The sequence below is a fragment of the Sorex araneus genome, chromosome 2, assembly GCF_027595985.1.
Source record: "Sorex araneus isolate mSorAra2 chromosome 2, mSorAra2.pri, whole genome shotgun sequence".
NCBI classification, from domain to species: Eukaryota; Metazoa; Chordata; class Mammalia; order Eulipotyphla; family Soricidae; genus Sorex; species Sorex araneus.
The window spans coordinates 235,199,865-235,341,194 of record NC_073303.1 but is presented as its reverse complement, the minus strand read 5'-3'; the positions used below and the strand labels follow the sequence as shown (position 1 = coordinate 235,341,194).

General features: G+C 54.2%; 2 protein-coding genes and 1 pseudogene across 2 annotated transcripts; all 3 read left to right on the top strand.

Annotated features, from left to right (window-relative positions):
* Positions 1–34,187: 34,187 nt before the first annotated feature.
* LOC101550112 (mucin-16) lies at positions 34,188–113,110 on the top strand. Its single transcript, XM_055124636.1, is given in 78 exon segments — positions 34,188–34,856; positions 35,730–36,680; positions 36,987–37,086; positions 37,432–37,684; positions 38,300–38,544; positions 40,348–40,515; positions 41,524–41,774; positions 42,516–42,708; positions 42,955–43,293; positions 45,067–45,234; positions 45,511–45,621; positions 48,487–48,596; positions 51,141–51,302; positions 52,602–53,100; positions 54,512–54,625; positions 60,021–60,710; positions 62,864–62,988; positions 63,075–63,142; positions 63,215–63,306; positions 64,356–64,595; positions 66,930–66,976; positions 67,154–67,172; positions 67,951–68,081; positions 68,192–68,259; positions 68,543–68,715; positions 70,437–70,472; positions 71,277–71,401; positions 71,482–71,553; positions 72,062–72,224; positions 73,300–73,335; positions 74,099–74,277; positions 74,596–74,663; positions 75,738–75,910; positions 78,783–78,907; positions 79,104–79,210; positions 79,909–80,084; positions 80,193–80,242; positions 82,228–82,404; positions 82,601–82,668; positions 83,449–83,624; positions 83,735–83,770; positions 85,934–85,987; positions 86,507–86,631; positions 86,963–87,030; positions 87,303–87,475; positions 87,594–87,635; positions 88,070–88,194; positions 88,703–88,770; positions 89,325–89,497; positions 89,619–89,657; positions 91,724–91,848; positions 91,974–92,041; positions 93,095–93,267; positions 93,376–93,411; positions 93,759–93,889; positions 94,033–94,094; positions 94,947–95,119; positions 95,631–95,666; positions 96,601–96,728; positions 96,836–96,903; positions 99,247–99,419; positions 99,601–99,636; positions 102,309–102,433; positions 102,718–102,785; positions 103,039–103,211; positions 104,320–104,355; positions 104,847–104,912; positions 106,094–106,215; positions 106,320–106,387; positions 106,995–107,167; positions 107,386–107,510; positions 108,111–108,178; positions 109,278–109,426; positions 110,088–110,221; positions 110,504–110,571; positions 110,956–111,122; positions 112,098–112,177; positions 113,015–113,110. Coding segments are annotated over 78 exon segments (11,547 nt in total).
* A 289-nt stretch (positions 113,111–113,399) lies between these two features.
* LOC129401781 (zinc finger protein 558-like) lies at positions 113,400–124,852 on the top strand. The gene is made up of 8 exons (XM_055124635.1): positions 113,400–113,410; positions 115,323–115,447; positions 117,422–117,541; positions 117,861–117,949; positions 118,809–118,935; positions 120,130–120,225; positions 121,147–121,229; positions 122,550–124,852. Exons 1-8 carry the CDS (start codon positions 113,400–113,402, stop codon positions 123,336–123,338), a joined length of 1,440 nt encoding a protein of 479 aa, XP_054980610.1. The 3' UTR covers positions 123,339–124,852.
* An 11,881-nt stretch (positions 124,853–136,733) lies between these two features.
* Positions 136,734–137,689, top strand: LOC101537940 (olfactory receptor 7A17-like; annotated as a pseudogene).
* The last annotated feature ends 3,641 nt before the right edge of the window (positions 137,690–141,330 follow it).

The following is a 141,330-nucleotide window of genomic DNA, read 5'->3' as shown; positions in this document are numbered from 1 at the left end:
TGGGATGGGGGGATCATACCGGGGTTGGCTGCATGCAAGGCCAATGCCCTCCCTGCTGTCCCTTCACTTTCGCCCCAAATCTGTCAGATTTTGATACAATTTGCGGGCATCACATGTCCTGTGTTGTGTTTCCTTTTCTTCTGTTTGGGCTTTGAGACAGCTCACACATGGCCATCCCATAGGGTCCCCCCGAGCACCATCAGGAGTAATTCCTGAGTGCAGAGTCAGGAGTAACCAAGTGTGGCCCCCCAAGACAAAACAAAACAATTGGGGCTGGAGCGATAGCACAGCGGGGAGGGAGTTTGCCTTGCACGCAGTCAACCCGGGTTCGATTCCCAGCATCCCATATGGTCCCCTGAGCACGGCCAGGAGTAATTCCTGAGTGCAGAGCCAGGAGTAACCCCTGTGCATCACCGGGTGTGACCCCAAAACAGAACAAAAAAAAAGAATAACAAAGGAAAGAAAAAAAGGAACGAATGACAGCAAACAGTCGCTGTTCCCGGTGCCCTTTTTCTAACTCCTGAACATCACCATCATCCCGACATGGCCCAGGAGAGCCGCCATAGGTCTGGGGCCACGGCTGCGTGGTAGAAGGGTCAAGGGACATCTGGGACTCAAAGACAAAGGTCTGTGACCTCCAAGAGCCCCACGCTTCCAGCGGGGCTGCAGGGAGGCGGCTCAGCTCCTGGGCAATAGCCCCCAAGTCTCCAGGCCCCCCGCACGTTATTTCATACCCGATTGTCACCAGCATCCGGCCACAGTCCAGGACGAGTCATTCGAGGGATTCCATAACCGTCCATGTCCTTTTCTTTCCGAAATCACACGTGTGCACTTGCTCTTAATCGTTTCCTCATGGGAACTGCTTCCAATGACCCTGGTGCAGGCCCGGAGCGGCAGGACGGCGGGTAAGGAACTGGCCTGGCATGCGGCGGACCCAAGTTCGGTCCCTGGCTCCCCATCGGGTTCCCCAAGCTCTGCCAGTAGGGATCCCTGTGCGCAGAGCCAGGAGTCAGCTCCTCCAGGGGTGGCCCCTGGGACCTAAATAAATAAAACAAATAAATAAATGATAAAGGTGCTGGACCCTGGGGTTGTGCAATTCCAGAGAAGGACACACGGGGGCAGCAGACCCTCTTAGGACAACGCCCCTCTAGCTCCCTCTTGGCAAACTCTGCTTCTGTCTCTGTATCTATCTCTCTCCATCTCTGTCTCTCTGTCTCTCTCTCAGTGTCTCTCTATCTCTGTGTGTGTCTCTCTCTGTCTCTCCCTCCCCCCTTTCTCTCCCTCTCTCGCTCCCTCCATGAGTATCATAGCATCTAAGCTAAATTGGGTGCCCTATCTCATTCAACTTTGGTTTTTTTTTTTTTGAAAGGGGGGTAGGGTTGGGGCCACAGCGAGAGAGCTGCTCAGGTCTTACTCTGGCTCTGTCCTCAGGGTTCACCCCTAGAGGTTCTGGAAAAGCCCATGGGGTGCTGGGGACTCAGCCGGGGACAGCCACAAGCAAGGCAGGCCCTTGACCCTCTGTCCCTCTGTATTTTCTCTCCCACCGTCCTTACGCGGGGGCTTGTGTGATAATAAGTATTTCCATGCCGCAAAGAGGACACTGGGGCGGCTCAGAGAGGTTGCAGAACCTGCCCCAGGTCACGGAGCAGAGCATGGCAGCGGCCCAGGCCCGGGGCGTTGGCAGCAGCTCCCGGGAGGGAAGTGTCAGCTCTGGCCTCGTGCCCAGGCCTTCTCCTTCCTTCTGTGCAAAATGAGCTGCCGGGGGCCCAGCGTTTTCACTGCTGTCCTGAGAACCACTGTCTTCCCAGGGCCCCAGGCCACACCAGGATGCATTTCTGGGAAATACTAAACCACGCCCCGAGAGTGAGGTCTGCACTGGGCCAGACTGTGCTTGCTCCTCTTTACACCCCAGGACTCCAAAAGGAGGCATCTTTGCCTCCTCTTGGGCAGGTTCAGAGAAGGCGAGCAACTTGCCGGATGTCACACAGCAAGCTAGGATCTAAGTTTGCCTTGCAACCCTAGCACTGACCTCCAGAACCTCTCCTGCTTGTGAAAGATGCCTGGGTTAGCTTGTGGGGTTCCAGGGTTTCGGGGGGGTTGGGGCAGTCCCAGTCTCAGGCCCAGCCCTCCTCCCCACCCTCCTGGCCCTTGGTCTCCCAGGCTCGAAGACAATGGGGTGCAGCTGGAGGACAATGGGGTGGCTCAGTTACTAATGCCACTTCTGGGTGGGGCTCCGGCCTCCCCGGAGAGGGCGGGACCGACTGCCTCTCGACTGAGGGGGATGTGGAAGCTCACATTCCCCACAACCTCTGGGCTCTGGGTAGCATTTGGCTTCAGAGAGAGAGGAAGAGAGAGGGAGAGAGAGACAGAGACAGAGACAGACAGAGACAGAGACAGAGAGAGGGAGAGAGAGACAGAGAAATAGAGAGGGAGAGAGAGACAGAGACAGAGACAGGGGTAGAGACAGAGAGAGAGAGGGAGAGAGGGAGGGAGACAGACAGAGAGAGAGACAGAGAGGAGAAAAGAAATGAAATGAAATAGAAAAGAAAAGAAAAAATGAGAAGAAAAGAAATGAAAAAAGAAAAGAAGGAGAAGAGAGGACAGGAGGGGAGAGGGAAGGAGAAGAGGGGAGGGGAGGGGAGGGTGGAGGAAAGACCTTTTTCATACTAAGGATTCCCCATACCCCAGGGCCCAAGGGATAGCACAGCAGGTAGGGTGTTTGCCTTGCACGCAGCCGACCTGCGTTCAATCCCCGGCATCCCATAAAGTCCCCCCGAGCACAGACCCAAAGAGTCAGCTAAAGCATTGCCAAGTTTAAACCCAAACAAAAACAATGAATGAAAGGCCCGTGGGGAGATGGGGAAAGTGGCCCAAGCATTTGCCTTGCAGGGCTAGATGTGGCCCAAACCCCCAAATAGAGAAAAGAAAGCAGAGCCTGGGAAAACAGAGCTGGGGTGCAGGGGCTGACCAAAGCAGGGAGAGGGGGCGAGGGGCTGGCAGAGCAGGGAGAGGGGGCGAGGGGCTGGCAGAGCAGGGAGAGGGGGCGAGGGGCCGGCAGAGCAGGGAGAGTGGCGAGGGGCCGGTAGAGCAGCTTCTCGGGTGAGGCCAGAGGCAGCCACAGGCCTGGGGGGTCGGCGACAACACCCCTGAGAGGGTGGAGGGCACAGCAGGGAATGAAAGTGTCTAGAGAGGGAGAGAATGTTGCACGTGCGCAGACAACACCCGTTAGCAAAGTTCCAGGCCCTGTTCCACCCGGCGGTGCTCAGGGCTGACTCCTGGCCCTGTGCTCACGGATCACTTCTGGTGGGGCTCAGGGGACCCTATGGGGTGCTGGGGATCGAACCCAGCTGAGCCGCATGCAAGGCCAGCGCTTTAACCCCTGTCCCATCTTTTAATGAGCCCCCCCTGGACTATTGAATAAATCTACTAAGCTCTTGTCCATTTTCTTAGCTGTTGTTTGTTTGGGGGTGCTCAGGGCTGACTCCTGGCTCTGTGCTCAGGGCTGACTCCTGGCGGGGCTCGAATTAGGATCATATGCCTAAAAGGGTCATATGCCTTACCCCCCCCCCCCGCCTTTCTCTCTCTCTCTCTCTCTCTCTCTCTCTCTCTCTCTCTCTCTCTCTCTCTCTCTCTCTCTCTCTCTCTCTCTCTCTCTCTCTCTCTCTCTCTCTCTCTCTCTCTCTCTCCCTATGCTTTTTAACGGGTGAGAATCTTGGAGAAAATCCAGTGACTGGAAATCTGAGTCTCAGAAAGGGATGTCCCGAGCACTGGGGTCTTCACCCAACACCCAGCTCAGCCTGGACCCCGGATCTGTTCACTGTGGACTTCCTGGGCCCCCTCCCCCAGACCCGCTGGAGGTAGGGGGCCTGGGAGCCAATCAGGGCCTGGGAACTAGTAAGGAGCTGGGTCCCAGCTCCGCCCCCCCCAGAGATTAGCCCCATGAGCTACATTCCAGGATTCCAGCCACCTGGCAGCCCGGCCCTGGGCGGGACCGGGTTGGGGGGGACCCATATGTGCCTCGGCTCTGCCCGAGGGGCCGGCGCGCCCCGGGCAGAGAGACGCCCCCACCTCTTCCTGATGCCTTGAATGGCCAGTCCATGGCAGGGCCCCCCTGGAGGCCGGCGGTGGCTCCTGTGGTGCTGGCTTTGAGCTGTCTTCTGTGTCTGGGTAAGCGTGTCCGGCCCCCTTGGTGCAGGGGGTCCCTCATTCCCCGGGGCGGGGGTCTCCCGTTTCAACGGTCACCTGTTCCGGGTCACGGGTCAGCAGGGCGAGGCCCTCCCCTGCCCAGGCTTTCATCACACACCTCGTCTTGGGCTGGCAGGACACTTCTGTTCCTTATTAACTTGTTTGCCTACCGGCAGTGTGCCCTGCGGCATCAAGCAAGAGGCCAGCCAGAAATATGTCTTTTTTTTTCTGTGTGTGGGGGTGGGGTGTCACACCCGGCAGTGCTCAGTGCTTACTCCTGGCTCAGTGCTCAGGACGCACACCCAGCAGTGCTCAGGGGATTCTCCGTCATGTTGGCTGGAGCGATAGCACAGCGGGTAGGGCATTTGCCTTGGGCCAACCCGGGTTCGATTCTTCCGTCCCTCTCGGAGAGCCCAGCAAGCTACTGAGAGTATCCTGCCCACACGGCAGAGCCTAGCAAGCTACCCAGGGCGTATTCGATATGCTAAAAACAGTAACAACGAGTCTCACAATGGAGATGTTACTGGTGGCCGCTCGAGCAAATCGATAAACAACTGGACGACCATGCACAGTGCTACAGTTGGCATCAAACCCAGCTTGGTCGTTGGTCCTTCTCCCACAAACTCTCTCTGCGGGGGCATAGTTTAATTTTTTATTTATTTATTTTGGTTCTTTGAGTCACCCAGCGATTCTCAGGGCTGGCTCTGCACTCAGGAATCACTCTTGGCGGGGCTTGGGGGACCCTATGGGATACGAGGAATCGAACCCGGGTCAGCCGCGTGCTAGGCAAATGTCCTCACCGCTGTGCTATCGTTCCTCCGGCCCTGCATCGCTGATCTTGACATTTTGCTCCCGAAAAGCTGGAGGGAAGGGGCGACGGCGGCGTTTGCAGGGGCGCTGGGGGGAATGTTTGACTGGGGGGGCTCTGCGCAGGCGGGGCTGCGGGGTCTCTAGGGGTTGCCGGGGGTGAACCTCGGTCTGGCCACCTGCAAACACAACGCCCTCCCCGCTGTCCGGCCTCTCGGGCCCAGGTGCTCTCGCGGGGTCTGAGCCCCATCCCGCAGCCCCTGCGCCGATGAGCTGATGACGCGCAGGTGCGCGCGGCCTGCGGTTAGGGTACCACGGGCGCGACCTCGGCGGCGGCGGTGTCATTCCAAAGGGCCCCCGTGCACGTGTGTGCGCCCCCCTGCGGCTGCTGGAGGGGGAAACTGCGCCGGGGACCGCGAGCGCCCCCCACCGCCGCCTCCCAGCCCTGGGGGCCGTCGGTGAGTCTGCAGGAGCTTTTCCGTGCGGTGCCGCCGTGCGGTGCGTCGTGCTGCGGTGCTGCGCGGTGCAGTGAGGTTTGTGCATTGCAGTGCAATGCGGTTGGTGCGGTTGGTGTGGTTTGCGCCTTGTGGTTTGGGAGGTTTGTCCGCCGCGGTGCGTGCAGGTCTGCGCGGTGTAGTCTGTGCAGTTTGTGCGGTGCAAGCTGTCTGTGCCGTGTGGTTTGTGCGGTTTGTCCACTGCGGTGCGAGCTCTCTGCGCCGTGTGGTTCCTGAGGCCTGACAGCATAGCGGTGCCTCGCGGTGTCGCTGCGTGTGGTGGTTTCCTCCTGAACCCGCTGGTGAGGGACTAAAGGCGTCCCTGAGGTCCGGACCCAGCCTGGGCGAGGCCCACCCGGAAAGCTGTTCCGAGATACTCCGCTCAGGTGTGAGCGGCAGGGAAGAAGGTGCTGGAAGAAACCCCCAAAGGAGAGACAGACAGACAGACAGACAGACAGACAGAGACAGAGACAGACAGACGAGCCCAGGCCGGTCACTGGGCCGGAGACGCGGGTCTGTTGTTATACATTTTATAGCAATAGCGCAAACGACATAGGGCATAATCAGAACCGCCTCCCATCACCGTCTCTTCCGGGATACCCCCAGCCATAACGCCAGGACCCGTTTTATTTTTTGTTTGGTTTTACGAGGCCATGCTTGGCAATGCTCAGGGGAGATGCCCAGCCCGGAACTGAGAGTGACTCCTGAACACTGCAGGGTGCTCCCCTCCCCCAAAAGAAAGGTAGGTGCCCACCAGGGGCCTGCGCTGGGTCTCTGGGCAACATTTCTGTACGCCTAAGCCCTATGTCTCCGAGGAAGCAGGACGCGGAAGGAGACTAGGACAGAAGTTTATTTCATCCTGATGGACCCAGGGATCAATATGTGGCCGGAGCTGTGGCTGGGAGGCTTCGCTCCCCAGCGTCCCATAGGGTCCCCCAGGCAGCACCAGGAGTGATTCCTGAGTGCAGAGCCCTGAGCATCACTGGTGTGCCCCCAACAACCACAGAAACTCACGTGAGATTAGTTACAGGTTTTAGTATGTTTTATTTTTGTTGTTGTTGTTTGTTTTGGGGGTCACATCCGGCGATGCTCAGGGGTTACTCCTGGATCTGCACTCAGGAATCGCTCCTGGCGGTGCGTGGGGGACCCTATGGGATGCTGGGAATCGAATCGGGTCAGCTGCATGCAAGGCAAATGCCCTCCCCGCTGTGCTATCTCTCCAGCCCCAGTTTTAGAATATTCTAAACCAGACACGTTTGGCAGTCAGGCATCAGCACGGTTCAACTCCAACTCCAGCCAAGCCACCTGTCTCTGCACAGCTCAGGGTCACGCTGGGTTATAAACCCCAGGCTCTGTTAAGGGGTGCACCCTCGGGTCTCTGGAACTGACCTACCCAGCCCAGATGATCGCCCTCCAAGTCTGGGGGTCTCTGACAAACTCGGAACCTGTAGCACGTGGCTAAAGCTCCCGCTGCATGATCCTGGAGCAGACTGTAGCCCGTGACCTACAGATGCACCTTGCATGCAGCAGGTCTGGGTGCAACCCTGGCCGTGCACACATGCAATGACGGGGCCCATTCCTGGGTGGGAAGCAAACTTGGAGACACTGTGTGACTCGTCACTGATGATAAAGGTCATCAGAAGTGACACCAGGAGAGAGCAAGCTGGTGTCTAGTTTTGATGCCCAGGTCCAGTCCACTGAGCCATGAATTCTCGAATTCTCATTCTCTCTCGCTCTCTGTCTCTCTCTCTTTCTCCCCCTTTTCTTTATTTTTCCCTCTCTCCCTCCCTCTCTCTTCCTGTCTGCCCTCTCTCCTTCTCTCCTCTCCTCTCTCTTTCTCTCAATCTCTCTCCCCTCTCTCAATTTCTCTGTCTCTCTCCCTCTCTCTCAGTCTCTCTCCCTCTCTCTCCCTTCATCCCTCCCTCCCTCCTTCTCTATTCCTCTACCTCCCTCTCCCTCTCTCTTTCTTTCTTAATCTCTCTCCTCTCTCCCTCTCCCTTTCTCTTAATCTCTCTCTCCCTCTACTTCTCTTCCTCTACTTCTCTCCCTCTCCCCTCTCTCCCCCTCTTTCCCCCCTTTCCCTTTCTTCCTCCTTTTCTCTCTCTCTTTCTCTCTCTCTCGTTTGGTTTTGGGGCTGCAGGAACTGTTCCTTAGAGGAAAAATTGTCCCTTGGCCTATGTCTGACCCCAATAGACTCTCTTGAAGTGGACACGGAAGCAAAGTCCTCGTGTGTTTGCCCTGTGGCGTGACTGGAATGCCCGTGGGGTGGGGGTTGGAAACCAGGCGGAGAGAGAAATCAAGCTGGAAGGCTGTGGGGTGGACGAGTAGGGGCAGGGGGTGGAGGGCAGCCGGACAGGAAGCCCCGAGAATTTGGAGCTTCCTTTGGAAAACAAAACTATGCTCTGAAGAAAAAAAAAGCCATGGTCTTTGCACGCAGAGTCCTGGGTTCGAAGCCCAGCACCGCCCGGTCCCCTGGACACTGCCAGGTGTGGCTCTGCAGTGCTGAGCTGAGAGCAGGGCCCCATCACCATCGGATGCAACTCCAAGCCAAAACCTTCATTGAATCCACGGCTTACTCCTGGCTCCGTGTTCAGGGATGACTCCTGGTGGTGCTTGGCGCGGGGACCCTCTGGGGTGCCAGGGCGAGCACCCTCCCTGAGGGCTTATCTCTCCAGCTCCTTCTTGCAAGAGTCTGCTAAGGGAAGCTTATGTTCATCCTCATTGGACAGAGGAGGAAACTGAGGCTCAGAGCATCTGAGTGTGTTGGCAGGTGTGTGATGCTCCCCAGGTCAGACCAGGGTCCAAAATACCAAAGTAGATTCTTCTCTCTCTCTCTCTCTCTCTCTCTCTCTCTCTCTCTCTCTCTCTCTCTCTCTCTCCCCACCCCCCCCCGTGTGTGTGTTTGTGTGTGTGTGTGTATGTTTCAGTTGGGCGGATAGCAGCAGTGTTGGGGCTGTGATACTTAGGGTACAGTGCTCAGGGCATTCCTAGTGGTGCCCATGTGGTGGTGGATCAGTCTAGAGTTCCTGCATGCAAAGTCTTTCTCCACACCCAATGCCTGCATTTCCTGGGGGGTGGGGGGTGGGCAGGGGAGGGCATCCACTAAAATCGTTTCTCTTGCATTAATTTGTTCGCGCTGTACACAGCTCCTGATCGCTCTTGACCTGGAGAGACTAAGATGATAGCCAAAGAGGCCAGTGGAGGGGGTGCTGAGGGGGGGATAGGTCACATCCAGCAGTCCTCAGGGTTTCTTCCTGGTGCTGTGCTCAGGGATCACTCCTGGCAGTGCTCAGGGGACCCCACGCAGGACCAGAAATCAAAGCAGCTATGTGCAAGGCAAGTGCATTACTTCTTGCTTGTCTTCTGGTATGTCTCCAATCCAGAAGAGATACCTTGAATAATAATAATAATAATAATAATAATAATAATAATAATATTATTGGACTGAGTGATAGAACAGCAGGTAGGGCATTTGCCTTACACACAGCCAACCCGGGTTTGATTCCTCTGCCCCTCTTGGAGAGCCCGGCAAGCTACTGAGAGTATCCTGCCCATATGGCAGAGCCTGGCAAGCTACCTGTGGCATATTGGATATGCAAACAACAGTAACAAGTCTCACAATGGAGATGTTACTGGTGCCCACTCAAGCAAATCGATAGGCAACGGAATGACAGTGACAGTGACAGTGATTATTATTATAATAATTATTATTATTGGACTGGAGCGATAGCACAACAGGTAGGGCATTTGCCTTGCATGTGGCTGACCTGGGTTCGATTCCGCCGTCCCTCTCAGAGAACCTGGCAAGCTACTGAGAGTATCCTGCCCACACAGCACAGCCTGGCAAGCTATCCATGGCATAATCCATATGCCAAAAACAGTTACAAGTCTCACAATGGAGACGTTACTGGTGCCCACACGAGCAAATCAATGAACAATGGGATGACAGTGCTACAGTACTTCTTATGATGATGATGATGATGATGATGATGATGATGATGAGGCCACACCCAGCAATGCTCCTGGCTGACTCCTGCTCTGTGCTCAGGGATCACTTCTGGCAGGATTCTCCAGGAATCCTCTGGGATGCCGGGGATTGGACTCGGGTCAGCTGCATGCAAAAGCAAACACTCTCCCTGCTGTCCTGTCCCTCAGGCCCCCTCCTTACCTCAGACAGTTATGAACAATCCCATAAGTCCCAGCAACTCTTAGTCAAGTTGACTGTCACAGCCTTGATTGTCACAGCTGCTCTTTCTGCCGTTTGCAGGGTGTTTACACGGTGACTCATGGTCTGCCCTGAGTCAGTCCGGCTTAATCCTTTCCTGCAGCCAGAGATAGGTGGGGTGGGATGGGGTGGTTTGGGTTTGTGTATGTTATGTAGCTGGGGAGACAGTTTGTCCAGGGAAATGTGACCCAGGGGACATGGAAATACCTCCGCATCCTTCCGTCACACATTGACTGATTTTTGTGCAGCAAAGGAGGGAGGGATGAGCACCTTTGGGAGGTCCTAAAAGCAGGGGAGAGAGGGATGGAAGAGAAAAACGTAAACCAACACTCTTGCTCCATCCCTTCCACGGACCCTTATTAGCCCCTCGCGGTATTACCTTATTTAACTGCTTAACTGCCTCCAATATTATGCCTTGGGGAGGAGGGGGCAAACGTGGGATGTGTTGGGCCAGAGTGATAGGACAGCAGAGAGAGAGCTTGCTTTGCACACGGCTGATTTGGGTTCTCTCCCCTGCACCCCATAAGGTCCCCCGAGCCCAGCAGGAGTGTTTCCTGAGTGCAGAGCCGGGAGTCAGCCCTGAGCACTGCTGAGTGTGGCCCAAAAGAATATATATATCAATGTATCACTGTATCACTGTCATCCTGTTGCTCATCGAAGTGTTCCAGTGGGCACCAGTAACATCTCCATTGTGGGACTTGTTGTTACTGTGTTTGGTATATCGAATATGCCATCGGCAACTTGCCAGGCTGTGCCGTGCGGGCAAGATACTCTCGGTAGCTCGCCGGGCTCTCCGAGAGGGACAGAGGAATCGAACCCGGGTCGGCCGCGTGCAAGGCAAACACCTTACCCGCTGTGCTATCACTCCAGTGCATCTATACATATATATAGTCTATATTGTGCCTATCTGTCTCTATCATTCATTCTGTTACCTGTATGTATCTATTTATATCATCTCTGTCTTGGAGCATCTGGTCTGTATTTGTGTCTTTATAGTATCCGTATCATCTCTCTGTGTGTTTCCATCGCTGTCAGCATAGCTAGATTATCTAAAACTCTCCAGGGCCGGAGCAATAGTGCAGTGGGTTGGGCATCTGCCTTGCACGTGGCCAACCTGGATTCAATCCCTGGCATCCCATATGGTCCCCCTACCGCACCCCGAGCACTTCCAGGAGTGATTCCTGTGCAGAGCCAGGAGTAAGCCCTGAGTACCACTAGATATGGCCCCAAAAGCCAAAAAAATAAAAAATCCCTGTCCCTATCTGCAGCCATGTTAATATTCTATCATCTCTGGCTCCATCTGTATCTTCATCTGTTTTGTCTTGTTGCGGGGTCAGTGGTGCTCAGGGCTTACTCCTGGCTGTGGGTTCAGGGATACTTCTGGTAGGTCTCGGGGGACCCTACAGAGCTTTGGGGGTGGAACTCGGTGGAACTGAAGTAGGTGGAATAAGATGAAGTCATGAAATTTGCTTATTAGTGGACAGACATGGAGACTATCATGCTGAGTGAAATGTGTCCGAAAGAGAGGGACAGACATAGACGGACACTCATTTGTGGAATATAAAATAGCATAATATGAGACTAACATCCAAGGACAGTATAGACAAGGGCCAGGAGGATCGCTCCGCAGTTTGAGAGCCTGCCTCATGCGCTGGGGGAGAAGGCAGCTGGGATGGAGAAGGGACCAATGATGATCAATGATGGCTGGAGGGATCGCTCGGGTTGGGAGATGTGTGCTGAAAGTAGACTAAGGACCAAACACAACGGCCTCGCAGTATCTACTGCAAACCATGATGCCCCGAAATAGAGAGAAAGTAAGAAGGAAGGGGCTTGACACAGAGGCAGGGGGTGGGATGGGGTAGGGGTGGCGGGAGGGATACTGGGAACATTGTTGGTGGAAAATGTGCACTGGTGGAGGGATGGGTGTTCAATCCTTGTATGACTGAAACTCAATCATGAAAGCTTTGTAACTGTATCTCACGGTGGTTCCGTTAAAAAAAATTTTTTTAAGTGGCTGGAATAAGACAAGTGCTATCTCTCAAAGCTGTTTCACTCCAGTCCCTTCCTCTGTGAAACTCTAACGCACACGTGCTGTCTCTAAACTTACATGGGTTCCTGTACCTCTATTCACTATATCCACCCCATGCAGGTTTCCACTAACTGTACACTGCATCTCCGTCTGACTCTGCTACTGGTCTCTGTGTATCTGCATCTGACTCTGAATCATCCATAGATGTATCTATGTATCTTTTTATCATCTCTCTCCAAATCTGTCATCTAGAGAAAGAGAACATCCCATTGACTCCTCTCATGAGGTGCTATATAAAATAAATATATTTCTTGGCTCCCCCTTGTGTTTCTGGCACAGTATAAAAAACAAAAAACAACCAACCTCTCCCCAGCCCCGAGTGGAGGCATCTTGTCATATATTGATGAAGTGACATTAAAAATACCCAGACTGGGGGCTGGAGAGACAGGACAGCGGTGAGGTTGGGGTTGGGGGCGGGGGGGGGTGTTGCCTTGCATGTGGACTACCCGGGCTCGATCCCCGGCATCCCTTAGGTTCCTTCAAGCACCGCCAGAAATGATGCCTGAGCACAGAGCCAGGAGTCAGCCCTGAGCATCACCGGGTGTGGGAACTTGCCTCAATAAATAAGTGAGGGCTGGAGTGATAGCACAGTGGGTAGGGCGTTTGCCTTGCTCAGGGCCGACCCAGATTCAATTCCCAGCATTCCATACGGTCCCCCACCCCCCAAGCACTGCCAGGAGTAATTCCCGAGTGCAAAGCCAGGAGTAACCTCTGAGCATTGCCGGGTGTGACCCAAAAAGCAAAATAAATAAATAAATAAATAAATGAAAAGAAGCTGTTGCAGAGGCAAGTGGCGCGTCCTCTGTGCTGTGTGCCAGGGAAGTGTGCTGGGGTGAAGAGCAAGTTGGGTCACGGCTCTGGGTCTGAGGGCAGAGCAGGGTGTGGACGTCCGTCAGTGGGTCATCGGGGCCCTTGGTAACAGGTGAGGGGGCCAGGAACCAGCTGACCTTCCTCTAGAACATTCTCTGAGGCAGCCCCTGCAGTCTGGGCAAAGGACAGGTCTCGGGCTGCCGGGGACGGTGACCTTCGGGGACAGTCCTGTGGGGACAGGAGACACAGAGCCTGGTAGTGGCCGATGGCTTGGGCATGACCCTTAGGTCCAGCTACGCTGGGAAATAAAACTCCGTCACCAAGAAGATCATGCTTTGGTTCACACCTTCCTTTTTATTTAAAAAAGATTCCTTTTTTTTTTTTTTTTTTGCTTTGTCACACCGAGCAAACCTTGTTTAGATCCCTGCACACCATAGGGTGCCCTGATTCCCACCAGGATCCTTGATCCCTACCATGAGCACAGAGCCAGGGGTCAGCCCTGAGCACTGTCAGGAATGTCCCCCTAAAAGACAAAAATAAACAATACAAACTTAAATAAACTAAAATGATAAAAATAAACTTAAAAATAAAACAATAGTACAAAACAAAATAAAAACTGAGTGAATATAAAAACAAGATAAATAAATAAAATAAAGAATAAAATAAAGGAGAGAGAGTACAGTGGCAGGGTGTCTGCCTTGCTTATGGCTGATCTGGGTACCCCTGGCTCCATCCCTGGTACCCCCTAGGGTTCCCCCAAACCCTGGCTGAGTAGAGGGTCAGGAATGACCTCTAAGTACTGCTGGGTATGACCTCAAGACAGCAACAAGCAAATAAAAACAATAATAAAACAAAATAAAAATCGAAAAGTCGAATAAAAATGAAATAAAACACATAGCCGAGATTAAAATGAACTAAAATAATACAGTAACACCAAAAATATCATTAAAAAGCAAAACTGAATTAAATTACAAATGAAATAAAAAAGTAAAACAATGTGCAAATAGTAAAATAAAATAATGCAGGCTTTCCCCTGCTGACCCCCGGGGGGGCCTGGGCCTCTCAGGAATGTGTACCTGAGCCTGGGCGGGGGTGGGACAGCGTCTGGACGCCGAGTGCCCCAGGCCCCTTGCCTGCTGCACACCTGCACCTCCTCCTCCGCCCTCCGGCAGCTGAGACCCGCCTTTTCCCACGTCTCCCCTCACCTCCCCCCTGCACACCCCCCGCCCTGTTTCCCCGGAAACGGGGGACGCCACCTGGACGCCCTGTACTGCTAACTCATCCTGCGGCTTCCCCTAGGGGCCATGGGGGGCCTCGGCTTCCATGAGGGCCACACCTGGAGGTGCTCAGGGCTGACTCCTGACTCTGTGCTCAAAGATCACAACTACTGGGGCTCAGGGGACCCTATGGGGTGCGGGGGATGGACCCTGGGTGGGCCCTCCCCTTGGTCCTAAGGCTCCTGCCCCCAGGGGTGACAATTCTTACCTAGAAATGATTTGGCTTGCCCTCGGCTGGTCGCTGCAGCAGGCATCATGCCCCAGTGCTTTGCCAAACCACACTGGCATTTAATAACTGGCGTTTAGGGATGTTTACATTAGTTTTTTTTTTCAGAAGGCTGAAATGATTTTGTTTTAGAGCCACATCCAGAGGCACTCAGAGCTGACTCCTGACTCTGCACTGAGGGGTCATTCCTGGTGGGCTAGGGGCACCCTAAGAGGTGGCAGGGCTCGAACCCAGGCCGGCCACATGCCAGGCAAACACCTTCCCTGCTTCCTGTCAGAGACCTTGTGGAGGAAGAGAGTCGAGGGGCCGGAAAGATGGTGCAAGGGGTAGCGCCTTTGCCTTACCCGTTCCCCGTACCACATGTGTTCTCCTGAGCCCTCCAGAACAAAGAGGCAGGAACAGCCCCTGAACACGGCTGGCTGTGGCTCCATTCTCTCCTCCAAAATGAGAAAGAGCAGAGAGGGAGAGAGCTCTGAGCCCAGGAGATACCCCAGCATCTTGGGGCGCTGGCCTGGCTCTGCATGGCCCTCGTTGTTCAAGCACTGAAAGCGCAGAACTCTTCACCCCCAGCCCGAAACTCCAAAACTCCGAAACTCCGGCCCCTCAATGAAATCCATCAACCGGGATGGAAAGATTGGCGGGTCTGATTGTTCCTTGGGACAATGGGGCGTGTAAGCGGATTACATTTCTCTCTTTACAGAGGCCCCCAGAGCCAAACGACACCCAAGCTTGACAACCTAAACTATCACAGTGAAAACTCCCTTCCCAGCTTTGACAGACCCGCTGCTTCATGCCCCCCCTTCCTGGGCCCCCTCCCCGCCCCCAGGACTGCATTCAGTGTGAGCCAATTTAGTGGGGAGCCAGCTGCACTTTCTGAATGACACTGACACGTCATTACTATGTTAGTGGGGGAGGAGGAGGTGGGCTGTGAGAAATAGAGAGCCCGCCCCCCATTTTTTGAGCTGAGAGGTTTCTGGAGGCCAGCGGTGTGAAATTTTGGGACCTCACTCGGCAGTACTCAGAGATCACTCCTGTTTGGGCTCGGGGGACCAGATGTGGTTCAGTGCCGGGGTTCACTGGTTTTGCCCACCTCCCCTTAAAAAGATGAAACAGAAGCCCCCAGAAGTCAGTAGTGTGAGGTTCAGAAATTCAGTTCTGGATCAGAGTAATAGGACAGCAGGGAGGGCGTTTGCTTTGCACACAGCTGACATAGGTACAATCCTCGGCATGCCATAGGGCCCCCCAAACACCGAGTGCAGAGACAAGAGTAACCCCCGTGGGGCTGGAGTGATAGCACAGCTGACCCAGGTTCGATTCCCGGCATCCCATAGGGTCCCCTGAGCACCGTCAGGGTTAATTCCTGAGTGCAGAGCCAGGAGTGACCCCTGTGCATCGCCGGGTGTGACCCCCCCCCCAAAAAAAAGAGTAACCCCTGAGCATCTCCGGCGGTGGCACAAACCACTCCTCAAGCAACAGAGATTCAGCTCTGATTAATGGTCTGCGGAGCACACCCAGCAGGGCTCCGGGCTGACTCCCGGCTCTGTGCTCAGGATCACTCCTGGCGGGGCTCAGGGGACCATACAGCGTGCTGAGAATCAAACCCAGCTTTGCCGCGTGCAAGGCCAGCGCCCACCACTGTCACATCTCTCACCCTAGTAACGCTGCATTTTGGGGGGGCACAGGTGCAGAAGGACCCACACTCAGCAGTGCTCAGGGCTGACTCCTGACTCTGTGCTCAGGGATCATTCCTAGTGGGTCGGGGGAGTGGGGGGGGGGCCTGTATGATGCTGGGAATCAAACCCGGGTCTTCCGCGTGCAAGGCAAGTGCAAGTGAGACCTGCCTTCTCGGGGGTCCCACCCAGCGAGCTGACGCTGACTCTGACTCCCGGCCCTGTGTTCAGGAATTACTCCTGGTGGTGCTCAGGGGATCCGAGGGGGATGCCAGGGATCGAACCCCGGGCAGGCTGCGTGCAAGGCCAGCACCCTCTTGGCTGTGCTCTCGCTCTGCTCCCCGCCCCCCCCCCCCCCGCCCTGGAATTTCTGAAATAACTAGTGAAGAGCTCACAGCCTGCAGGGCCAGGATGATGGAAAATGTGCGGGGGAGGCGAGTGGGAGGTAGAAACAGAAAACATCCGGAGGGCGCCGGCCTTGCATGCAGCTAACACGGGTTCGCTCTCCCGAAACCCACAGGGTCCCCTGGGCCTCACCCGGAGTAACCCCAGAGGGCAGAGCAGCACCAGGGGTGGCCCCCAAACCAATGAGCGCTGCTAAATGGTCTATAAAGCCAAGGTTGGCAGTGCCCGGGGCTGACCCCTGGCTCTGTGCTCAGGGCTGGCTCCTGGCGGGGCTCCGGGGACCCCCCATGGTGGCGGGGAGCGAACCCAGGTTGCAGCCTTGGAGGCCAGCGCCCTGCCTACTGTCCCATCTCTCCGTGCCCCCTCCATGTCCCTCTGGCCTGGGCACTCCTCGTCTCTCAGCACCTCCCCCCAGCCTCACCCAACCCCCCGCCGCCCTGCCCGGGCTTCTGTGGACATTTGAGATTAACGCTGCTGCTTTGGAGGTTGTTCTGAAGAGGCTGGCACCCACAGGTGCGGCCCAGAGCAGGAAGAACAGCGGGGCGTCAGGGTGTCACGAGTGTCACCGCGGGGAGGGGTGTCCTGGCACCCGGCAGGCTGGGTTTCCCGGTTGCAAACCTCCTCTCTGTTCATTTTGTCGCCGGACAAATATTGACCGAGGATCCGCTCGGAGCTCGGCCCTGGCGCTCGGCGCGGGCGAGGCCCCTGGGACCTGAGCGAAGCAGAAAGTCATAAGCATGTGCGAGAGGAACGGAAGGGTCCCCAGAGGTCACTCAGCCCCTGCTGGTGATGCCTGGCTGGGCGGGTGCGGGGCAAGAGGGGGGCTTCAGGAGGGGGGACAGCCTTGCTGGGAGGGGGCCCGGCGTCCGGCGTCTCTGGGGAAGTTTTCTTCTATTTCTTGGTTTGGGGGCCACACCCGGCAACGCCAGGGGTCACTCCTGGCTCTGTGCTCAGGGGTCCCTCCTGGAGGGGCCCAGGGTGAGTGCTGGGGAGGGGATCCGTGTTGGCCGCGTGCAAGGCCAGTGTCCTCCCTGCTGGGCTGTGGCTCGGCCCCAGCCTCAGTTGATTTCTTTCTCTCGGTGTTTGGGTCCCGACCCCAGAGCGCTTGACGCTCCGGGCAGTGACGAGGGGGATACTTGGGGTCCCAGTTCTCGGGGCCAGGGGTGACTTGGCGGATCCTCACAAAGGCTGGAAAGGTGCATCCAAGGACAAGGTCATCGGGATGACCACTGGGTTGGAGGGTCTGGTCCTGTGCCCAGCGCAACCTCCAGCAGCTAGAGAACCACTGGAGTGGTCGCGAGGGCAGGAGGAGCCTGCAGGGACAGGGAGCACAGGCAGAGCCCCCTGCACACCCACCCCTGCTGCTCTCCCACCCTCACCCCTGCGCCCCCCACCTCCCACCTCTGCTGCGCTCCCACCCTCACTCCTGCGCCCCTCACCTCCTGCCCCTGACCCCCTGCCTCCCACCCCTGCTGCTTCCCCACCCTCATACATGCTCCACTCACCCCTACCCCTGCACCCTCACCTCCCACTCCTGTACCCCTATCTCTCACCCCTGCTGTTCCCCACCCCAACCCCTGCTCCCCCACCCCCACCCCTGCTCTCGCACCTCCCACCCCTGTACCCCTCTCACCCCTGCTGCTCCCCCACCCTCAACCCTGCTCCCCACTCTCACCCCTGCTCCCCCTCCCCCACCCCTGCACCCACCTTCGGCCCCTGACCCCCTGCCTTCCACCCCTGCTGCTTCTCTACCCTCACCCCTGCTCCACCCAACCCTATCCCTGCACCCCCCACCTCCCATCCCTGCTGCTCCACCACCCTCACCCCTGCTCCATGTTCTCCTACTTCTTATCTCAACCCCGCTTCTACCTCCCACACTCCCAACTTCTACCCTCACCTCTGACCCCCCCACCTCTTACCTTCTTCCCCACCTCCTACTCCCCAATTCCTCCCTCTCCCACCCCTCCCCCTCCTCCCCAGCAGCTCTGCCCCGCCCCCAGCTCACCCACCGCCCATCTGTGCCCATGGATGGGACAGATTCACTTCCTGTGGCGTCACTGGGAGATTCCGACCTTCTGAATCAGGTTGAACTGACGTCGGTGAAAACGCATCAATCTCAGGTGTCCTTTGGGAAACATACCTATGAAGGGGTCACAGACCCCTGCTGGGAACTAAAACAGCCCGTCCCCCCCTGCCCGCCCACAGAGTCCCACCCCATTTTCTGGAAGCGTCATTCAGGCCCATCCATCTGAGGGAGCGGGCACAATGGGATCCGCACAGCCCACGCCTTTCAACAATGAGTTTATTTTCAACAATGAGTTTATTTTTGACGTGTTTTGTGGGGAGAGTGTGGGGGCCACTCCCGCAGGGCTCAGCGAGCACTCTTGAGCACTCCTGGCGGAGCTCGAATGACCATCGCCGTGCCGGGATGGAGCCCTGGGCTGCTGCGTGCGAGGCCAGCGCCCTCCCCCCCACCCACCCCAGGGCCACTCAGAGGGGTCCTGTGGCCCCCAGAGCCTGGCTCCAGCCCTTTGCACCCCCCAGGGCGGGGTGGGGGCCCCCAGGTTGTAGGGTTCAGACTGATCCTGAAGGAGATGAGGAAACCTTGAGGAATTCCAGGCCGGGGCGGGATCCGGCCAGGGCTGCATTTCTGAGCGGTCACTCAGTGGGCTGGGCAGAGGGCCGAGGCTGGAGGGTGAGGGCAGGGGGCTAGAGGCTGAGAGCCAGAAAGACTTGGCAGTGCTGGTGGCTCCTGGCGGGGCTCAGGGGACCCTCTGCGGTGCTGTGTGGGGATCAGGCCAGGCCAGCGCCCTCCCCTTCATGCTCTCTCCCCCGCCCACCCCGGTGCTGATTTCCTAAGCAAGGGTCAGGGGTGTGAGCGCGGGACATGGTGCGTGGACGGAGACCAAGGTCCCCTCCTGCCCCCTCCTGCTGCCTTTCCAACCACTGTCATCTTTTTTTTTTTTTTTTGCTTTTTGGGTCGCACCCGGTGATGCACAGGGGCTACTCCTGGCTCTGCACTCAGGAATTACTCCTGGTGGTGCTCGGGGGACCCTATGGGATGCTGGGAATCGAACCCAGGTCGGCGCATAAGGCAAACGCCCTATTCGCTGTGCTATCGCTCCAGACACTGTCATCTTTTTAATTTTTTTATATTTTGGTGAGAGGGTCACCCCCCCCCCAATGGTGCTGTGGGGGACTCCACAGGGCCAGGGATGGAGCCCGGGGCCACGTTCCTGCCCCGCAGGGACTTGCTCACACCAATGGCTGCTGTGCTCCCCCAGGGCCCCACAGGTCTCACACGCACATTCACCGGGGCCGCCCTCCTGTCCACAGTGCTCACGCATCTGTAGTTGCGGGTTCACACACCCTTGGCTGGGGTGCCCCAGAGGTACAGACACCTCTGTGGCAGCACCAGGAATCCCCGCCCTCTGCCCCCCCAAAATAAAAAGCTGAGCTGGCTGGACCAGGCTAAGAGCATGTGGGAGGCAACAGGGATCAAACCCAAGGCCTCGCCACTTGCAAGATAAGTGCCTCCGCCTCTGATGCGTCTGTTCCCCCGAGCCCTCCTTTCTCCTTTCTTCACCTCCCTTGAACCCAGTAGACACCTTTCTCTCTCAGGTCTTTGTGGGGGAGGAGGAGAAACCTCCTCCTGGAAGCCCTCCCTGATTCCACTGCTTTTCTGTCTGGATCTGGCCTCTTCCCTTTGACCTCTCACCAGCAGCCACTTTAGCTCTGTCACCTGTCCTTGCTCGTGTGTCCCTCTGGGCCAGGCAGTCTGCCCTGACAGTGAATGACAAGAAACCAGGGAAAGCAGAGTGGGTGGGGGGAAGGGGAGGGCTTTCACTCAAGGAGTTGCATCGAGGGACAAGGGTTAGGGCGCTTGGTTTGCACGTGGCTGATCCAGGGTCAGTCTGGCACCCTGGAGGGTCCCCCAAGACCCCCCTCCCCTCCTGGAGTGATCCCCGAGTGCAGAGCCAGGACCCAGCCCTGGGTGTCACCCAAACCACCCCCCACTCCAGTCCGGAGTGTAGGCAGAGGGAAGTGGGCGGTGTGGTGGAGTTTCTAGGGCCTCGGGGTGGGGGTCAGCCTGGCCCCCTGAGCAGTGCTCAGTCCTGGGGCTGCCGGCTGTTGCATGAGGGTGCAGCGTCACCGCCGGACCTTCTGTGGGCCTGTGAGGGGCTCGGGCGTGGCCCTGACCAGCGTGGATGGAGCAGAGGTGGGGGGGCTCTCGGGGGGGGCTGGAGGGAGGTAGGACAGAGGCGCGTCCGCCCCAGCCCCAGCCAGGGAGTTCTGTGTGGAGGCGCCTCCCGTTCTCCCCCACATTCCAGCACCCTCAGAGCCGCGGGGCCCCGCCCGGCTCCCCCTGGCCGTGCCAGTCCCCGGGAGCGGGAACAAGGGGGTTCCCGTCCTTGAAGCCAGGTGGTCCCCTGGGCAGTGGGGTTGGCCCCCCTTGGGGCGGGGGGGTGTCTGGGGTGGCCAGTGCCCAGCCCCCTCCTGCCCGTGTTCATGGAGGGGATCAGATGCGGGTGTCGGTCCCACCTCACCCGGCCCGGGCTGGACACCCAGTGACGAATGAGGTTGACCTGACCCCGAGGTGGCACCGTGGTTACCCCCACCCGGGGCGGGCCCGGCCCCCTTGGAGCGAGGCGTGTCCCTCCCTCTCGGCTGGCGCGGGGGACTCCGACACACACACACACACACACACACACACACACACACCTGCTCGCACACACGCTCACACGCACGCCGCGGGCAGGAGATGGGCGGGGGCGGCCCCGCAGGCCGAGGCAGCCCCGGCCACAGCCCCCTGCTGGCTCTGGCACTGGCCCTTGTCCTCACCTGCCGGCCAGGTAAGCAGGCGGCCTTGGGGATGGCGGCGGGGGGCAGGGGGTGGGCGGCGGGTCCCAGCGTCTGAGTCTGATGGGGTTGTTCGAGGGGGGTTGTCCTCCCTGCCAGGATGTAAAGCAAGACGGTCCCCCCATAATCCCCCAGGAAGGGCCTAGGCAGCACCCCCTCCACCCCCTCCCGCCCCAGGCTTCTAGCTGGGCACCCGAGGAGGTGAGGGTCCTGCCCCCCACCATCCTGAGACCCAGGATTGCGGGAGCACCTGACTGTAGCAGGGAGGGGGACACGGTTGCCCCAAGCCCAGCCCTGACCGGCCCTGAGTCACCCCAGCTGGCTGAGGCCCCGGGAGGAGCTTGTGGCCGCCCGTCTTTGTGAGGTGCCTGGACGGTGGCTGAATGGTGGGCGGGCTTGGGGTGGATTGTGGGGAGGGGGCCCCCCGCGTTGTTCAGGGGGCTTCTGGCTTATAGACCAGGTGTCACCTAAAGCTGGGACACGCCTGTCAGCCCTGGCGTCATCCCACACCCAGTCCAGGGGGGATAGGGGACCCCCCTGCAGCCCCTCAGGGAAGGTTTCCCTGGAATTGGGGCGGGGGGAGACGGACAACAGGCTGATTATCAGGAGAGAAGATCAGGCCTGAGCGGTGGTGGGCGGGGCTGACCGGACACCCCACCTCCCTCCAGGCTGTGTGTCCAGGGGCCCCCACACTGCCCCACAGAGCCCACGTTTCTCCAAACACTGCGGGGGCGGGGGGGGTGTTCGTGGAGATGGTTGAAGGGGCTGGTTTTGCATGCGTGGCACTTGGGCTTGATCTCCAGTGCCTTGGGGTCCCCTGAGCACTGTCAGGAACCAGCCCTGTGCACTGAGCTGGGAGTAGCCCCCGGGAACTGCCAAGTGTGACCCCTCCAAAAGAAAAAGAAAAATAGAAGCGGGGGATTGGAGAGATAGGACAGTGGGGAGGGCGTTTGCCTTGCCCACGGTGACCTGGGTTTGATCCCTGGTACCCCACGGGGTCCCTCAGCACTGCCAGGAGTGATTCCTGAGGGCAGAGCCAGGAGTGACCCCTGAGTACCCCCAGGTTAGTCCCCCAAAGCAAAAAAATAGGCCAGGGAGAGAGCTTAAAGGGATGGAGCGCAGGCCTGGATGGGGAACCCCGGGTGCAGCCCCGAGCCCCCATGCTCCCCTAAGCACCATAAGGTACAGATCAAAGAAGAAACGTAGTGATATGACTTTAAAAATTACACCAGGGGACTGGAGCAACGTCCAGCTGGCGGGCTCTTGCCTTGCGTGCCTCAAGGTCCCCGGCGCCCCACCAGGAGTGACCCTGAGTGGAGAGGCAGGAGTAAGCCCCGAGCACCACCAGGTGTGGCCCTCGAACCAGTCAACCAAGCAAGCAGACTGCCCTTGCCCTGTCCCCATGGCCGAGAACAGGGCCTGGCCAGAGATGCATAGTCGGAAGCATGGTTTGAGAGCACAGAGAGTGGACAGGAGGGTTTCTCATGGGGCGGGGGGCTCGCTAGAGGAGGGGGTGGTGAGCGGGCGTGTGTTCTTTAGGGGGGTGGGGCATGTGGGGTGTGGGGAATGGCGGGATTTCACCACCTGGGCACCAATAACCTTCCAGACCTGGTCATTCTTTGCAGTGGGGACCTCATTGCCTGCTGGGTCACAGCTCTGAACTCTGGCCACTACATGGCAGCAGAGAGTCAGAAGCAGCCCGCAGCGGGGAGGGGGGGTTGGAGGGGGAGAGAGGGGAGGAGGAGAGGAAGGAGAGAAGGAGGGAGGGAAGGAGAGAAAGGGAAAGAGAGAGAGGGAGGGAAAGAGGGGGAAAGAGAGGGAAGGAGGGAGAGAAAGGGAGAAAGGGAGCGAAGGAGAGGGGGAAGAAGAAAAAAGAGGAAGTGAAGGAGAGAAAGGGAGGGAGAGAGGGGGAAGAGGAAGAGATTATAGGGAAGGTTAAACTTGGGCATTGACCCTCGACCATCAAGTTTAGGAAGGAAAACAAAACAGGAAAAAGAAACTGAACCAAAATTGCATGGGGCCCGAGTTGGTATCACAGAATCGTGTGTGTAGAGCTCTGTCTTTGGCTGGCTGGAGCGATAGGACAGCGGGGAGGTGCTGGCCTTGCACGCAGACACCCTGCCTTCAGTCCCCGGCACTCCATAAGGCCCCCCAAGCCCCGCCAGGAGTGATCCCTGAGCACAGAACCGGGAGTAAGCCCTGAGCATCACCTGGTGTGGCCCCATAACAACAATAACAAAAAGTCCCTATTTCGCCCGCTGTTGAGGGCATTTCTGGGACAATCTGTGCTTTCACTCATCCCTAGAGTATCTGAGTCTGTGCCCAGGAGAAAGGGACTCCCTGGGGGCTGGATCAATAGCACAGCGGGGAGGGCATTTGCCTTGCACTTGGCTGACCCGGGTTCGGGTTCGATTCCCAGCATCCCATATGGTCCCCCGAGCACTGCCAGGAGTAATTTCTGAGTGCATGAGCCAGGAATAACCCCTGTGCATCGCCGGGTGTGACCCAAAAGCCAAAAAAAAGGGGTACTCCCTGTTTCTGCAGCCCTGGGGACCCCATCTCTCATCTCAAAGCCTTTGACCTGTCCAGGCCCCTCATCTCAGTTTTCTGCGTTGGGACTTGGGACTCGGGTTGCCTCTAACATTCCCCTAGGACGTGCCCTCACACACGTCAGAATCTCACCCGGGGCTGACACCCCCCTTGTTGGTTCTGCCCTCATAACTCATAACTCTTTCAGTCACCCCACCTTTTGTCTTCTGTGAAGGGTTCTTGGATAAATATTAGTCTGCGGACACCCCTTTGAGTCTCTATTTTCAACTTCCGGGAGTATATTCTGATTTTTTTTGTTTGTTTGTTTTGGTATATGAGCAACACCTGGCACTTCTCAGGACTTACTCCCAACTCTGTGCTCAGTGGCCCCCGGGCAATGCTGGGATTGCATCAGGATTTAGCCATAATTAAGGCAAAGGCCTTAACCCCTGTACCATCTCTCCAACCCAAGACTAAGAAATTTAATTTAATTTTTTTTGGGGGGAGCTACACCCAGTGATGCTCAGAGGTTGCTCCTGGCTCTGCACTCAGGAATTACTCCTGGTGGTGCTTGGATGACCATCTGGGATGCCAGGAATCGAACCCAGGTTAGCCATGTGCAAAGTAAATGCCCTCCCACTGTACGATCTCTCCAGCTCCAATTTAATATAACCTGCAGACTTTATGTGCAAATGTTGATGTTTAGACTGAAAAAATAAATAAAAGAATGTCACTTGGGGGGCTGGAGCGATAACACAGTGGGTAGGGCATTTGCCTTGCACGCGGCCGACCTGGGTTTGATTCCCAGCATCCTATATGGTCCCTGAGCACTGCCAGGAGTAATTCCTGAGTGCATGAGCAAGGAATGACCCCTGTGCATCACCAGGTGTGATCCCCCCCAAGAAAAAGAAAGAAAAAGATTTCCAGACTTTTGGGGCTGGAGCAATAGCACAGTGGATAAGGAGTTTGCCTTACATGCGGCCGACCCGGGTTCGATTCCCAGCATCCTATATGGTCCCCTGAGCACCACCAAGGGTAATTCCTGAGTAGAGCCAGGAGTAACCCCTGTGCATCACCGGGTGTGACCCAAAAAGCAAAAAAAAAAAAATGTCCGTTGGGCCAGAATGATAGTAAGTAGGGAGGACGTCTGCCTTGCACTGGCTGACCTGGGCTCAATTCCCAGCACCCTATATGGTTCCCCAAACACCTCCAAGAGTGATCCCTGAGCACAGAGCCCTGAGCACCGCCAAGTGCAGCCCAAAATCCAAAAACCAAACAAGAGCCTTTATTCAGTCTTGCTCATTCATAATACAAGTGTTGAGCAAAGTGTGAGTTCAGAGTACCCAAAATAAGTGTTTCTGAATATAATTTTTGAGTGACCCTTTTTTGGGGAGGCGAGTGGGGATAACTTGGGTTGGCTTAGGAGCTACTCCTGGTTCTGTGCTCAGGGATCATTCCTGGTGGGGCTCAGGTTAACAGGGATCAAACCCAGGTCAGCCATGTGCCAGAAAAACACCTCCCCCCCCCCCGTGCTACCACTCCAACCCCTTAACTACGTATTAAGTCTTTGCTTTCAATGCCATGGGGCTGTCTCCTTCTTAACTGATCAGCCGGTCCTTCTGTCTCTCCGACAGGCACCCAGGTGACCGTGGAGTCCAGCCCTGACTTTCTCACCACTGAAAGTTCCTCCTGGCTGAAAAGCAACAGTTCCACATCGATTCCAACTCCCGCAGGTACGTCAGCACCTGTGTCTCTCTCTGCCCGACTGGGTCTTTCCAGGAATTTCTCATCTTCCTGCCTTGGATGAAGGGGCTGAGAAACAGTCCAGCAGGGAGGATGCCTTGCCCCCAGATAACGGGGTGCTATTCCCAGCACCACCAGAGGGCGCTGCTGAGCACGAAACCAGGAACCACCCCTGAGCACCAGCAGGGGGCTCTCCTGAGCCTCACCATGAGGGATCCCTGAGCACAGAGCCAGTAGAAAGCCCCGAGCATCCACAGGTGTGGCCCCAAAAAAGCAACACATAAAAATAAATCTGAGTTCTGGAGGGTTTCCCAGGGGAAAATTGCTCCTTCCTGGCAGAAAGAAGTGAAGGACACCTCGGAGGCTTTCTAGAGGGGGGTGTAGGGTTCAGGCCACCCCAGGTGGTGCTCAGGGTTCTCCTCCTGACTGTGTTCAGCGCCCCCTAATGGCTCTCAGGGAGTCTTCCTGGGTCTGAGCTCAGCAGTGCCCTCTGGTGGTGCTCAGAGACTCTTCCTGGCTCTGTGCTTAGGGAGAGCACCCCCTGGTGACAGGAGCGCTTCCTGGCTCTGTGCTCACTAGTGCCCCCTGTTGGAGCCCAGTGGCTCTTCCTGGCTCTGTGCTAAGCAGCACCCCCAGTGTTGCTCAGAGACTCTTTCTGGCTCTATGCTCACCAGCGCCCCCTGGTGGCACTCAGGGGCTCTTCCTGGCTCTGCTAAGCGCCCTCAGGTGGCTCTCAGGGGTCCTCTTGGCTCTGTGCTCAGCAGCACCCCCTGATGGCACTCAGGGGCTATTTCTGACTCTGTGCTCAGTAGGACCCCCTCGTAGTACTCAGGGACTCTTCGTGACTGTGTTCAGGAGCATCCCCTATTGGCACTCAGTGGCTCTTCCTGGCTCAGTGCTCGGCAGCGCCCCATGGTGGCGCTCAGGGGCTCTTCCTGGCTCTGTGCTCAGCAGCGCCCCTCAGTGCTAGGGAACCAGGAGGTGCTGGGGAACACACACGGGTCTCCCACATGCAACAGCAGCACTCCAGCCCTGGGGGACCCCCCAAATTAAAGCCAAGAGCAGCTGGGTCCCAGAGCCTAGAATCTGGAGGGGACATTCGCCCACCCATGAGTCCAGGGCATGGCTTGGTGACCTGACACTCCCTCCCCTCGTCACCCCCTGTAATAATCTCTCCCGCTGCTCCCCATGGAAAGCACCCCCAGAGGCCCAGCTTTGCCCTTCTGGATAGTGTGACAGCACTGAGGGGACCCTATGCTCAGGGACCATGGGGGGCATGAGGGACCCCAGAACTGGGGAGGAGGAGTCAGCCCCAGAACAGCAGCCCAGTGCTGTCACAGACACTGTGGCCAGTGACAGGCCCCAGGAGCCAGCCAAGATCTCCACAGGTAGGACACTGTCCCCTCCCCACTGCCATCCCCCTCTATCCACGGCCAGCCCACTGCATCCGGTCTGGCCAATTGCTTCTCTTCCTGTCCCCTAGAGCATGAGGGGGCTAGGACAATCGGACAGTTCGGGGGGGGGGGTAGCATTTGCCTTTCATGCAGCCAACTTGGGTTCGATCCCTGGTACCTTATAGGGTCCCCTGAGCACTGTCAGGAGTGATCCCTAAGTGCAAAGCCAGGAGTAACCCCCGAGCATCACCAGGTGTGGCCCCAAAAAAACAAAATAAATTTAAAAATCAAAAGAGCATGGGCTCCTCCGTATGGAAAAAAGTTTTTTCTCTTCTCAGATCTTTATTTCTCTTCACTTTCCTTTCTTCAACTTTTCCCTTCCCTTTCTCCTCCCTCCTGTCTTCCTCCTTCCCCCTCCCCTCCCTCCCCTCCCTTCCCTCCCTTCCCTCCCTTCCCCTTCCCTCCCTCGCCCTTCTCTCCCTCCCTTCCCTTTTCCCCACTCACCTCTCCTTCTTTTCCTGCCTTTCAATTCCCCCTTCACTTCTTCACTTCTTCCCTCCCCTCCCCACCCCTTCCTATTCCTCACCTTCCCTCTCTTCCCTCATCTTCCCCCTCCCCTCCCCTCCCATCCCCTTCTTCCCTTCCCTTCCCTCCCCTCCCCCTCCCAAAGTCATGACTGACATTTTCATTGCCCCCATACCACACCCCCCTCAGAGCATCCACTTTCCTCCACCCGGCCCCCAACATGGGCCCTGCATCCAGGGACCCCTCATGCCATTGTTCTATGGCCCATTTTCAGGTCTGGGCAGGACCGATTGCTCCTTAGAAGCCTCCACAGAGTCCCATGGGGGCATCACTGGGCTGGGTCCTCCCTCCTGGGACCCTCCTTGTGCAGCCCCACTCCTGTCCTCCTTGAGTGACCCCTGTCCTCCCATGTCGCAGGGCCAGCATCATCTTTGGACACCACCACAGGGCAGTCGCGTCCAGGAGAAGAGGCAGTGGCCAGCAGGTCAGCCCGTGAGCCCAAACCCTTGGTGACTGTCACCCCTCCGGGTAAGTGTCCTGGCTGCTGTGTCCTCTCCAGTGCGGGGCCTTGGTCTGGTGCTGGGCTCCAGAGTCCGATGGCAGTGGCGAATGGAGGCAGGAAGTGGGCAGGTGATGTCTGAGCTCGAATTTTCACCTCCCGGCAACTCGGCTTAGGGTGCTGTGGTGGGGGGAGGGAAGACATTTCCTGGATGTTTTATTCATGGAACGGTTTTCTGTTTTAAGCTTGTGATAGAGGGCAGAGAGCGAACACAGGGAGTAAAGCGTTTGCCTCGCACGCGGCCAACCTGGATTCGCGCCCCAGCACACATGGGGTCTGAACCCCGGCAGGAGTGATCCTTGAGCGCGGAGCCTGGAGTCAGCCCGGGTGTGGCCCAAACCTCCCCTGATTTATATTTTCTATTTTTAAAACGGTTTTGGCCGGGTTCCCTCGGAAACGCTGCCCAATTCTCACCACTCGTCAGGATGGGAAGAGAGAAAGACGAGCCTCTGTGACAGGGTCCCACACGGAGGGGCCTGAGCGATAGCACAGCAGGGAGGGCGTTTGCCTTGCATGTGGCCGACCCAGGTTCCATCTCCGGCATCCCATAGGGTCACCTGAGCACCACCAGGAGTGATTCCTGAGTGCAGAACCAGGAGTAACCCTTGAGCATCACTGGGTGTGGCCCCCAAAAGCAAAAAAAAAATAAAAGAAAAGGCCCCACAGGCAGAGGAAGGATAATAGCCTCCTTCTCCTCCTTGCCCTCTTTTCTCTCAAATACAGTTCCTGCACTGGCATGAAATAAGATGAGGAGGCCTCTTGGGGGCAATTGGAAGTTGCTAAATAGCACTGGACCCCCCCCCCAGCGCAGGCTCTAAAGGGAAGCAGGATGAGGCCAGCAACGCCTCCTCTGCAGGAAGGACCCGGGTGCACCCCCATCCCTGTGACCCTAAGATCCAACAATTCCAGCTCCAGAAACTGCCAATGTCTCCTGAACACATGAGTCAAAACTTGTTTTGTTTGGTGGCCACACCTGGTGATGCTCAGGGATCACTCCCAGTGGGGTTTAGGGGACCCCATGTTGCACCAGGGATTGAACCCAGGTCAAGGCAAGCACCTTCCCGGCTGTCCTATCTATATACCCCCAGTTTTGGGGAGCCACACCCGGCAATGCCCAGGACTTGCTCCCAGTTCTGCACTCAGGGGTAACTCCTGGCAGGGTTTGGGGGACCCAAAGCAGTACAGGCGTCAAACCCAGGTCAGCTGCGTGCAAGGCCAACGCCTGACTGCCCCGCCCCCCACTCCATATCATCTCTCAGGCCCCCAAGTCAAATGCCCCGACTCCTTAGGGACCGGCAGTACATCCCTGATGTCCAGCTGCTGAGAGTGTACATGGAAGGTCCCCATGGCCTTCCCGGGGGAGGAAGGACAAAGCATGAAGCAAAACTAGAAACAGAACCCCAGAAGCGAGCCAGCAACCCTGCCAAACCAGGGTTCCCCCTGGTGTCCCGTTTGCCCGTATCCAACCACGTCGCGTTCTGACCACAGGCGCATCCACAAGAATCTCTGCCGCGGACACAGCCGGGACAGGCAGGAGCTCCTTGGAGGCCGGCAGCAGCCCCAGGTTCTCGGGGGGGAACCCCACGGAGATGGCACCCAAATCTCCGCCCGTGATGGGGGACACCCTGTCACACGGGCCCCTGGGCACGGGCCTTCCAGAACCGACACTGGAAGCTCAGACCCCCGGCATCACCGCAGGGGACAGCCCTGTCACTTTGAGCCGGCCAAAGCTGGTTTCCGGTACCCCGACTCTCCGGGTCTCCCCCGTGGCCATGGATGCACGGCCTGGGGAGCCCACAGGTTGGTCCCCGCCGTTGTCTCCACCCTCGGGATGGCAGCCCACCACAGACACACCCCCTCCGCCCCGTGCACCTGTGTCAGTGGTGCCTGAGACGCCCGTGTCCACCCCCACGGCGGGGACCAGCGACCCCACGCCACCTCCAGGAACACCAGCTCAGCGTGCGCCACCCACAGGCTTCAACATCAAGGGTGTCACCTCTCCAGGGATCCTGACCTCCGCCCCTACCCTGAGAACCCTCGTCATCACCCCAACCGCCATGTCCCCACCAGCAGGGAGCTGGGACCACCCGACCGTCACAACCGAAACCAGCTCCTCCACCCCCAAACTCCTCCCGACAGGGTCGCCCGCGGCTGCCTCTGTCCCCAGATCAGGCCTCCGGGGTGGCCCGGATGTGGCTTCCATCTCCAAAGATGCAGACTCTCCTGCCACTCGGGCCACGCCTCCACCCACAGCCTCCAACACCGAGTCAGACGCCAGGGCCACACCGGAAAGTGGCCTCTCTGCCGTGTCCACCTACGTGAGTCCTTCATGGCCTTTAAGCTCCCCGGACACCCAGGGGCCCCCTGCGTCTTCTGGGGTGCCCAGCTCTGCTCCTGTCCCTCTGAGCCCACCTCCTGGGAGAGGCAGGTCAGAATCCGTGCCCGTTTGGGTGACATCTCCAGAGCGCCCCATGCCCAGCGGGGCGACCCACAGCTTCTTGTCCACCTCAGGGCAGAGTGCACCGCCCACGGGAGCCTGGGACTCGTCAGCCACTGTTGCTACCTCAGCGACTCGGGGGGACAGAGTTTCTCGAGAGAGCCCTTTGGGGGCCAACCCCAGCCCTCCGACCTCACGGCCACCTTTCTCTGGAGTGGACGGTGCAGGGCGGGACGCAGCAACGGCGGGGAATTCTAGACTCGCTCTGTCGGAGGGACCACGTCGTCCGCCCAACAGCGAAGCGGGGCTGGGTTCTGCTGAAGCTCCCGCCCCGACACCTGCGGACCCACAGAACCACAGCGGGAGTGAGAGCACAGGAGCTGCTGTAGGTGGGAGCCCGTCCACGGCCCCCCGCCCAGGTCCCACTCCCCCAGAGCTGGGGATGGTGAGCCCTGCAGCGTGGGCGACATCCCCATCAGCCGCCCCGAGTGAAGCAGGAGACACGCGCCCCAGCACTGCTCTGAGCACCGGGGGCTTCGACCACTCAGGAGCGGCCACCACAGACGGGTCCCCAGGGCCATCACGTCAGCAGTCTGCTGTTTCTACATCAGTCACCTCCTTGCCAGACCCCGCCGGGACTGGGGCAGGGCTGGACCATCCCTGGGCCACTGAATTCGGAGCGTCTCAGACAGACACGGCCACCAGCTCCACCACAGGCACCGGTTTAGTGGCTCTGAGTGTGGAGTCCAGGACCAAGGCTACGACCTCTGATGGACTCTCTAGCCAAGGCTTGGCTCGGTCGCCCTGGTCATCAGTTGTCACCCAGGCACCCTCTTTCCATGTCTCGAGAGCCACCGAACACGCGGGCTTTCCCGTGGACCAATCCACCAGGGCAGAGGCACCAAGGACCATGTCCACAGCTGTGGCGCACACAGAGGCTGCCACCGGAAGCCACGGTGAGGCCACAGATGCCTCTGGGATGGGTGAGTCTGTGGATGAAATCGAGGCTGCTCCCCCTTCACAAGCACCATCCCCGTCTGCCCTGTTTTCCATGCTACGAGGGTTCAGACCCACGTCCTGGGCTTCTGTGAGCCGTGTCACCACTTCAGGACAAGCGGGGGGCGCAACACATGGCAGCTCCCAGCCAGCTGTGATGAGCGTGACGGATGCAGAGACACCAGAGGCGTCAGCAGGCCCCAAAGAGAGGGAAGCGACAGCAGGAAGTGACGTGGGCGCAACCAGCTCTGGTCCTGACTCACGGTCCTCGGTACCAGTGGGCCAGGAGCCTTCCACAGTCACCTCTCCAGGGGCACCTCCTCCTATTCCTGGGTCCCCCTCTGTTCCCACACCCCTGCCTCACCCTTCGAAAACTTCAACAAACGACGTTGAGTCAACCCACTCCCCAGGACACGCTGAGGTTGGCACTACCCGGATGGCCCCTGAAGCCCCCCGAGGCCCTTCAGAAGCACCTGGGACAGAAGTTACCACCTCCAGCAGGACCTTTGTCCCTATTTTTCCTCAGGTTTCCCAGTCACCAGATATCCCCACAGGATCTGGCCTGGGGCTCACTGGAGCCACCGCCAAGGAGGAAACCCCAGATGTGACTGTCACCACCACAGGCTCCCCTGACTGGACACCCCAGAGGACGTTCACCTCAGACACATCCACCACAGCCCCCCGGGACAAGTCTGACCAGGATGGGACTCGGGAATCTCCACCCTCAGAGATGCCCATGGGCACGAGCGAGAGGCCTGAGGGGGTGTCTCAGACGAAGACTTCATCTGGGGAAGACACCAGCACTGCTCACTTCTCAGTGGCCTCAGCTGACAGGGCCTCACCTTCCCCAGTCTCCGCCACAATACCTGAGAGAAATTATTTCTCTCCTGCTACCGTGACCTCACCTCCGACCTCTGACCTACTAAAGACCTCGAACATAGTGGGCACAAGCTCAGCGCCTGGAACCAGCTCACCTCCAAGCTCAACCAGCTCCACGGTTAATACGCAAATCACTTCTGAAGTTACCACAGATCAGGGGGAAATTCACCTTTCCCAGACCACTGTGCCCAGTGATGGACAGGAAACACTGTCCTCAGTGTCACCTGACCAGGAGCCACCCAAAGTTACATCTGTGGTGGCAACTCGTTTCTCTGACAGGGACACCAATGTTTCCACACCAAGGCCTGTTTCTTTGGAAACTGCAGATGCTGAGGAGGCGTCAACTACCTCAGGGAAGGTGAGCACTGAGGAGACCAGCGTATCCCAACACACAAGCTTCAACTCAGAGACACCCACTGTCCTTCCTGCTCTTCCCCCGGGGTCTTCATCTGAAGCACTCAGGACAGATGTCACCTCCTCCAGCACAACCTCCATCCCTGGCCTGACTCAGTCATTGCTGTCACCAGACTTTGCCACAGGATCCAGCACCAGGTTCTCTAGCTCCACCATCACAGTTGAACCTACAGAAATGATTATCACCACAAGGTCCCCTCACTCCACCCCCGAGGAGACACTCAGCTCAGACACACTAAGCACAGAGCTCAAGGACAAGGCATACCTGACCGTGGCCCAGCAGGTCACCTCCAGGGAGGCCACCTCTGTCATCATGGATCCTAAGGATGCGTCAGGGATGGAGACTTCCTCTGTGGAAGATGTCAGCTCTGCCGTCTTCTTGGTGCCCTCAGCTGACGTGACCTCTTCCGAGTCACCTGAGGGTCATCCTTCCTCTGCTGTAGGCTTGATGTCACTCAACACCCCCAACCCCGTGGGGACCAGAGGCACCATAGACATAAGTGTGGGTTCCAGAACTGATTCTTATGCAACTTTCGGAAGTTCTGCCATCGAGATCGAGATGCCAGACAGGTCAGAAGCTACCACCCTCCAGAGTGAGGGGACAGAGGTTTCTGAGATCACAGCTGCCACCAACGTAAGCACCATCAGATTCGGACCCGACTGGAATTCCTCTGTCCCCACTGAACTACAGACACCCGTATTCACATCTCCAGTGTCATCATCTTCTCTCCAGGGGCCCAGCACTGTCTCCTCAGCCAGGCCTGGGTCTTCCCAGATGGCCACACTTGGAACCATGTCACATGCCTCCCTCGGGAAGAGCAAGGAGATTGTCACATCCCCACAAGTCAGCCCAGATGCAGAGACACTCACTGTCCTTCCTAGTGGTCACATGGGGACTCCATCAGAAGCACTCCGGACAGCGGTCACTCCCTCCTCCAGCAGGACATCTGTCCCTGGCCCAGTGCAGTCCACGCTCTCACCAGGGACTCACCCTGGACCCAGCACCAGCCTCGCTAGCTCCACCAATGTGGCAGAACCACCAGAAAAGCTCATCACCACCCACACGGGCTCCCCTGACTCTGCACCCCCAGAGACTCTCAGCTCAGCCATGCCCACAACCCGCTGGACAAAGACTGACCAGGCTGGAACTCAAGGGCATGTCCCCCCAGAGACAGTCACAACCATGAGTGAGGAATCCACGAGCAAACTGCAGCCTCATTTGAGGAGTCCCACTCTGGAGACATTGAGCACATCAGGAGTCGCCCGGGAGAGTGAGGTGCCTCATCGTTCTGAAATCACGGCTGCTCCCACAGGGGGTACCCCCGGATCTGAACCTGAGTCCCATGTCTCGGACCTGGATGAGCTGCAACACTCAACACCCACGTCTGGAGTCCAAAGTCCGTCTACACCCGGGCTCCCCACAATTCCCACGCCTGTGTCTACTGCTTCAGATGCACCAAAGTCCGAGGGCGGCACTGAGGGGTCTGCGCCCTCCCAGTGGAGCAACAGAGAGACCAACACCCCCACTGTGACCCCTGAACCATCTGCTCCAAAGGGGACTGAGATGTTCAGAATGGAAGTCACCGTACCCAGGAGGACATTGATTCCTGATCCAGCATTGTCCACGCCGTCAACAGGTCTCCCTCTGGGATCCAACACCATCATGGCAGAACCTACGAGGATAGCCGTCACCACCAACGGAGGCTCCCCTTACGTCCCCCCAGAGGGAACCCTCAGCTCGGACACATTGACCAGAGTGCCCAGGGAACAGACAGGTGCAGTTGTGGGGCGGAGTATCATGCCCACAGAGATGCCCCCCATGAGCAGGGGGCCTGAGGGGATATCACAGATGGAGCCTTTCTCTGAGACAGACACCAGCATTGCTCACTTCTCAGTGGCCTCAGCTGATGGGACCTCATCTTCAACAGTCTCTGCCACGTTACCTGAGAGAAGCGCTTCCTCTCTGGCTACCGTGACCTCACCTCCAACCTCTGACCTGCTGAAAACCCTGGACATGGTGGGCACAAGCTTGGCACCAGGAACCAACTCACCTCCAAGTTCAACCAGCCCCACAGTTGACATGCAAGTCACTTCTGAAGTCACCACAGATCAGGGGGAAATTCACCTTTCCCAGACCACAGCTGTGCCCCAGGATGGGACCAACAGTGCTGGACAGGAAACGCTGTCCTCAGTGTCACCTGACGAGGAGCCACCTAAAGTTACATCTGTGGTGGCGACTCGTTTCTCTGACAGGGACACCGATGTTTCCACACCAAGGCCTGTTTCTCTGGAAACTGCAGATGCTGAGGAGGTGTCAACTACATCAGAGAAGGTGAGCACTGAGGAGACCAGTGTCTCCCAACATACAAGCTTCAACTCAGAGACACCCACTGTCCTTTCTGGTCATCCCATGGGGACTTACTCTCCATCTGAGGCACTCAGGACAGATGTCACCTCCGCCAGCACAGCCTCCATCTCTGGCCCCACAGAGTCCACGCTGTCACCAGACATTGCCACAAGATCCAGCTCCAGGTTCTCTAGCTCCACCCTCAAGGTTGAACCTGATGAAACAACCACCCTCACCCGTGCAGAGTCACCTGACTCTACACCAAAGGGGACACTTTGGTCCGACACACCAAATACAGTCCCTTCAATAGGAACAGACTCAGCAGGGACTCGAGTTGTTGCACCTTCAGAGATGTCCACCGTCCTGAGCAGACAGTCTGAGGCAGTATCGGGGATGGAGCGTTCCTCTGTGGAGGGGACCCATTCTCCCTCCTTCTTCATCACATCACCTTCCCCACAGTCCTCCACAGCCTCTGGGAGTCACCCTTCCTCTGTTGCAAATTCTATGTCACCCAACAACCCCGTGTGGGTTAAGACCACTAATGTGGCAGACACAATTTGGGGATCCAGAACCACTTCACATCCAAGTTGGAGAAGCACGATTAAGACTCTAGAATCTTCTGAATCCACCACAGAGCGTGAGGTGACTCCTGCTTCCAAAATCATGGAGGGAACCAACGTGGGCACCACCAGTTCTGGATCTGAATCTCCTTCCTCATCTGACCCAGGTTCCTCCAAAGTCATCTCTCCTGTGGGAACTTCTTCCACCCAAAGTCCTGTCCCCACAACCTCAATGGAATCTTTCCAATCTACAATCTTTGAGGCTGAGTCAACTCCCTCCCTGAGGAGTACTGAGGAGACCACTCACGACCACAAAACCACCACAAACACTGACACCTCCACTGTTCCCTCTTACCTGCCCACTGACACAATCACAGAAGCACTCAGGACTGAAGTCACATCCTCCAGCCACACAACCACAGCTGTCGTGGGACCATCCACGGTGTCCACAGAGATGTTCACAGGAACAGACACCAGGCCGTCAGCTCATGAAATCAAGGATACTACAGAGGCCTCAGTCCTGACCCTCACGGTTCCCCAAGGCCCCACACCACAGGGTTATGTGAGCTCAGTTGTCCTGAACACCAGCCCTCAGGCAGAGAGTGACCCGGATGTCACCCAGAGTCCCACACTCTCAGAGAGGACATCCAGCAGGAACATAGAGTCTGAGGATGAGTCATGGACAGAGGCTTCCTCTGGGACCGACACCAGCAAGACCCCCTTCCTTGTGTCCTCAGCTGACAGGACCTCACCAATCCCAGTGTCCTCCATATTACCTCAGAGTACTGCTTCCTCTCCTGCTATTGTGATCTCACCTCTGACCTCTGACCTGCTGAAGACCTCAGACATGGGGCTCACAAGCCTGGGACTGGGAACCAGCTTACCACCATGCTCGAGCAGCTCCACAGTTGATACACAAGTCACCTCTGCAGCTACCTCCCCTCCAGGGACAATTCAGCTACCTCAAGTCACAACGGATTCCACAGAGCCCACCAGTGAGAAGGAGCTTCCTACCTCAGTCTCCCCTGAGCAGGAACCATCACAGTACACAGCCTTGCTCCTAACTGACACCAAGGCACATGCCACCATTTTCCCAGCCACATCTGAATCTTCTGGGACGGCAAAGTTGGAGTTTCCATCAACTCCATCCTTGAGGAGCACTGAGGAGATTGTCACCTCCCGGAAGACCAGCGGGAACACAGAGACAATCTCTGTCACTTCTGGGCTTCCTACAGGGACTTCGTCTGAGGCACTCAGGACAGATGTTAACTACTCCAGCCATACATCAATGTCTGGCCCAATCAAGTCAACAATGTCGCCAGATGTTGCCACAGGATCAAACACTGGGCGCTCACATTCAACCGCCATGGTTGAACCTGCAGAAATGACCATCAGCAACCATACAGCGTCCCCTTACTCTACACCGCAGGGGACAGATAGGTCCAACATACCAACCATAGTCCCCTCCACGGAGACAGACTCAACAGGGACTTGGGGTGTTGCATCTTCAGAGATGTCCACTGTCCTGAGCCGGGTATCTGAGGGGGTGTCCCAGATGGAGCCTTCCTCTGGGGCAGACACCAGCACTGCCGCCTCTTCCGTGCTGTCAGCTGATGGGACTTCACCAATCCCAGTCTCCTCCACATTACCTCAGAGTACTGCCTCCTCTCCTGCTTCTGTAACCGCAGCTCTGACCTCTGACCTGCTGAAGACCTCAGACATGGGGGGCACAAGCCTGGGACTGGGAACCAGCTCACCTCCAAGCTCAAGCGGCCCCATAGTTGACACACAAGTCACCTCTGAAATGACAACAGAACTATGGACGGTTCACATTTCCCAGAACACAGCCATCCCCAAGGAGGGGCCCAGCAGTGCAGGGAGGAGACCTCCTGCCTCAGTCACCCCTGACCAGGGACCATCCAGACCCTCATCCCCTCTCCTAACTGTATTCACGGAACAAGATGCCATATCTCCAGCTGTGACTGAATCTTTGGAAACAGCGAAGTTGGAAGTTCCGTCAACTCCTTCCCCGAGGAGCCCTGAGGAGAGCAACCCCTCCCAGCAGACCAGCAGGTCCACAGGGACTCCATATGAGGCACTTGGAACAGATGTCACCTCATCCAGCACAATATCCATCCATGACCTGGCTCAGTCCACACTGTCACCAGACTTTGCCACAGGATCTAGCACCAGGTTCTTTAGCTCTACCATCATGGTTAAACCTACAGAAATGACCATGACCACCCACCTAGGGTCCCCTCACTCTACACCACTGGGGACACTGAGCTCAGACGCACCAACCACAGTCCCCTCCACAGGGACAGACTCGGTGGGGACTCAGGGCGCCACACATTCAGAGATATCCACTCTCCTCAGCATGGGATCTGAAGGGGTGTCGTGGACAGAGCCTTCCTCTGTGGTGGGTACATTCATGCCCTCCTCTACTACCAGGGCCTCACCTTCCCCACAATCCCTCACAGTCCTTGGAACTCGCCCTTCTTTTGCTGCAAATTCAGCATCACCCAATACCGCTCTGTGGTTGGAGACCACTAATGTGGCAGACACAAGTTTGGGACCAGGAACCACTTCACATCTGAGTTGGAAAAGTACCACGGAGATGCTAGAATCTTCTGAATCCACCAGAGGGAGTGAGAAGACTCTTGTTTCCAAAATCACTGATGGAACCCATGTGGACAGCACCCATTCTGGATCTGGATCTCCTTCCTCAACTGACCCAGGTTACTCCAAAGCCACCTCTCCTGTGGGAACTCCTTCCACCCAAAGTCACAGTCCTGTCCCCACACCTACATCAAGATCTTCACAGTCTATGCAGACTGAAGCTGAGTCATTTCTCTCTCCTGGGAGCAGAGGACAGACCATCACCTCCCAGGAGACCAGCAGGAACACAGAGGCAATCCCTACCCTTTCTGGGCTTCCCAAGGGAGCTCCCTCTGAAGCACTCGGCACAGATGTCACCTCCTCCAGCATAAGCTCCGTCTCTGGCCAAGCTCTCTCCTCACTGTCACCAGACATTGCCACAGGATCCAGCATTGGGCTCTCTAGCTCCAGTCTCATGTTCGAATCTAAAGAAACAACCATCCTCGCCCACACAGGTTCCCCTCACTCTGCACCACAGGGGTCATTTAAGTCTGATACACCAAACACAGTCCCCTCCACAGAGATGGACTCAGTGGGGATTCAGGGTGTCACACCTTCAGAGATGTCCTTCCTTCTGAGCAGGGTGCCTGAGGGGGTATCGGGGACAGAGCCTTCCTCTGTGGCAGGCCCCAACATTCCCTCCTCATCCATCATGGCCTCACCTACTCCTCATTTCTCCACAGCCTCTGGTACTCGCCCTTCCTCTACTACAAATTCAATATCACTCAACACCCCTGTGCAGGTTGAGTCAACTAATGTGGTAGACATGAGTTTGGGAGTTGAAACTGCTTCACATGCAAATTGGAAAAGCACAATTAAGACTCTAGAATTTTCTGAATTCACCACAGAGAGTAAGATGACTCACTCCAAAATCAAGGATGGAACCAACATGGGCACCACCAGTTCTGGATCTGAATCTCCTTCCTGGGTCTCACCTGACCCAGGTTACTCCAAAACCACCTTCACTGTCGTAACTCCTTCCACCCAATGGCAAAAAAATGTCTCAGTTGAACCCGGCTCTCCGGAACCAAGGTTCGAGGCTGAGTCAACTATCGCCCATTGGAGTACCTGGGAGACCGTCACCTCCCAGCCGAACAATGGGAACACAAAGACAATCCCTGACTTTTCTGAGCTTCCCATGGTGACTGCATCTGAGACAATAGACACAGATGTCAACTCTCCCAGCATGACCTCGATCACTATACCAGCTCAGTCCTCACCAGACTTTGCCACAGGATCCAGCACCATATTCTCTACATCAGAGAGGACACTGAGCTCAGGCATACAAACCACAGTCTCCGCTGATACGAACTCAGCGGACACTCGGGGTGTCACATCTGCAGAGACGTCCTCTCTCCTCAACACGGTATCTGAGTGGGTATCACAGATGGAGCGTTTGTCTGTGGCAAACACCAGAACCGCCACCTTCTCTGTGTCCTCAGATGATGCGACCTCACCTGCTCCACAGTCCTCCACAGTCTCTGGGACTCGCCTTTCCTCTGCTGCAAGTTCAGTGTCGCCCCACACCTCTGTGTCATCTGAGAACACTAATGTGGCAGGCACGAGTTTGGGGACTGGTACCACTTTACAACCAAGTTGGAGAAGAACCACAGAGAAACTAGACTCTTCTGAAGCCACCACAGGGAGTGAGGTGACTCCTGCTTCCAAAATCACAGAGGGAACCAGTGTGGACACCACCAGTTCTGGTTATGAATCTCCTTCCTCGCCTGACCCTAATTACTCCAAAGCCACCTCTTCTGTGGTAACTCCTTCCACCCAAAGTCACAGCACTGTCCCCACACCTGGACCAACTTTATCTGAATCTATAGGACTTAAGGCTGAGTCTCCTCCTTCTCGTAGAACTCAGGAGACCACCTCTCAGCAGAACACCTTGAGCACAGGGACAGCCCCTGTCCCCACTGGGACTCCATCTGAAACACTTGGGACAGTTGTCACCTCCCCCACCATGACCTCTATCACTGTACTGGTTCAGTCTTCACCAGACTTTACAACAGGATCCAGCAGCAGATTCTCTAGCTCCACCTTCATAGTTCAACCTACAGAAACAACGGTCACCACCCACACAGGGTCCCCTCAGTCTATACCACCGAGAACTCCGAGTTCAGACACACCAACCACAGTCCCCTCCAAAGGGAGAGACTCAGCAGGGACTCAGGGTGTCACACCTACAGAGATGTCCACTCTCATCAGAACGATATCTGAGGGGGTATCATGGACGGAGCCTTCCTCTATGACAGAAACAAGCACTGCCACCTTCTCTGTGCCCTCAGCTGATGGGACCACACCTGCCCCACATTCATCGACAGTCTCTGGGACTCGACCTTCCTCTGCTGCAAGTTCAGTGTCACCCTACATCTCTGGGCAGTTTGAAAACACTAATGTGGCAGACACAAGTTTGGGGACTGGTACCACTTTACACCTAAGTCGGAGAAGTACCACAGAGACACTAGAATCTTCTGAAGCCAACACAGAGAGAGAGGTGACCCCTGATTCCAAAATCACTGAGGGAGTCAGTGTGGACACCACCAGTTCTGGATCTGAGTCTCCGTCCTCACCTGACCCTGGTTACTCCAAATCCACCTCTTCTGTGGGAACTCCTTCCACCCAAAGTCACAGCGCTGTCCCAACATCAGGACCTGCCTCGTCTGAATCAAAAGAACTTGAGACTGAGTCAACTCCGTCTCTTAGCACCCAAGAAACTGTCAACTCCCAGAAGACCACATTGAGCACAGGGACAACCCATTTCCTTTCAGTTCCCGCTGGTACTCCATCTGAGACACTGAGGACAGAGATCACCACCCCCAGCATGGCCTCTATCACTGACTCAGTTTGGTCCATGCCAGACATTGCCACAGGATCCAGCACCAGGTTCTCTAGCTCCACCCTCATTGTTCAACCTACAGAAGCAAAGGTCACACCCCACACCTCTCATTATATACCACAGAGGACTCTAAGCTCAGCTACACCCACCACATTCCCATTCACAAGGAAGAACTCAGTGGGGACGCAGGGTGTCACACCTTCAGAGTTGTCCTCTCTCCCCAACACGGTATCTGAGGAGGTATCATGGACAGAGCCTTCCTCTGTGGCAGAAACCAACACTGTCACCTTCTCTGTGTCCTCAGCTGATGAAACCTCACCTGCTCCACAGTCCTCCACAGTCTCTGGGACAGGCCCTTCCTCTGCTGCAAGTTCAGTGTCGCCCAAATACTCTGTGTCATCTGAGAGCACTAATGTGGCAGGCACAAGTTTTGGGACTGGTACTACTTCACATTCAAGTTGGAGAAGTACCACAGAGACAATAGAATCTTCTGAAGCCACCACAGGAAGTGAGGTGACTCCTACTTCCAAAATCACAGAGAGAGCCAGTATGGACACCACCAGTTCTGGATCTGAGTCTCCTTCCTCAGCAGACCCTGGTTACTCCAAAGCCACCTCTTCTGTGGGAACTCCTTCCACCCAAAGTCACAGTGCTGTCCCCACACCTGGGCCAACCTTATCTGAATCTACTGAAATTAAGACTGAGTCTACTCCTTCTCTTGGAACTCAGGAGACCATCACCTCCCAGCAGACCACCTGGAGTAGAGAAACAACTCCTGTCCTTTCATATCTTCACACTGGGACTCCATCTGAGACAATGGAGACAGATGTCACCTCCCCAAGCGTGACCTCATTCACTGGCCCGGCTCAAACCTCACCAGAATTTGCCACAGGATCCAGCACCAGGTTTTCCAGCTCCACTGGCATGGTTGAACCTACTGAAAGAATAGTCACCACCCACACAGGGTCCCCTCACTCTGCGCTACAAGGGACACTGAGCTCAGATATAACCACCACAGTCCCATTCACAGAGACAAACTCAGTGGGGACGCAGGGTATCACACCTTCAGAAATGTCCTCTCTCCTCAACACAGTATCTGAGGCGGTTTCATGGACAGAGCCTTCCTCTGTGGCAGACTCCAATACTGTCACCTTCTATGTGCCTTCAGCTGACGGGATCTCACCTGCCCCACAGTCCTCCACAGTCTCTGGGACTCGCCTTTCCTCTGCGGTAAGTTCAGTGTCACCCAAATACTCTGTGTCATCTGAGAACACTAATGTGGCAGGCACAAGTTTGGGGGCTGGTACCACAAGTTGGAGAAGTACCATGGAGACACTAGAATCTTCTGAAGCCACCACAGGGAGTGAGGGAATTCCTGCTTCCAAAATCACAGAGAGAGACAGTGTGAATATCACCAGTTCTGGATCTGAGTCTCCTCCTTCAGCAGACCCTGGTTACTCCAAAGCCACCTCTTCTGTGGGAACTTCTTCCTCCCAAAGTCATAGTGCTGTCCCCACTCCTGGACCAACCTCTTCTGAATCTACTGAAATTAACACAAAGTCTACTCCTTCTCTTGGAACTCAGGAGACCATCACCTCCCAGCAGACCACCTTGAGTAGAGAAACAACTCCTGTCCTTTCATATCTTCCCACTGGGACTACATCTGAGACAATGGAGACAGATGTCACCTCCCCAAGCGTGACCTCATTCACTGGCCCGGCTCAAACCACACCAGACTTTGCCACAGGACACAGCACCAGGTTTTCTAGCTCCACCGGCATGGTTGAACCTACTGAAAGAATAGTCACCACCCTCACAGGGTCCCCTCACTCTGTGCTACAAGGCACACTAAGCTCACACACATCCACCACAGTCCCATCCACAGAGACAAACTCAATGGGGACGCAGGATGTCACACTTTCAGAGTTGTCCTCTCTCCTCAACACAATACCTGAGGTGGTTTCACGGACAGAGCCTTCCTCTGTGGAAGACACCAGCACTGTCGCATTCTCTGAGACTTCAGCTGATGGAACTTCACCTGGCCCAAAGTCCTCCAGTGTCTCTGAGACTCGCCCTTCCTCTACTGCAAGTTTAGTGTTACCCCACACCTCTGTGTCATCTGAGAGCACTAATGTGGCAGGTACAAGTTTGGGGGCTGGTACTACTTCACATTCAAGTTGGAGAAGTACCATAAAGACACTAGACTCTTCTGAAGCCACCACAGGGAGTGAGGTGACTCCTGCTTCCAAAATTACAGAGGGAACCAGTGTGGACACCACCAGTTCTGGTTATGAATCTCATTCCTCACCTGACCCTGCTTACTCCAAAGTCACCTCTTCTGTGGGAACTCCTTCCACTCAAAGTCACAGCACTGTCCCCCTACCTGAAACAACCATATCTGAATCTACAGCACTTAAGGCTGAGTCTACTCCTTTTATTATAACTCAGGAGTCCGTCACGTCCCAGCTGCCCAACGGGGACACAAAGACAGTCTCTGCCATTTCTGAGATTCCCACACCTACTCTATCTGAGACAATGGAGACAGATGTCACCTCTCCCAGCATGACCTCTACCACTGGCCCAGCTCAATACTCACCAGACTTTGCTACAGGATCCAGCACCAAATTCTCTAACCCCACCATCTCTGTTGAACCTACAGAAACGACGATCACCACCAACACAAGGTCCCCTCACTCTATGACTCAGAAGACACTGAGCTCAGATACAATCACAAAAGTCCCCTCCACAGAGACGTACTCAGAAAGGACACAGGGTGGCACACTTTCAGAGATGTCCACTCTTTTCAGCATGGTATCTGAGGGGGTATCGTGGACGGAGCCTACCTATGTGGCAGACACTGGCACTACCACCTTCTCTGTGGCCTCAGATGATGCAACCTCACCCGCTCCGCAGTCCTCCACAGTCTCTGGGACAGGCCCTTCCTCTGCTCCAAGTTCAGTGTCGCCCAAATACTCTGTGTCATCTGAGAGCACTAATGTGGCAGGCACAAGTTTTGGGACTGGTACTACTTCACATTCAAGTTGGAGAAGTACCACAGAGACAATAGAATCTTCTGAAGCCACCACAGGAAGTGAGGTGACTCCTGCTTCCAAAATCACAGAGAGAGCCAGTATGGACACCACCAGTTCTGGATCTGAGTCTCCTTCCTCAGCAGACCCTGGTTACTCCAAAGCCACCTCTTCTGTGGGAACTCCTTCCACCCAAAGTCACAGTGCTGTCCCCACCCCTGGACCAGCCTTATCTGAATCTACTGAAATTAAGACTGAGTCTGCTCCTTCTCTTGGAACTCAGGAGACCATCACCTCCCAGCTGACCACCTTGAGTAGAGAAACAACTCCTGTCCTTTCATATCTTCCCACCGGGACTCCCTCTGAGACAGTGGAGACGGATGTCACCTCCCCAAGCATTACCTCATTCACTGGCCCGGCTCAAACCACACCAGACTTTGCCACAGGATCCAGCACCAGATTTTCTAGCTCCACCGGCATCGTTGAACCTACTGAAAGAATAGTCACCACCCACACAGGGTCCCCTCACTCTGTGATACAGGGGACACTGAGCTCAAATACACCCACCACAGTCCCGACCACAGAGGTGAACTCAGCAGGGATGCAGGGTGTCACACCTTCAGAAATGTCCTCTCTCCCCAACACGGCACCTGAGGTGGTTTCATGGACGGAGCCTTCCTCTGTGGCAGACACCAGCACTGCCGCCTTCTCTGTGCCCTCAGCTGCAGCGAGCTCACCCGCTCCACAGTCCTCCACAGTCTCTGGGACAGGCCCTTCCTCTGCTGCAAGTTCAATGTCGCCCAAATACTCTGTGTCATCTGAGAGCACTAATGTGGCAGGCACAAGTTTTGGGACTGGTACTATTTCACATTCAAGTTGGAGAAGTACCACAGAGACACTAGAATCTTCTGAAGCCACCACAGGAAGTGAGGTGACTCCTGCTTCCAAAATCACAGAGAGAGTCAGTATGGACACCACCAGTTCTGGATCTGAGTCTTCTGGATCTGAGTCTCCTTCCTCAGCAGACCCTGGTAACTCCAAAGCCACCTCTTCTGTGGGAACTCCTTCCACCCAAAGTCACAGTCCTGTCTCCACACCTGGACCAGCCTTATCTGAATCTACTGAAATTAAGACTGAGTCTGCTCCTTCTCTTGGAACTCAGGAGACCATCATCTCCCAGCTGACCACCTTCAGTAGAGAAACAACTCCTGTCCTTTCATATCTTCCCACCGGGACTCCATCTGAGACAATGGAGACAGATGTCACCTCCCCAAGCATGACCTCATTCACTGGCCTGGCTGAAACCTCACCAGACTTTGCCACAGGATCCAGCACCAGGTTTTCTAGCTCCACCAGCATGGTTGAACCTACTGAAAGAATAGTCACCACCCACACAGGATCCCCTCACTCTGTGATACAGGGGACACTGAGCTCAAATACACCCACCACAGTCCCGACCACAGAGGTGAACTCAGCAGGGATGCAGGGTGTCACACCTTCAGAAATGTCCTCTCTCCCCAACACGGCACCTGAGGTGGTTTCATGGACAGAGCCTTCCTCTGTGGCAGACACCAGCACTGCCACCTTCTCTGTGCCCTCAGCTGCTGTGACCTCACCCGCTCCACATTCCTCTACAGTCTCTTGGACTCACCCTTCCTCTGGTGCAAGTTCAGTGTCACCCAAATACTCTGTGTCATCTGAAAGCACTAATGTGGCAGGCACAAATTTGGGGGCTGGTACTAGTTCACATACAAGTTGGAGAAGTACCACAGAGACACGAGTAACTTCTGAAGCCACCGCAGGGAGTCAGGTGACTCCTGCTTCCAAAATTACCGGGGGAACCAGTGTGTACACCACTAGTTCTGGATCTGAGTCTCCTTCCTCACCTCATGCAGGTTACTCCACAGCCACCTCTTCTGTGGGAACTCCTTTCACCCAAAATCACAGGACTGTCCCCATGCCTGGACCAACCTTATCTGAATCTACAGGACTTAAAGCTGAATCTAATCCTTCTCTTACAACTCAGGAGACCATCACCTCCCAGCTGACCAATGGGAACACAAAGACAATTACTGTCCTTTCTGAGATTCCCATGCTGACTCAATCTGAGACAATGAAGACAGATGTCACCTCTCTCAGCATGACCTCTATCACTGGCCCAGCTCAATACTCATCAGACTTTGCTACAGGATCCAGCACCAGAGTCTCTAGCCCCACCCTCTCTGTTGAACCTACAGAAACGATGGTCACCACTCACAGAGAGTCCCCTCACTCTATGCCTCAGAGGACACTGAGCTCAGATACACCCACAAAAGTGCTCTCAACAGAGAGGTACTCAAATGGGACACAGATTGTCACACTGTCAGAGATGTCGACTCTCCTCAGCACAGTATCTGAGGGGGTAAGGTGGACAGAGCCTATCACTGTGGCAGACACCGGCACTGCAGCCTTCTCTGTGCCCTCAGCTGATGGCACTTCACCTGCCTCACAATCATCCACAGTCTCTGGGACTCGCTCTTCCCCTGCTGCAAGTTCAGTGTCACCCTACAGCTCTGTCAAGTTTGAGATGACTACTGTGACAGACACAAGTCTGGGGACAGGTACCATTTCACATCCAAGTTGGAGAAGTACCATGGAGACACTAGAATCTTCTGAAGCCCCCACAGGGAGTGAGGTAACCTCTGCTTCAAAAATTACAGAAGAAACCAGTGTGGACACCACCAGTTCTGGTTACAAATCTCCTTCCTCGCAAGACCCTGGTTACTCCAAAGCCACCTCTTCTGTGGGAACTCCTCCCACCCAAAGTCACATCGCTGTCCCCACACCAGGACCCACCTCGTCTGGTTCTACAGGACTTGAAGCTGAGTCAAGTCCTTCTCTTAGCACCCAAGAGACCATCACCTCCCAGCAGACCACTTTGAACACAGGGACAACCCTTGTCCTTTCAGTCCCCCATGGGACTTCATCTGAGATACTTGGGACAGATGTCACCACCCTCAGCATCACTGGCCCAGCTTGGTCCTTACCAGATTTTGCCATAGGATCCAGCACCTGGTTTTCAAGGTCCACTGACATGATTCAACCTACAGACACAGCGATCACCACCCACACAGGGTCCCCTCAATCTATACCACAGAGGACTCTGAGCTCAGATATACTCACCACAGTCCCCTCCACAGAGACGAACTCCGATGGGACTCAGGGCGTCACCTTTTCAGAGATGTCTACTATTCTCAACACAGTATCTGAGGGGATATCATGGACGGAGCTGTCCTCTGTAGCAGACATCAGGACTGCCACCTTCTCTGTGCCCTCTGATGCGACCTCACCTGCCCCACAGTCCTCCACAGTCTCTGGGACTCGCCCTTCCTCTGCTGCAAGTTCAGTGTCACCCAAAACTTCTGTGTCATCTATGAGCACTGATGTGGCAGGCACAAGTTTGGGGGCTGGTACCACTTTACAACCAAGTTGGAGAAGTACCACGGAGGCAATAGAATCTTCTGAAGCCACCACAGGGAGGGAGGTGACTCCTGCATCCAAAATCACAGAGGGAACCAGTGTGGACACCACCAGTTCTGTATCTGATTCTCCTTCCTCACCTGACAGTGGTTACTCTAAAGCCACCTCTTCGGTGGGAACTCCTTCCACCCAAATTCACAGCACTGTCCCCACACCTGGACCAACCTTATCTGAATCTACTGAAATTAAGGCTGAGAATACTCCTTCTCTTACAACTCAGGAGACTATCACCTCCCAGCCGACCATCTTGAGCAGAGAGACAACTGTCCTTTCCTATCTTCCCACTGATACTCCATCTGAGGCAATGGAGACAGATGTCACCACCCCCAGCATGACCTCATTCACTGCCCCGATTCAGTACTCACCAGATTTTGCCACAGGATCCAGTACCAGATTCTCTAGTTCCACCATCATGGTCAAGTCTACAGAAACAATGGTCACCACCCACACAGGGTCCCCTCACTCTATTCCACAGACGACTCAGAGCTCAGACACACCAACCACAGAGAGGGACTCAGCAGGAAATCAGGGTGTCACTCCTTCAGAGATGTCCACTCTCCTCAGCACAGTATCTGAGGGGGTATCATGGACGAAGCCTTCCTCTGTGGCAGACACCAACACTGCAGCCTTCTCTGTGCCCTCAGCTGATGGCACTTCACCTGCCCCACACTCATCCACAATCTCTGGGACTCGCTCTTCCCCTGCTGCAAGTTCAGTGTCACCCTCCAGCTCTGTGCAGTTTGAGATGACTACTGTGGCAGACAGAAGTCTGGGGACTGGTACCACTTCACATCCAAGTTGGAGAAGTACCATGGAGACACTAGAATCTTCTGAAGCCACCACAGGAAGTGAGGTAACCTCTTCTTCAAAAATTACAGAGGGAACCAATGTGGACACCACCAGTTCTGGTTACGAATCACCTTCCTCTCCTAACCCTAGTTTCTCCAAACCCACCTCTTCTGTGGGAACTCCTTTCACCCAAAGTCACAGCACTGTCCCCACACCAGGACCCACCTCGTCTGATTCAACAGAACTTGAGGCTGAGTCTATTCTTTCTCTTAGCACCCAAGAGACTGTCACCTCCCAGCAGACCAACTTGAGCACAAGGACAACCCCTGTCCTTTCAGTTCCCGCTGGGACTCCATCTGAGACACTTGGGACAGATGTCACCACCTCCAGCATGACTTCTATCACTGGCCCAGCTTGGTCCTTGCCAGATTTTGCCACAGAATCCAGCACCAGGTTCTCTAGCTCCACTGACATGGTTCAACCTACAGAAATAATGGTCACTACCCACACAGGGCCCCCTCACTCTATACCACAGAGGACTCTGAGCTCAGATATACTCACCACATTCCCCTCCACAGAAACAAACTCAGAAGGGACTCAGGGGGTCACATTTTCAGAGATGCCCACTATTCTCAGCGTGGTATCTGAGGGGGTGTCATGGATGGAGCCATCCTCCATAGCTGACACCAGCATCACCACCTTCTCTGTGCCCTCACCTTATGCGACCTCACCTGCTCCACAGTCCTCCACAGTCTCTGGGACTCGCCCTTCCTCTGCTGCAAGTTCAGTGTTGCCCAAATACTCTGTGTCATCTGAGAGCACTGATGTTGCAGGCACAAGTTTGGGGGCTGGTACCACTTTACACCCAAGTTGGAGAAGTACCACGGAGACACTAGAATCTTCTGAAGCCACCACAGGGAGTGAGGTGACTCCTGCTTCCAAAATCAGAGAGGGAACCAGTGTGGATACCACCAGTTCTGGTTATGAATCTCCTTCCTCTCCTTACCCTGGTTACTCCAAAGCCACCTCTTCTGTGGTAACTCCTTCCACCCAAAGTCACAACGCTGTCCCCACATCAGGACCCACCTTGTCTGAATCAAAAGAATTTGAAGCTGAGTTGACTCCTTCTCTTAGCACCCAAGAGACTGTCACCTCCCAGCCGACTACCTTGAGCACAGGGACAACCCCTGTCCTTTCAGTCCCCACTGAGACTTCATTTGAGACACTTGGGACAGATGTCACCACCCCCAGCATGACTATCACTGGCCCGGATCAGTCCTTGCCAGAATTTGTCACAGCATTCAGCACCACGTCCTCTAGCTCCACCAGCATGGTTAAACCTACAGAAACAACAGTCACCACCCACACAGGGACCCCTCACTCTACACTACAGGGAACATTTAGATCAGACACACCAACCACAATCCCCTCCACAGAGTCGGACTCAGCTGGGACTCAAGGTGCCACATCTTCAGGGATGTCCTCTCTCCTCAGCATGGTATCTGAGGGGGTATCACAAACGGAACCTTCCTCTCTGGTGGCTACATTCATGCCTTCCTCATCTACCATTGCCTCGCCTGCCCCACAGTCCTCCACAGTCCTTGGCACTCTCCCTCCTTCTGCCGGAAGTTCAGTGTCACCCATCACCCTTATGGTGGTTGAGAACACTAATGTGGCAGACAAGAGTCTAGGGGCTGGAACCACTTCACCTCCACTCCGTGGTTCAAGAAGTACCACGGAGTCGCTTGAATCTTCTGAAGTCACCACAGCGAGGGAGGTGACTCCTTTTTCCAGAATCACAGAGGGCACCAGTGTGGACACCACCAGTTCTGGATCTGAATCTCCTTCCTCACCTGATGCAGGTTACTCCCAAGCCACCTCTCCTGTGCTAACTCCTTCCACCCAAAGTCACAGTCCTGTCCCCACACCTGAGCCTGGCTCTCCCACATCTACAGGACTTGATGCTGCATCAACTTCCTCCCTAAGGAGCACCGAGGAGACCGTCACCTCCCAGCCGACTGGTGAGAACACAGACTCAGTTCCCGTCCTTTCTGGGCTTCCCACGGGGACTCCATCTGAGGCACTTGGTACAGATGTCACCCTCTCCAGCACGATCTCTATCTCTGCCGTGGCTCAGTCCACGCTGTCACCAGACATTGCCACAGGATCAAGCACTAGATTCTCTAGTTCCACTGTCCACGTTGAACCTACAGGAATGAACGACGTGACCCATGGAGGCATTAACTCGTCTCCTGCTGCCCCCTGGGTATCCACAGCCTCAGCTGTCACTTCAGACATGACCTCTGTCCTGAGCTCAGCCTCCAGAGGAGTGTCATGGACGGAGCCTCTCTCCCCCTGGACGGAAACCAGCACCGTCCCCTTCCTGTTGCCTGCCCTGACCTCACCTTCCAGAGTCTCCTCCCCTCTACCTGGAAGCAGCTCTTCCTCCTTACACACAAGTGTAGGCCCCCAAACCAGTGCTCATCCAATGTTGAGAACTACCGCGGTGGAGATGCCAGATGCTTCCAAAGCCACGACAGAGCATGGGCTGACTCACACCTCCCATGCCTCAGATGTCACCCAGGTGGACACTTCCAGCTCTCCATCAGATTCCTCAGTCCCATCTGGTCGAGTTCTCCCAAGAACTACGTCTCCAGGGGTCCCCTCTTCCACTGAAAGCCACATCACTCTTCCCACCCCCATTCCCGACTCTTCTAACATGACAAAGCTTGAGGCCACATCAACGGCCACCTTGAGTAGCACTGGGCTGACCAGCAATTCCCAGGAGACCACCGCCAACACTCACACCATCTCTGTCTCCCCTGATGTGCCCACTGGCACATTCGGGACACCTATCCGTGGCCTGACTCAGTCCACGATGTCCCCAATTATGCCCACGGAATTCAGCACCAGGCTTTCTCCTTCCTCTGATATGGCAAAACCTCCAGAAATGACCATCACTCCTGGCATGGGCTCCACTGGCTCTGCATCCCTGGGAACACTCAGTTCCGACATCTCAACCTCAAGCTCCTGGGTAGAGACATACTCGGCCGTGACTCAGGGTTTTCTGGTCTCAGAGCCAACCAGTGTCCCACCTGAGGTGACGCCATGGACGGACATTTCCTCTGTGGTGACTCGTACTTCGTCCTCTCCGTCGCCCTCATGGTCTTCCACTTTCCCGGGGGCTCATCCTTCCTCTGCTGCAGGCTTGATGTCGATCAGCCCCCTTGTCACAGCACAGAGCACAGATGCCTCAGACGCGAGTGTGGGACCCAGAACCAGTTCTCTTTCGACTTGGAGAATCCCCACTACAGAGACACTTGAGTCTTCCGAAGCCACCATGGATGTGTCCCAAACCACAGCCTCGGCCCATGTGGGGGCTATGAGTCCTGGGCCTCAGTCACATTCCTCATTCCCAGCCGGCCTGGAGTCCTCCATCACCACATCTTGGGGTGTCACTCCTTCTCCCCATGCTCATCCCACATCTGTGCCCAGCTTTTCTGAACCTACAAAACCTGAGTCCCTGAGCACTTCTGATGGAACGAGTTCATGGCAGCTGCCCAGCACAAACACGGACATCATCTCTGTCCCCACTGGACATCCCACTGTCACTCCCATGGAGACATTCGGGACGGAAGTCGCCTTCTCTAAGTGGCCATCCACCCCTGGCCCAACTGAACCCATGGGACCCAGCACCACGCTCTCGCCTGCCACTGTCTCTGTGGAACCTGCCGACATGACCACTCCTGCCCCCCCGGAGTCCACTGGCTCTACCACCTGGGGGACGCTGGGCTTGGCTCCTGAGACTCACTCACCACTAGCTTACACAGGCTCTCTCCTCGTCCATTCTTCTTCTCCATCCTCCGTGAGTCCAGAGACATCTGTGACTTTGGCAGAGACCCCTAGCTCTGGTCTTGCTTCACTCCAGACTCATGCTTCTGTCCCGACGTTGTTGGATTCCTCCAGTCCCACGCATGCTCCCTCAGTTTTGGACATGGGTATCACTTCGACCCCCCGCCCAGCCTCCTTTGGTACGACCCCAGCAGAGACAAAGCCCCTTCCCCATCGGACGACTCAGTCGAGCTCCCCACACATAATCGGGAGCTCCCAGACTGCCTCGCCCACATACCCACCATCATCTACTGCATCCCCCCATCATTTAAAGAGTCCTGGGTCGGATGTCCCCTCTTCTGAGATGATCCCCAGAACAGACCTACCTTCGTCCCCACCAGACACTGAAGCCATCACTGATGTCACCTCAGCCTTGGCTACTGGCTCTGCTTTGTCCACCTCCGACTCCAGCACTGTTTCAGAAAGTACTGCTCGACCTAAGGCAACTGTGTTGCCTTCCGTGATCCCTTCCATGGAAACACTGGCCACGGAGGCCAGGGAGACCATGGAGGCCACGGAGGCCACGGCTTCCCTCAACACCACCCCAATGCTGGGCATCAGCTCAGCAGCCTCCTCAGCTAATCCCCTTTCGTCCACGCAGTCAGGCCCTGGGGGTGCTCTGGAGTCCACCATTTCTGCGACCTGGCCTTCATCTGATTCCTCATCCTCGCCCACCTTCACTTCCGTGGACTCTTCTAGCAATTCAGCCCTCCAAAGCATTAGTTACTTTCCAACTACCCCACTTCCTGGAGGCACCAGCGTGGGGGCAGAGACCAGCTCCAAAGAAGGACCCTTGGACATGGCCAGCACTTTGCAGACGTGGCTCCCCACAGTACGGACCACTGGATCACCCAACCCAGTGACCAGAGAGACAGAGAGTGTTGACTCGGGAACCGGGACCAGAGCTACTCAAGTTCCTTCATATTCTACTCCACTGACAAGTAAGGAGCTAAACGCTTCTGCTCTTGGGGGCTCATAAGAAGCTTTTCTTTTTCTGTCCCCTGATCTCCCCCATGTCTGTGGACAATGCCTACAGGGAGGTAACTTGACCTCCTGTCAAATGTTTCCCCCTCCCCGCTCTCTTTTGTTGCTATGGCGCTGACTGGGGGTTCACACACGCACTTGGTCGTGAGGCTCGCCGGGGTCACAACTGCAGTGCTTACACACCTGCTGGGGGTGGGCTGGTGTTGCACTCTCTGCATGGTGGTGCTCCCACAGGGTCACTGTGGTGCTCACGCATAATGTTGTTGCATTGCTTGCTGGGGGCTGAGCACTTTCACTGGTGGAGCTTGGACACACACCTGGCTCTGTAGAGATCACGCTCTCAGAGCCACTAATGCTTGTACGTGGCACCAGGGAGCAAGTTCAGGCTCACGCTTGCCTGGTGGGGAGCTTTTAGCCACCGACTGAACTGGCACCCCCCATCGGTTTGGTTTGGTGGGTATGCACTAAAATTAGATGCATGGATGACCACACACTCGAATCCGTGGGCTTAGTGGTGGCATCACTCGAGGTTTGGTAAGCGAGTGGGGTGTGGGATTCCAAGGAGGGTTAAGTGTGATTGGAAGGATGCAAGAATAAAAGGGATGAAGGGATGCAAGAAAGAAGAAAGGAGGCATGTATAGGCAGAGGGGGCCTGGGGTGGGTGTGAGTGGATGGTAAGGAGATTCAAAGAAAGGATTGAAGAAAGTGTTTGAGGCACTGAAGTGATAGTACAGGAGGAACGGCACTTGCCTTGCACACAGCTGGCCTGGGTTCAATCCCCAACACCCCTGAGCCTGCTGGTAGTGATCCCTAAGCACAGAGCCAGGAGTAAGGCCTGAGCATAGTCAGGTGTGACTCCCCTCCCCCCAAAAAAAGCAAACACCAAACATTTGGGAAGGAAAGGAAAAAGGAAAAATGTCAATGTTGCAAAGATTTGTTTAAAGAGTGTTGAACGAGAAATGGTAGAGGGGTCAGAGCGATAGTACAGCAGGGAGTACTTGCCTTTCATGCGGCCAACCCAGATTTGATCTCCAGCATCCCGTATGGTCCTCTGAGCACTGCCAGGAGTAATTCCTGAGTGTAGAGCCAGAAGTAAGCCCTGAGCATCTCCAGGTGCGACCCCCCCAAAAAAAAATAAGGTAGAAGGTAGAGTGGGAGAGTTTGGGAGACGTGGGGATGAATGGAAGGAAAGCCAGAAGACTTAGTGGACAGACGAATCTGTGGAAAATGTGGTCATTTAGCACATGTCAGCTGTCTTCACTGCATAGAGGTGGACTTGAGAGGGTTGAGCTGTTCCATTGACTGGATCCATTTCAACAGTGTTTACCTGCTGGCAGCAGTAAATGACTTTCATTGTCTTCCCCACAGGGACCGATGGTGTTGTGGAACGCATCACACAGACACCTCATGCAACAGGACCTGGAGGCACGTCTGAGTCAGTCCCACCTTCCCTGGCATCCACACCATCAGCCACTCTCAGCGGTATGTTCACAGCAGCTCACTGTCTTATCTCCTTTCTGGAGAGAGGAACAATTCTGTTTCCTTTCAAGGAAGCCTGAGGTGGGTCTGTCCTGGGCTTCTCTGGGTTTGCTGGTTCTTTCTTACCCAGTGAGCATCCATACTTGATAACATGTTGAGTTCAAGGTTGGACACGCCCAATTCATAGATCCAACCCAGCCAGCCAGAATAGTCTAGTGATGCTTGTTAAGAGCTTGCTCAGGGGCTGGAGCAATAGCACAGCGGTTAGGGCATTTGCCTTGTACCTGGCTGACTCAGATTCCATTCCCAGCATCTCATATGGTCCCCTAAGCACCGCCAGGAGTAATTCCTGAGTGTAAAGCCAGGAGTAACCCCTGTGCATCGCCAGATATGACCCCCCCCCCAAAAAAAAAGAGCTTCCTCACTGTTAGAGGTGGCACTGAAAACTGGGAATAGGGTTAAAAAATACTTGGCTGTGATACTCTTTGAGTACCAAATTAGGAGAAGACAGTCATAGGGAAACAGTAATGAAGGAATGAAATAATTGATGCAAAAAAACCACCACATTTAAAACATAGACAATGAACCTACATTTGATTTCAACTGTAGAAGTATAGAGAGGAAGTTGTCTTATTTTTATTTGACCATTTGGGGTTTACAATAGCTTCCATATTACTGCTTTATACTTGCACTGCTACTACACTATTGTCCCCACTGGTGTCACAAATCCCACACCTATTGTCCCTTTCACTGCCTCCTTCCCACCTTGTCACCAGAGAAAACTATTCAGTTGTTTCTTCCTCAGGGTTTATTTCTATTGGGGACTATCCCATCCACAAACGAATGAAATCTTTTGGGGATTGGTTCCTAATTCCTTCTGGGTCACATCACTTAGCAGGATGCCCTCCAGTTTCATCCGGACGGTAGCAAATTACACGAGTCTTTTTTTTTTTTTTTGAAGTAAATAGATTTTACTCAGAGGTTTCTGAGGGAAGGAGGAAGGGATAAGTGGGAGAGAGAATAGTAAGAATAATGCGCTCAAGAGAGAACGCGGGGACACGAGTCTTTTCTTATCGCTGAATTGTAGGCTGGCATGTAGTGAGACCAACAGTTTCGTGAATCTACTCATCAGCTGATGGATGCTTGGGTGGCTTCTGACAGACTGTGGCTGTTGGGAAGAAGGCCGTGGTGAACAAAGGGGACCACGTGTCCTTTAGTGGATTAAGGCTCTAGAGTTCTTGGGGTCAATGCCCAGGAATCGTGGGATCAGATGGAAGTTCTATTTCTAATTTCCTGGGATGTCTCCACACAGAACCGGGATGTATATCTCACCAGGTTTATGAAAAAATGTTCATGGTCATTGATTACCATGATGAATGTGGAGCCACCTTTTTCCCACATTGCCACCAATGCCGGTAGTTTCATCCTTTATGATGAAGCCCATTCTCACTGGTGTGAGATATCTCGTTGTCATTTGGAGGGCTGCTGTGTCTTGGGGGTCACACTCAGCAGTTCCTAGGGAGTATTCCTGGCTCTGCACTCAGGAAATCACTCCTCGTGGACTACGGGGACTGTTATGGGATGCCCAGGATCAAACCTAAGTCAGCTTCAAGCAAGGCAAATACCCTACCCACTGGACAACCTCTCCAATTCCTATCTCATTGTCAGATTTCCTCTGACAATCCTCAATAATTAGTGATGGTGAACAATCTTTCATAAGTCTGGTGGCCATCTCTATTTCCTCATAGGAAGTAATGCCTGTTCTGTTCATCTCTTCTCTCTGGGGGTACTTTGCTTAGATATTTTTTCCCTCTTGCTTTTGTTTTTGTTACCCAGCTTTGTGAATGCCATGTTTATGTTGAAGATAAGCCCTTTGTTAGGAAATCACAATTGAACTGGATTTGGAAAGTTTGCCAGGAAGTAGTAATAATCTTCACATTGTAGAAATAGTAGCAACAGTAAGAATAATTGGGAGGAGGTGACTGAGGTAGTAACAGTAGTAATAGCAGTAAGAGTAGTAATAGTAATTGCAGTAATAGTGGGCATAGTCATAATCACAGTAATAGGTAGTGATCACAGCAATAGTAGTAATAGTAGTAATCACAATAATAGTAGTGATCACAGTAATAGTAGTAATTACAGTAATGATAGTAATTGCAGTAATAGTAGTGATCACAGTAGTAGTAATAGTAGTAATCACACTAATTGTAGTAATCAAAGTAACAGTAATAGTAATAAGCACAGTAATAGTGGTAGGTGATAAAGTAACCTTGTAAGGGATGGAAAATGTCATCATCATTTCTTTGTCTGACATAAAACAACTCAAGCACAAAAGAGATCTTTCTTCCTAGGGCTGTAACTTTTTTTAAAAATTTTTATTAGTGAATCGCCAAGAGGTACAGTTACAAACTTATGAACTTTCATGTTTGCATTTTGTTTACATCCCTCCACCAGTGCCCATTCTCCTCCACAAATGTTCCCAGTATCCCTCCCACTACCCCCACCCCAACCCCCACCACCCCACCCTGCCTCTGCAGCAGGGCATTCCCTTTTGTTCTCTCTCCTGTTGGATGTTGTAGTTTGCAATAGAGGTATTAAGTGGCCATCATGTTTGGTCTATAGTATACTTTTGGCACGCAGCTTTTAACCTGCGTGGGTCCTCCCAACATTCTCTACTAGGTGTTCCCTTCTCTATCTCTGCTGCCTTTTCCCCCAGCATGTGAGGCCAGTTTCCAAGCTGTGGGGCAGACCTCCTGGTTCTTATCTCTACTACTCTTGGGTGTTAGTCTCCCATTATGCTACTTTATATTCCACATATGAGTGCGATCTTTCTATGTCTGACTCTTTCTTTCTGACTAACTTCTTGCCAGTCCAATACACAGTAATGGTCCACATTGTATGTCCTTTGTATAATTACTAACAGGACAGCCGACAGGGGGCACAGAGAAGGATGAGAGCATGGGCCCAGCCCTGAAGACCACCCCGACCACCTCACTGCTTCCCACGGCCTCTCTTTCCCTTCTGGGGACACCGACTCCCTGGGCCACATCAGATGAGACAGACCACACGAGATCTCCAGGAATCAGCACCCCAAAACCAGATGTTCCTTCTCAGGCCACAGAGACGCTAGACTCGGTGTTTACCAGGCCTGGGACGGACTCGAGCACGGACACACCAGGGACCACCCCAGTTCTTTCCTACGAACAATCAGAGACTGCATCCTCCCCGACCCCAGGTGCTGGGACTGAGACCCACATCACCGAGATGAGTGTGGGCTCAGTCACCCATCCTGGGACACCCAGAAGTTCGTCCCCACAAATGCCACCTCCCTCCCGTGGGGTTCCAGAGCTTGTGACCGCATCGGAGAGCAGTTCTAGAGCAGACGGGGGCCCAACTGTTCACACAGTGACCCTGGAAACTGCACGGGTCACCACCGACATCACATCTGGGGCAGGGGATCTGGGTACCACGTCCCTCCTGGGGATGAATGCGTCCCGCAAGCCGGAGCTAGAAGCCTCACCAGTCACCCACCCTGGGGTGGCAGCCAGTTCTGTGGCCCCAATTTGGACTACCTCCCCCGAGGGGCCGGAGCCTACAATTCCGTGGACCCCCTCCTCTCACACAACGGATGCCCTCAGCACATCAGACACATCCCCACATGTCACACTCCCAGTGGTTACGAGTTCTGGGACTGAAGCCGAGTCGCCTTCTCCAACTTGGCGTGACCCAGCCGCAAACATCTCCTCGGCCACGTCTCCCACAGAGCTCAGCTCCCCACATCCCAGGACAACCACCACAGGGCCCCGTGATGAGTCGGGCGTGACACTTTCCGTGGCCTCCAGCCTTGAGACAGAAACGGGCTCATCCACTGTTCCGACCACCTACATCTCCCCCCATGCACCCGGAGCCTGGACCTCACCAGCCACTCGTCCTGGGGTGGACACCCACACGGTCACCCCCATCCCCACGCAGTCCCTCTCTCCTGCCACACCAGCCACCACAGCCTCGTGGTTCACCCATTCCAGAGCACCTGCCAGTTGGGCGCCGACCACATCCATGGCTTCTCCCAGCGGGGCCGGCGGGGAAGTGCCCCTGGTGACCAGTTCTGGGGTGAAGGTCAGCCCAACTCACCCAACTCTGCCACTGTCAAACTCCCCCCTCGCCACCGTGGCTGGAGCCACACATTCTGGGGGCACCCAGACTGGGACTATCCTTCTCACCATCTCCCCCAGTGCAGAGATGAGCACAGGGTCCCCGGAGGCCTCCCACAGTGCCCCCTCGACACCCCCCACCCCCAGCGTGGAAGCTGGTTCCTCTGCTCCGGCCACACCAGGGCTGTTCACCTCACGAGTGCCCATTTCTGAGACACAGACCAGCACCGCCTTCCCGGCCCTGGGTGGTTCCACCTCTGAGCTGCACCCCACAGTTTCCGGGGCTCCCCATCCCAGCGCTATGGTCTCAGCTCAGACAGACTCCAGTCTGGAGCCAGAGAGCACAGTCTCTTGGACCACAGATGCTGCAGAGACAGAGGCAAGAGCGCCGGGGGCAACCCCCACGCTGTCCCAGGATCAATCACCCACTGGATCAGTCACCAGCCTGGCTGCCCCAGCTTCCACTTGGCCACCCTATGTCCCAGAAACGGAGAGTTCAGGGGCCACGATTCCCAGCTCCGTGGCTGAGGTGGGCACCACCGCCCCACCTCTGACGCTCTCCACAGGCCCCAGCGAGAGCCCGGTCTCCGGGGAGCCCCATTCTGAGTCAGAAACCTGGGCTGCCCCGACACAGAGGCTAACCCCAGTGGAGCCACATGGCACAATCTCAGGGCCCACCCGAGTTGCCGAGGGCAGCCCCCCGGTCCTTACCCACAGCACCCTCCCAAATGAAGTGGACACCACCCCTGCCTTCCCCACCAGCCCAGGGACAGAGGCCAGCTCCACATTCCTGACACCAACGGCTACCCCGGGCGAACCACAGAGCGTGACCTCGCATGTGGCTAGTTCCAGGACCGAGACAGGGGCTGCTAGTCCAACTCAGACCGTGGTTCCCAGCCAACCAGCTTCGTCTACACCTCCTGAGGCTCAGATGACATCGACTGTCCCCGCTCCGACCAGTGGGCCAGTGGTCTTATCCACTCCCAGGGCGGGGGTCAGCATCCCCTTCTGGACTCCAACAGATGAGACCACCTCCTCCTGGGTGACCCATCCAGGCACCGGACACAGTTCAGCTGCCCCAACCCCAACGGTCTCCACTGGAGAGCCTGAACTCAGAAGCGTGTGGACCACGCAGGCTGTAGCGTCCTCTTCACTTCCCTCCCGCCCTGAAGCCGGGTCAACTGCCCCAACGGTGGCCTCCCAGGCCCCTGGTTCGCTGACACCGACTCCGGCTCCTGGGAAACCAGAGACCACGGGGCTTACTGAGACAAGCACCCATGTCCCGACTTCCACGGTTTTTCCTCCTGTCCCAGAGGCCACGTCCAGCTCGCTGATCCCCCGACCCGAGCTGGACACCAGCTCAGCTCCTGTGGCCCAGACCGAGACCCATGGCCTTCCAGAAACAGCATCATCTGCCACCGTCCCCGTCACCCCTGGGACCAGCAGTAGCCACGGAGGGTCAATGGCCTCACCAGGCCTCTTTCCACAAACGTCCTCACCCCCCACCAGCCCTGCCACGGCCCTGTCCACGGCTCCCTCAACTTCCTCCCTCTCGCCCAGCAGTACAAGTCCCTCCTCTCTGTCCACCTCCTCGGATGTCCTCAGCCCCACCAGTGTCCCCTCAGCCACAAGCCAGGAGCCACCTCCCATGGACACCTCCTGGAGTTCCCGCCCCCCAGCCCCTGTGACTTCAGTCGGACCCCCGGCAGTGTCCCAGACTGTCACAAGGGATATTATGACCTGGGGGCCATCACAGAGCCCCACCACCCCCAAAAAGAGTCAGGGGGAAGGATTGAGCCTGACCCCTGGACTGGGAACCACCACACCCGAGACCACGCATGTAGCTGCCACGGAATCGAGCTTCCTCGTCACCGTCAGCGCCCCGGACACTCCCGAGAGCTCTACCCTGGCGTCTGGGAGCTTGGCCCCAGAAACAAGTAAGGCTTTGCTTTTTCTCGGTTCTTTGCTGTAGTCAGAGCATGGGCGGGGGGAGCAGAGGCATCTGATGGCTATTTTTAGCATTTTCAAAGAATTGGTGCATGGGGCATTGATGATGTTCAGAGTGCCATGAATTAATTGCCACTGTCTCCTAAAATAATTGGGCGGGGAGGAGCTAAGCCACACCTGTCAGTGTTCAGGGGCTGTGGCTGACCCCTGGTGGTGCTTGGGAACCCCAGGGAGAGTCAGGCATTGAATTGGGATTGGCCACATGCAAGGCAAGTGCCTTCACCCTGGGCTCTCTCTCTCCTGTCACCCCCAAATTTAAGAGCTGTGAGACCATTACACTCTCACCCCACACACACACCTTCCTTACTCCCTGGTCACCTGACCTACCTCATGTGTCTGTGAATCTGCCCATTACAGTCATGGAGTGGATTCGCACTGCCTAACCTGTATGAGCACACACATGTGCCTTATTCCATTTACCATAATGTCTTTCTTTTTTCAGGTTTTTAAAATACTTATATATTTTTTGGAAGTTAGCATGTGAATAGGAAATGGAAAAAAGAAGCAGAGAACAGTCATACACAATTACACGCAGTTATGTCTGACATGTCCTTCTAGGTCCTATTTACCTACACACCTAAACATCCATTATGTTATTAAGATCATATGTTTATGTATCGTGCTTCTTTATATACCATGAATATTTATCATTTCAAAGTCTCAAAGCTATAGAGTACTTGATAAACAAAAATACCCAACACTAACTGGAAGGAAAAAATTTTATCCAGCATTTCTTGGCAATGAAAATTTCTTTTTTTTTTTAGTTTATTATTTTTTTTTATTAGTGAATCGCCATCAGGGTACAGTTACAGATTTACACATTTTCGTGCTTGTGTTTCTGTCATACAATGTTCAAGAACCCATCCCTCCACCATTGCCCATTCTCCACCACTGATGAACCCAGTATCCCTCCCACCCCCCAATCCCATCCCCCCCACCCCCGACAATGAAAATTTCTTAAAAGACAAAAATGGCAGCAAAGCCTCTAGATAAATATATTGGCATAGTTACAATTAAAATAGCACATTCCCTATAATAGGGAATAAAAATGTTCAAGTGAAAATGAGATAAATTAACCCAGTAACAAAGTATAAGCTTCTACTAACATTTTACTAGAATGAGTGGATAATTCACTACCGTAATGTCTTTAAGACTCGCCCATGTTGCAGATGTTGGAACTTCCTTCTATGTGGATGGACGGATAATAATTTCATTGTCTGGGTTGCTCAGGCAGGGATGTGTCTCAGCAGCAGGGTGCTGGCCTTGCCTGACTGAAGCCCTGGGTTCAATCCCCAGCTCCAGGAGGAAAAATCGTTTTTATTCCCATTCTAGGCCTTTACCTATTTCTCTCCATCTATCTGGGGAGTCTGGGGCTGGCCAAGTGGACCTTCCAAATGCTCTTTTGAATTATGCTGCTGCATACAAGTGTCTATTGGGAGGCGACGTCTCTCATTCTTGAAGGTGTATAAGCCTAGAAAAGAATCTGCTGGACTGTAGAGTCAGTTCATTTCCTGGGAGACATCTCATAAAGCAGGTCTAAGGGCAGAAACATGGAGGCTGAAGCAATAACATAGCCAGTCAACTGCCTTGCATGTGGCTGACCCTAGTTTGGTCCCTGGAATCCCATAGGGTCCTCTGAGCACAGAGGAGTAAATTTTGAGCACAGAGCCAGGAGTAATCCCAAAGCACCGCCAGGTGTGTCCCCAAAGAACAACACCCCCCCAAAAAAATATGTTAGGCTGGAGTGTAGTACAGCAGGGATGGCTCTTGCCTTGCACACAGCTGATCTGGGTTTGACCCCCTCCAGCACCCCAGAGGGTCCCCAAGCCCTTCCAGGAGTGATCCCTGAGCACAGAGCCACAAGTCAACCCAGAGCACTGCCAAGTGGGCCCAAAACACGAACAAACCAAATCACCATATCAGGCACATCTCAGGGACCCTGGCAGGGCTGGGGGTTAACCTAGGTGGTAGGAGGCTTCCGGAGAGCCATAGACAAGGGCCATCTGACCAGACCCTAACACAGTGCTGCAGGTCCTGGGTGGGGGGGGCCCAGGGCTGACTCCACACTGGCTCCTCTTTGCAGCTGCGGTTTCCTCCTTGATGCTTTTCACCGTCAACTTCACCATCACCAACCTGCGCTACAGGGACGACATGGGGAACTCCGGCTCGTCGATCTTCAAGGCCACCGAGAGATCCCTGCAGGGCCTGGTGAGCCCCCCACACCCCCAGCCCTGCCCCCTGCCCCAGCCTGGCTTCCAGGGCCCCCAGCTCACCGGCCTCTCCTTGTTCCCCAGCTGGGGTCTCTGTTGAAGAACAGCAGCGTCGGGCCTCTCTACGAAAGCTGCCAACTCACCTGGCTCAGGTGAGATGGGCCCCCCCCACCAAGCATCACCCCAGACTCCGCTCACATTGTGCATTAGCCTGTGAGTCTCAGCTCCTTGGAGCAGAGCAGACCCAAGGGCCTGATGTGGAAACTCGTGCTGGCTGTGTGGCCGGGGGAAAGCCGCACAACCTCTCTGTTCTCTGGTGACGAGTTGACTGTAAAGGGAGAGAGAGACTCTAGACTCTTGGAACCCTAGACTCCAGAGGGTCCAGTCCCTGGGCACTTCTCAGTTTGGGGGATCAAGGCTACAGAGACTCAGCAGGTAGGAGGCCCGGGTTCGAACCCCAGCCCCTCACGAGCTCCAAACCAAGACAAGCACAAAGGGAGGGCTGGTTTTGCACCCGCCAGTGCAGCATCTCTGCCAGGGGTGTCCCCAGAGTTCCCAAACTGCTTCCTCTCACCAGCTGGAGGACCAGCGTGGGACACTGGAGCTCCGATAGTGCAGCCTGAACAAAGTTCGGGACTTGACCCTAGGACATCTACACTGGGCGGAAGGGAAACAAAATGCAAATACTGCGTTCGTTTGGGCACATTAGATTGCAGTTTCCTGTGGTGGTTGTTTGGGGGCTGTACCTCCAACCCCACCTTTTAAAAAAAATTTATTTGGGGTTTTCGGGGGTTGAGGGTGGGGTGCACACCTGGCAGTGCTCAGGGATCATTCCCAGCAGGGCTCAAGGGACCATCAGTGATGCCGGGATCGAACCCAGGTAGACTGTGTGCAAGACAAGCACCTTTCCCGCTGTCCAATAGCGCTGGCCCAGCCCCACCCTTTACATTCCTTTTTTTTTTTTTTTTGCTTTTTGGGTCACACCCAGCGATGCTCAGGGGTTACACCTGGCTCTGCGCTCAGGGGTTACTCATGGCTCTGCGCTCAGGAATTACTCCTGGCAGTGCTTGGGGACCATATGGAATGTCGGGGACTGAACCCAAGTCAGCTGCGTGCCAGGCAAACGCCCTCCCCGCTGTGCTATCGCTCCAGCCCCGCTCTCTACATACTTAAAGAAGCACTGTCCAGGGGCTGTGCGGGTTTGCTCGAAGGCCTGAGTGCCAGCTTTACATGTGAGAAGTCTGGGTTCCACCCCGGCCCCATGGGATCCCCCAGCACCACCAGGATGACCCTCCAGCTCGGCACCGGAAGTAATTCCTGAGCGCTGCTGGGTGTGGCCCAGACTCCACCACCGCTAACATCCAGGGAAGCAATGGAAGGAGTGTTCTCTGGGGTCTGCCGGTCGCCAATGCGCCTTCCCTGTGCTCCCCAGGCCTGAGAAGGAGGGAGCAGTTACCGGAGTCGATGTCGTCTGTAGCTACCAGCCGGGCCCCCCGGGGTTCAGGCTGGACCGAGAACGTCTATACTGGGAGCTGAGCCAGCAAACACAGGACGCTACCCACCTGGGCCCCTACACTCTGGACAGGAGCAGTCTCTGTGTCAACGGTGAGCAGCTCTGTGACCCCTGCCCCCCTCCCAGCTTCCCCCAATGCCTTTCCAATGTCTCTGCGTCCGTTCACGTGGAGTGTTAGTTCTCTCTCTTCAGAACCCCTTAAAAAAGAAAATAAGATCACACAGGGCTGGAGCACTAGTACAGAGGGGAAGACGCTGGCCTTGCACACAGTTGACCTGGATTTAACCCCCAGCACCTCATAGGGTTCCCCGGGCTGCACCAGGAGTCAGCCCTGAGCACAGAGCCAGAGTCAGCCCTGAGCACTGCTAGATGTGGCTGAAAGACAAATCAGAAATCTCAGGATGCTAGGGCCAGAGCAATAGGACAGCAGATTGGGCATTTGTCTTGCATGCAGCTGACCCAGGTTCAATCCTCAGCAGCCCATAGGGTTCCCCTGACACCTCTAGCAGAGCCAGAGCCAGGAGAAACCTCTGAGCATCGCCAGTATGACTCAAAAGGGAAAGAGAGAAAGAAAGAAAGAAAGAAAGAAAGAAAGAAAGAAAGAAAGAAAGAAAGAAAGAAAGAAAGAAAGAAAGAAAGAAAGAAAGAAAGAAAGAAAGAAAGAAAGAAAGAAAGAAAGAAAGAAAGAAGAAAGGAAGGAAGAAAGAAAGAGAGAGAAAGAAAGCAAGAAAGAGAAAGAAAGAAAGAAAGAAAGAAAGAAAGAAAGAAAGAAAGAAAGAAAGAAAGAAAGAAAGAAAGAAAGAAAGAAAGAAAGAAAGAAAGAAGGAAGGAAGGAATGAAGGAAGAAAGAGAGAGAAAGAAAGAAGAGAGAAAGAAAGAAAGCAAGAGAGAAAGAAAGAAAGAAAGAGAGAGAGAAAGAGAAAGAAAGGAAGCAAGAGAGAAAGAGAAAGGAAGGAAGGAAGGAAGGAAGGAAGGAAGGAAGGAAGGAAGGAAGGAAAGAAGGAAGGAAGAGGAAGAAAGAAAGGAAGAAAGAGGTAGGGCATTTGCCTTGCACGCAGCCCGACCGGGGTTCGATTCCCAGCATCCCATATGGTCCCCTGAGCACCGCCAGGAGTAATTCCTGAGTGCAGAGCCAGGGTGACCCCTGTGCATCGCCAGGTGTGACCCAAAAAGCAAAAAAAAAAAAAGGAAGAAAGAGAGGAAGGAAGGAAGGAAGGAAGGAAGGAAGGAAGGAAGGAAGGAAGGAAGGAAGGAAGGAAGGAAGGAAGGAAGGAAGGAAGGAAGGAAGGAAGGAAGGAAGGAAGGAAGGAAGGAAGGAAGGAAGGAAGGAAGGAAGGAAGGAAGGAAGGAAGGAAGGAAGGAAGATAAAGTGTCAGGATGGAGAGGTGCTTTGGTGTCATGTCGACTGGGCTGTTGGCCGACTCGGCCGTCATCTACAGGAGCAGCGCCACCTGCTGGCGTTCCGAGGGGGTGGATAGCCGGATCCCAGAAAGAGCAGTGGGACCTTGCGGGTGACCGACTCTTCTTGACCGGCTTCCTCTCGGGGCCCTGCTTCTCTGTGTCCTTCTGAGTCCTTCTGCTCCCCATTGGCGCCCACGCTGAAGGGCAGCTTGGTTGTGCGCGCGCTCACTTCCTTTCCACCATCACTGCCGTCCAACTTTGGGGTCTTGGTCAGAGAAACTTTTATTCTTTTTTTTCTTTTTGGATCACACCCAGTGATGCACAGGGCTTGCTCCTGACTCCACACTCAGAAATTACTCCTGGCGGTGCTTTGGGGACCATATAGGATGCACAGCAGGGAGGGCGTTTGCCTTGCAATTGGCCGACTGGGGTTCGATCCCCGGCATCCTATATGGGCCCCTCCGCTCGGATTTCTTTGGGGGGTATCTCTCTCTTCCTCCCCCGCAAGGAGTCAAAGTTTGTCTATCTTCTTCTTTTTTTTTGGCATTTGGGGTCACACACGGCGATGCTCAGGGGCTTCTCCTGGCCCTGCACTCAGGAATCAGTCCTGGCAGTACTCGGGGGCCATATGGGATGCCGGGGATCGAACCTGGGATGGCCCCGTGCAAGGCAGATGCCCTCCCCGCTGTACTATCGCTCCTGCCCCGGACTCAAACTTCTAAAACTAGAGAGAGAGCTCAGGGCTTAAGGCCCTAGTCTCATGCGTGGCACTGCGTATGGTTTCCTGAGTACCCCTAGGAGTGAACCCTGAGCACTGAACTAGGAGTCAGCCCTGAGTACTGCTGGGAGTCACCCCACCCTTTCCAAATGGTCTCACTCTCTCAGTCTCTCTCTCTCTCTCTCTGATCTCTCTCCCTCTTTCTCTGTCTCTCTGTCTCTCCCTCTGAATCTCCACCTCCCCCCCAAAAAAAAACCAAAAGAATGAATGTCTTCCCCATTGGTAACTTCCTATCTTTCCACTGCAGGTTATAATCACTGGTACTGGAGCCCGGCCACGAGCAGTGAGTACCAAGTCCTGATGCTTGCGTCCTGTGTCCCCGCCCCTCCCCAGCTCCAGAGACGCCCCCACACTGCCCTCGTCTCAGACCCAGCGAGCTCCAGGAATAGCCCAGGGGTGACCACATCTTGTTGTTACCTTGCAGCTCTGGTGACCTCCACATCCTTGCCTGGACCTCCACCCCCCTGACAGACCTTCTCCAGCTCCACAGGTGGGAATGACAGTGCCAAGTCTCAGGACAACCCCCGACATCACACAGGGTCCCCCGCCCCGTGTCCCCCACCCTGAGCTATAAGACATCCCTGAGCACAGGCCCCTCTATACCCCCCCCCAAAAATTGATAACACTTTGGGTCTCTGGCTGTTCAAGCATTTGTGGTCCAATATGGACCACCCGAGCCCTTGGCCTCTCTCCTCATTACGTGAACGCCCACAGCTTGGGGCTGGAGCCATAGCACAGCGGGGAGGGCACTGGCCTGGTGTGTGTCAGACGCAGGTTCAATCCCCGGCATCCCACCTGGTCCCCCAAGCCCCAGAAGGAGTGATCCCTGAGCACCCAAACCAAATAGACACACGCACATGGCATGGTCATGACTCGTCTATGTTTGCTCTGTCGTGAGATGGTTAACACTTTTGAGTTGGATTCAAACTTCTACGACTGGAGAGAGAGTTTAGGGCTTAAGGCACTTGCTTGGTACGCAGCTGGCCCTGGTCTTACCCGCAGCGCTGCATATGATCTCCTGAGCACCCCCAGGAGTGATCCCTGAGCACAGAACAAGGAGTCCAGCCTGAGCACTGCTCGGAGTACCCCTACCCCTTCCAAATGCCCCCAGTCTCTCAGTCTCCCTCCCTCCCTCCCTCCCTCTCTGTCCCTGTCTTTCCCTCTCTGATTCTCTCTCTCCCTCTCTCTCTCCCCCCTCTCCATCCCTCCCTCTCTCTCTAATTCTCTGTCTCTCCCTCTCCACACACCCCCTCTCTCCCCGCGTCCAGATTTTGATGTCAGTTCAGCCCTGGTGCCCTTCACCCTCAATTTTACCATCACCAACCTACACTACACCCCAAACATGAGCCAGCCAGGATCGGCCCAGTTCCTCTCTCTCCAGAGGACGCTCCAATACCTGGTAAGAAACCATCGGGGCCCACCTGGTCGGGACCTTGTTCCCCACCTTCTTCCCCCCCCCCGCCCCCATGGACTCACCTTTCCCCCTCTCTCTCTCACCCTCCTCCTCAGCTCAAGCCTCTGTTTGAGAAAACTAGCCTGGGCTCGACGTACTCTGACTGCAGGCTGATTCTGCTCAGGTGATGCTTTCCTCTCTCCCAGGAGGAAGGGGGTGGGGGAGCTGCGGGGGGCAAGGGGGAGCGGTTCACAGGCAAGATCACAGACAGGTGAGAACGAACAGTCGCTGGGGCCAGCAGGAGCAGGAGAGCGAGGAGGATCTGGCCTTGCATGTGGCCGATTCCCGCTACCCCGGGGGGACTCCCAAGTTCCCACCAGGAGTGATCCCTGAGCACAGAGCCAGGAGTCAGCCCCAGGCACCCCCCCCCCCAGCTCAGGTGTCTATTTCCACGTCCCATCCCGCAGGACTGAGGAAGATGACAGTGCCACAGGAGTGGACGCCGTGTGCACCTACCGGCCTCCTGCCTCGGGGCTCAGACTGGACAGAGAGGTGCTGTACCAGGAAGTGAGTGAGCTGACCCACAGCGCTAGCCAGCTGGGCGTCTACACCCTGGACAGACGCAGCCTCTACATCAACGGTGAGACCGCCGCTTACAGGGGCCTCTGCATCCGGGCAAGAGCGCCTGGGGGACTCTGTTTTTGAGCCTTATTATTTTCTGCAAAACAGATTTGCCCTTTCCTTTCCTTTCTTTTCCTTTCTCTTCTTTCCTTCCCTCGCTCCCTCTTCCTTTCTTTCCTTTCACTTCTTTCTTCCTTCCTCCCTTTCTCCTTCCTTCCTTTCCTTTCTCCCTCCCTTCCCTTTCTTTCTCTCTCTTTCTTTTTTTTTTTTTTGATCTTTGGGTCACACCAAGCGATGCTCAGGGGTCACTCCTGGCTCTGCACTCAGGAATTACCCCTGGCTGTGCTCAGGGGACCATATGGGATGCTGGGAATCGAACCTGGGTCGGCTGCGTGCAAGGCAAATGCCCTACCTGCTGTGCTATCACTCCAGCCCCTCTTTCTTTCTTTTTTTCTTTTTCTTTCTTTCTTTCTTTCTTTCTTTCTTTCTTTCTTTCTTTCTTTCTTTCTTTCTTTCTTTCTTTCTTTCTTTCTTTCTATCTTTCTTTCTTTCTTCCTTCCTTTCTTTCTTTCTTTCTTTCTCTCCCTCTTTTTTCTTTCTTTCCTTTTCTCCCTTCTCCATCCCTCTAACTTCTTCCTTCCTTCCTTCCTTCCTTCCTTCCTTCCTTCCTTCCTTCCTTCCTTCCTTCCTTCCTTCCTTCCTTCCTCCCTTCCTCTCTTCCTCCCTCCCTCCCTCCCTCCCTCCCTCCCTCCCTCCCTCCCTCCCTCCCTCCCTCCCTCCCTCCCTCCCTCAGTTTTTGAGCCACAACCAAGTGTTACTCCTGGCTCTGCACTCAGGGAGTGCTCAGGGGACCCTATGGGGTGCCCAGGATGGAAACTGGGTTGGCTGCGTGCAAGTTCTGTACCCGGGTTTTTTCGTGTCATGGTGTGAACTTACATGGAGTCAGAGAGAGAGTAATGCAAGTGCAAAGGAGTTTTATTTCAGTTAACTGTGGTCAACTATCTCACCCACAAAGTGGTCTCTTGATGGCGACTCCACCTCCAAGTGCAAGCAGTTGATATAGGTTCCAGGGTTGAACAAGCACGATGATTCAGTGATCAAGCAACAGTCATCAACGATTAATCAACATTTGATAACAGTTAGCTTCTGGTTGTTCCAAGATATGGACATAGTGACCCCTCATGACCAGCCTAGCAGTTCCTTCTTTGGGCAAATGACATCAACTGGGAGTTTACCAGAAATTGCAAGTTCAGTTTCTGGGAAACAGAAACTTAGGCCTAGTCAAAACGAAATGTTAGCTGCAGACTGTCATGGCTGCAGTCTGGCTCTAGGCCTGGCATTCGGGGACCTAACACAAGGCCAGCAAGTGCCTCCCTGCTGTCCAGTCACCCCGGCCCCCAATCTCGCCTTATCAATCTTACTCCACACCCTGGCAGTTCATAATCACACTCCATGGTTTTTGTTTCTCTTTTTTTTCGGGGGCCCCCAAGAGGTCCTCAAAGGGGCCTTGAGGCCACTCCTGGCGATCATCAGCCAACCGGGCTGGCAGTTCAGTGCCAGGCCCAAGGATGCGGTGCTGCCGTGTGGCTACGGTGCCAGGGATGGGCCAGGCCACCCTGGAGATGCTTGGGATGCAGCGTGGTTGCGGGACTCCAACTGTGAGCCCCACGCCAGGGCCACTGCCCCGTGTCCTGGGCCCGCTGTGACACTCCTGAACCCCCTCCCGGTGTCTCTCTGCAGGTTACAACCGTTGGTTCTGGACGCCAACGACCAGCAGTGAGTATCCCAAACCCATCCGCATCCCAGCTCCGCCCCCGCCCCCCACCCCCCCAGCCTTCATTCCCAGAGAGTTGGGATCCCTCCCCACGACCCCTCAGACACCCACGCCCTGCTCCGGGTCAAGCTCAAACTTCCCAGTTCCCATCAAGAGCTTAGCCCAGCTGCAGCACTGCTACTTTTCCTCCAGAGCTTTAATTGATTTAATGATTTATTTGGGTTATTATTATTTTTTTTGCCACATCCAGCAGTGCTCAGGGCTGACCCCTGGCTCTGTATTCAGGAATCACTCCTGGTGGGCTCAGGGGACCCGATGGGTTACTGGGGATTGAACCCGGGTCGACTGCACTCAAGCAATCACCTTGCCCAGTGCACTATTGCTCCGACCCGTTATTATTATTGTTGTTGTTGTTATAATTATTTCATTATATTTCTCAGCTCCAATTACTTCTATGCTGTCGTTAGAATCATCCACGTTCTCACCCACCATCCTCAGCTCCACAGGTAGGAGCGACCCTCCGGAGCCCGTGTGTGATCTGGTCTCGGTGTACCCCACCCCCGTCCCGCTCACTCTCCTTAACAAGCCCCACTTGGGCCAAGTCAGATGCTTGGTTCTTGGGGGTCTCACCTCCGGCCTTCCTCAGGGTTCTGATCCCTGTTTCTTCTTCACGCTCAGCCTTCTGCCTGTCCGAAGCCCCCTTCCCCTTCGCATTCTTGCCCGGGGGTCTCCCCTGAAAGGGACCTGGGGAGGGCTGGAGGGCGAGGGCCAGCCCCCGAGGTCACCCACGCCCGTCTCTGCTGCAGCGGGGACCCCTGCCCTGGTGCCCTTCACCCTCAACTTCACCATCACCAGCCTGAACTACACAGAGGGGATGAGGGAGCCAGGCTCCGAGATCTTCAACCTGACCGAGCGGATCCTGACGCGCCAGGTAGGGTCCCAGTCAAGCCCCCCACCTCCAGGTTCCCCTGAGCCCTGCACACCCCCCTCACTCACCCTCTCCGCCCCCAGCTCCGGGTCTTGTTCCAAAACAGCAGCCTCGGGCTCCACTACTCGGGCTGCAGAGTGACCTGGCTCAGGTGAGCTTCGCGGGGAGGATGAGGGGGGAGGCAAGATGGGGGAGGGGGCGCCTGCACATGCCTGCACCGGATCTGGTCTCACACACACACAGCCTAGCCCCCCTCTCTCTCTCTGTCTCTCTCACACACACACACATACACACAACATTGTCTGCGCTCTCTCTCCCTCTCATACACACACACACACTGTAACCTGACCTTGCTCACTCGCTCACTCTCTCTCACACACACACCATAGCCTGATCTCTCTGTCTCTTCTGTCTCTATGTCTCTCTCTGTCTCTCTGACACACAAACCATAGTCTGCTCTCTCTCTCTCTCTCTCTCTCTCTCTCTCTCTCTCTCTCTCTCACACACACACACACACACACACACACACACATACACTCCATCCCAGGGACAGTGATACTCAGTGCCCACAGCCTCTGCCTTGGAGAACATCTCCCAGGATCCTCCCTGGAGTGACCCCCACCTTGTCTCCCCAACTTAATTTTGGGGTTCCAGTTCCGAGAGAAGCGCCGGGCCATCGGAGTCAGTTCTGTCTGCACCTACCGTGCCGAGCCCCACAGCCCGGGGCTGGACCGTGAGCAGCTATACTGGGAGCTGGACCGAGAGACACAGGGTGTCACCCAGCTGGGCCCCTTCAGCCTGGACAGGGACAGCCTCTATGTCAATGGTGAGTGGAGCCCACCTCACCCCTCCCCACAAGCCTTCTGGGCTCCCAACACACCAGCACTAGGGAGCACTGTGTGAATGTGTGTGCGTGCGTGTGTGTGTGTGTATATGTGTGCGTGTGTGTATGAGAGAGTGCACATGTGTGTGCATATATGTTCATGTGTGCATGCATGCATGTGTGTGTGGAATGCATCTGTGCATGTGTGTGCATGTGTATATTATGCGCATACCTTGTGCAACTGTGTACATGTGTGTGCATGCATATGCATGCATGCATGTGCATATGTGTGTACGTGTGTCTTGGATGCTTTGAGCTCCTCCAGGCTGGCCTCTCCTGGAGTTCTTTTCCTGAGAAAGAAGCATTTGTTCTAAGCCCTTCTGGGAGGTTCAGCTGAGCCAACATACAGAAAAAGAAGGGGGGAGTCGCTCAGAGACATTCTGGGTTGGGTTGAAGGGGTTTGTTCTTTTTTTCTTTGCCTTTGGAAAACATTTTCTTTGAAGCACCATGGTTTACAAGGTTGTTCCTGCTGGAGTTTCATGCACACGATGTTCCAGGTTCCAGCACCCATCCCCCACCACCAGGGGCCCTCGGCCCTCCACCTCACCCCTGTCCCCATGGTACTGCGGAGATAGGGATATTCTCCTCGGCACCCCAAAAGAATTCTCATGAGCTGCTGTGTCTGTGCATGGCAGGGGGAGGAGGGGGTCTGTAGAGATTATTACATGGGCCAGAGCAATGGTAGAGTGGGCAAGGCATCGAACCCCACCAGAAGTGATTCCTGAGCACTCCTGTGGGGCCCCAAAAAATAAAAACAAACAAAACAAAGAATTGTGTGTACATATGTGTGTATGTATGTGTGTGTGTATAAAATCAACAGATTCATAGGGGCCAGAGAGATAATGCAGGGTGGACCCCAGCTTGATCCCTGAGTTCGTCGATGGTCCCCCAAGTGCTATCAGGGGTCACTCTGAACACTACTATTGCCACCCCCCAAAAAAGAGAATGCCCCATGCCCCATGTTCTCCCATTCCTGCCCATCCCCCACACTCATAACTCTCCTCGCTTCCCTCCGCAGGGTACACGCACAGGATCCCCTTCTCCACCCCCAGCAGTGAGTAGCCATCTGTGTTCTGCCTGGAGGTTCTCTCTCCTCTCACCCACTCCCCTCCCCACAAAGGCTCAAGAAGGCTCCAGTCCCCCCCTCACCTCAGGGACCGTAGAGACGGCTCAGCTGTGCACATACCTTGCATGTAGGAGCCCTGAGTTGGGTCCCCAGCACCACCCCACCATGAGTGACCCCCCGACCGCCAGCACAGAGCTGGGATTAGCCTCTGGCATGGCCGGGAGAGGTCCAGACACCCAACAAAGAAACCAAAAACCTGGCCGAAGGCTTCTCTGGCTTGCTCGGCAGAGAAAAGCTCAACTCAAAAGAGCCTTCCCATGAACGGACCTCCCTGCGTTTCCTCCCCAGCCACGGTGGCCATTCCCAGCTGCTCACACCAGTGTACCACGTCAGACTCAGTCTCCACCTCTGCGGGTAGGCGTTTGCTCTCTGTCTCCGGCCCCCAGCACAGACGCTTTGCATGCGGACAGTGGAGGGTGTGTGTGGGCGGGGAGGGGCAGGGCCAGTGGGACCTGCCACAACCTGGGATGCACTTCAAAAAGACTCTGCTAAGGCTCAAATCAGCAGACGGCAGACGACCTGGGACAGAGAACTGGGATGAAGAGGGTGGATTCAAACAAGTCACCTCTGACCATTTGGGGGTGCCTTGACCAGGAGGGATTGCCAGGAGAGGCGCTTCTCTGCCTGGGTACTCAGTTCCCTCCCCAGGAAGATGCAGACATGCATGTGGGGGTGGCCCCCACACACTCAGCTGTGAGGTTACGGTGGGCTGGCTTGGATACTTCTCTCCCACCCACTCCTGCAGCCCCTGGCCCTGTCCTGATGCCGTTCACCATCAACTTCACCATCACCAACCTGCGCTACGAGGAGGAGATGAATCACCCTGAATCCAGAATATTCAACAAAACGGATCTGGTCCTGCAGCCCCTAGTGAGATCCCCGCCCACCTCACCTGACCCGCACCTGCAAACTAGGACCGCCTCCCATGCAAACTCCGCCCTCTGACATCTGCCCCGTCCACCTTGCCTCTCTTGGCCCACCTCACCGTTGTTCCCATGGATACAAACCCCACCCATCGACTGAGGCCCCGCCCACTTAATCTCTATAGGCTCCTTAAAAGTGATACCACCTACTTCACTCTTGTTCCCATGGATACAAACCCCTCCCACCAACGGGGTGCCCCGCCCACCTCACTCCTGCCAGGACCAACCACGGTTTTGCTTCCTCCTCCCTCTCCCTGCCTTGCAGCTCCGGGCCGCGTTCCACAATACCAGCGTGGGCCCCTACTACTATGGCTGCAGGTTGACCCTGCTTAGGTGAGATTAAAGTTCCTAAAACCCCTTCCTTCTTCGGTCTCTCTGCCCACAGCCTCAGCAGACATGGAATCACGGAAGCACAGAGACCAGCAGAGATGGACGTCGTTTATGATTTTATCACACACACACAAACACACACACACACACACACACACAGAGCTAGAAACGCTGCCTTCTGGTTGCTGGAGAGATAGTACAGGGGCTAAGATGCTTACCTTGATCCCTAGCACTGCACAGGGTCCCCTGAGCACTGCCACGTGTCACCACTGAACACAGCCAGGAATAGCCCCTGGAGCGCCGTGAGGTACAGCCCCCAAAAGAAAATATAAGACAGTTTTTTTTTTAATTAATGCCATCCTTGGGGGCTGGAGCGATAGCACAGCAGGTAGGGTGTTTGCCTTGCACGCGACCAACCCCGGTTTGATTCCCAGCATCCCATATGGTACCCTGAGCACCGCCAGGAGTATTTTATGAGTACATGAGCCAGGAGTAACCCCTGTGCATTGCTGAGTGTGACCTAAAAAGAAAAAAAAAAAAAAGGCCATCCTTCTGAAACTATCACCCTTGATTCAGGGCACCCCTTTTTTTTGGTTCTTGCTCAGACAAATGAGTTTTTTTGGTTGTTTGCTTCTTTGTTGAAACCCAAATTTCCCATCCATTCCTGCATCAAGGATGAGGAAGCAGATGTCTGCTTTGCTGGGAATTGGAGCAGAATTGTGAGCTCCACTCACAGTTCCAGCTGGTGTTATTTCTCACAAAAAAGACTCCATCTAGGGCCAAAGAGATGGACAGCAAGTGGGGCACTGGCCTTGCAGGGGGCGATCACATAGGGTCCCCTGAGCACTTCCAGGAGTGATCTCTTAAGCATAGAGCCAGGAGTAAGCTGAGCACAGCCAGGTGTGGCCCAAACACACACACACACACACACACACACACACACACACGCACGCACACACATTTGTTTCAAAATGAATATCAGTCTAACTTTTCCCCTCTTTGCTATGTTCCTATTATTTCCTGTTATTAGCCTCCAAATGTCACAGTTCTATACCATGTGCTCTACCTCTCCCCCAGGCCCGAGAATGATGGGGCAGCCACAAGTGTGGACCTGGTCTGCACCCACTACCAGGATCCCACAGGACCTGAGCTGGACAGGGAGCAGCTTTACCAGGAGCTAAAGCAGCAAACCCAGGATGCAAGCCTGCTGGGCCCTTACAGCCTGAACCCCAACAGTCTCACCGTCAATGGTGAGTAGCCACCACTTCCCCCACCCCAAAGATTTATTTTGATTTCTTTTTCATTTCTGCTCCCCCCCCCAACTCCCTGCCCTTTGCGGTGTCTGGGGGATCACACACACAGACACAGACACACAGACACACAGACACACAGACACACACACACACACACTCACGCGAGCGCGCGGTCTTGGGGAATGGTGCCCAGGTGAATGTGGTACAGGCTCATGGCCCATCACTGTGTTCAGATAGTTTTCATTTGAGGATATTAGCAAAAGAGGACAGTGGGGAAGACTCTTGCTTCGCACAGAAGCTGGCTTCCACCCTGGGCACCGCATAGCATCCTACCATCCCACCAGAAGCAATCCCTGCCACAGAGCCAGGAGAAAGCCCGGAGCACTGCCAGGTGTGGCCCCAAAGCCAAAAACCAACAAACATTTAAAATGTTGTTTTTTATTTTTATCTTCTAATGTAGGTAGAGCAACATCTTCTTACCATATCCCCTTCCCTCGTTCCCCCTTTATCTCATCCTTCCTCCTTCTCTCCCTGAAGGCTTCACCCTCCCGGCCTGGACCACACCCCCCAACAGTGAGTATGCTGATGCTTTGGGGGTCTCTCAAAACTTCTAGAAAGGAGGAATCAAGAACCAAGAAGGGACTGGGTGAAGGTGCTGGCTTGCATGTCACCATTCCCTGGCGCTACATAGGATCCCCCCACAATCACATGGCACAGCCCTGGAAGTTCCCTAAGGACCACCCATGTGTTTCTGGAGGCCCCTGAGCACTGCCAGGGGACCCAGGGCCATCCTGGACACTGTGGAGGACCAACCTGCACCAGATCCTCCATCCCTGGCACTGAATCTACAGCAATGTTGACTGAGCCCCCAAGAGGGACCCCCAGGCACCTGAATACTGCTTGGAAGCCCCCCATTTTTTGCTTTATTTATTTTTCTTTTTGGGTCACACCCGGCATTGCACAGGGGTTATTTCTGGCTCATGCACTCAGGAATTACTCCTGGCGGTGCTCGGGGGACCATATGGGATGCTGGGAATTGAACCTGGGTCAGTCGCGGGCAAGGCAAACACCCTACCTGCTGTGCTATCACTCCAGCAACCCCTCCCCATTTTTTAAAAAAAAAGAATCCCAAAAAGTTTTTGCTTTCTCAAGAACTCTACCTTCCACCTCCAGTGAACTGGAGCACCCAAGAAAACCCAGGCATGCACCCCCACTCCACCATCCCAGCCATTTCAAGAAGGGGAGCACCCTTTTGAACTTTGGATTTTGTTCCCCCAGGTGTGACTATCACCCAGTTACTATAGAAATGCCAAATCCTTTCACCAGCCTCACAGGTGAGAGAAGGAATCCTCTGCCGGAAATAGGAAGTGGGGGGTCTGGAAGAACAGGTGGATAGTCATTCCGGAGCCCCCCTGGGTGTGGCCTAAAAATGAAAGGGAAGGAGGGAGAAGAGAGGGAAAGTAAAGAACGAGGGAAGGAAGGGGGAAGGGAGGGATGGAAGGAAGGAAAAGGGGAGGGAGAAAAGACCAAGGAAAGAAAGAAAGGGAGGAAGAAAGGAAGGAAGGAAGGAAGGAAGGAAGGAAGGAAGGAAGGAAGGAAGGAAGGAAGGAAGGAAGGAAGGAAGGAAGGAAGGAAGGAAGGAAGGGAGGGAGGGAGGGAGAAAGAAGGGAGGAAGGAGGGAGGGAGGGAGGGAAGGAGGAAGGAGAGGGAACAAATGAAGGAAGGAAAGAAAGGAAGGGAGGGAGGATGGGAAAGAGTTAAGGAATGAAAGAAGGAAGTAAGGAAGGAAGAAAGGAGGGAGGGAGGGAAGAGTAGGAGGGAGGGAGGAAAGAAGGAAAGGGAAGGAAGGAAGGAAGGAAGGAAGGAAGGAAGGAAGGAAGGAAGGAAGGAAGGAAGGAAGGAAGGGATGGAGGAGGAAGGGAGGAAGGGAGGGAGAAAGGGAGGGAGAGAGGGTAGGGGAGGGAGGGAGGGAGGGAGGGAAGGAGAAAGGAAGGGAAAAGAGGAAGGAAACTGCACAAGCATCAGCATGATTTGTACCTGATGATGGAATTGTGTCTGATTCATTTGATTTGTGGACAGTCTGGGCAGAGGCTCAAGGACAGGAAAACAGGCTTTGCAGGCAGGAACCCTGGGTGCTATGCCTGGCACTGCATGGTCCCCCCTTGGGGAACCACCAGGAGACAAACACACATACACATACACACACAGAGTTCTTGACAACACGTTTTTTATTAAAAAAGGATCTTTTATTATTGTGGAGGTTTATCAGTGGTTCTCAGGGTTTACCCTTGGCTCCGTGCTCCTAGTGGGGCTCAGGGGGGGACCATATGCAGTGACAGGGATCGAACCTGGCCGGCCACATGGCAGGTCTTCTTGGCTGTCTGTCTCTCCAGCCCAAGACAGATATTCCCAAAGGGAAGTGTGACTGCTCAGTACATTGCTACTCAGGAAATCCAGAAAAAAAGGTCTTGGGAGGGGAAGGCAGCTGGTGGAGAGATGACACCACACAGCGCAGTAAAATGGACTTCTTTCCTGCTGTAACCCCCCCCCCCCTCTCTCTCTCTCTGCAGCTTCCGTGCCCCCTCCCACCGCCCTACTCAGCACCGAGGCCCCGATACTCCCCAAGTAAGTGCTTCCTCCACGCTTTCCTGCTTTCTCCTGCCAAAACTCTGGCCTCGGGCCTACCATGCACAGAAGTGGGCACCAGGCAGGGAGGATGGCTCTCCTGTTAAAGCAAGAGTCCCCTCCCCGCTACAGCCACACTCGTTGGGCATGCTTGTGGGTCCCCCCTACCGCCACTCAGTTCTATGCTTAGGCCAGGTACACAGGGCATTTCTCGTCCATCCCCAACACCCCCACCCCCCTGCAGCCTCTGGCCTTGCGCTGGTGCCATTCACCATCAACTTCACCATCACCAACCTGCCCTATGTGGAGGAGATGCATCTCTCTGGTTCCAGCATATTTGAAGCCACAGACCAGGTCCTGCAACTGCTGGTGAGAGCCCCGCCCCACCACATCCGCCACGCCCACTGCCGCAATGCCCCGCCTACCTCGAGGTGTCTGCAAATCAGATCGCTCCCCTCTACCTGTCCCCATGGATACAAACCCCGCCCACTGACGCCAGCCCCGCCCACCTCACCAAGCTTCTCTGGAGCAAACATTCATGTTCCTTCCTCCCACTCTCCCACAGCTCCAGCCCCTGTTGCAGAACTCCAGCTTGGGACCCCACTACTTCGGCTGCAGGACTGGCCCAGCTCAGGTAAGGCTGTGGAACACCTGTGCCAAGATGCCACCCCGGTACCCAGGCCCTCTGCGGGGTTCCCTTCCTGCCCAACGCCCGCCTCACTTGGTATCCTATGCAGAGGGGCAATTGCATGGTACCAGTTCAGTGTGTAAAGCTGTTTCGCCTTGTATTCCTCTCCCTCCCAACCATGTAACTTCTTCCACTGCTTCCCTTTCTGCATTCGTTCCTGCTTTCACTAGACCCAAAAGGGGAGCATGAGGCGTGGTCAGACCCCAGGGTTTCTGCAAAGTCCTTTCTCCACTTTGCTTTCTTTATGTTTTTGTTTGCGAGCCCGTGGGGAAGTGGGGGGCGCACTGGCGATGCTCGGGGCTAACTGCTGTCTCTGCACTCAGGAATCACTCATGATGGGGCTCAGGGATCCTACTGGGAGTTGGGGGTTGAACCCCAGGGGGCAGCCACAGGCAAGGCAAGCTCCTTCCCCGCTGATCCTGCTCACAATTCAAGGACTCAGTCCGGGCACTAGGAGTAACTTTTTCTGCCCTTTTGCCCTTACTCAGTTTCATTTTTTGGGTCTGGATCTCATGCCCCAGGTTCTAGCCTTGACACTGCAGAGAGAGAGAAAGAGAGAGAGAGAGAGAGAGAGAGAGAGAGAGAGAGAGAGAGAACCCTTTTTCTCCTGGTTGCCGCTTTGTGAGTTGTGGCTATAAAAACCTCCCCCGAGCACGCCTTTACCCTTCACCCGCCCTCCCAGGCCCGAGAACGATGGAGCTGCCACGGCCACGGACATGGTCTGCTCCTACTACTCCCCTGGCCCCGAGGAGAGCGGGCTGGACAGGGAGCGGCTGTACTGGGAGCTTGACCAGCAGACACAGGGCGTCTCCCAGCTGGGGCACTACACGCTGGACAAGAACAGTCTCTACGTCGATGGTGAGAGTCGTGATGGCGAGCCCCATCTTGGTGGCTTGTTTCCGTGGCTCTTGGGGTCGGTCTCCCTCCCCGCGACCCTCGACAGCGGCTCTTCCTTTCCCTCTGCAGGTTTCACCTCCCAGAACCCAGCCACGACCCCCCAAAGTGAGTATGGGGAGGTTTGGGGAGTCTCTACAAAGACCCTTCAGCCCACCCTTCAAATTAGCCATAACCTACAGTCATAGATTGATACATGTATTATATAATTATGTAAAATACTATATGGTATATATAATGTATATATAATGTATATACTATATATACTATATAACATAATATATTTATTGTATTTATATCATGCATAATATACATAAATATGTTGCCATACAAACTGTCACTGTCATTGTATCCCGTTGCTCATTAATTTGCCTCAAGCAGGGCACCAGTAACGTCTCTATGATGAAACTTGTTGTTACTGTTTTTGGCATATTGAATATGCCACAAGGTAGCTTGCCAGGCTGTGCTGTGCAGGCAGGATACTCTCAGTAGCTTGTCGTGTTCTTCGAGAGGGACGGAGGAATCAAACAAGGGTCGGCCGTGTGCAAGGCAAACACCCTACCTGCTGTGCTATCGCTCCTGCAACCCCCCCCCATTTTTCTAAAAAAAAGAATCCCAAAAGGTTTTGTTGTCCCAGGAACTCCACTTCCACCTCAGTGAACTGGAGCACCCAAGAAAACCCAGGCATGCACCCCCACCCCACCATCCCAGCCATTTCAAGAAGGGGAGGACCCCTTTGAACTTTGGATTTTGTTCCCCCAGGTGTGACTATCACCCCAGTTTCTACAGAAATGCCAAATCCTCTCACCAGCCTCACAGGTGAGGGGAGGTTCCATTTCTGGAAGTAGGGGGCTGGAGCAACAGGTGGATAGTCATTTCTGAGCCCCCCTAGGTGTGGCCTAAAATGAAAGGGAGGGAGGAGAAGAGAGGGAAAGGAAATATGAGTGTAGTAAGGGAAAGGGAAGGATGGAAGGAAAAGAAAAGGGGAGGGAGGAAAGGACCAGGGAAAGGAAGAGAGAAAGGAAGGAAGGAAGGAAGGAAGGAAGGAAGGAAGGAAGGAAGGAAGGAAGGAAGGAAGGAAGGAAGGAAGGAAGGAAGGAAGGGAGGGAGGGAGGGAGGAAGGAAGGGAGGAAGGAGAGGGAACAAATGAAAGAAGGAAAGAAAGAAAGGGAGGGAGAATGGGAAGGAGGGAAGGAAGGAAGGAAGGAAGGAAAAAGGAAGGAAGGAAGGAAGGAAGGAAGGAAGGAAGGAAGGAAGGAAGGAAGGAGGGAGGGAGGGAGGAAGGGAGGGAGGAAGGGAGGAAGGGAGGGAAAAGAGGAAGAAAAATGCACAAACATCAGCATGATTTGTACCTGATGATGTAATTGTGTCTGATTCATTTGATTTGTGGAAAAGCTGGGCAGAGTCTCAAGGACAGCAAAACAGGTTTTGCAGGCAGGAACCCTGGGTGCTATGCCTGGCACTGTATGGTCCCACAAGCACACAGACACACAGAATTTTTAACAACACGTTTTAATTAAAAGGTCTTTTATTATTGTGGAGGTTTATCAGTGGTTCTCAGGGTTTACCCCTGGCTCCGTGCTCCTAGTGGGCTCAGGGGGGACCATATGCAGTGCCAGGGATTGAACCTGGGCCGGCCACATGGCAGGTCTTCTTGGCTGTCTGTCTCTCCAGCCCAAGACAGATATTCCCAAAGGGAAGTGTGACTGCTCAGTACATTACTACTCCAGGAAATCCAGAAAAAAAGGTCTTGGGAGGGGAAGGCAGCTGGTGGAGAGATGACACCACACAGTGCAGTATAATGGACTTCTTTCCTGCTGTACCCCCCCCCCTCTCTCTCTCTCTCTCTCTCGCTCTCTCTGCAGCTTCCGTGCCCCCTCCCACCGCCCTACTCAGCACCGAGGCCCCGGTCTCCCCAAGTAAGTGCTTCCTCCACGCTTCCTGCTTTCTCCTGCCAAAACTCTGGCCTCGGGCCTACCATGTGTAGAAGTGGGCACCAGGCAGGGAGGATGGCTCTCTTGTTAAAGCAAGAGTCCCCTCCCCGCTACAGCCACACTCGTTGGCATGCTTGTGGGTCCCCCCCACCGCCACTCAGTTCTATGCTTAGGGTGGGCATGCCGGGCATTTCTCGTCCATCCCAACACCCCCACCCCCTGCAGCCTCTGGCCTTGTGCTGGTGCCATTCACCATCAACTTCACCATCACCAACCTGCCCTATGTGGAGGAGATGCATCTCTCTGGTTCCAGCATATTTGAAGCCACAGACCAGGTCCTGCAACTGCTGGTGAGAGCCCCGCCCACCGCATCCCGCCACGCCCACTGCCGCAATGCCCCGCCTACCTCGAGGTGTCTGCAAATCAGATCGCTCCCCTCTACCTGTCCCCATGGATACAAACCCCGCCCACTGACGCCAGCCCCGCCCACCTCACCAAGCTTCTCTGGAGCAAACATTCATGTTCCCTCCTCCCACTCTCCCACAGCTCCAGCCCCTGTTGCAGAACTCCAGCTTGGGGCCCCACTACTCTGGCTGCAGACTGGCCCAGCTCAGGTAAGGCTGTGGAACACCTGTGTCAAGCGCCGCCCCAGCACCCAGGCCCTCTGCGGGGTTCCCTTCCTGCCCAACGCCCGCCTCACTTGGTATCCTATGCAGAGGGGCAATTGCATGGTACCAGTTCAGTGTGTAAAGCTGTTTCGCCTTGTATTCCTCTCCCTCCCAACCATGTAACTTCTTCCACTGTTTCGCTTTCTGCATTCGTTCCTGCCTTCACTTAGACCCAAAAGGGGAGCATGAGGCGTTGGGTCAGACCCCAGGGTTTCTGCAAAGTCCTTTCTCCACTTTGCTTTCTTTTTGTTTCTGTTTGGGGTGTGAGGGAGTGCCGCCCCTGGTGATGCTCGGGGCTAACTCCTGACCCTGCACTCAGGAATCACTCCTGATGATCACTCCCTATGGGGAGTTGGGGGTTGAACCCAGGGGGCAGCCACAGGCAAGGCAAGCGCCTTACCTGCTGATCCTGCTCACAAATCAATGGGACTCAAGTCCAGGGACTAGGAGGATCTTTTTCTGCCGTTTTGTCCTTTCTCAGTTTCATTTTTCAGGGTCTGGATCTCATACCCCAAAGGCTTGAAATCCAGGTTCTAGCCTTGACACTGCAAAAAAAAAAGAGAGAGAGAAAGAGAGACAGAGAGAGACAGAGAGAGAGAGAGAGAGAGAGAGAGAGAGAGAGAGAGAGAGAGAGAGAGAACCCTTTTTCTCCTGGTTGCCGCTTTGTGAGTTGTGGCTATAAAAACCTCCCCCGCGCACGCCCTTACCCTTCACCCGCCCTCCCAGGCCCGAGAACGATGGAGCTGCCACGGCCACGGACATGGTCTGCTCCTACTACTCCCCTGGCCCCGAGGAGAGCGGGCTGGACAGGGAGCGGCTGTACTGGGAGCTTGACCAGCAGACACAGGGCGTCTCCCAGCTGGGGCACTACACGCTGGACAAGAACAGTCTCTACGTCGATGGTGAGAGTCGTGATGGCGAGCCCCATCTTGGTGGCTTGGTTTCCGTGGCTCTTGGGGCCCGGTCTCCCTCCCCGCGACCCTCGACAGCCACTCTTCCTTTCCCTCTGCAGGTTTCACCTACCAGAACCCAGCCACGACCCCCCAAAGTGAGTATGGGGGAGGTTTGGGGAGTCTCTACAAAGACCCTTCAGCCCACCCTTCAAATTAGCCATAACCTACAGTCATAGATTGATACATGTATTATATAATTATGTAAAATACTATATGGTATATATAATGTATATATAATGTATATACTATATATACTATATAACATAATATATTTATTGTATTTATATCATGCATAATATACATAAATATGCTGCCATATAAACTGTCGCTGACACTGTCATCCCGCTGCTCATCGATTTGCTTGAGTGGGCACCAGTAACGTCTCCATGGTGAGACTTGTTGTTACTGTTTTTGCATATCCAATACGCCTTGGGTAGCTTGCCAGGCTCTACCGTGCCAGCGAGATACTCTGGGTAGCTTGCTGTGCTCTCTGAGAGGGTCGGAGGAATCGAACCTGGGTCATCCATGTGCATGACAAACACCCTACCCGCTGGGCTATCGCTCCAAACCATGAAATGTATTAATATAATTATATTAATATGCCCTTAGGTAGGAATTTTCTGCTATGAAGTACTGCTGGTCATGAATGAATGGATGAGAATTGTATCAAGGGAGGCCAGAAAGATAGTACAGTGAGCAGGGCACTTGCCTTGCAAACAGCTGAGCTGATGATCTGAGCACAGAGCCAGGAGTTGTCCCTGAGCACTGCACAGTATGACCCTCCAAATCGATTTATACTATAATATATTAATGTTACAATGGACTGGAGCAATAGCACAGTGGGTAGGGCATTTTCCTGGCACACAGCTGACCCGGTTTTGATTCCTCCATCCCTCTCGGAGAGCCTAACAAGTTACCGATAGTATTCCACCCGCACGGCAGAGCCTGGCAAGCCCCCCGTGGCACAGGTCTCACAATGGAGACGTTACTGGTGCCCGCTGGAGCAAGTCGATGAACAACGGGATGACAGTGCTACAGTGCTAATGTTTCAATAATTATATAATAGCACTGTAGCACTGTCATCCCGTTGTTCATTGATTTGCTCGAGCAGGCACCAGTAACGTCTCCATTGTAAGACTTGTTGTTACTGTTTTTAGCATATGATATATGCCATGGGTAGCTTGCCAGGCTGTGCCGTGCAGCCAGGACACTCTCTGTAGCTTGCCGGGCTCTCCAGGAGGGACGGAGGAATCGAACCCGGGTCGGCCGGATGCAAGGCAAACACCCTACCTGCTGTGCTATTGCTTGACAGTGCTACATAATTATATATTATTATCTAATATTCTTTACTATATAGTAAGATGAGATTTTGATTATATAAATTGTAATTCCTGGGTTAGGATTAATATATTTTAATGGTTTGATTTTATACGCTATATAGTTCTATAATGTGATATATCACTATATATAATTACTATGATAATCCTGACCCAGGAACTAGAGCAGACAAAAGCTCACTGCCAGTCCTCATCCATGGGCACTCGTGGTCTGTAATGTCCAAGGTGGAAAAAAAATAGAAATCCCAGGGCAGGGCTGTACCCTCTTCCTTCCCTTAGTCCAGTCGCAAACTAGCATTTATTTCTCTCTAGCTTCAATGGTAACCACTGCATCTTCAGAGACACCATCCATCTTCTTCACAGCCTCGGGTAGGCATTTCCTGCTGTGAGATGCTACCGGGAATGAGTGAATGGATGGAAATTGTAACAAGGGGCCTGGAGAGAGAGTACAGTGGGGAGGGCACTTGCCTTGCATGTGGCAGACCTGGGTTCTATCCATGGCAACACATAGAGTCCTCGGAGCCCTGCCAGAAGTGATCCCTGAGCACAGAGCTGGGAGTCAGCCCTGAGTACTGCAGGGTGGGCTTCCCCCAAAAAAGGAAGCAAAGGACCCCGGACTCTCACCCGCTCCTCATAACCCCGTACCCCCAGTGTCCCTGTAGAATACACCCACTCACCCTAACCACTCCCCACCAGTGAGCACTCACCAGGACCCCTATGCTGGGACATGTCCCCTCCTGCTATCTGCTGCCACCTTCCCAGGTTGGGAGAAGCCCACAAAACTCCCGTCTGACCCCAGTGGTCTCTGGCTCCAGCCCAGTCTAAGGACCCCAAAAGTACCTGATTATCTGTATGTAGGACACTCCCTCTTCTCCAGGAGGGTCCGTCTGCCCCCCTCTATCCATCTCTGTTTCCTCCCAGGGCTGACACCCTCGACTTCGACCCCCGTGGCCAACACGGTCCCTGTGTCCACACGTGAGTCATTCTCCACAGTTCCCCTCCCAGGCTTTAAAAACAATACAGGGGCCAGAGCCATAGTCAAGTGAGGAGGACATTTGCCTTGCATGCAGCCGACCCGGGTTCAATCCCTGGCATCCCATAGGGTCCCCTGAGCACTGCCAGGAGTAATTCCTGAGTGTAGAGCCAGGAGTAACCCCCTGAGCATTGCCAGGTGTGACCCAAAAGCAAAATAAACAAAGTAATACAGAGGCAGCTCACAGGAACCAACTGGATTCTTTAAAAAAAAAAATCAGAAAAAGTGGTTGCTAATGTGCCTGTTTGCCCACACCCCACCACCCCCTGCAAGTCAGACTTTCGTTAGGGGCATCTCTGCCTCCATGCTGCCATCCATAACCCTCCATAAAGGTGATGGCAACGGTATCCCTCTCAGGGAACTGCCCACAAGATATGCAGGCTTGCACATGAGGTGGCCAGACCCAGGTTCTCAGTCTGGACTCACTGGGCACATGTCTCCCGCTGCCTCCACCCCCACAGCCCCTGGCTCAGTCATGGTGGCATTCACCCTCAACTTCACCATCACCAACCTGCCCTATAAGGAGGACTTGAATCGTCCAGGCTCCATAATCTTCAACAACACAGAGAGGACCCTACAGCAGCTGGTGAGAGCCCTGCCCCTTCTGCCCGCCCTGCTCCGCTCACCGCCACTCACCCCAGCCCTATAGTACAAGCCCCGCCCACTGATGTAAGCCACGCCCAATGGCACAAGCCCCGCCCACTGATGTAGGTCACGCCCACTGGTGTAACTCCCGCCCAGTGGTACAAGTTCAACCCACTGGTGTAAGCCCCGCCCATCGATGTAAGGCCAGCTCAGTGGTACAAGCCCCACCCACCTCACCTCTGCAGGCTCCTGGAACCGATCCTCCCCTTCACCTTGTCCCCATGGAGCTCCCCTGGACAAATCCTTCATGTCCCTCCCCTACCCCTCCACAGCTCCTGCCCCTGTTCCGGAGCACCAGCCTGGGGCCCCGCTACAATGGCTGCAGACTGACCCAGTCCAGGTGAGATGGAAATACCTGTACCAAGTGCTGCCATTCCTCAGGCCTCCAGGGGTGCCCTTCCTGCCTGCCTTCTTTTGGTGTCCCAGGCAGAGTCGGTATTTAGGAATATTGAATACTCCTCACCCCTAATACCCATTCTGAGCAGTGTCCCCCCCAGCCGGACATTGCTTTTGTTTGGGGGCCACACCCAGCAGTGCCCAGGGCCTTGTGGCTCCAGCCATATCCAAGTCCATCCTTCCACCCTCTCCTTATTCCCTGATCCACCCACCCAGGTCTGAGAAGAATGGAGCAGCCACGAGGGTGGACCTCATCTGCACCCAATTCTCTGACCCCTCGGCTACAGAGCTGGACGAGGAGCGGCTGTACTGGGAAGTGAGGCAGCAGACTGGGGGTTTCTCTCAGCTGGGGCCCTACACACTGGACCGGGACAGTCTGTACATCAATGGTGAGGGGAGCACCAAGGTCATGAGGTCTGCCCTTAAGGTGCGGCTCTGATGCTTCCTCCGCCTTGTCCCATCCTACTCACTCTTTCTGCCTCCTCTGTCCTTACTTTTCATCTATAGGTTACCACCGCCCCACCTTCACCACCACCACCACCGACAGAAGTGAGTACACCCAAGGCTTCATCAATCTCTTCAACCCCAAAAGTCTTGATTTAGCAACTGGAGGAAAGAAAAGGTTCACTATGCCCCCACCCCCTACACACACACACACACACACACACACACACACACACACACACACACACACACACACACACACTGGTCCCTGTTAAATACAGGGATATAACCCACAAAATCCCTGGCATGGCGCTAACATCTTCCAAGACCCTCGGGGCTGCATCCCAGAAGCTCAGAATTGATTTCTCTCTAGGTGTATTAACATCCACAGCTCCCTTGGGGGTACCAACATCCTCCTCTCCCACGTCAGGTAGGCAGTGCCTGGAAGATCCCCCTTAGTGCTTGCACACATGCATGTGAACTTACCCTTCAGGCTCTCTGAACACGTCTCCCCCACCCCACACCCAACCCCTCTGCAGGCCTTCATCCTACCCTGGTGCCATTCACCCTCAACTTCACCATCACCAACCTGCCCTATGAGGAAGACATGCGGCATTCTTATTCCAGAATATTCCACAACTTGGATCAAATCCTGCAGCAACTGGTGAGAGCCCGCCCACCCCACTTATATAGACCCCTGCAAACTGACACCACGTATTTTACCCTAGACACCATAGATACGAGCCCCATCCACTATGGGTAAGCCCCGCCCACCTCAACTCGATTGGGTCCTGCAAACTGACCCCACCCACTTCACCCTTAGCCCCTGGATACAAGCCCCGCCCATCTCACTTCTATAGGCTCCTGCAGAGTGACACCATCATTTTACCCTAGTCCCCATGGATACGAGCCCCGCCCACTATGAGTAAGCCCCATCCACCTCACCTCTATAGGCTCCTGCGAACTGATTACCACCCACTTTGCTTATCCAAGGGATACAAACCTGACCACTGTGGGAGCCCTGCCCCCACTGCCCCAAACAAATTCTTTTTTTTTTTCTGATTCTGTTGATTTTCCTTTTATGAAAGATACTTAAAAAAATGTTTTTAATCGAATCACCGTGAGATAACTGATCAGATTCTTTTTCTCTTTCCCCTTGCTGGCCTCCACAGCTCCAGCCCCTGTTCTTGAACACCAGTTTGGGGTCCCGCTACTATGGATGCAGACTGACCCTGCTCAGGTGAGACTGGAACACCTGTACAAAGCTGCTATTTTTCTCTCAAGCCCTGGGGGTTACTTTCCTGCCTGCCCACCTTGGGACTATGCAGAACAAGAATTCTGTGGTATCAGTGCCACTTCTCCTTTTAAATCCCTCCCCACAGCTGCCCCCCATTTCCCAGTGTGTCCTGGTGACGAGACCCTCCTCTTTTTTTTTGTTTTGTTTTGTTTTGTTTTTTGGGTCACTCCCAGCATCCTATACGGTGCTCGGGGACCATATGGGATACTGGGAATCGAACCTGGTCGGCCGTGTGCAAGGCAAACGCCCTACCTGCTGTGCTATCACTCCAGCCCAGAGACACTCCTCTTAATTCCCCATTTCATTCCTTTGCTCTGCACCCCGCTGAGGTTTTCCATTTGCGCCCCAGTATTTCTTCAGTGGAAGCCTCTTCAACTAGGAGAATCTGTTTTGGCATCTGTGACTGTCTTTGCAATTCCTCTGGCCACTTTATGATCTGCAGGAGAGCAAAATCCTCCCTGGCTCCGTTCAGCTAATTCCTGTATCCGCCTTCTTAGGTCCCAGGATGGTGGGGTGGCCACTGCCGTGGACATAGTCTGCCTCTACAGCCCGGACCCGGTGGGCAGGGAGCTGGACAGGAAGCATCTGTACGAGGAGCTCAGCCAGCACACACACGGCGGCTCCCAGCTGGGGCCCTACATGCTGCAGCCAGACAGTCTCATAGTGGACGGTGAGGGCTGTGAGCATGGGGGTCTGTCCAAACACTGAAGAATGTGCACTCTAACTTTCTCTCGTGAGTTTGCCCTCTTCCCTCCCTGCTTCTCACCTTGTTCTTCTCCACCTCTCTGCAGGTTACAGCCGCAAGCACCTCTGGACCACCCCCACAAAACGTGAGTCCACAGTGATTCCTGGGGCTCATCATTTCTCTCCTTTTTCCTCCACATGGGATGCCTCCCCCCAGAAGGTAGTGGCTGAAAATTCCCAAGCCTTGTGGCAACAGCCATGGAAGAGTGGATGGGGGCAGCGGCCTTGCATGTGGCCGACCTGAGTTTGATTCCCGGCTCCACATAGCCCTGCCAGCAGGAATCCCTGAGCCCAGAGCCAGGAGTAAGCCCTGAGCACTGCCAATGTCACCCAAAAAAAGACTCTTAGACCTGCCCACCCCCTTTCTCTGCCCATCAGCTCCAGTGCCAAAGGCACCAGAAATGAGCTTACCACAACTAGGGGGTGTCTGAAGGGACCCTGAGACAATGGTGCTGGAAAACAGGGATGGTGTTGGGAATGGGTATGCTTGAAAACTGTATCAGGAGCAGTGTTGTCCATGGGACACAATGAATAAATTAATGAAATGCCAAAAAAAAAAAAAGATGCAGGGTGCCTACCCAAACTCAACAGATTTTTTTTTTTTTTGCTTCTTGGGTCACACCCAGCGATGCTCAGGTGTTACTCCTGGCTCTGCACTAGGAATTACTCCTGGCGGTGCTCAGGGGACCATATGGGATGCTGGGAATCGAACCCGAGTCGGCCGTGCACAAGGCAAATGCCCTACCCACCATGCTATCGCTCCAGCCCCTCAACAGATTTTTTTTAATCTTGTCTCCAGATAATACGGAAGCCACTGTTCCTTCCACAGTCTCAAGTGCTCTCTTGACCTTCTCAGGTATAAACCCCCTCAATGTCTGGATAGCACAGGGGGTGGGGGTAGAGTTCTTGTTGGTGTTAGCCACGTGGGAGAGAGGCATCTTAATTTGAGGTCCAAGACCTATACCCCATGAGTTTGACAGGTCATGGGGGTCCTCAAACCCCCATTCCAATGAAAGACCATTCCTGGAACCTGTCTTGGAGTAGGTAAACTGCAAATACCCCCTTCATCCCCTTATTTCCATATTATCCCTCAAACAATGGGAAGCAAAAAGCTGATCTCCCTTTGAGTGTCTCACACACACACACACACACACACACACACACACAGAGAGAGAGAGAGAGAGAGAGAGAGAGAGAGAGAGAGCATCTTTTATCTTTCAAAAGGGTTGTTTTATTGAATCACAATGAGATCATTACAAAGTTGTTCATGATTGGGTTTAAGTCGTAAAGTGTTCCAACACCCATCCCTCCACCAGTGTACATTTCCCACCACCAGTGTCCCCAGTTTCCCTCCCATCCACCCCCAAAACCCCCTCTCGTCTGCCTCTATGACAAACATTTTTCCTTCTTTCTCTGTCTCTGTCTCTGTCTCTGTCTCTCTGTCTCTGTCTCTGTCTCTGTCTCTGTCTCTCTCTCTCTCTCTCTCTCTCTCTCTCTCTCTCTCTCTCTCTCCCCTCTGAGCATTATTGTTTGCAAAACAGACACTGAAAGGTTATCATGAATATCCCTTTACCTACTATCAACACTTTTTTTTAATTGAGTAATTTTTTTTCATTGAATCACCCTGAATTACCAATCCCTTCACCAGTGTCCACTTCCCTCCACCAATGTCCCCAGTTTCCCTCCTGCACCCCCAGCTGGCCTCTATGGCAGGCACTTTTTCTCTTTTTCTTTTTTCTTTTAGGTGAGGAAGTGTTTTGATGACTTAAATGGAGTCTTGCCATACATCTTCAAAATAAATCTTAGCATGCGACACCCAGCGCCAAAGTAGCAGTAAATCTCTCTCCACCTCCCGTCTGGGAATCCCACCCCCCACACCCCCTCGGGCTCTCCTTCTGCCCGCCCTCCTGGTAACCCCAGATCTGTGTTATGAATAGATGAGTTATTTTGGTGTGTTTGGATTTTTTTTATCTCGTTGTTGTTTTGGATTTTGGGGACCACATCTGACAGGGATCAGCTCAGGGCTGACTCCTGACTCTGTGCTCAGGGCTCACTCTTGGAGGGGCTCCTAATGAGGTCCATTTCGGGGTGCTCTAAATCTAGCTCCCCACCCCACCCCCGCTACTATAGTTTCTTTCAACTCCCTCTCCAGTCTCTGCGCCTGCCCTGGTGCCATTCACCCTCAATTTCACCATCACCAACCTCCGCTACACTGACGACCTGCAGTCACCTAGGTCAGACAAGTTCGGCAGAGTGGAGAAGCTCCTGCAACACCTGGTGAGGGCCGCCCGAACCCCACGAGATCTCCGGCATCACCTTCATTCATCCTGCAAGATGGCCTCCCACCACCCCTGCCCCTGATCCCCCTCCGTCCTTCTCATCGGCTCCATCTTCTTCCATAGCTCCGGTCTGTGCTGAAAAACACCAGCCTGGGGCTCCTGGAGGGCGAGTGCAGACTGACCTCCCTCCGGTGAGACCCGCAGAGAAGATGGCCCTGGAGATAGCAGTGTGCAGGGAGATGCTCATTAATCACCTGAGTCCTGAAGGGCTGAGTTGCGCCTTTAATGTCAGCCCTTTCCAGCTCCCCAGCTGGGAAATTCAGAACTCCCACGTCCCTACTCTGGACCCCTCCTGAGCTGATGTCTAGTGTAGCATCTTTCAGAAAGAGTCTAGCCAGGCTGAATGACTCAAAAGCGCACACCAGAGAGATAGCACAGGGGCTAAAGCGCTTGCTTTGCATGTGCTTAACCCTGGTTTGATCCCTAACTCCACATGGTCCCTGGAGCACTGCCAGGTGTGGCCCCAAGACCCAACCATCCCCCCGAAAAAAGAGTAGGGAATCACATTGGAGAGGTAGCTCAGCAGTAGAACATTTTTGCTTTGCAGGTGTGAGGTCCCGGGTTCAATGCCCAGAATCGCCAAACCCAATAAAGCAAAAGAAAGGCAAGACAGATAGTACAGTGCAGGTGCCATATGCAAATAAGACTTTGTAATCTCGGTCTTTGATTGGCTTTTATTTGCATATACCATCCTTTTGGTTAATAAAGGCCAATCAGGTTGGTCTTTACTATGCTTTATTTACATATGCTAGCCTTTTAGCCTATTGGCTAGTAGGATAGTTTATTAAGTAAAGGCCAATCAGAGGTTGGCCTATTGGATAGCACATATAAATACAGGCCAATCAGAGTCTTGGTTATCAGGCCCCTCCCTCTTTATTTCATCCTATCACAGGAGGAAGGAGGAGAAGGGCCATGAATGGGACTCAGGCTGTCTGGAAGGGTTTTAGCAAATGTAGAAGCGGGAAAGATCTTCATTTTGCCTGGGAATTGGCTGCTAGGCAGAGAATGCACGATGTAGGCCAGGGAGAGACAGAGATGGGAGGCTGGCACCCGAGGTGGCTTCCCAGCTGCTGCCCACCAGAACCCACCGGCTCCCTGACTTTCCGGGTGGTACCCCCGTGATGTCCCCGAGGACCCTCGGCAGGAGGCGCCTCATCCTCACCACCTGGTCTTTCCCTCCCCAGGCCTGAGAAGGACGCTGCAGCCACGCGAGTGGACTTGGTCTGCAGCCGCCGCCCTGACCCCGCGGGCCTGGAGCTGGACAGGGAGCAGCTGTACAGGGAAGTGAGCCGGCTGACCGGGGGGCTCTCGCAGCTGGGCCCCTACACCCTGGACCCCGAGACTGTCTACGTCCACGGTGAGCCACGAGCGACTGCCTCTAGTGGCCGTGTTCTGAGTCCACACGCGTCTCACCCCTTACACCCCAAGTCTCCTCTCCAGCTCACCCCCCGCCCTATTTCTGCAGGTTATACCCACCGGACTTCCAGCCCTGCCCCCAGTAGTAAGTACACCACGTTCTCTCCACGCAGGCTCCCACCAGATTCTGTAGCTGTGCAGAAGGGGAGGGCTCAGGACCAGGCTGGGGGCGCGGCAAGAATGAGGCATATGACATGTTGGATGCATGGAGGGGTGGTCAGGGTGGAGGATGCATGAAGGAAAGAAATTGAAATTGCAACTGGAGCAAGAACAGCAGGTTCGGCACCTGCCTCACCTGCAGGGGGCGCCCTTGATTCTGGACCTTCAGCCTTTGCTGTTGCCTCCAGCGAGGGGGTCCCTCCCCAGCCCCCAGGCTCTGCTCAAAAGATTCCCCAAATCAGCGTGACCTCTCTTCTCCCGCCCTTCTTGCAGCGCCAGGACCACCCCCGATCTTCTTCACCCTCAACTTTACCATCACCAACCTCCGCTACACTGTGGACATGAGGCCCCTGGGCTCCCTGAAATTCAACACCACCGAAACAGTCCTGCAGTTTCTGGTAAGAGTGGGTGTCCACCTTGCCCTGCCCGCCGCTAACCACCGGCTGCTCCTGTCCTGTCCACGGAGCCAGCCCCCTCCCTTGCCCCTCCCTGCCCAGCAATGACCAACCCACCCATTCTCCTTCTCTCTCCCTCTGCACAGCTGGAGCCGTTGTTCCGGAACACCAGTGCGGGCCCCTTGTTCTCCGGCTGCCACCTCACCCTGCTCAAGTGAGTGTCGGGAGCTGGGGAAGGGTGGAATTCACATATGACCAGCTCCAGCACCCCAACATCCGAATAGTATCACCCCCTCACATTGGAGTGACCGGAAGTCGCCGGGATAGAGCAAAACAAAAGGTGTACAGAGAACCCAGCCTGCGTCTTCGTCCATGCCAAACCAGCCCCAGCTCACGCCACTGTCTTGGCATCAGAGTTTAAGAGCATTGCTCCTCTGGGGCTGGAGCAGTAGCACAGCGGGGAGGGTGTTTGCCTTGCACGCGGCCACCCCGGGTTCGATTCCCAGCATCCCATATGGTCCCTTGAGCACTGCCAGGAGTAATTCCTGAGTGCAGAGCCAGGAGGAACCCCTATGCATCACCGGGTGTGACCCAAAAAGCAAAACACAAAAAAATTAAAAAATAATAATAATAAACCAAAAGCATATGCTCCTCAGATGTCAAAGCCAGTCAGGGTCTGGGTGATAGGACAGTAGTGAGGGCATTTGCCTTGCATGCAGCCAATCTGGGTTTGATTCCTGGCACCCCGTGGGGTCCCCAGAGCACCATCAGGAGTGATCCCTGAGCACTGCTGTTTCCCAAAAAGAAAAAAAGAGAAAGGAAGGGAGGGAGAAATGGAAGGAAGAGAGGAACGGAAGGAAGAGAAAGAGGAAAGAAGGAAGGATGGGAGGAAGAGTGGGAGAGGAAGCGGGGGAAGGGGGAAGGAGGAAGGCCCGGACGTCAGTGCCCGCCTGGCCTCTGCTCTCTCCCATCCTTCCTTTCCCTCTAGCCCTTTCCTCCCTGCCCCAGCCACACCCATGAATCTCAGGGCCCCCCAGGAGCCCAGCTCACTGCCACCTCCCCCCAGGCCTGAGAAGCACAGCACCGCCACGGGAGTTGACATGGTCTGCACCCGCCACACTGGCTCCTTGGACCCGGCACTGGCCCCGGAGCAGCTGTACCAAGAGCTGAGCCAGCTGACTGGGGGCGCGTCCCAGCTGGGCCCCTACACCCTGGACCGGGGCAGCCTGTACATCAGCGGTGAGGGCCCCCCCCCCCAGGAATCCTCCTCCTGCATTCTGCCCCTTCCTGCATCCAGACCAAGACCCCACCCCCCACTGTGTCCCCATAACGCTGGAGGTGGCGGCCAAGAGCCATACCCCTCCCCCCACTGCCCCCATCTCGCCTCCAGGCTTATTGAACATGGGGACAATACCTATGAATTAGACTCAGAGATGGGCACCCTCCCCTGTGCATGACTTCTGCAGGGAGATGAGATGGGGGCTTGATTTGGGAGTGCTTTCTACCCCTGTGTGCACACCCGCATGGCAGATGTTGGGAGGGGGGTCTCCTCTTGTGAAATGACTTGGGTTTCCTGCCCCCCCATCTATGCTCTGAGGTTTGAAGTCAGGTCTGGGGTGTCTCTTGGGGGAGGAGGGCTTAGATTCCTCCACTCTGCCTTCTTTCTAGCACGCATGGCTGGGGGTGTCTTCGGTGATGCACTGGCCTTTTCCTCGGGGATCCCCCTTTCTTAGCCTCCCTCTTTCTGCAGGTTACACCCAGCTGGTCCCAGCCACCACCCCTGAGAGTGAGTATTGTCCACTCTGGCTCCCCCACACACACAGGCCAAGCAGGGTGTCGGCCCTTCCTGGTAGCACCTGTGCCGTGATGCGTGTGCAAATAACAGTTGCTTCAGTTTGGGGGCCACACCCAGTGGTGTCCAGGGCTGTTCCCAGCTCAGTGCTGGGTTAGGGAGGAGGGGACAGCAGGCAGTGTGAGGCATGGAACCCCCAGATGGAACCCAGGCAGACGACACCTCCAACACCCGCACTCGGGGCCAGAGCCAGAGCTCCACGGGGAGGGCACCTGCCTTGCACACGGCTGACCCCGGAGGGGTAATGGGGTTCCTTTGAGTCTTGCCAGGGGTGATCCCTAGGTGATCCTAGGTGGTCCTAGCTCAGAGGAAGTCCCGAGAGCTTCTGGGTGTGGCCCCAAAACATAGCAACCGGAAAAAAAAACTGCACTTGGAGACAGAGATGGGACAGCGGGGAGGGCGTTTGCCTGACACGCGGCCAACCAAGGTTCGATCCCCTGAGCATCACCAGGAGTGATCCCTGAGTGCAGAGCCAGGAGTCAGCCCTGAGCACTGCCAGGTGTGGCCAAAAAACAAACAAAATCTCAGTTCTTTGGGTGTACCCCCTTTCTCTCTGTCCTTTTGTTTTTTTTCTCTTGGCTTATTAGTGTTTGGGCCACATGCAGCAGTGCTCAGGGCTGACTCCTGACTCTGCACTCAGGGAGCATTCCTGGTAGTGCTTGCGGAACCCTTTGGGGTTCTGGGGATCCCCTCGGGATCACCCACGTGCAAGGTCTTCACCCTTCTACCATTGCACAGCTCCCAATGATTTTGAACTATTTTGGTAAAGTCTCTGCCCGCCTTCCGACATCAGCCCCAGCCAGCCCCCACCCACTGCTGGCATCACCCCCACTGCCCGGGGTCCCACCCACCTCGACCTGTCCCACAGCAGCTGTTGCCCCGATCTTGGCGTCCTTCACCCTGAACTTCACCATCACCAACAAGCACTACAGCAAGGACATGAAGTTCCCGGGCTCCCCGAAGTTCACCTCCACCGACAGGATCCTCCAGCAACGGGTGAGCCCCCCGCAGCCACCAGCCACCACCCCCCAAAAAACACATTGACCCACATTCCCTCCAAAGAGCTGCCGTTTAATTTTTTCACTTTCTCCCCCGCTCCCCAGCTCAGCCCTTTGCTCGCCAAGACCTTCCTGGGTCCCTTTTATGCTGGCTGCAGACTGGAGTCACTTAGGTGAGTCGGCAGCCTGTGCGCACACACAGAGGGGTGAGTCGGCCAGATGGAAGCCCCCAGGCCAGCCCAACCCATTGTTTTAAAGACTCAGCTCTCAGGGCTGGAGCCAAAGTACAGCGGGTAGGGCATTTGCCTTGCATGTGACCAACCCAGGTTCGATTCCTGACATCCCATATGGTCCCCTGAGCACTGCCAAGAATAATTCCTGAGTACAGAGCCAGGAGTAACCCCTGAGCATCGCTGGGTGTGACCCAAAAAGCAAATAATAATAATAATAATAAAGACTCAGATCTCTGAGGCACTGGGGTGGGGGGAGGTCAGTGTCCAGGTGATTCCAGGCACCCCTGGCCTTTCCTGGGGGAGTGGAAAGGAGTCGGGTTACACCCAGCAGTGCTCGGAGCCGACTCCTGGCTCTGTGCTCAGGGATCACTCCTGGCAGTGCTTGGGAGACCCAATGTGGTGCCAGGGATTGAACCTGGGTTGGCTGCACAGAAGGAAAGCACCTTAATCCCTTTACTGCCTCTTCCACCTTATATGTCCACTTCATGCCAGGGGCCAGGGGTGCTCAAGACTTACAAGTGATGGGGCTGGATTGATAGCACAGCGGGTAGGGCATTTGCCTTGCACGCGGCCAACCCGGGTTCGATTCCCAGCATCCCATATGGTCCCCTGAGCACCGCCAGGAGTCATTCCTGAGTGCAGATCCAGGAGTAACCCCTGTGCATCACCAGGTGTGACCCAAAAAGCAAAAAAAAAAAAAAAAAAAGAAAAGTGAGTCAGCGTGTCCATATCATGTTGAGCCCAGATAACACGCTGGGGTGTTTGTGGCTTCTTTGTTTGGTTTGGGGCCACACCCAGCAGTGCTCAGGGCTGACTCCTGGCTCCATGCTCAGGGGATTACTCCTGGTGGAGCTTGGGGGACCTTATGGAATGCCGGGGACTAGCTGCATGCAGGAAAAACACCCAGCCTGCTGCGCTATCTCTCCAGCCCCTCTTGCTTCTCTCTTTGCTTCTCTCATTGGTTGTGGGGCCACGCCCGGCAGTGCTCAGGGCTGACTCCTAGCTCTGTGCTCCAGGGATCACTCCTGGGCAACAGCAGGGATTTGAACCGTGGTCAGACGCTGTCCTCTCTCTCCAGCCCTGACCCACTGTTGGACTCAGTTCTCTGAGAAGAACTCCGTGTTAGAGATAACACAGCAGAGAGGGCACTTGCCTTGCCTGTGGTTGACCCGGGTTCGATCCCCGGCACCCCACAGGGTCCCCTGGGCACCATCAGGAGTCATTTCTGAGTTCAGAGCCAGGAGTCACCCCTGAGCATCCTGAGCATCGCTGGGTGTGACCAAAAAAGGCAAAAACCAAAACAATAACAACAAAAATTTCATTCCCAAGGCCGGAGAGATAGCACAGCAGGGAAGGTGTTTGCCTTCCAGGTGGTCAACCAGCTTCGATCTCCGGCACCCCATAGGGTCTCTTGAGCCCCGCCAGGAGTGATGACTGAGTGCAGAGCCAGGAGTCAGCCCTGAGCACCAATCGGGTGTGGCAAAAAAAAAAAAAAAAGAAATTCCATTTCCAGGGCTGAAGCCATAGTATAGCAGGGAGTGAACTTACCTGCACGCAGCCAACCTGGGTTCAATCCCGGGCCCTCATGTGGCCCCTGAGCTCCACCCCCCAGGAGGGATCCCTGAGCAGAGAGCCAGGAGGAAGCTGGGTACGGAACCAAGACAAACACACCAATTCCATTTCCTAGGCCTGGAAGAGAAGCCCAGTGGTTAAGGCCTGCACCTCACCCGGAACTGATCCCTGGCAATGCGTAGTGCCCTGAGCATTGCTGGGAGCAGCCCCGGGGGCCACCAGCGCCCCAGGACATGAGCAGCACTGCATCCTCAGGCCCTTGCACTGAACCCGAGGCCCGTTTGGCCCAGAGTCACCTTCTGAGCACTGCTTTGGGAGGGCCTCAAATACTAAAGGAGGGAAAAGTCTATATTCTTGGGGGCTGGAGCAGTAGTCCAGCAGGGAGGTCACTCGCCTTGCACGCAGCCAACCTGGCTTGCATCCTCGGCACCCATAGGGTCCCCCGAGCCCCGCCGAGAGTGATCCCTGAGCTCAGAGCCAGGAGTCAGCCCCGAGCACCGCCAGGTGTCTCCTCACCCCCAGAAAATTCCATGTCCTGTCTTCTTGTTAATTTCAAATGAAAGATGTTAGATGGAGCCCCCAGCCCCTCCCCACACACACAGGAGGCAGAGCTCATGCCCTCAGCCATGCTCTTGTCCTTCCCCCCACCCCGAGAAGCCCCCCGCCCCCGGAAGCTACATTCCCCCCAACCCCCTTCACCCCAACCCTCAGGCGTGAGTACAGAGGCAGTGCCACAGGCGTGGACCTGGTCTGCGGCTACTACACGGACTCTGCAGGCTCCAAGCTGGACCGGACCGAGCTGTACTGGGAGCTCAGCCTGCTCACGCGCGGCGTCAACCAGCTGGGCCCCTTTGCCCTGGACAGGAAGAGCCTCTGCGTGAACGGTGAGCACTGTGCGGGGCTCAGTTCTCCATCCTCACCGGTCGGGACCCCTCCAGGGGCTCAGCTGCCTTCTCTTCAGGGCTGCATGTTCCCCTGCCCCCACCCTACCTTTTCCCTGCTCTCCCCAAAGTCCCTCGAATCCGCCATAGTCCATCCCAACCGCTTCTCACCTCCTCTCCACAGGTTATGGCTTCGAAGCCGCGGTGCCCTCCACCTCCAGTGAGTCCTCCAGCCTGCCACAGTGGGCTTGGAATCCTTGATCTCTCGCTATCACCTGGTTTGGAGGGCGTGGGTGGAAGCATCTGGAAGGGCCCCCAGTTCATCCATCTCACATACTGTGTCAAGCTAGATAGCTCGGCCCTGACTGAGCTCTGACCACCTGACCACCACCCTAACTGCCCCCCCCCTAAATTCTTTATAGCCTCATTATTTTGTGGGGGGAGGAGGGGAACATTCCAGTGCTCAAGCAACCTGCAGATCACTCCAGGTGATGCTCAGGTGATGCTAGGGTGATACTCAGATGATATGCAGGTGGTGCTTGGGTGATACTCAGATGGTGCTCCGGTGATACTCAGGTGATGTTCAGGTGATCAGCTGATGTTTGGGTGATGCTCAGGTGATATGCAGGTGATACTCAGGTGATGCTTGGGTGATGCTCAGGTGATATTTCAGTGATACTCAGGTGATGCTTGGGTGATGCTAGGATGATAGTTGGATGATGCTCAGGTGATATTCATATGATGCTGGGATGATGCCTGTGTGATATGCAGGTGATACTAAGGTGATGTTTGGGTGATGCTCAGGTGGTGCCTGGGTGATACATAGATGATGTTCATGTGATACTCAGGTGATGCTTCAGTGATGCTCAGGTGATATTTGGGTGATGCTCAGGTGATATTAATGTGATGCTAGGGTGATGCTTGGGTGACATGCAAGTGATGCAAGGGTGATGCTTGGATGATGCTCTGGTGGTGCTTGGGTGATACTCAGGTGATGCTCAGGTGATCAGCTGATGTTTGGGTGATGTTCAGGTGATACGCAGGTGTTGCTCAGGTCATGCTTGGGCGATGCTCAAGTGATACTCAGGTGGTTCTTGGGTAATGGTTGGTGATAGTTGGGGTGATACTCAGATGATATTTGGGTGATACTCAGGTGATACTTGGGTGATGCTCAGGTGATATTTTGGTGATGCTCAGGTGGTGCTAAGGTGATGCTTGGGTGGTGCTCTGTGATATTTGGGTGATAGTCAGGTGATATTTGGGTGATGCTTAGATGATATACAGGTGATGCTAAGGTGATGCTCAGGTGATATACAGGTGATGCTAAGGTGATGCTTGGGTGATGCTCTGGTGATACTTGGGTGATATTTGGGTGATGCTCAGGTAATATTCATGTGATGCTAGAGTGATGCTTGGGTGATGCTCTGGTAGTGCTTGGGTGATACTCAGATGATGCTCAGGTGATACTCAGGTGATGCTCAGGTAATGCTTGGTTGATATTCAGGTGATACTGATGTCGGTGGGCCCCACGGGTGACTTGCGTGAAGCGGGGAGGAGAAAGATGGTCACTTTCTCCCCAACCGCCTCTACCACCCGGGACCCAGTGTTACTGGGTTCTTGTCTCGCTCACGGAAAAGAATTTCAGGAGTAGACAAGCAGTGAAGTAAATAGATTTTATTCAGAGGTTTCTGAGGGAAGGAGGAAGGGATAAGTGGGAGAGAGAATAGTAAGAATAACGCGCTCAAGAGAGAACGCGGGCTTCTCCAAGGGTGGAGGAAGCCCCTACACATAACCGAGCTTTAGACACAAAAGTATAGAAGCATGAAAGTACACATCTCAAGAGGGGATATGCGGGCAACACATGTGCTTGGGCGACACATGTGCTCGGCCATGTGGGCACAAGCAGCACATGGACTCAGGCAGCATATGCGCGCCCTTCCTTTGTTCAAGGTGTCTTTTATAGGGTTTCTTCAACCTGCCCCCACCCACATGGAGTTTCTTTCCAGGTAAAAGTTCGTTGCTAAGGTTACCAGGGAGGTTGGGAGTGGTGATGGCCTTCTTTGGGGAACCTCCTGGGGAGGGGTCCATTATCATCAGAGTCTGCTGGCTGATGGTTTCCTCCAGGGTCTTTTGTTTTCTTGAAATCTGCAAGTCTTAAGATTCTCCTTCTCAGAGACTGTTAAATCTAAATTTTCACTGCCCAGGGCCTATTGCTATCTACCTGCCTATATCAATACTCAAGTGATTCGTGGGTGGTATTTGGGTGATACTCAGGTGATATGGAGGTTATGCTAGGGTGATGCTTGGAATGCTCAGGTGGTGCTTGGGTGATACTCAGATGATGCTTGTGATACTTAGGTGATGCTCAGGTGATGCTTGGTTGATAGTCAGGTGATACTCAAGTGATTCTTAGATGGTGTGTGGGTGATGCTCAGGTGATATTCAGGTGATACTTGGGTGATGGTCAGGTGATGTTTCAGTGCAAGGAGGACCCTGCAGGGCTGGGGACCAGCAAGACCACCCAGCCATATTTGGGGATCCATGTGGTGCCGGGATTCAAACTTAGGTCAGTTGAGCTACTTGCCCGCCCCCCGCCACCACCACTCTGAGGCCAGAAGTTTAAATCCAGAGATCCCACTTACTGGCCCACCCTGTCTCTGAGCAGACACCGGGCTGGCAGTTTCAGATCCTGCCTTGGGGGAAAGCCCAGAGACCACAGGGGCATCCCCAGTGCGTCCATACCAACACTCCCCTCCCCAAGTCGAGGCACCTGCCCTGACAGCAGGCCGGAGCTGTGGGCACTAACAGGCACCCCCCAGCCGCGGGGAGGAGGGATGCCCAAGCCCGGGACCTTCAGTGTCACTAACCTGCCTTCCTCTGCACCCTCCGCAGCCGGGAGGCCCTCCGAGAAGCTCTTCACGGTGAACTTCACCATCGACAACCTGCGCTACGCCTTGGACATGAGCCAGCCAGGCTCTCCCAAGTTCAACATCACTGACAAAGTCTTACAGTACCTGGTGCGTGGCTGGCCTCGTCGCCCCGCCCACTCGACGCCCCGCCCAGTCTTGCCACGCCCACCTTGTGCTACCTGCCTGCTCGACACCATGCCCACTCACCACCCTACCTATGGCATTGGCCTCCCATCTCCCCTGCCCCGCCCATTTGACACCCCGCCCACCGTGTGCCCCACCCCTTCTAGCCACGCCCACATTGCCCCGCCCACCACCCCGTCGCCCCGCCCCCCGCCCCACCAAGGTGGGGATGGAGTAGGTTTTCCTCAGCACCATCTCTCGCCTTGCAGCTCAACCCGATGTTCTTCAAGAGCAGCCTAGGGGCCCGCTTTGGGGGCTGCAAGGTCAGCACTCTGAGGTGAGGACATGCTCCCTGGAAGCCAGAGAAGGCCCCCCTGGTCCTGCCTGGGTGGGAGGGGCTCCTTGGAGGAGCTGATGTTTGAGGGGAGGGGATGAACGAGGATCCCCAGGGAGAGAAGGGAACTCGGGGCTGTGCAGAGGTGTGGGGGGGGGAGCGGTGAACGGGGAAGCCAGGCGGACCCGCTGGGAATGGAGCAGCAGGCCTCTAGTTATGGAGGGGGACATGCTCAGTGGCCACCTGTGTCCCCCAGGCCAGTGGAGAACGGAGCCAAGACGGGCGTGGACATGACCTGCACCTACGCCCAGGCCCCCCGCGCCCCAGAGCTCCCTGCCGAGCGGCTGTTCCACGAGCTTAGCTGGCAGACCCAGGGCATCACCCAGCTGGGCCCCTACTCCCTGGACAAGGACAGCCTGTATCTCAATGGTGAGTGGGTCCGCAGCCTGCCTCCTCCCCGGGTACTGAGTCCCAGAAACCCAAGAGAGAAGAACATCAATGGTGCTTAAGAGCTGCTCCCAAGGGGCTGGAGCGATAGCACAGCGGGTAGGGCGTTTACCTCGCACGCAGCCAACCCGGGTTCAGTTCCCAGCATCCCATAGGGTCTCCCGAACACTGCCAGGGGTGATTCCTGAGTGCAGAACCCAGAATAACCCCTGTGCATTGCCAGGTGTGACCCAAAAGGAAAAAAATAGAGCCGCTCCCAGTTCCGTCCTGGGGGAGGGTCCCTCCCTGTGATGCCCTCCCAGTTCCGTCCTGGGGGAGGGTCCCTCCCTGTGATGCCCTGGGGACCCTGTGGTATTGGGTGTCCCACCCAGCCTCCTGCTTACAAAAGCCTGCACTCTGCCCATTGTGCCATCTCTCCAGCCCCCAGAACAGGATGTTGGTGTTTGGTGGTGGGGGTGGGATCCTGTGTTTTTGGTTTGGGGGCCTCACCAAGTGGTGCTCAGAGCTGGCTCCTGGCTCAGTGCTCAGGGATCACTCCTGGCAGGCTTGGGGCAACCATATGGGGTTCAACTGCATGCACAGCAGGCACCTTCCCACTGTCCTCTCCAGCCCAGAATGGGGGTTTTAAGTCTGTGGACCGCTTCTCCTGGTCTGCTGGTGCCTCTGCGCTGATGTGTGATCTCTCCTCTCTCTCTCTCTCCTCTCTCTCCTCTCTCTCTCCTCTCTCTCCTCTCTCTCTTTCTCTCTCTCCCTTTCTCTTTCTCTCTCCCCCTCTTTCTCTTTCTCCCTCCTCTCCATCTCTCTCCCTCCCTCTCTCTCCTACTCTCTCTCCCTCTCTCTCCCTCTTTCTCTTTCTCTCTCCCTCCTCTTCCCCTCCCTCTCCCTCCCTCTCTCTCCTACTCTCTCCCTCTCTCTGTTCCTCTTTCTCTCTCTCCCTCTCTCTTTCCCTCTTTCTCTCTCTCCCTCCCTCTCTCTCCCGCTCTCTCTCCCTCCCTCTCCCTCCCTCTCTCTTCTCCTCTCTTCCTCCCTCTCTTTTCCACTCTCTCTCCTCTCTCTCCCTCCTTTATCCCTCCCTCCCCCCTCTCTCCAGGTTACAATGAGCTGGGTCCAGAGGAGATGCCTGCAAGTAGGTGCTGTATTTTGTGTTCCTTTGTTCTGTTGTTGGTGCTGGGGGGCTGTGAATGGAGCCTGGGGCTCCCCCTCCCCCCTCACACAGCCTGAGCTCCACCCCCAGAGGCCCAGGCCTGACCCCTGGCCTGTGTCTCTTTGCCTGAGTCCACTACCGCCCTCTCCTGGGAGGAGACACAATTGTCCTCCCTGACAAAGGGTGCTGGTGGGGCCCAGGTGTTGTGGAAAGAGGGATCAGGGGACTCCGTGCCCCTGTGGCACAGGCTCTCTGAGTCCCCCCTCCCTTTGAGCTCAGAGGGTGGAGTCTGGACTGGCATCTGAAAGGGCTGGGCACAGCTGGGCACATGGTCCGTACCTGGCCCCTTCTCTCCCTGCTGGCCCACGATTGCCTTGGACAGGGCCACCAACGGGGGAATGTGTGGGAGCTTCTTCCACCCTGGGGGGCGCGGGGAGCTGTGCCCACTGCGCCTCCTGACCTCCCTCTCATAGCTCCGGAACCGGCCACCACAATCCTGCCCACTTCATCATCAACCCTGCTGCCAGAAACCACCACGGGTAAGAGGGGGCTGCCGCGGGGCCGGAAGCAGAGTACCGAGGGCGGGGCGCTTGCCTCACATGCTGCCGACCCGGGTTCGGTCCTTGGCATCCCATGTAATTTCCCCGAGCACTGCCAGGAATGATGCCCGAGTGCAGAGCCAGGAGTCAGCCCTGAGCACCGCAAGGGGTGGCCCCAAAAGCAAACAAAACAGTGAGGCTGGGGGCTGGAGCGATAGTACAGCGGATAGGGCGTTTGCCCTGCGTGCGGCCGGGTTCAATCCATGGCATCCCATAGGGTTCCCCAAGCACCGCCGAGAGTGATTCCTGAGTGCAGAGCCAGGAGGAACCCCTGAGCATCGCTGGGTGTGACCCCAAAAGCAAAAGAGAGACAAAAGTGAGGCTCTGGCTGCCCCTTTCAAGAGAAGGTCCCAGCCCCACATTTTTACCAACCAGTAGCCACTGAGGGGGGCCAGGCTTGTTTAGATAGGAGTAGGGACAACCATTTGGATCCTGGAGATGCAAACAGTGCCAGAGACAGAGAGAGACAGAGACAGAGAGAGACAGAGACAGAGAGAGACAGAGAGAGGGAGGGAATACAACAGGGAAAGCACTGGCCTTGCACAGTTGGACCCCTGGGTTCCACCCCAGGGCCCCATAGGGTCCCCCAAACCCCACCAGGCCCCAAACACAGAACCAGGAGTCAGCCCTGTGCACCTCTGGGTGTGGTCCCCAAACCAAAACCAAGAAAGAAATCTCAATCATGGTCTTGCTGTCCTGTCATTGCTCTTCCCGGCACACACATCTGCGACCCTCCATCCTTCATCCCCTCTGTCCCACCTTCCTCCCCCCCGCCACCCCCCCCCCCGCCACGCTCGGGGACCAAGTCCAAGGCTGGCTCTTTGCCCCACCCTGCCTGGTCCCTTGTTCTGTCACTCACGAAAGCACCAAGGAGGGAGCTTGGCCAGCTGCTCTTTAGCCTTCTCCCTCTGGTGTGTTTGGCTTGGCACGACACCCTCCGCTTCCGCCCACGTGACACCGAGCGGCGTGCGACACCTTTTCTCACACGCTTCCGAGTCGCTCACGTGGGAACCCACCCGCCCATGGTGGGGTGGGGGAAGGGAAGATGGACCCCAATGCTTCCCGTTCTGGATGACACTCTCCCTCCCCACCCCTCCCCGCCCGCCCCCCACTTACTGCAGCACCGGGACCCCGCCTGCAAAGCCTCACCCTCAACTTCACCGTCGCCAACCTCCCCTACTCCACGGACATGAGCTTCGGTTCCGCTAAATTCAACAGCACTGAACGGATCCTTCAGGGCCTGGTGAGACACCCCCCCCCCCCGTCCCTGCACCCCAGTCATGGCCTAACGGCCACCCTGCAGTCACCCCAGCTCTTCTGCTCACCCTCCTCATCCCCCTACTCCAGCTTGAACCTTTGATCCAGAGGAGTGTCTTGGGTCCCTTCTACTCTGTCTGTCACCTGACCTCGCTCAGGTAAGACCCTTTGTCTGTGCCACGAAGCACAGAGCCTCTTGATTCAATGGCCAAACTGCATTTGCATAAAAAGCCAAACCCTGGCACCCTAAACCCTGCAAGAGGGCCGAGAGGTAGGACCTTGGGGATGGTGCTTGCCTGGCACACAACCAGCTCGGTTCAATCCCCAGCTCTCCCTGGGGTCCTCTGAGCCCTGCCAGGAGCAATCCCTGGGCACAGAGCCAGGAGGAAGCCCTGAGCATCGCCCGGGGTGGTCTGAAAACCAAGTCACCCAGGGCCCAGAGCAATAGCACAGTGGGTAAGGCACATGCCTTGCACGCAACTGAGCCAGGTTCAATTCCCGGCATCCCAGAGGGTCCTCTGAGCACTGCCAGGAGCGATCGATGAGCACAGAGCAAGGAGCACTGTGGGTGTGCGCCCCCCCAAACACAAAACAAATACTAAGATCCATAAGGGCCAGAATTATTGGGGATTATCTCTTTTTTCAGTTTCTCCACTGACCTCCTATCTTCTGCTTCTCTCTCTCTCTCTCTCTCTCTCTCTCTCTCTCTCTCTCTCTCTCTCTCTCTCTCTCTCTCTCTCTCTCTCTCCCCTCTCCTCTGTGCAGGCCAGAGGAGGACAGGGTGGCAACCAGCGTGGACATGCTCTGCATGTACCACTCTGACCCCCAGAGCCTGGGGCTGGCCCGGGAGCGGCTATACTGGGAGCTGTACCAGCTGACCCAAGGCGTCCAGCACTTGGGTCCCTACAACCTGATTCAGGACAGCCTGTTGGTGGATGGTGAGCACTGCCCCCCACTGGGCTGGGGCCCAGGGGTATACCCATGGGTGGGCATCGTCCTTGGGCTCCTGAAGCATGCATAGGAGTTTTCTGAGAAAGACCATTTTAGAAAGAATGAGGCTGGGGGGTGGTAATCTCCCACTGGGACACTCATGTCCCATGCAGGCTCCTTCTGTCCCGGGCCTCCCTGACTCTGCACCTCCCCTTTGTGGCGCCAGGCTACGAACCCCACAGGGCCTCTCTGCACAGAGAATTCCAGCTCCATTTCCGCATCGTCAACTGGAACAGCGGTGACCCCGGCTCTCCGGAATTCATAGCCCTGGAGAGGGACATTCAGGACAAGGTGGCTGGTCCGGCCCCACCACTCTCATCTCCCCTCGCCCGGGTCGCCCCCATCTCTGCAGACAGCACGGCGGTGGTGCACCCCTTCCCCACCCCTGCCTTCTCTTTCTCCCCAGAGGCCGGGTGCTCCGCACCTCCTCCCATTTCTAGGAGCCCTGTGTTGTGGAAGGGGGAGGTGGCCAAGGACACGCACGCTTGAACCCCAGGGGCAGACTTGGGATTTGAACTCATGGTCTCCTGGGTTCCAAGTCTGACGTTCTTTGCTTTTTGGGTCACACCTGGCGATGCACAGGGGTTACTCCTGGCTCTGCACTCAGGAATCACCGCTGGCGGTGCTCGGGAGACCATATGGGATGCTGGGAATTGAACCCGGGTCAGCCGCGTGCCAGGCAAATGCCCTACCCGCTGTGCTATCGCTCCAGCCCCAAGTCTGACATTCTTGGTGGGGTGGGGGTGGGGGCACATCCCTGGGGCCCTGTGCGTGCCAGGCAGACTAGATGACTGGGAATCGTTCTTTGCTCACCTCGACTGGGGGGTCGTGTTCCTTTACCGGCCCCCCCAGGGGCTTGACTCTGAGAACTGCCGGGTCCCTTCCCTCCAGGTGACGGAGGTCTACGCAGGCAGCCGGCTCCGGGACGCCTTTCTCTCCTGTCTGCTCACCAACAGGACGTAAGTGAAGGCACCACAGGCGGGTGGGCAGGTGGGTCTGTTAGTTTGCTTTGTGGATTTTGTTTTCTGTTTGGTGGGTTTGGGGGTTGTTGTTTTGATGTTTGGGTTATTTTGTTTGTTTTGGGTTTTGTCTTGGTGGATTTGGGACTTTTGGTTTTTGTTTTTGTTGGTTTTTGTTTTGATTTGGAGAGTTTTTTTGGGGGGTGTTGGTGTTTTGGGGGTATTTCTGCTGTATGGGTTTTGGGGGAGTTGATATAGCTTTGTTTTTGTTTTCTTTGTGGATTAGGGGTTTATTTGTTATTGGGTTTTTTGTTGTTTTCGGTTTGTTTTTTGTTTTGTTAATTTGTGGATGGGGGTTGATGGAGATTTTTGGTTTTGTTTTCTTTCTGTTGGGGTTTTCTGTTTAGTTTTCATTTTGGTTTTGGTTCTTATGGATTTGGGAATTTGGGTTTTTGTTGTTGGGGTTTTGAGGGGTTTGTTTTAGTTTTGCTCTTTGGTTTATTATTGGTTTTTGTTTTGTAGTTTTGTGAAATTGGGGGGGGCGTTTGTTTTCATTGTGGGGTCTTTGTTTTGTTTTTGCCCCGGAGCATGGGGAAGACCCCCTCCAAACACACACACACACACACACACACACATATACGCATACACACATACACACACATACATATAAAAACACATACACATGAACACACATACACACATACACATACACACACATACACAAACACATACACACATACACACATGCATATAAAAACACATACACACAAACACACACATACACATATACACACATATACACACATACACACATACACAAATACACACACATACACAAACACATATACACACATACATATAAAAACACATACACACAAACACATAGACACATACACATATATACACACATATACACACATACACGCACACATACACACATACACACACATGCACACATACACACACATACACAAATATACACACATACACACACACATACACACGCACACCACCTATCGCAGGCTCTGCAGGCTGTGCTGAGGGAGCAGGAGCTGGGCCTCCCCACACCCTCATTTCCTGTCACTTCTCTTCTTCCCAGGTTGCATCCCCTGTGGGTCACCGTTTCAGCCCTTTTCTCCTCTGATGTGGACCTCGAGGAGGTGGCGGGGGTCTTCCTGAACAGGACCCTGAATGCCTCTTCCCACTGGCTGGGCTCCACCTACCAGCTGGCCGACGTGCATGTGACAGGTGGGGCTGAGGGGAAGGGCTGGCATCTCCCGGGGGGACAGGTGGGCGCCGAGGAAGGACAGGGCCATCGAGGCACCAGGCACCATGGAGGGGAAGCAGCAGGAGGAGAATGGAGCTGCCTGCTTAGTCCATCTTGGGTCACGTGTTTGATGGGTTCATTCACTCATCCATTCATTCATTCATTCATTCATTCATTCATTCAATAAGTTCAGTTGGGGAGGGGGCATTTTTATTTCGGTGTTTGGGCCACACCTGGCCGTGCTCAGGGGTGACTCCTGGGTTTGCACTCAGGGATCACGCCCTGTGGGGTCTTGGGATGCTATGCAGTGCTGGGGATCGAATTTGGGTCCTCCTCTATGAAAGGCCGGCAGCTCAGGCCAGAGGGAGACTCCACAGCTGGAGTTCGGGCTTTGAGCCCTGGGTGCTGTTCTCGGGCACCAAAGCATCCCTGAGCACCACCGGTGCTGAGTATAGCCTCCTGGTGGGGCCTGATGTGACCACCCTCACTCACCCAAATCAATCAATAATGATAACAATGCAGCTCAAGCTACCTCCCTTGCTAGGATTAAGTCGATGCGCTAGCGCCACCTGGCGGTTGAACCTTCCCGGGGCGCGGCGTTTCCACCCCGCCCCTGCGCCCCCTCCCTTCCTCTCGCCGCAGGTCCACCCACCATCAGCCCCAGCTCCCAGCACTTCCAGCTGAACTTCACTGTCACCAACCTGCCCTATTCCCGCGACCTGGCCAAGCCGGGCACTGCCCAGCACCTGCGGAACAAGAGAGGCCTGGAGGATGCGGTGAGAGACGGGCGTGGCAGGGGGCACCCCGGGACCGGATAGGTCCTCCTGGGCACCTGGGCCTGCCCTCGGGCTGGCGGGGTTCTGAGTGCCACTTCCCAGAGGGAGAAAGGGGCACCAAGTGAGTCCGTCCCATCCCTCTTGAAAGGGAAGATTTGGGGGGCAAAGGGAAGGAGGTGCGGGTCTGGGAGAGCGTTAGTGGAGACTTATGGACAGCTGGGAAAGGACTAGTGGCCCCTGGATTGGGCTTCTGATTTGGGGTGGCACTGCCCTGTCTTTCAGCTCAACCGGCTCTTCCGAAACAGCAGTATTAAGAGCTATTTTTCAAACTGTGAAGTTTTAGCGTTCAGGTGAGTACCAACCCAACTCCGTGGCTGTGGGAAGTTCTCCGGAAGTAGTGGCAAAAACATAAGGGACTCCCAATTCTTTCCCCCTCATCTCCCAGTAACTGTATCCTAATTGTCTGACAATAGAACCATAGAAATGTGAATCTAAAAAATAAATTATAATGTCACGGGCCAGGAAGATGGTGCAATGGTTAGGGCACATGGGTTGGCCACATGCCCAGCAAGCATCTTCCCCTCTGTCCTAGCTTTCCAGGAAGCTCTCGAAAGGCTGGGAATTATGGCAGAAAGCTAGGGGAGAGGTGGAGGCAGGTCCTGGACTTTCCCAGAGGAAGGAGAAAGCAGGGCAGAATATTCCAGAAGGTCCCTCCCAGGCCCATGTCCTTGCAGGCCTGTCCCCAGTAACCGGCACACGGGGGTGGATTCCCTGTGTGACTTCTTGCCCCTGGCGCGGAGACTGGACCGCGTGGCCATCTACGAGGAGTTCCTGAGACTCACCCAGAACGGCACCCAGCTCCAGAACTTCACCCTGGATGGGAAGAGTATCCTGGTGGATGGTGCGTTTGGGAGGGGGAGGGGGCTGCGTGTACTACCCTTGGGGAGGAGGCTTAGCCATTGGGACCCGCAAGAAGAGGGCACTGACCATTATCCATGGTTTGCGTTGGACCAGTTCCAACCCGTGAAATCAGAGGAGGCTTCCTGGAGGAGTTGATATCATAGACTTGGATTAAAAAACGGCTCAGCGAGGCCAGGAAGATAGTACAGGGAGCGGGTAGGGTAGGGCGCTGGCCTTGCAAACAACAGACTTAGGGTTGATCCTCCGCATCCCGTAGGGTCCTCTGAGCCATGCCTGCAGTAGTCCGCCCTGAACACTCACCCCAAAACAAAACAATAAAACGGTCTCAGAAAAGGAGAAAGGGGTGGGGGGTGGGGGATTCCGGGCAGAAAAGTGAGTGTTTGGCAGAGTCCCTGTCAGAGCGATCCTGTGAGCTGGCAGAGTGGGAATCACCCCCAATATCCACCATCTTCCGGTCTGCAAACCTGACCGCCCCCTTCCAGCCTTCACAGAAATGTGGGTTGGGGGGTGGGGGCATCATTTGCGTGCTGTGAAGAACTTCTTCTACCCCCAGCACCCTGCCGGGGTGGGCGGGGGGGGGGAGGTGGCCCACAGAGATTCCTGGGGTGCAGGAGAGGGTGGGGGTGGGTGCTTGGCCACAATGCCGAGGAGAAAGACTCATGGGCGTCTGTTCCTTTGCAGGCTACTCTGTCCCCCGACCGGACGCCTTGACCGGGAATCCTGGTAAACATCCAAGAATGGGGTCCAGGAAAGGGGGGTGGGGGGTGGAGGGTCGATCTTCCCACTTTGCCCCTGATCCAAGAGAACCAGGCATGGGGGGTAGGGGGGTATGGAAAGCCAGACAATGGGGGTTTGGAATTGGGGGGAGGAGTGGGGGGCTGTGGGGGGAAGCAGTGGGAAAGCCAGGGAGAGGGTGGGTGTGGGAAGAGCCTCGTCCCCCCCCTGCTCTCCCCAGAACTCCCCTTCTGGGCCATCATCCTCATCGGCCTGGCCGGACTCCTGGCGCTCATCCTCTGCCTCCTCTGCTGCTTCCTGGTGAGAAGCGTCTCGCGGCTTCCTGGGGCACCTTTCCATGTCCTCGGGCTGGAGCCAGAGGACAGCAGGGAGGGCACGGGCCTTGCATGCGGTTGGTCCGGGTTTGATCCCAGAGGGTCCCCCGAGCACCACCAGAAGTAATTTCTGAGCACAGAGCAGGAGTCAGCCCTGAGCACTGCCAGGTGTGTCCCCCCCCCCCAATTTCATGTCCTAGACCTGCGAAGAATAGATTTTTCAACTATTTTCTCCCATTCTGGTGGCTCTCTATCTTTCGTCCCTCTCCTCCCCCTCCCCTTCTCTCTCTCTCCCTCTCTCTCTCTCTCTCTCTCTCTCTCTCTCTCTCTTTCTGGATGGAGGGACCATTGTCATGATGGTACCTATGAGAAGGAGTCATGTTTAAAACCTATAATTGAGGGGTAGGGTACTTGCCTTGCATGCAGTCGCCAGGCTCAATCCCCAGCATCCCATAGGGTCCCCCGAGCACCACCAGGAGTCATTCCTGAGTCCAGAGCCAGGAGTCAGCCCTGAGCATTACCGGATGTGACCCAAAACCAAAACAGAGAGTGTAGGGATGAAGGAGAACCACTGAGCCCCTGGTAGAGTTAAGTGGGGTGACTGGGCGTCATCACATTTGTTGCAGCAGTGGTAGCAGGTTTGGGCCTCATCCTACAGTGCTCAGGCCCTACCCCTGGCTCTGTGCTCAGGCTCAGGGGTCATTGCTGGTGAGGCTCAGGGGATCCTCCCCAGGGTGGGCCCTATGCAGAATGGCAGAGATAGCCCTGACTGGGATGTGCCCTCTAATGCCAGTCCCTCCCCTCCCCCCATGCCACCACCCAGGTCACCATCTGCTTGAGGAAGAAGGAGGAAGATTACGAGGTCCAGCGTCGCCAGCTCTATTACCTGCCCCATCTAGACCTGAGGAAGCTGCACTGATGATGGACTCTGGCTCGGGCCCATCTCCCCACCCCCACCCCCAATCTCCCAAGTTTCAAGGAAACTTGGCTACCACACACACAAAAAAATTAAAACCCATGGGTCCGGCATTCTGCAGTCCAGTCCTTTCCTGCCTCATCAGCCCCTGGGATCGTGCTCACATGTCATCTGCTCCTTCATGCTCAGTCCAGGGGGGAACTCCAGAACCTTTCACCCCCAGGGATGGCCTGAGTGGCAAAGCTGGTTGAGAAAACTCTGGCATTTAAAACTGAGAAGAGGGGTCGGAGAGATGGCTCAAGGGTGATGGCGCTGGCCTTGCATGCAGCCGACCTGCGTTCTATCCCAGGCTCCCCCATAGGGCTCCCCGATCCCTGCCAGGAGTGACTCCTGAGCACAGAAATAGGAGTCATCCCTGAGCACCGCCGGGTGTGGCCCCGAAGCCAATGAAAAATAAAATATAGCCTGACCGCAGGGTGCAAGTGTGAAGTCTGCCCGTGCCCATTGGCAAATGAAATTGGATTGAAGCAAAGTTCTAGTGATTTCAGGATACAGATCTTCTCTAGAGATTGGGGGACAGGTGTGCGGGGTGGGGTCTGACAGAGTGCTGAGGAGGGGCATACCATGTTCTCAGGCTAGGACTCGGTGGGAGACTTGTTAGAAGAAACGTGTGTGTGTGTGGGGGGGGGGGAGGGCAGAGCAGGGGGTTCTGTCTGGAGACTGTCAGCTGCTGGTGACTGAATCCTTGCAGGAGGTGGTTCCTTGGAACATGGCAAATCCTTCTCTGGAGTCTGCAGGATCTAGATTATATGACTTTTTTTTTGTTGTTCTTTTGGGCTGCACCCAGCGGTCTCAGGGCTGACTCCTGGTTCTGCACTCAAGGATCACTCCTGGCAGGCTTGAGGGGCCATATGGGATGTCAGGGGTCAAACCTGGGTTGGTCATACTTGAGGCAAGCACTCTACCTGCTGTTCTATCACTCCAGCCCCTGTGTTTACCAATTTTGTCCAAAGTGACATAAATATCCTCCCTTGGGGGGCAAAAAATGGGTCTCAAAAAGAAAATGTTTTAAGAAATCCGGTCCTAGGGCAGTGGTTTCTTTTTATTTCCTGGCTTTGGGGCCACACCCATTGGTGCTCAGGGCTGACTCCTGGCTCTGTACTCAGGGATCAATCCTGGTGGGGCTCCAGGGACCCTATGGGATGCCAGGGATGGAACCTGGGTCAGCTTGCCAAGCAGGTGCTCTCCCCGCTGTACTATCTCTCCGGGTTCCTCAGGCATCAGATTTCACTGACTGCAGCCCATGGGTAAATGAGGGGGGTTGAAATCCACAGGGCTGCAGCAGAGGATGTGAACTGCAGGTTCAAGAGGTGCAGCACCTGCCTTGCATGTTTATGAGACACTGGATTCTAACATACCGCAAAGTGAAAAACATAAACTTATTTTAATGAGAAGATTAAAGGGGATCAACAGAACCCATGGCCCGCACCCTTTGCTCTTAAGTTGCTGACCCCAATCAACTCCATCAACGCCACTTACCTAGGCCACGCCCACCCTACCCCGCCCTCAGTGGCCCCTTCCCTAGACCCTCTCATTATCGATCCACCCATATCCAGCCCTGACACCGCCACATTTCAGCCCTGGCCCCGCCCCTCACACCATAACCTTGCCCCTATGAAACCCTGGCCCCGCCCTATTCAGCCCTCGCACCGCCCTCATCGCCACCATGACCACGCCCTCACAGCATTGCCCCGCCCTACTCAGTTCTGACTCCGCCACGTGCCTGCCCAAAAACCATAGCTCCGCCCATTCAAGCCTGACCACACCTCTACCTCCGCCCTGCCCCGCCAAACCCCGCCCTCATCGCCACGATGGCCACGCCCTCAGCATCATCCTGCCTATATCACGGACCTGAGCCCCCACCCCCGCCCCTATATCACCTCTGGTCCCGCCTGCAGACCCGCCCCCAAACTGATTGGCACCGCCTCGTCCTGGGGGCCCGCCTTCACATCTGGTCTCCGTCCTTGGTGCTGACCCAGGTCTGCGAGCCAACCACGGAAGGGCCGGTCCACTGGGTCGCCCCTGCCCAACCCGGCGCTGTCCCCCTCCCAACCCTGCCCCTGGCGCGAACGACCCCGCTCGTGCCCACCCACCACCACGCGGCCTGACACCGGAAGTGGACGCTCTCCCACGCCCCGCCCCCGGTCGGTCCGAGACCGGAAGCGGTGGAGCGGGGCGTGGCCGTGGCCGGAGCCGCGAGGGACCGGCGGCGCCGCGTCTTCCCCAGGCGGGACGCGGGTCACGTGGCGTGTCGGGAAGCGGCGGCGGCGGCGGCGCGGGGTGAGCGGCCGCGGGGCGCCGGTTCGAGTCCAGGGAGGGGCCGGGGCCACTCTCGATCCTTTGCCTCCCGAGAGCACTCAGGGCTCTTCAGGCTGTTGCCTTCAGTGGGCCCTAAGCTGCCGGTTCTTTCCTGGTCACCAGCTGCCCCAGCGCTGACACCCTCCACCCATTTGATGGTGTGTGTGTGTGTGTGTGTGTGTGTGTGTGTGTGTGTGTGTGTGTGTGTGTGTGTGTGTGTGTGTGTGTGTGCAGTTTTGGGAGGCGTTGTTTGGGGGTGTTGCAAATATAGCCGGGCGTGGAACTGCTGCCTCGAGTGATTGGGGCCCCCGGGATTCTTAAATCCCCAAAACCAGCTGTGACCCTCCTGTGAGTCCGGCTGAGAAGCTTGTGGGGTGGGAGTGGGGGAAGCGTGGGCAACCCTACAATATCAGTAGCCTTGCAAGTGCCCGGAGCCGGGCTCGGGGGAGTTGGAATCAGCTCCCATGTGTGGCTTGGGAATCCAGAACCAGGAGCCTGCTGAAAATACAAACAAACAAACAAACAAACAAAAAAAGTCCACTGTGCAAGTGAAGCCCTAGGCAGTTTGTAAGTGTTGCAGTGACTGGGGGAAAACAGGTCATGAGAGAGAAATCTGGTATGCAAAAAGGAAAAAAAAAACACAAGTAAATGCAATCCCAGGCAGCACCCAGGATGAAGTCCACAGGCAAGGGGATGATTGGATGGGTCCCTGGCAAAAGACCTCAGGAAAGAGAAAAATATATATATATATATATTTAAATTTGGGGGCCATACCCAGTAATGTTCAGGGCTTACTCCTGGCTCTGCGACCACGTGCAAGGCAAGTGCCCTCCCCGCAGTGCTATGGCTCCAACCCCACAGAAGAAATCTTTGTGCTTTTTTTTTCCCCTTCCCTACCCAGAGTAGAAAGGCTTCTCCTGAAAGTCAAGTTTCTGTTGGCATCTGCCCTTGCTGAGGTGTGAATTTCTATGAGAACCAGGAGGGAAGGTTGGGGTGTGCAGCAATCAGTGAATAAACTGGGCTCCAGTCGTCTCTGCACGTGGGTTGCGGGCAAACAGTTCTTGGTTATACATGGAGCCAAAGGGAAGCCATCTTGGAATTTATTTCTGTTTGATGGATTGGCGCCCATGGGAAAGGCTAAGGTGCATGTGCCTCTGTGCACATAAATAAGACAGGACATAGCACTGTGCAGATGAGTACACGCAGAATGCATAATTCGTAGTGGTATAGTGGTAGAGAAATAGGTTTCCTTGCATTCTATATTGCAGCAATGTGTGGTCTAAGTTGAAATAGACCATTTGCATGGATATAATAATGTGCTTCTGTGTGCATAGATCTGGATATGTTTGTATGCGAGTGTGTGCGTTATTCTGAAGAATAGGATGATTCTATAACGTTACTCAAGTTTATTAGAATTGCATTTTTCTTTTTTTATTGTCGGTTTTGGAACCATGCCTGGCTGTGCTCAGGGCTTCTTTACTGCTGGCTCAGCACTCAGGTATCACTCCTGGATGTTGTTAGGGGACCCTCGGGGGTGCCCCTCATTGTTCCATCACCCCACCCTCCTGCGGTGTGGGATTGCCTACTCCGGAAACTGCGCCATAGAGCAAGAGAACAAAGCAAAGGGGCAGGAGAGAGAGTAACAGAACTCTGGGGTTTATTGCTAGCCTTGCACGTGGCCAACTGGGGTTCAATCCCTGGTGCCCCATCATGCCCCCTGAGCCCCACCAGGAGTGATCACTGAGCAGAGTCAGGAGTGAGCCCTGAGCACAGCTGGGTGTGGCCCCTAAAAGAGAAAAATGAAAGAAAACAAGGAAATGCTCCAATGCCTTCTGGGTTCTCCCAGGCCAGTGCTAATGACGGGCATGCCTGTGTCTCACATGTGCATGTGTGCAGGGGGCGTGTGCATGTTGGGTGCCTGTGTGTGACCCTCTCAGTAGCCCCATGTCTCTGTAGATCTTTGCTCCCCTTGCTCGTGGCAGGAGGCAGGAGACAACTCCCCCACCCCCCGGGCCTGTTCACAAAGGCTGATGCTGCACCCCAGGATGGCGGCCACCGTGCTGTCCCCCACATGTGGTGAGTGCTGGAGGTCTGGGGAGGGGTAGGAGGGGCGCCTGATGGAGTCACACCATGATCCTCTCAGCAAATGATGAAGGCTCACTGGGGTCCCTTACAAAAAGTCCCTTACAAATGAGTGTCACTCTCAGAAGTCCAGGATTCAGCCTGAATGCAGGGAGACCCGGGACTCTCCTTTCTGGTGGGAGTATGAAGTGGTGGGGCAGGGGTGGGAGGTGTCCTGGGGGAGGTAGACACACAGTGAGGGGCGATCCACTGCAGATCGGGATGCACATGTGATGGCTGGCGCACCTGCAGCTCCATGTGGTTTCTTCTCCAGCACAGTCCACTGTGTTCTCGACCTCTGCTCGGAAAGGAAGCCCAGAGAAGGAGGCTCTGGGAAGCGGCTTTCAGGCGAGGTGGCTCCAGGTAAGACCTGCACAGTCTCCCCAAGCATGCTCCTGTAATCACGAGTATGAGAGAGTATGTACACACACTCTGTGTGGGGAAGAGAGAGACTGTGTGGTGTGTGTATGTGTGTGTGTGTGGTGTGTGTGTGGGGGGGGGGTTGTCCTTCCCCCGGTTTCGTTCCTTTGCTCCTTTGCTAGAAGCAGAGAGAATGTGTATGTGTGTATCTGTCTCTGTCTCTGTGTGTGTCTGTCTTGTGTCTGTGTCTGTGTGCATGTCTGCCTGTGTGTGTCTGTGTGTATGTCTGTCTGTGTCTACCTGTGTCTGTCTCTGTCTATGTCTGTGTCTGTGTGTGTCTGTGTGTCTGTGCCTGTGTTTGTGTGTGTCTATGTCTGTGTGTGTCTTCACATCCTTTAGGCCTCCTGGTGGCTGCCCTGGGCTGTCCATTCTGGGTGTCTAGCCTCACTTACCCATGGGCAGTTTCCACCCGGATTTCTTCCTGCATCATGGCCCTCCGGGGCTTGGTAAAGCCATGGCAGTGTCATGAGGGTGACACTCATGGTGTCTGACTCACAGACATTTCTGGACCACAGGAAATGACTCATCAATCTTACCTGGCATTTTTGTGCTTCTGACCCTGGAATGTTCCTGCTTAAAGCTCCCAATTTTTTCCTACACCCACCTGAGGCAATTCCTGCTGACCATGGGGGCTAAGGTGCCTCCTGCAGACCTTGGGACTGAGTGTCAGCAGAGGTAGCCGAACCTGGCCCCCTGCCTGACCATGCTGTGCAGGGGGGCTTGGGGGTGCCCCTGATCGGAACTCCTTCTACCTCAATGCAGCGACGGTAGCCCTTGGCTAAGCCACACTGTGTCCACTTAGGCCTCAGTGAGCGTCACGGACGTAGCGGTAGAATTCACACAGGAAGAGTGGGCGCTTCTGGTGCCATCTCAGCGCACCCTATACCGGGACGTGATGCTGGAAACCTGCAAGAACCTGGCCGCGCTGGGTAAGCTGCCCCCCACCAACCCAGGCACCCCGCATTCTGCTGTGAAGACTCACAGGGCTCAGCCAGGAGATGCCCCGTGCACCCTGGGCTCAGGTGGGGTGACACCCCCCTCCCGTCCCTTTCCGTTGACGCAGAAGAGAGCTTTGCCAGCTGCAGGACTTTGTGGCTTCCTTGCTTTCAGGCTGCCGGTATATAGCCGGGTGCCAGGCAGCCCTTGTGGGTCTCCACAGTGAACTCAATGTCATGTGTGTCTCCCCGTCCCCTCCTCATCCCCCTCCCCCCTTACTGGGTGTGTTTGGGGCAGAGCTTCCCTTCCCTTAGGGTGGAGCTTCCCTATAGGGCTGGGCTTCACTTCCCTTTGGGTGGAGCTTTCTTCCCTTGGGGCGGAGCTTCCCTTCCCTTAGGGTGGAGCTTCCCTATAGGGCGGGCAGAGCTTCACTTACCTTGGGGCGGAGTTTCCCTTCCCATGGGGTGGAGCATCCCTCCCTTTGGGTGGAGCTTCTTTCCCTTGGAGCTGAGCTTCCCTTCCCTCGGGGCGGAGCTTCCCTTCCCTCGGGGCGGAGCTTCCCTTTCCTCAGGGCGGAGCTTCCCTTCCCTCGGGACGGAGCTTCCCTCCATTTGGAGCAGAGCTTCCCTCCCTCTGGGGCAGAGCTTCCCTTCCCTCATGGCGGAGCTTCCCTCCCTTTGTAGCAGAGCTTTCCTCCCTCTGGGGCGGAGCTTCCTTCCCTTGGGGCGGAGCTTCCCTTCCCTCCCTCAGGGCGGAGCTTCCCTTCCCTCGGGGCGGAGCTTCCCTTCCTCTGGGGCGGAGTTTCTCTTCCCTCAGAGGCAGAGCTTCCCTTCTCTTAGGGCGGAGCTTCCCTTCCCTTGGGGCAGAGTTTTTCTTCTCTCTGGGGCGGGACTTCCTTCCCTTGGGGCGGAGTTTTCCTTCCTTTGGGGTGGAGCTTTCTTTCCTCTGGGGTGGAGCTTCCCCTCCCATGGGGCGGAGCTTCCCTTCCCTTTGCTGTTTCCTGTCTGGACTTGGTGAAATGGGTTTGAAAAAGATGCTTTCAAGGGCCTGAGCAATAGGACAGTAGGGAGGGTGCTGGCCTTGCAGGCGGCCAACCCAGGTTCAGTCCCTGACACCCCAGAGGGTCCCCACAGCCCCGCCAGGACTTCCATTGCCCCCCAGCAACAGCATCTTCTCTCCACGAACAGGTTACCGAGTGGACCAGCCCAGTTTCATGTCCCGACTGGAGCCAGAAGACAAGAAGGTGCCAGAGGAGAGGGAGTGGCCCAAAGGCACGTGCTCAGGTGAGCACCAGTCGGCGGGTCCTGGTGAGTGACAACTGGGACCCGCGGCCCGGGCACTGGTAGGCTCACTGTGAGAAATGACAAGCAGGAGCCTTTGCAGATGATCTTTTAGAGGACAGAAGTGGCCGGCACGTTCTCAGTCATCGTCCTGCCTTCTTTTCCTCTTCGACTTTCTCTTCAGTTTCTTGTGCACCTGTGGCAGAGAGATATTTTCCTTTGTTATCTTTTAGTTATTTTTTTGGTTTTGGGGCTACACCCATTAGTGCTCATTTCTGGCAGGGCCCAGTGATGGTGTCTGGGATTGAACCCAGATCAACCATGTGCAAAGCAAGCGCAACCCCCGCCCCCAATAGTATAGTTCCGGTCCCAAGTGTTTGAAAATATAAACTTAAAGTCTCCTATGAGCTCTTTGTCTGTTTCAGCCCACAACCAGAATCTAGAGATTTTTTTCTTCCTTCCTTTTTCTGTTTTGCTTTTTTGTTGTTGTTTTGGGGTCATACCTGGTGATGCTCAGGGCTTGTTCCTGGTTCTGCACTCAGGAATTACTCCTGGCAGGACTTGGGGGACCATAATGGACGCTGGGGATCGAACCCAGGTTGGCTGTGTGCAAGGCCAATACCCTCGCCACTGGACTATTTCTGCAGCCCCCTCCTTTTGTCCTGTGAAGCTTTGTGGCCTCCTGTCATCCACAGGCTTTCCTGCATACAGTGTTTCGGCTCCAGCCCCTTTACAAGTGCCCTCAACCCACGGTCTCGAGGTCCCTTTGAACTGCCCCAAGTTTGCTCACTTGTGTTTGCTATGTTGCAAACTCCCTCCAAAATCCTGATTCATCCTCGGGGCCGACCTCGACCGAGGCTCACCCCACACCCCACACCCCACATCCCACAACCCCCATCCAGACTCCTTCTCCATTTGTTTCAGGTCTGGAGACCGTCGGTCAGGCCAGCTGGTCAGACTCTGAGAAACGCACTTTTAGGAAAGAACATTCTGGTCACGTGAAGGAGGTAAGACGAGCCACCAAGCCTGGCTTTTTCTAGAGGGAGGGAAACCCTGGAGTGCCAGACAGTCACCCGTCACCCAAGAGATCACTCCACGCCAAGCGTCATTTTCACATGAGGAAAATAGTGTTTCTTGAGACTACTGGTGTGGCACGGCGGGTGGGCCCCACGCTGCTGCCCCCTCCCCGCGTTCACACGGTCCCTGTTCCCTTAGTCGTGACTCAGGGAAAGACTGTTCAAAAGCATGAGGTCGTGGGGGCTGGGGGGACAGGACAGCCAGTAGGGCGCTGGTCTTGCACATGGCTGACGCGGGTTCAATCCCTAGCACCCCATAGGGTTCCCTGACGTCACCAAGAGGGAGCCCTGAGTGCAGAGCCAGAAGTCAGCCCTGAGCACCACTGGTGTGTCCCGGAAAAAATACAAAAACCCCAAATTTGGTAAATTTACCCCAAGTGCTCTCTTAATTTGACAAGAATTATCAAATTGCACACATTGCAAAGGATCCTTCTTTTTTTTTCTTTTTTTTTTTTTTGTACATTTTGGGGTTACTCCTGGTTCTGCAGTCAGGAATTACTCCTGGTAGTGCTCAGGGGACCATATGGGATACTGGGAATCGAACCTGGGTCGGCCGCATGCAAGGCAAAGGCCCTACCCGCTGTGCTATCCCTCCAGCCCCAGGATCCTTCTTTTTTCAAAAAAGAAAAATACTTCAAACTGAGCAAAGCCATGGGCCTGCACGAGGAGGGAGTGAAGTGTCAGGGGATGTGACAGGTTTGTGGGCTGTGGATGGGGGTCACGTAGAATTTGGGGTATTAAAAATATGGATGAGGAGGTGAGAGAGATAGGACTGCAGCTAAGGATGCTTGCCATGCACACAGCCAACCCGGGTTCAATCCCTGGCACCCCATTTGGTCCCTGAGCCTGCCAGGAGCGATCCCTGAGTGTGGGGCCAGAAGTAACAGGAGGTGTGGCCCAAAAAATAAAATCTTGGGCAGAAGCAATAGTGGGTAGGCCGTTTGTCTTGCATGTGGCTGACCTGGGTTGGGTCCCTGGCACCTTAAGCCCTGCAAGGATGGAGCCCTGAGCAATGCAGAGTGTGGCTCAAGAAGACAAAGTACAGGGCCAGAGTGATAGCAAGGAGGGGGCTGGCCTTGTGTGCAGTCAACTGGGTTGGATCCCCGGTGCCGCATAGGGTCCCCACCCACCCCCCCAAGTCCTGCCAGGCGTGAGCCCTGAGTACCACCTGGTGCGCAGGCGCACACACAAGCAGGCAATCTCAAGCCAAACCAATGTTTTGAGCACCTGCCCGTTCTCACCCCTCTGCAGCCGCCGCAGCGGAGCCGCCGGACTGCGCAGCCCAACGCATGCGGCCAGTGCTCCAAAGTGTTCAGCACCAAGTCGAACCTGACGCAGCACCAGCGCACGCACACGGGCGAGAAGCCCTACGCCTGCGGCCAGTGCGCCAAGGCCTTCAGCAGCCGCTCGTACCTCACCATCCACCGGCGCATCCACAACGGCGAGAAGCCCTACGCCTGCCGCGCGTGCGGCAAGGCCTTCAACGACCCCTCGTCGCTGCGGCTGCACGGGCGCATCCACACGGGCGAGAAGCCCTACGCCTGCGGCCAGTGCGCGCACGTCTTCCGCACCAGCTGCAACCTGCGCAGCCACCAGCGCGTGCACACGCGCGGGGACCGCCACCGCTGCGGCCAGTGCGGCAAGGCCTTCAGCACGCGCTCGTCGCTGGCCGGCCACAGCAGCATCCACACGGGCGAGAAGCCCTACGGCTGCCCGGCGTGCGGCAAGGCCTTCCGCAAGGGCTCCTACCTGACGCAGCACCTGCGCACGCACACGGGCGAGAAGCCGTACGCCTGCGGCCAGTGCGCCAAGGCCTTCAGCAGCAGCTTCTCGCTGACCGTGCACCAGCGCATCCACACGGGCGAGAAGCCCTACACATGCGGCCAGTGCGCCAAGGCCTTCAACAACCTGTCGGCTGTCAAGAAGCACGTGCGCACGCACACGGGCGAGAAGCCCTACGCCTGCGGCCAGTGCGGCAAGGCCTTCACCACCAACTCCTACCTCTCTGTGCACAAGACCACCCACAGCAGGTGGAGCTGAGCCTCCGCCCGCCGGGCTGGCACCGTCCCTTCCAGCAGGCCAACGCTGGGACGCTGGAGACCCCTTCTGGATGGCGGAGTTGGGGCTCATGATTTGGCACGATGGGTACCGCAGATGGCCCGGGAGGGAGCAGACGGGATTAAGGTGCGGGCTTCACGTGGCACTGGAGGGTGCCCCCAACCCAAGCGTCATCAGAGGTGTCATCAGGTGCCTGGGCGTTTCCCCGGCACCCTGGGGCCTGAGCACCGCCGCATTCTTTGAGCGGCCAGCCTGCGTGGCCAAGAATTGCGGAGGGTGAGCGGGGCACACTTGGGGAGGCCCCCGAAAGGAACGTGGGGGCTGGTGGTGGAATCTAAGTATTGTTCAGGCTGCTGCTTCTGGAGGGACGCAGTCAAGCACACTTAGGGGACAAACTGACCCAGGTGGCCGCTGGGGCGCTTTCATTTCCGGGTCAGGGCGGGACTCCCCGCCAGTCCCCCAGTGGTGACAGCAGGTGCCCCAGAGAGCATCTGGCCAGAGGGAAGAGAAATGTGGCCACCACGTGGTTACCTATCCTTGGCAGGGTGCGTGGCCACGAGCGACGTGGGTTAGTTCCACAGGCCAGTGCTGATGCTGTGTGGAAAGAGACTAAACAGGTAAACCAGGTGACAGGTCATTCTGAACCACGCTAAAGAAGCTCCCAGTGAAATCGTGACTGTCAGACACCCTCACCCTTCAAATCAGCGCAGTGCAAAGGGGCGTCTGATATGCATCTTGCATTCTTTGCAGAGGAAGGCGAACGGGGCATGGGAACTGCCTTGCTCGCAGCTCAGACTTCCCCCCACAAGCTCCCCGTGGCCATGGATGAGTGGGTGGCCGCTCCCTAGAGCAGGTCCACGGGCTTTCCACTCTGTGGGCCCGGGAGGGGCAGCTGCGAGAACTGCCAGCAGGGTAGAAGCCATCGGACCCGTCGGGACACCCAGGAGTAGTGACCCTCGAGGAGGCTCCATCAGGGACCTGCAGAGCACGTGGCCGAGCAGAAGTCGGGGTGATGTTCTGAGGCCCTTCCTGTGGCAAAGCCATGACTGGCCCTGCGAAGCTTGAGGGATGAGAGGACCGACTGGGCAGAGAGATGCCCACTGAGAGCCTGTGGCTCTGGGAAAGTTGCCCCTTTACCCCCTTCCCTGAGCACTTAGGGCAGAGAAACTGGTGAACGGGAAAGAGGAGAGAATGTCTTGACAGAAATGTCAAATGGTGGAACAGGAAACTCCGAGGCAATAACCTGGGGGTGCGTCTGTAGCGGGAAATCCATGGCCCTCGTCCTTGTAGCCGGGTGAGGACATCTTGGGGATGGGCAACACGGGGTCTGTCCTTGTTCTGATGATGTTTCTGGCCATCAAAGAAGCTGCACGGAGAATGGGAAGGGCCGGGCGTGGAGGAATGGGGCCCGCATGGGCGTCTGACCCCCACTCATGACTTTCTCAGCCTTTATGGTTTTGTAAAAGCACTTTTCCTTACATGGAAATAAACCTCAAGATCCTAGCATTGTGTGTGTGTGTGTGTGTGTGTGTGTGTGTGTGTGTGTGTGTGTGTGTGTATGGTTTTTGTTTTTCTGTTTTGGGTCACACCCAGCGATGCACAGGGCTTAACGCCTGGCTCTGCACTCAGGAATAACTCCTGGTGGTGCTCGGGGGACCGTGTGGGATGCTGGGAATTGAACCCGGGTCGGCCGTGTGCAAGGCAAATGCCCTACTCGATGTGCCATCACTCCGGCCCCCATTTTGTGTGTTTATTGGCTTGCACGTGGCAAGGTACGTGGCGTTGTCGGCAAGGTATTTCTGAATTTTTCTGATTTAGTCTGATGACGGGCTCTCCAGTAGCCATGGCTTGGCCACATCTCAGCTCTGGGCGTGGCCCTCGAGTTACAAGAAGAAAAATAACAGGAGAGGCAGCAGGTGCAACTCAGCCAGTATCAAGGTTGGGTCTGAGGGAGCAGGGCTCTCCAGCTCCCCCATCTGGGCATGACAGGAATTGCAGTTTTCCGTGCCCATCATAGCCCTGTGGTGCTCCCTGAGTGCTCTTTCCACATTAAACTATGAAGAGGCTTAACCCAGAAACACCCACCCACCACCACCATCTCTCCCCACTCCAGTTCAGGCAAAGGGGTGTCCCAGAACACTGCCTCCTGCCAACATCAGCTCACACGAAACCCCTTCCATTCACACCCCAAGCAGAGATGGAGAATGATCAGCATCCCCAAATTCCTCCAAAGACCAGTGTGGCCCCTCACCGCCCCCCTTCCCATCTGCCCCACATATGGGAGTGGGAGCATACTGCCCGCAGTGGCAGCGGGCTCTCCACAGGCTGGGGGCACGCCAGCAAACCAAGTGCTCCCCGTTCTGGCAAGACACAGCAACTGCTGATGCATGCAGGGGTAGGTGCTGGGCTGCAGGAGAAAGACCCTGCCTCCTGAATGCTCTCCCGGTGTCTCCACATCTGCAGGCCTTCATCATTTCGTTAAAATTAAAATACCAGGGGCTGGAGCAATAGCACAGCGGGTAGGGTGTTTGCCTTGCACGTGGCTGACCCAGGTTCAATTCCCAGCATCCCATATGGTCCCCTGAGCACCGCCAGGGGTGATTCCTGAGCACAGAGCCAGGAGTAACCCCTGTGCATCGCTAGGTGTGACCCAAAAAGAAAAAAAATTAAAATACCAGGGAGGGACTGGAGCAATAGTACAGTGGGTAGGGTGTTTGCCTTGCATGCAGCCAACCCCCATTTGATTCCTGGCATTCCATAAGCCCCACCCCAGCATCTCCAGGAGTAATTCCTGAGTGCAGAGCCAGGACTAACCCCGGAGCATCGCCGAGTATGACCCAAAAAGGGGGAAAAACAAAACATTGAGCTGGGATGGGGAGAGAGTGCAGTGGGGCAGGGGCTAACCTCACTCCACAGCACCCCGGGTTCAGTCCCCACAACCCCAGAGGTGCTCCCCTGAGTGCTGTCAGGAGTGACCCTTTGCCTGCACTTCCTAACAGTATTGTGAGTCACCGTGTCTTAGTAAAGATGGAAAAGCAGTCCATCAAGGGGAGGAGAGCTTTGGATTCACCCTTCTGGAGGCAAGAAAGTGTGTGTGTCCCGTCTGCCCTTGCCTGCTTAGCGGGGATGGAATGGAAAGGTGTGTCTGTGGGAACAAGATAGGGGTGAGGGGAACCCGCCAAGAGGAAGGATTCCTTTCTGCCCAGGGGCGTTTCCCGAGGGGGAATCCTGGGCTCCAAGGCTGGACTACCATGTCACTGTCACTGTCACTGTCACTGTCATCCCATTGCTTATCGATTTGCTCGAGCGGGAACCAGTAACGTCTCCATTGTGAGACTTGTTACTGTTTTTGGCATATCTGCCACAGGTAGCTTGCCAGGCTCTCTGAGAGGGGCAGAGGAATCAAACCCTGGTTGTCCGCATGCAAGGCAGATGCCCTACTGCTGTGCTATCATTCCAGCCAGTTAATGAGGAATAGCTGGGCTAAATTGGAGGCAAGGTCAGCCCCACCCATGCTGGCGTGGCCACGTGCGAGCGTTGGTTTGCCCCTAGCCCTGGCCAGGGGGCTAGATTTTTGCTCTCTTATGCTGACTGGTCTGGGGACAGGATTCGTTGCCAACAATGGCTGTGCAGGGAGGAATCCAAACGTCCACATGGAGACTGTCTTTCTGGAGCACCTGCCCAGGTGAGGTTTAGAAAGAAACCAAGAACATTGTGTGTGTGTGTGTGTGTGTGTGTGTGTGTTAAGCAGGTCTCAGACTGTTTTCCATGGTTTTCACACCCCGTCAGGGCCAGTGCTCAATTCAGACAAGGTATCAAGTGTTTGAAGTTGGCGAGTCAGTTTGGTTATGAGCTGAGACATGAGAGGTGTGTCCTATGGGGATTAAGGTCCTGGCACTGGGTCAGCAGAAAGAGCAGCAGGGACACTGCCTGTCACCCCTCATATGGCAGCCTCTGCTTCGTCACTCGCACATCAGGGATGATTGCCTTCCTTATGGTCTTCTCCTGAGCAATGTAGAACACACACTTGCTGATCTGGGCTCTTCCTTCGGACTCTATAAAACAGTGTCATGTTGGTGGGACCCTCAACGTCCAAAGAGACACCTTCTGGCTCGGAAGCAATAGGACAGTGGGGAGAGCTCTTGCCTTGCACATGGCCCACCGGGGTTTGATCCTCAGCATCCCGTAGGGTTCCCCGAGCCTTGCTAGCAGTGATCCCTGAGCGCAGAGCCAGGAGTCAGCCCTGAGCCCACCCGGCGGTGCAGCCCCCAAACAAAAGATTTTGCATATATCATACCACTCCCTTCTTCGCTGGTCAAGTTTCATGTGGAAAAAAAAAGTGATGTGAGTTTCCAGGTGCGTGGGGGGGATCTATGTGAGTGTTCATTTCTCTGCTCTGGGGGTCTAGAGTCTCTCTCTTTGGTTCTTGCTGTGTTTCTGGGTGTTCTTCTGATGGGGTTTATTTTGTTTGGAGCCTACTTAGTCCGACAAAGCAGAATTTCTCTTTTCCTGTGGAAGGGTACGAGTCCACTGATTCTATATGCTGTTGAGTTTATATGCCCCGGTCACTGGGCCCTGGACATGTGGGTTGATTCCATGCTTTAGCTAATAGTGCACATCAGGGTATAAAGATCTTCTTTTCTTTTTCTTTTTGGGTCACACCCAGTGATGCTCAGGGGTTACTCCTGGCTCTACATTCAGGAATCACCCCTGGTGGTGCTCAGGGAACCATATGGGATGCTGGGGGTCGAACCTGGGTCGGCTGCATACAAGGCAAGCACCCTCCCCGCTGAACTATCACTCTGGCCCCATATCGTCTAACTTATGGACAAATACTATTCTTAGAATTTATATCGTCTTGAACTTCTCAGTTTCCTCTCAATGTGAAGTTTGTTATAATACTGGAGAACATGTATAAGTGTGAACTTTTATTTTTAATAAAAATGTATGCAACACACAGATATATATGTATATCTACACATTTTCAAAAATGCATATATATATACACATAAATATATGTTTCCCAAATTGGCCTTTTCACGTTTTCTTTAGACAACAATATTCCCACACCTTTCATTTATTTCCTGTAATCTTTTTCCAAACTAAAGTTGACTATCTCGCTTTCCTTTCAAAACAACAAAACTGACACAAAACTGAGATTACATTTTAACTCATTTTAATTTGGGAGGATTCGATTTTGTTTCTTTTTTCCTCGGGGGACATTTGGTGCCACACCCGGCAGTGCTCAGGGCTCACTGTTGGTGGATTCATAGGGGACCATATGCAGCGCTAGATTCAGACCAATATTGGCCATGTGCAAAGCAAATGCCGACCCCTATTCTATTCTTTCCAGCCCCATTTTGCTTTTAAATTTTTTTTTCTTTTTAGGTCACACCTGGCGATGCACAGGGCTTCCTCCTGGCTCTGCACTCAGGAATTACTCCTGGTGGTGCTTGGGGGACCCTATGGGATGCTGGGAATCGAACCCAGGTCAGACACGTGCAAGGCAAATGCCCTACCCACTGTGCTATCACTCTTACCCCTCGCTTTTTTATTTTGTAAAAATTTCATTAGGGCTGGAGCGATAGCACAGCAGGTAGGGCGTTAGCCTTGCACACAGCCAACCCGGATTCGATCCCAGCATCCCATAGGGTCCCCCAAGCACCACCGGGAGTAATTCCTGAGTGCAGAGCCAGGAGGAACCCCTGTGCATCGCCAGATGTGACCCCAAAAGAAAAAATAATAAAGTGTTTTTAAAAAAATTTTAATGCATTAAACAGGGGGGACCAAAGAAAGAGTACAAAGGGTCAGGAACTTGCCTTGCATGCAGCCAAACCGTGTTCAATTCACGCCATCCCATAGAGTCCCCTGATCACCACCAGGAGTGATCCCTGAGTGCAGAGCTAGGAGTCAGCCCTAAGCACTGCCAGGTATGGCCCAAGGAAAGAAAGAAGAAATGTGTCCTAGATGAATGAAGTCAAAGAGATTCATATTCCCAATCTTTCTCACTAGTGATATTTGAGCAAACAAATTCAGGAGCCCCTGCCCTCTGTACTTTAGGACTTTAGTAACCATGCCTTAGTTGTGGCTGAATATAGTCAGGGGAAATAGCTCAGGAGTTAGTAATCATGGCCCCAATTGTTTGGGCATGAATAGGATCCGATGCCATTGATTATGATCAAAAATCATCTCTTACACGGTTAACTCCAGTCAATTCTAACTCCCAGCTCCATTTAAGAAATGAACACCAGCTGTTAGAAAAAAATGAAGTCATGAACTTTGCATATAAGTGGATCAACATGGAAAGTATCATGCTAAGTGAAATGAGTCAGAAAGAAAGGCAGACATAGAAAAATCGCACTCATCTGTGGAATATAAAATAACAGAGTAGGAGACCAATATCCAAGAATAGTAGAAATAAGTACCAGTAGGTTGGCTCCATGGCTTGGAAACTGGTCTCACATGCTGGGGAAAAAGGCAGCTCAGATAGAGAAGGGAACACCAAGTAAAATGTGGTTGGAGATCCTGCGCGGGAAGGGAGATGTGTGCTGAAAGTAGTCTAGAGAATGAACACAATGGGCACTCAATGCCCCTATTGCAAACCACAACACCCAATTGAGAGAGAGAGAGAGAGAGAGAGAGAGAGAGAGAGAGAGAGAGAGAGAGAGAGAGAAGGAATACCCTGCCACAGAAGCAGGGTGGGGTGGCGGGGAGATGGGATTGGGGGTGGGAGAAATACTGGGTTTATTGGTGGTGGAGAATGGACACTAGTGGAGGGATGTGTTGCCGAACGTTGTATGAGGGAAAAACAACCTCGAAAATGTGTGAATCTGTATCTGTACCCTCATGTTGACTCACTAATTAAAGAATAATAAAAAAAAGAAATGAACGCCAGGGGCTGGAGCGATAGTACAGTGGGTAGGGCATTTTCCTTGCACACATCCTACCCAGATTCAGTCCCTGGCATCGGATAAGGTCCCCCAAGCACTGCCAGGAGTGATTCCTGAGTATAGAGCCAAGACTAACCCCTATGAATCCTGGTGTGAACCAAAAAGCAAAAAAAAAAGAAAGAAATCACTGTATCACTGCCATCACTGTCATCCCGTTGCTCATCAATTTGCTCGACCAGGCACCAGTAATGTCTCCATTGTGAGACTTGTGGTTACTGTTTTTTGCATATCGAGTATGCCACGGGGAGCTTGCTAGGCTCTGCTGTGCGGGTGGATACTCTCTACTAGCTTGCCGGGTTCTCCGAGAGGGATGGAGGAATCGAACCCGGGTTGGCCACATGCAAGGCAAACGCCCTACCCACTGCACTATCGCTCCAGTCCGCTGCAATTCTAAGAATGTCACTGTCATTCCATTGCTCATCGTTTGCTCCAGCGGGCACCAGTAACGTCTCCATTGTGAGACTTGTTGTTACTGTTTTTGGCATATCGAATACACCACAGGTAGCTTGCCAGGCTCTGCTGTGCGGGCGAGATACTCTCAGTAGCTTGCCGGGCTCTCCGAAACGGATGGAGGACTCAAACCCAAGTCAGCTGTGTGCAAGGCAAACACCCACTGCGCTATTGCTCCAGCCACCCCACCCCCCAAAAAAAGGAAAGAAATGAACACCAGAGTTCCTTACAGTTATAAATGTAATTCTTTTCATGGCATGGATTTTGTAAAAACTAAAATAGGCTGGATCTGGGAGAGAGTAGAGCAAATTGGGTGTTTGTCTTACATGTGGAAAACCCAGGTTTGATCCCCACCACCCCATAGGATCTCCCCCACCAAGTCTGCCAGGAGTGATCCCTGAGCAGGAGCCAAGGGCAAGCCCTGAGACTGCCAGCCATGGCCCCCTCAAAAAATTAAATCAGGGGCCAGAATGATAATACAGCAGGGAGGGTATTTGCATTGCACGTGGCTGACATGGGTTCAATCCTTGGCATCCTATAGGGTCCTTGGAGCACCACCAGGAGTAATTCCTGAGTGCAGCACTGTAGCACTGTAGCACACAGTCATCCCGTTGTTCATCAATTTACTTGAGTGGGCATCAGTAACATCTCCATTGTGAGACTTGTTGTTACTGTTTTTGGCATATCGAATACGCCATGGGTAGATTGCCAGGCTCTGCAGTGCAGGCAGGATACTCTCGGTAGCTTGCCGGGATCTCCAAGAGGGATGGAGGAATTGAACCCGGGTCAGCCACGTGCAAGGCAAACGCCCTACCTGCTGTGCTATCGCTCCAGTCCAATTCCTAAGTGCAGAGCCAGCAGTAAGTTCTGAGCATTGCCCCCCCCCAAAAAAAAATAAATCAGACAGTCCTTATAAACTTTAAGTATAGTGTTTAAAACAGTCTATGTTGGGATCAACAATCACTTTATAATGAGGGGCTGAATGAACTTCGAGAAGATCTAAGGAGATCTGAGAGTGAAATTGCTCATAGTTTTTGCCAATAGGTTATGATGTCAATCCGTGTGGCTCCCAGGTTTCTTGGTCAAAACCTGGGTTCTTTAGTAATAGTCAGATTTGTGGAGTATAGAATAACATCACATGAGGCTGACTTTCAAGGATAGTAGATACAAGGGCCAGGAGGAATAGCTGGAAGACTGCTTGAAGAGCAGAGGGGAGAAGGCAGATGGAATAGAGATGGGATCACTAAGAAAATGATGGCTGGAGGAACCAGTTGGGATGGGAGATGCATGCTGAAAGTAGATAATGGACCAAACATGATGACCTCTCAGTGTCTGTGTTGCAATCCATAATGCCCAAAAGTATATATAGAGAGAGTATGGGTAATATTGTCTGCCATGGAGGCAGGGTGAGGGTGGGAAAGGGGAGGTATACCCAGAATATTGGTGGTGGGGAATGTGCACTGGTGGAGGGATGGGTGTTTGATCATTTTGAGATTGTAACCCAAACATGGAAGCTTGTATCTATCTCACACTGATTCAATAAAATTTTTTTAAAAAGAAAACAATAGAAATACAGTCAGGAAATGACAAATGACCAAAGGCAACAGCAGAAACACAGCTGGGCTTCTAGAGGAAACACATCGCAGGAGGGCAGAAGGAAGAGGACGGGGCTGGGTGTCCCTGGGACAGTGCTTGTCACACTAAACCCTGATGTTACCAATCTTGAAAATCATAGGCCCTTGAGTCTGGAATGATAGCACAGTGGGTAGGGCATTTGCCTTGGACACAGCTGACCGGGGTTCAATCCCCGGCATCCTATAGGGTCCCCCAAACACTGTAAGGAGTAATTCCTGAGTGTAGTCAAGAGTAAACCCTGAGCATCACTGGGTGTGATGCAGGATGGATGGATGGATGGAAGGAAGGAAGGAAGGAAGGAAGGAAGGAAGGAAGGAAGGAAGGAAGGAAGGATGGAAGGAAGGAAGGAAGGAAGGAAGGAAGGAAGGAAGGAAGGAAGGAAGGAAGGAAGGAAGGAAGGAAGGAAGGAAGGAAGGAAGGAAGGAAGGAAGGAAGGAAGGAAGGAAGGAAGGAAGGAAGGAAGGAAGGAAGGAAGGAAGGAAGGAAGGAAGGAAGGAAGGAAGGAAGGAAGGAAGGAAGGAAGGAAGGAAGGAAGGAAGGAAGGAAGGAAGGAAGGAAGGAAAGAAAAGAAAGAAAAGAAAGAAAAGAAAGAAAAGAAAGAAAAGAAAGAAAAGAAAGAAAAGAAAGAAAAGAAAGAAAAGAAAGAAAAGAAAGAAAGAAAGAAAGAAAGAAAGAAAGAAAGAAAGAAAGAAAGAAAGAAAGAAAGAAAGAAAGAAAGAAAGAAAGAAAGAAAGATAGATAGATCGCGGGCCCTCCAATAAAATTGGGGCAAAGACCCAACAACCCCAGTTGAGGTGTTGAATAGAAACCTTATGATGATATGAAGATGGCATGTCCCACCCCAAGTTAATGTTTTGGAGAATCCAAGGGCTTCGAGCAGACACGTTCTTTGGTTTGACTTGTGGAGAATACTTTAAACTTTGTATTCAAACAGGTGCCAGGAGGGATTGGAGACAAATCTGGAAGGGAAATGGTTCATGAAGAAGCAATACAAAAAAAAAATTGAACTCACTTGAGCCTCATGATGCTCTCTTGAGAACAGGGTCTCATTATGGGAAAATTCCTCTCTGTCCAAAACATTTCATCCCCATGGGGGAATCACAAGCGGCTTAGATTTGGAAGACAAGAGGGACCATTATAATGAGTGGAGCTGGGAGCTCGCCATCTCCTCGCCTCCAGCCTCTCAGTGTGAGTAAACTTGTGCTGGAAGCAGCAGAGTTTAGTTCATCGGTTCCGCCCTGGCTGGGGACAGAGCTTTAGTTCCCACTGTCTGCCGCCCAGGGAGGAATTGGAACATCCATGTAAAGACCTCAGAACTCCCAACCAGGTGAGGCCAGCGGTCCAGGTAACCGATTGTGGAAAGGTCAAAAAGCAAGCAAGCCAAGAAGCCAGAGCAGTAGCACAGCACAGCGGGGAGGGCGCTTGCCTTGCACGCGGCCAACCCGGGTTTGATCCTCGGCATCCCATATGGTCCCCTGAGCACTGCCAGGAGTAATTCCTGAGTGCAGAGCCAGGAGAACCCTTGAGCATCACTGGTGGGGCCCAGAAAAGAAAAAAAAGCCGAAAACACTAACCCATTGGAGAGAGAGAGAGAGAGGAGAGAGAGAGAGAGAGAGAGAGAGAGAGAGAGAGAGAGAGGGAGAGAGGGAGAGAGAGAGAGTGTGTGTTTGTGTGTGTATAGAGTCCAACCATCATCTAGGGATCAGAGCTAAATCGAGGAGGATGTTGTTGAAACCCCATAGTGGGTGAGGTATGTCTTAGCTGCAGAAGCCCCTGGCTCTGGGCTAAGAATAAAACATTCTGCACTCAGCCTGTCTCCACTGCCCGCTTTACATCTGATTCATCCACGTTACAAACAAGTCTTCACTTTTTGACTTGACCTAAGGGAACCCCTCCATTCCTTGGGGCCTTTTCAATGCCTCCTTTCTTGGTAAGAGACAGATCCACATGTGAGCTTGGTCCCCTTCTCTCCCTCAGCGTCTCTATCCGATGGCGTCTTATAGCTAGGACTTCCCTAATCGCCGTGGAAAGATGCATCATCCTCTCTCCTTTGTCTCTGCTTTTCATTTCTTTGTACCACTAATGACCAGCTGAATCACCACCAGGTAAATTATTAGCTGATTTTTTTGGCTTTTTTTTGGCTCGGGGATGGGGGGCAGGCAGGTCACACCCCAAAATGCACAGGGGTTATTCCTTGCTGTGCACTCAGAAATTACTCCTGGCAGTGTTTGGGGGACCATATGGGATGCTGGGGATCAAACTCAGGTTGGCTACACAAAGGGCAAATGCCCTCCATACTGTGCTATGGCTCCAGCCCCAGCTTATGGTTTCTTTCCGCTCCTTTAATGGTGGGGACATTTGCTCCTTGGCACATTGCATTCATTGCCTTTTTAAGGACTGGAAGGTGGTCGCCATTCAATTTCTGTTCCCCAATTGCATGAAAGAATTCTTCCCCACCCTCCAAATAAAAATAGCCCATAGAGACAGGGTAGCTGAGACAAAACTTTCAAATTTGAGGGACATGGGGATCACACCGAGTGTACAAGCCAAAAAGATATATGATTTAAAGAAGTTTATTGAGTATGCATTTATTTATTTATTTATTTATTTACTTTTACTTTTGGGGGGTCACACCCAGTGATGTGACTGGGGTGACTCCTGGCTCTGCATTCAGGAATTACTCCTGACAGTGCTTGAGGGACCCTATGGAATGCCAGGGATCGAACCCGGGTCAGTCCTGTGCCAGGCAAATGACCTGTACTATATCTCTGGCCCCAAGACATTTATTTTTGATACATGTTACAGTTTTTCGATCCGTGAGCTCTGCAGGCGATGTGAAATTGAGTCATATTCCTTTCCAGCCCTGCGCGAGATCGACCCCGGAGGCAACTGAACCACTTCGGACACGAGCGGCGCCCCCAAAATGCCTCCAAACTGTGTGCTCGGAGCTTCTGGCCCAGGCGCTACCAGCGAGTGATGCAGTTACCAAAAGAATTTTCCCTGGACTTCATATAGAAATCCAAAACCGCGCGGCTGCGATAGACCTAATATCTCTTGATTGTCAGCAACGTGTAAATGTTCCTTTTTGGCAGGGCTTAACGTGGGGGGAAACTCCAAACAATAGTACTAAGCTTTTTGTTGAAGGGTAAAAGATTGTAGCGATAGAATTTTAGGCAGAATTTTCCCTGGACTTTATATAGAAACCCAAAACCGCGCGGCCGCGGCAGCCTAATGTCATCTAATCATCAGCAATATGAAATTGTTCCTTTGTAATGGGTTGGACTTTGGGGGGACCATAATAGGGTTAAAGTTTGTAGCGACGTGTAATTTCTGGCTGTACTTTTCCTGGACTTTATACAGAAATTCAAAGCCGTGAGGCCGCTGCCATGGCCGCGCAACCTATTGTCATTTACTCATCACCAATATGAAATGGTTCCCTTTTAACGGGTCGGACTTTGGTGGGAAATCCTAACAAGAATAGTAAGTCTTTTGCTGAAATATTGAAGGCTACCAAAGTGGTAGCCATCTCTATAGACTGAACTAAGACATATCCCCACGCCGGCTGAGAAGAAATATCCTTCTTTCTCGGGAAGAAGCGCGGCGTGGCATTAACCATAGTATGATGTCCATTAAGCTGACACGGACCTGGTGACGTGGGAATGGGATATAAGGGAATAAATTATTATGTAATTGGAACAGCGGGACGCTGGTGGAATCTCGAGCCGGGTCCGATACCAGCGTATTACTTTTGGTTCCAGAAACTGCTTGCAGACATTCTACCAGACTATCAACTAAGCCAGAGCCCCACACCGGCTGATGACGAGAAATAACCATCTTTTTTGGTTTGTTTTCCCTTTGTCAGGCAGCGTGGTGATTACTAAACAGGTGTGATCTCGGTGGCGCGGGACGAGGGGGGAAAAAATAGAAAAGTTATGTAACAAACAGCGGGACTTAATATCTCTACATTCTCCGCAATGGAGAGCCATCAAATGCTTCCTTGACAGTGGGACTGTCTTTTCTTTTTTGGGGGGAAACCCTAGCGACAATAGTGAGTTATGTGTTGAAACATGGACTGTAACCAAGATAAAGCGTAAACGAAGTGAAACTTATCACTTACAAGGGCGGGGACTGGGGGGCGGGAGGGGGCGGGAGGTATAATGGGGTGGTTGGTGATGGAATATGGGCACGGGTGAAGGGAAGGGTGTTTGAGTATTGTATAACTGACATAATCCTGAGAACTATGTAACCCTCCGCATGGTGATTCAATAAAATTTAAATTTAAAAAAAAGAAAAGAAATTGAGTCATATTCTCTCCCTCATTCCTCAAAATTGTGCCAAGCCCATGGCAGCAGAAAATGATACCTACACTTCAGAATTTATTCTCCTGGGACTTTCTGAGGAGCTGAAACTCCAGCCTCTTGTCTTTGTGATTTTCCTTTCCATGTACCTGGTCACAGTGATGGGGAACCTGCTCATTGTCCTAGCCATTCTCTCGGTCCCCCACCTCCACACCCCCATGTACTTCTTCCTGTGAAACCTGTCCCTGGTGGACATCTGCTTCACCTCCACCACCATCCCCAAGATGCTGGCCAACATCCAGACGCAGAGCCGAGCCATCTCCTACGCGGGCTGCCTCACGCAGATGTCTTGCTTCATCCTTTTCGCGGAAGGTTGGATAACTTCCTCTTGACCGTGATGGCCTATGACCGCTTCGTGGCCATCTGCCACCCCCTGCACTACACGGTCATCATGAACCCCCGCCTCTGCGGGCTGCTGCTGCTCGGGTGCTGGGTCCTGGGCCTCCTGAATTCTCTGTCTGAAGTCTTGGTGGCATTGCGTCTGTCCTTCTGCCCTGAGGTGGAGATCCCACACTTCTTCTGTGAACTCAACCAGGTGGTTAAGCTCGCCTCTTCCGACACGTTCCTTAATACTGTGGTCATGTGCTGTGCGTCGGTTGTGGTGGGGGGCGGACCCTTGCTGGACATCCTTTACTCGTACTCGAAGATCACTTCTGCCATCCGTGGCATGACGTCAGCTCAGGGCAAGTACAAAGCCATTTCCACCTGTGCCTCTCACCTCTCCGTGGTGTCTCTGTTCTATGGGACCGTCATGGGCGTGTACCTGGGCTCTGCTGTCACCCAGAGCTCACAGTCCACAGCCATCGCTTCGATGATGTACACAGTGGTCACACCCATGCTGAACCCTTTCATCTACAGCTACCAGAACAAGGACATCAAGAGGGCCCTGAAAATAGTTTTTATGAGGGGAACAGCCATAGGGCGAGGTGCTCTGCACTGAAGAATTTCCTGTGTGTGGACAAGGCAAAACTTGTCACCAGATATTGGGGACTAGAGAGAGAGGACGGCAGGTAGGGTGCTAACCTTGCACATGGCCAATCTGGGTTCAATCCCCAGCATCCCAGAGTTTTCTGAGTCCCTCCAGGAGTGATCCCTGAGGAAAGAACTAGAAGTCCTGAGCACGACTGGGTGTGGCCCAAAATAACAAAACTGAATAAAGCTGACTTTAAATGTCAACAATGCACATGCTAAGAATCGTTTATTCTAGTTGTTGTCACTTTGATTCATGATGGCCAGTTATCCCTTGCAGAATTCCAGATGAGTTGTTTCCTATAACCCCTTTCTTATGAAAGGCCTTGTGATGGTGGGGAGCTTTTCTGCACTCTCCTGTCCTCTCCTGGGTCTGTAGACCATGATGAGTGTCTCTGTGGGCTTAGAAGCTCATCAGTGATACAGGGAATATTTATGGTGCCATCTGACGAAAAAATTACTACCATTCCTCAATGCTTTGTCTTCTGCGTACAGAAAAATGTAGTCAATGAGAATTGCTGTATACAGGGCATCTGTATCCATCTAGAACACTGATTCCTATCAGCTAGGAGAGGAATCGACAGTGCTTACTTAAACTGTCATTTCTTGCCCCTCGGAGTATCTTGGGTGCGAAGAATTGGCATGTGAGGCCCCTTTTAAGAAGTGCTATGATGAGGTTGAAGTGATAGTACAGCGGGAAGGGCATTTGCCTTGCACACAGATGACCCAGGCTCCATCCCCGATATCCCATAGGGTCTTCCAAGCACCACCAGGAGTAATTCCTGAGTGCAGAGCCAGGAGGAACTCCTGAGCATCACTGCGAGAAAGAAAGAATGAAAGAAAGAAAAGGAAAAAAGCAAGCAAGAAGAAAGAAAAGAAAGAAAGAAAGAATGCAGGAAGGAGGAAGGAAGGAAGGAAGGAAGGAAGGAAGGAAGGAAGGAAGGAAGGGGAGAGAGGGAGAACGAAGGAAAGAATGAAAAAAGAAATGAAAGAGAAGGGAAAAAAGGAGAGAGAGAAAAAAGAAAGGAAGGAAACAGAATGAATGACAGAAGGAGAGAAAGAAGAAAGAGAGAAAGAAAGAAAGAAAGAAAGAGAGAAAGAAAGGAAGAAAGAAAGAAAGAAAAGAAAGAAAGAAAGAAAGAAAGAAAGAAAGAAAGAAAGAAAGAAAGAAAGAAAGAAAGAAAGAAAGAAAGAAAGAGAAAGAAAAAAGCAGGAAGGAGGAAGGATGGAAGGAAGGAAGGGGGAGAGAGGGAGAAAGAAGAAAAGAATGATAAAAGAAATGAAGGAGAAGGGAAAAAAGGAGAGAGAGAAAAAAGAAAGGAAGAGGGGGCTGGAGCGATAGCACAGCGGGTAGGGCGTTTGCCTTGCACGCGGCCGACCCGGGTTCGAATCCCAGCATCCCATATGGTCCCCTGAGCACCGCCAGGGGTGATTCCTGAGTGCATGAGCCAGGAGTGACCCCTGTGCATCGCTGGGTGTGACCCAAAAAGCAAAAAAAAAAAAAAAGGAAGAAAGGAAGGAAACAGAAGGAAAGACAGAAGGAGAGAAAGAAAGAGAGAGAGAAATAAAGGAAGAAAAAGAAAGAGAGAAAGAGAAATAAAGAAAGAAAGAGAGAAAAAAGAAAGAATGAAACAGAAAGAAAGAAAGAGAGAGAGAAAGAGAGGAAGCGAGAAAGAGAGAAAGAGAGAAAGAAAGAAAGAAAGAAAGAATGCAGGAAGGAGGAAGGAAGGAGGAAGGAAGGGGGAGAGAGGGATAAAGAAGGAAAGAATGATAAAAGAAATGAAGGAGAAGGGAAAAAAGGAGAGAGAGAAAAAAGAAAGGAAGAAAGGAAGGAAACAGAAGGAAAGACGGAAGGAGAGAGAACGAAAGAAGGACGGACAGAAAGAAAGAAAGAAAGAAAGAAAGAAAGAAAGAAAGAAAGAAAAAGAGAGAAAGGAAGAAAGAGAGAAAGAGAGAGAAAGGTAGAAAGAAAGAAAGAGAGAGAGAAAGAAAGAAAGAAAGAAAGAAAGAAAGAAAGAAAGAAAGAAAGAAAGAAAGAAAGAAAGAAAGAAAGAAAGAAAGAAAGAAAGAAAGAAAGAAAGAAAGTGCAGGAAGGAGGAAGTAGGATTGAAGGAAGAGGGAGAGAGAATGAAAGAAGGAAAGAATAAAAAAGAAATAAAGGAGAAGGAAAAAGGAAGGAGAGAGAAAAAAGAAACGAAGAAAGGAAGGAAATAGAAGGAAAGACGGAAGGAGAGAAAGAAAGAAAGAAGGAAGGAAAGAAAGAAAGAAAGAAAGAAAGAATGAGAGAAAGAGAGAAAGAGAGAAGGGAAGCGAGAAAGAGAGAGAAAGAGAGAAAGAAAGAAAGAATGCAGGAAGGAGGAAGGAAGGGGGAGAGAGGGAGAAAGAAGGAAAGAATGAAAAAAGAAATAAAGGAGAAGGGAAAATAGAAGGAGAGAGAAAAAAGAAATGAAGAAAGGAAGGAAACAGAATGAAAGACAGAAGGAGAGAAAGAAAGAAAGAAAGAAAGAAAGAGAGAGAATGAGAGAAAGAGAGAAAGGAAACAGAAAGAAAGAAAAAAGAAAGAGAGCGAGAAAGAGAGAAAGAAAAAAAGCAGGAAGGAGGAAGGAAGGAAGGGGGAGAGAGGGAGAAAGAAGGAAAGAATAAAAAAATGAAGAAGGAAAAAAGGAAGGAGAAAGAAAAAAGGAAGGAAGAAAGGAAGGAAACAGAAAGAAAGAAAGAAAGAAAGAAAGAAAGAAAGAAAGAAAGAAAGAAAGAAAGAAAGAAAGAAAGAAAGAAAGAAAGAAAGAAGAAAAAGAAAGAAAGAAGAAAAAAGAAAGAAAGAAAGAGAAAGGGAGAAAGAGAGAAAGAAAGAAAGAAAGAAAGAAAAGAAAGAAAAAAGAAAAATGAAAGAAAGAGAAAGAGAAAGAGAAAGAAAGAGAGATAAAGCAGGAAAGAGGAAGGAAGGAAGGAAGGAAGGAAGGAAGGAAGGAAGGAAGGAAGGAAGGAAGGAAGGAAGGAAGGGGGAGAGAGGGAGAAAAAAGGAAAGAATGAAAAAAGAAATGAAGGAGAAGGAAAAAAGGAAGGAGAGAGAGAAAAAAGAAAGGAAGAAAGGAAGGAAACAGAAGGAAAGATGGAAGGAGAGAGAATGAAAGAAAGAAAGAAAGAAAGAAAGAAAGAAAGAAAGAAAGAAAGAAAGAAAGAGAGAAAGAGAGAGAGAAAGGAAGGAAGGAAGAAAGATAGAAAGAAAGAAGGGAAGAAAGAAAGAAAGAAAAACAGAAAGAAAGAGAAAGAAAGAGAGAGAGAGAAAGGAAGAAAGAAAAACAAAGAGAGAGAGAAAGAAAGAGAGAGAGAGAAAGAAAGAAAGTGCAGGAAGGAGGAATGCAAGGAAGGGGAGAGACGGAGAAAGAAGGAAAGAATGAAAAAAGAAATGAAGGAGAAGGAAAAAGGAAGGAGAGAGAGAAAAAAGAAAGGAAGAAAGGAAGGAAACAGAAGGAAAGATGGAAGGAAAGAAAGAAAGAAAGAGAAAGAAAGAAAAAGAAAGAATGAAAGAAAGAAAGAAAGAAAGAAAGAAAGAAAGAAAGAAAGAAAGAAAGAAAGAAAGAAAGAAAGAAAGAAAGAAAGAAAGAAAGAAAG

What these genes read in the sequence shown, in the direction of transcription:
- LOC129401781 (XM_055124635.1), top strand. An exon ending in CGTGCTGTCCCCCACATGTG is followed by an intron (nt 117,542 to 117,860) that starts GTGAGTGCTGGA and finishes TTTCTTCTCCAG; the next exon opens with CACAGTCCACTGTGTTCTCG. An exon ending in GCCCAAAGGCACGTGCTCAG is followed by an intron (nt 120,226 to 121,146) that starts GTGAGCACCAGT and finishes CATTTGTTTCAG; the next exon opens with GTCTGGAGACCGTCGGTCAG.